This window comes from Helianthus annuus, chromosome 6 (genome assembly GCF_002127325.2).
Source record: "Helianthus annuus cultivar XRQ/B chromosome 6, HanXRQr2.0-SUNRISE, whole genome shotgun sequence".
Lineage (NCBI taxonomy): Eukaryota > Viridiplantae > Streptophyta > Magnoliopsida > Asterales > Asteraceae > Helianthus > Helianthus annuus.
The window spans coordinates 128,692,592-128,836,770 of record NC_035438.2 but is presented as its reverse complement, the minus strand read 5'-3'; the positions used below and the strand labels follow the sequence as shown (position 1 = coordinate 128,836,770).

Below are 144,179 nucleotides of genomic sequence, written 5' to 3'. Positions count from 1 at the left end.
GAATATACTATTACGCATTTACTTTCTGTGAACTCGCTCAACTAGTTGTTGATCCTCTGTTACATGCCTTGCAGGTCGTTAGATACATGGAGCTTGCACGGGGAGGAGCTGGTCATTGTGGGCTTGGATCGTGATTGTCTTGCTAAACACTTATGACATTTGATACTTTATTATGATGGGTTTTATTTATACGCTTCCGCTAAACAGTGATAACTTACTTATGTTTTGGAACACCTTTGATATGGATTTGGTTTGGTTTAATGGCAATTACTTATACTACATATATTGTTCTATATGATTGGTGGCTTGATCCTGGTCAGTCACGCTCCCAAGCGGTGATACTCCGCAGGTGGATTTTGGGGGTGTGACACGTGACCCACTGCAACTGGCCCAAGTACGGAGTGTGTGGCCCAAGTGACCTAGGCCCACTGTTGTGCAATCCTATGGATTTGTGCGTTCCGGCCCAGGTGTTCGGCCGAAGTGTATGCAAGTTCTATGAATTGTGTGGTTACCCTCGGATGATGCGACTACCTTAACAACCAAACCCTTAATCCTCACCAACAGTTTCCCCCGATCCCATACAATACAATAATTATAACTTCCATAATTCACATTCATGGCCAATAGTTTTTAATTCAGCAATTCATAATTCATCAAATCTTTATCATTATACAAATCTTGCACGTATATAACTCTAACCCACTAATTTATTAGCATGCAATCTCCTTTATATCAGACCAAATCAAAAGCAAGCAATCGGTTATCAATTTATAATGCAAAACATCTATATATATAATATTATGTAGCCCTAACCCTCGATTAGCGAGAGCACTAGCAGAACATATCCAATCTTAAATGTACATGCAAGACATAATCAAGTGACACACATATAAACATTCACATGCTCACTAACAATTCCCTTGCAGGACATAAACAAAATAGCCGACAATCATAAAGTGATTATTATCCACTTTGGCTGCACTTTCATCACAAATCACATGTGCTAATGATGTTACTAGCCGAGATAGGGTATTGGTCCAATTAGATTCAATTCTCACAAGTATGAATATTAACGGATAAGAACTACTCACATCATATCCTTGCACGTACACAATAAACCCTTTCATTAATATGTGACCATCAAGTCTACAAGGTGTTCCTAAGTTACAACAATATATAAGTCTAGTTCTTCTTGTAAGCTGATTTTTATTTTATAATTATCAATCGAGATCTACAACAATTAATACAAACAAATCAGCACAACCAACATCTAATCGGTTCACTCACATCATATTCGACCAGAATTCATGCAACAAACTAACACATATAGCATTGCCTATGAGCATAATTCATGTCATCATTAAGAACAACAAGCAGATTAGTGATAAAGACTCAATATACTAACCGAAGATGAGAACAGATTTATGGGAGAGAAAGGGCTGTCACAAGTCCAAGAATATTAGGGTTTGGGTGCGTGTGTGCGTTTAGGGATTATGGAAGCAACATCCCATGCACCCAAACAGATATAATCTGATGTGCATGTGGACTGTGGGCTCGGGATTGAGCTAATGCTATGGGCCGAATATCCAAACATGTGGGAACTAAACAAATGGGCCGATTCCACTTTAGGTTTTGAAACAGTTTTTGGGTGACCCACTTTATTTCTCTAGAGCCAAAGTGCCTTTTAAAATGCCACCCACGTCACTTCTTTTTGGCTTTTATGTATAAATAAAATAAAGGATTTATCAAATATCTAATGTAGAAAGTTAATAATAAATTATCTACATGCCTGACATGGGATTTGGTCGTTTTAGCTCATTCTCATTTTAAATCTGTAAACTTTAGTTATGAACCAGATACGAGTATAATTTAATAAAAATAGCTTTAAAGCTATTCAAAAGTGTAGGAATATTTATATAAAAAATTTTAGACCACATCATTGGGCTTAACAATTAAGCTGAGCCAAGGAAGGTTAAACAACACCGGGTTAGCTTAGTGATTCGGGCCTAGCTGCTAATTAATTACACTTTATACTTGACAAATTTAACATAACAAAATGCTTAACGGATTAACATAGCAAGAACGTTTAACACCTTGGAGAGGGATAACGAGAAGTTAGAATCACCAGATTAAACGACACAAACCTTGAAAGTTCAGGTTGTCACATCATCCCCAACTTGAAAGAAATTTCGTCCTGAAATTTAGCACATAGTTACTGATGTGCACAAAATGCAACATATAAATTACATCAATTGTGGCATAAAACTAACCCTTTTTTAGTACTAATGTTGGAAAAAGTGTGCTTTTGTCTTCCTTTTGTATTTTCAGGATTAAATGAGCTCAAATGAACAAAAGAAGCAAAAAGACATCTAAATCTAACATAAATACAAGAAAAGGAACAAAACGTGGCATGCCCGACCTCCGGACAGCATCTTCCCAAGCAAAACAAGAAGACAGAAGCCTGAACACGCCCCGTGCTCAGCGAGCACGGGGGCGTGCCCAAGTGTCAGCAGAAAAGACAAAGTGGTAGAAGCTTCCGTCGCCCACCACGGGGCCGTGCTCAGCGGGCACGGGGCCGTGGTCAACTATAAGATTCGCGGAATCAAGGCAAATCTTGATAGTACAGATATGCTTCTGCACATGGGGTCGTGCTCAGCGGACACGGGGGCGTGGTCAACTAATGCAGACAAACTGCATTTAATGAAGAAAGAGAGGAGGATGGAATATGCTTTTCTAGACAAAGATGGTAAATCACCTGTAATTATTTCGTCTTAATTAAGTAGTTTAGAAAAAGAAAAATTAATTAAACTTTTGAAAAAACATAAAAATGCGATCGCTTGGAAGCTTGTAGATATTAAAGGAATAAGTCCTTCCATGTGCACGCACAAAATTTTAATGAATGATGACTACAAATCGGTAATACAACCACAACGTAGAGTAAATCCAAATGTGCAAGACGTGGTTAAAAACGAAGTCATCAAATTACTTGACGCTGGACTTATCTACCCTATCTCAGATAGTCCCTGGGTAAGTCCCGTCCAAGTAGCTCCAAAGAAAGGAGGTATGACGGTATTAACTAATGAAAAGAATGAATTAATACCAACAAGAACCATCACAGGATGGAGAGTATGTATAGACTATAGACGATTAAAAGAAGCAACAAGAAAAGATCACTTTCCTTTGCCCTTCATTGATCAAATGTTAGAAAGATTATCCGGTCATAAATTTTATTGTTTCTTGGATGGTTTTTCAGGTTACTTTCAAATTCCGATAGCGCCCGAAGACCAAGAAAAGACAACTTTCACATGTCCCTATGGAACTTTTGCTTATCGACGCATGCCATTTGGTCTATGTAATGCCCCCGCAACATTCCAATGTTGCATGGTGGCCATCTTCCATGACATGATAGAAAAGACAATGGAAGTCTTCATGGACGACTTTTCTATCTTTGGAGATTCATACGACCAATGCCTCGATAACCTTGCACGAATGCTATCCCGATGTGAGGAAACTAACCTTGCCCTTAATTGGGAAAAATGCCATTTCATGGTAACAGAGGGAATAGTACTCGGTCACAAGATCTCAAGCGAAGGAATGGAAGTAGATCGAGCAAAAATATATACTATTTCTCGATTACCTCCACCATCCTCCGTTAGAGCATTCAGAAGTTTCTTAGGGCATGCCGGATTTTATAGGCGATTTATCAAAGACTTTTCTAAAATTTCAAGACCTCTAACAAAATTACTTGAAAAAGATGCGCCTTTCATCTTTGGCAAGGATTGCAATCAAGCATTTCTAACCCTCAAGGAAATGCTAGTCAATGCACCTATCATGATAGCGCCTGATTGGAAATTTCCTTTCGAAATCATGTGTGATGCAAGTGACTTTGCAGTTGGAGCAGTCTTGGGACAAAGAAAAGAAAAGCATTTTTGTTGGTGCAGTCATCTGTCGACTACGTCTAATGTCGAGTCCGGGTTGCGATGCGGATCGGGTCAAGCATGATGTCATCATGTTTAATGATGACATCATGTGACATCATTAAAATACTATGTTCATCAACAACAGCAAACGACAAAAGGATCAAATATGTCAAAGTTCATGGTGGCTATTTGTTTGATTGGACCAAAAAAGGGTCCTATGAGAATCCACCTAACAAAAGACCAATCATATGCTTGCATTTGAAGATCAAGTCAACATGAGGTTCATAATATTCACCATGTACGGCTCGCTTATACAAACAGTTGGAATCGCTTATTTGGATGATGTTGGAATCGCTTTTATGAACATGTGTGAACCGCTTTTATGGCATGTATTACGAGCGACCCTAGCATAGTATAAATAGGTGGTAGTTCATTTCATTTGTAACGTTGTTCGAAACTGATACCGAGGTGCTGCCGGTATTTCCTCTTACTGTATTTGCTGTTATATCAATATATAAGAGGATTAAAGTGTAATACAAGCTGTGTATACGTTCGTTTCTTTGTTTCCGCCGCTGAAACGAATTTGAGCTCTTCCGAACGACTCATTTAGGTCGAAGTCCGATCCTACAATTGGTATCAGAGCCAAGGAGGAGGAGATCTCGCATATACAGCTCATTTTCATCACTTTTTCTGCTTCTACACCTTTCTTTTTCGAAAAACGCAACTTTTTACGGTCAAAATTGCTTCAAATTTACATATTGTGTGCGGAATCATGTTTTAACAAAACCTGGAAAGTTTCAGACATTAATTCGGCTTAATTTTGGTTAAAATTGAATTTTTGCTTAAAAAGCGATTCGTGTTTGCTGACGTCATTTCTGGAACCGCTCGAAACACCTTTTGGAACCGCTCGAAATACTCTTGGAACCGCTCGAAATACTTCTGGAACTGCTCGAAATACTTCTGGAACCGCTCGAAATACTTCTGGAACCGCTCGAAACACTTCTGGAACCGCTCAAAGTTACATACTTGAACCGCTCAAAAGTGTAAAGTGCATGAACCGCTCCAAACTTTCACTCATGGATCGCTCATATGTCAGAAACATATGAACCGCTCATTTGACCTTAGCTGGATCGCTTATAGGAAGTCTTCACGTAGTTCGCTTTTCTGACAAAGATATCATGACTCGCTTATAAGGACATCATCACTGACGCGTGTTTATGTCATCTATATTCCACCGCCCAAGATTAACCAATAATAACCAAAGAGTTGTCGGCATACATGTGTTAATGTTGCCGCCAAACTAGACCAATCATATTCTTTCACTGACCCACTTTGTTTGTTAAATAGAGCTACAATTAAAAATGTTAAAGTTGTTTCTGTCCATGTATTCAGTGTTTTGTTGATGTTGACTAAGTGCCGCCCACTTTAAAACATTACCCAATTAACATTACCGTCCACCGCCCCATTTATTTTCTTTGGCCCACTAATCTGTCCACTTTCACCGCCTGTTTGACACATAAAAATAGAGTTGAATTGCTACATGTGATTTGAAATTGTTTTCATCGATTGAAAAGTTCATCAGTTCATTCAGTGTGGTTGAGTCGCTTGAAAAGATTCAATTTGGTTGATAGAAATCATTTCACTCGGAAGTTTGTTCTAGTTCGTACAGTTTGGAATTCAAGAGTATCAAAGGCTCAGTTTATTTGAAAGTGTGTCAGCTTGTACGAAAAAGTGTTAAGTCATCTGATTTTGATCCGAGTCAAAGCAGTCTGCTCAGTGTTTCATTCAAATCCGCACAGAATTGATTATCAGTTCGAGTACCAGTTCGTTTCTATTAATTGATAATACCGTAAACTGATTATGTTGTTTGTTTGTCTTTCAGGTATTTTCCCGAAGCATTACCGTATTTCCCGAAATATTATCTGATTCTTGAAGCATGGGTTCTGAATTCTTCAACGCGTTTGCTACACCGAGTACTCCAGCCGCGATTGCTCAAGCCATGAATCTTGAAAATGAGACGGGAACCACCCAGAAACCCCCGAAACTTATGAGTATTGAAGAATACTACGGGTGGAAAGATCGTTTTGAAAACTGGGTTCAGGCAAATCATCTCAGATCGTGGGAATGCATTTTGAAGAAGTATTCGTTACCGAGAACAGAGATGAATGTTGTAAAAGAAATATCCGAATTCTCAGATCAAGAACGTGCAATGTACAGAGCAGAGAAAATGATGATCAGTTTATTACAGCAAGCAATCAAAGAAGATATTTTCATCTTGCTACAACACGACAAAACAGCTAAATCGATTTGGGATGCTCTTCAGGTCAAGTTCGAGGGTAGTGCGAGCATGGTTAAAAGCAAAAAGGCATTACTCAAGAAAGAGTTCGATCCTTTTAGCAGTTTACCAGGAGAGGATACTAAGGCACTAATTGAACGATATTGTCACTTAGTGAGATCATTAACAATGATTGGTGTTGATAAACAACGTGAAGAGTATGTGGATAAATTGGCTGACGCGTTACCTCAGAAAGAGTGGGGAACGTATTTAATGATCTTGAAAAACACGGGCGTTTATGATGGACTGACAATTGGGCAATTTATTGAAAAATTAGAGGCTCAGAATCTTGAACAGCAAAAGATCGCTAGAATGAACAGTCCTAGTGGTCAACAGGATGTTAAAATGTACTATAAAGGTAGTGTTCCAGTTTCTGAAGCTGAAAGAAGTCCAAAGATTCAAACCGCCTTCAGTGCTGGAGATTTATCAGAAAAGGCTGATCAGAGTTCAAACAAGATTAGCAGCGGGTTTTCATCGTTTCCGAGTGTGAATCCGAAAGAGACTAACACAAGCTTTCAGTCTCAGAGTACGAAAACCGGAAATGGATACATAATTCAGTGCAACATAGCTCTCAACCTTCCAGAAGGTCAAAGCTTCTCTGAAGACACTGCTAAAGACCACATGGCACTGCTGGGTTCAGTTCTGTTATCTTATGAAGGTCTAGTTGCTGGTCGGATCGGAAATCCTATGCTCACCAAAGAGGATTACGACCAAATAGACGCCGAGGAAATGGAACTTATGGATATCAAATGGTGTCTTGCAAGTGTTCTTCGACGAGCTGAGAAATTCAAAACCATTACCGGAAGAAATGACTTTCTTGATGCACATGTGTCTACTTTAGGTTTTGATAAATCTAAAGTTACGTGTTTTCGTTGCAGGGAGAAAGGCCATTTCAAGCGGGAATGCAAAGGAAGAGAGGCTAGCGGAGCACAAAATCCATTTGGGAAAGATGACTATTACCGCAAAACTATCTATCAGCAAGTCGGTCGATCTCAAGAACCTCAAACAGCTCACGGAGGAAAGATAGGAGATCCGAAAAGAGCATGTTTGGTAGATTTCAGCTGGAGTGATTTCATATCATCTGAAGCCACAGCCGCACGCATTGTTGATCAAGATGATGAGAAACTACCAGAAGGTTTTAGTTGGGATATGTTTGTTGATGAGAATGGAGATTATAAAGCTTTCATTGCAAAGATCGTCCGAGAGCCAAATTTGTTTGCTACTTGGATGAGATTTATTGGAGAGAATGTATCAAGTGGAGATGAAAAATCTGTGTCATCTGATGAAAGTTCAGATGGTGTTGATGATAAAATTTCTGAAAGATCTGGAGAAATTTCAACAGATTCAGATGAAAATGTTGAATATGCAGTTAGTTCTGATGAGAGTGTTCAGAATGAGATTGGTTCAGAAAAGGATGTTGTTTTTGATAAATCACCAACTGTTTCTGATTTATCTGATAATGAGTCTGAAAAATCTGTTCACTTTGATCAATCACCAGTTCACAACAGCAGTGATGATGAGGGAGAAAAACTTATAAATGTTGCTAAAACTCATCTTTCTTCTAAAAGTTTTCATGTTTATTTTGCAGATTGCATGGAGAAACTGAAGGGAAAACGAACTGCTAAAGAACAACAAACTGAATCTGAAGGCGATGAAACTGAATCTGAAGGCGATGTTCAAAATGCTGAGAATGTTGCTGAGAAGATTACTGAGGTTGTTATTGAAGTAGAGAAGGTGGTTGAAGTTGAAAAGGTGATTGAAGTTGTTAAAATAATCGAAGTTGAGAAGATTATTGAAGTCATCAAGCCGTGCGAGAAGTGCTTGGAAGATTGCAAGAACTGTGCAGCTAAAGATGACATCATATCTGAGTATGAAAAGAAGAAGGAGCAGTTATTGTTCAACCTCAATTATGTGAAGGAATCGTACGACGTGTTGAACAGAACAGTAACTGGTCTTCAAACAACAAACTCAGAGAGAGAACAAGCGCTTACCATGATGAATGCTACTTTGATGTCGAAACAAAAGGCAATAAATTTTTACATTGAAGAGAGTGCCAAATGGAAGCAGGAGTTGGAAATCGAAAAGATAGAGAATGAGAGAATTAGGAGGTTGTTGTTAAGCTACACTACTTCTGATTATCTTATTGATCGTGTTTATCCAACTGTTGCAGGTTTAGAAGCTTTTCAAGATGAGAAGCAAAAGAAGAAGAATGACTGTGGTAAGAAAACGACTGTTAGTTATAACAAGTGTCCACCTCCAATTTGGGATGGGTATTCTCCTAGGAAACCAAATGAGGAGCAATTGGAGAAAGCAGTCAATATTCAGTTAAAAACCGACACAACTGACGTTTTACCAGACAATATTCATGTCACGTTTACCTCGTCTGATACTGATCATGAGTCTGAGTTAATTAAAAAGGTGGTCGATCAGGTGTTGGATACTGATGAGGAGTCCGAGTCGAAATCTGAGTCTGAAGGGTCAAAGTCGTCAGTCAAAAGTTCAAATTCGTCGGTTAAACGGTCTTATAGTTTAGAATTTTTGCTTTCACAGTCAAATTTGAATGATGAATCATTCGAAGTTGTTTATACTTTGAAAGGTTCGGACAAATTATATTACAATAAAGAGATCCCTATAATGAGTATTAAAACGGAACTAATAAACAAAACTTTCAAACTAACAGAAATCAATATTTCAGAATTAAAAGGTTTGAAAAGTTTTGAAAAACCTAAAAAATATACTTCTAGAGTTCAGCAACGTTTAAATAAGAAAAAGGGCAACAATTCTGGTTCTGGTTTTCAAAAGAAACCTAACCAAAATCGTAGCTACAAAAAGAAAGGTCTTGGTTTTATTCCACCAGAAAACCATAAAAATGATAAAAATTCTAAAACAAAAACTGAATTTGTGTCAGGTGGAAGCTCAGACGAGGAACAGAAGAAACCGTTCTGGAAACAGTCAAACCAGGAGTTTCTTGCTTAAAGAAAGAGAAATGGAACTGAAGTGTGTTATCAAAGAGAGACTCGTACCTGTTACAGATGTAATGAAGTCGGTCACATTGCATGGAACTGTCCACGGAATGCCAAAGCAAAACAGGGAGTGTCTCAGAAGTTGAAAGAGAAAATTGTTGATGTTGAATCACCGACTGAAAAACTTAGAATGTTTGAGAATTCAAAATTCGAGGTTGGTGAATGTTCACAAAAGAACAAGTATGAGAAGAAAGGAAAAGACAACCAGGTGTGGGTTGCGAAGAAAGATGATGTGATCATTGGCGATGAATCTGGTTCCACAAAGCCAGAAGAGCCACAGGTTGAGAAAAAGATTTTAGTGAATGATGAGGAGTTTCCATCATTGAAGTTTGAGGAAGTAAAGAAGAAAGTGGGAAAAACTGAGATTTCGAATCAGTTCTACAAAGAAAAGAATGATTTTGATGTCGAAAAAACATTCAATGGGAATGTTAAAAAGATATTTGGAAAAATGTTGAGTGGAAGAGCAAAGGGGGTCAAAGATTTTTACGCCACAAAAAAGGCTACATACAACCCGACTGCTCAGGAGTTGAAATCCATCAAGTCTGAGAAGACTTGGATGGATGTTTGTTTTCCATGATAGTCTTAGGACTACGCCGGAGATCCCAAGTTTTTATCGTGGATCATGAATCGGCATCTTTCTAGTATTTGAGAAGTTTGAATGTTTGTGTTTAATGCTTAAATGTTTTGTTTACAGGATGAAGGACTATGCCGGAGCTTCCAAGATGGTTAGTGTGAAGCAGGAATCGGCATTTTGGTTGAAAAATGGTAATGTAGAGGTCACATTCCTACACGTGGTAGTTGTTGGGTATCTACAAGTGGTAATCTTGATCCCACAATTGGTAATTGTGGTTAAATTTTGAGATGTTTGGATACTTTGATGTGTTTACATTTAAAAGTGGTACAGGAAACTATTGATTGCAAATGGTAAATCAGGGACATTAATTTGTACTTGGTTTACTATTCATGACAATAGATAGACAAGATGATGAACCACAACCCCGTTTTAAAATTGATAAACCTACAAGTGGTTGATATCAACACAAATTTATTTTCCGGAAAAATCATTTTGATTGAAACAAACTTAAGTGTTTTGAAATCTAAATGAGAAAATGATTTGTGATAGGGGGAGTTCAGATTGTTTATGTCTAGTGAATGGCGATTTGATGTGATTTAGTGTCAGTTGTCAAGTTTCTGTATAGTTTGTTTTACTTTTTATGTTTCTAGTAGGTAAAAATTTAGAAGTTTTCAAATTTTCTTTAAAATGTGTTTGCATTTTAGGGGGAGTAGGGAAATTTCAGAAAATCCAAAAACATTTGAAAATTTGAAAAAGCCAAAAACATGATAAAATTCAAAAATGAGTTTTGTTGCGAAAAAGAGGAAATGATAGTACATCAGTGGACTATCACGGCACGCTAAAGAAATGAAAAGTTAAAAAGTGTTAAATAATCTTACTGCGGATGTGTCAGTAGATTTTCACACATTTAGTAAATTGAAACGAGATATAAACCTAAATCAAACTTGCTTAATTTGTGGGTAACTATTCTTGGATATATGGGTAACCCCCGAAATCTTGTTTGAAAGGTCCCGTATTCTGAGATACTAGGTCTTTATACTCAGTGATATCTGGGGTATTATCCCGGGACTTCTGCTGTATGGAAGTACTGACCTAGTCCCCGGATAATACTTTCTGCTAAAGCTTTGAAACATAAGCTTCGCCCTCAGCATGCTGATGAAACAATAAAATTGATAGTCGCTGCTGTTGAAATGCAAAAAGATCCTCTAAAGGGGACCCACCAAAAGTCGAAGCCGTCATCTCTCTGCGTATACGGAAGTATCGACCTGAGCTCTCACGGCCCTCGCACATAACCCCTTTACAGATATCAGCTGTGGTATACTCACCTGTAAGACTGAATATTTGGGATCTGGATACGGGAGTATATTCAAGTGGAGTGATACACAATTAAGTTTAAGTCTCTAAAACATTAATATCGTATCTCGAATCGATTGAAATTTGTGTTGAAAATTTAAGTGGACAAATATACTGACAATCTAGGTAAATTGTTTAAAACTGAGAATGGTTAAAGCTTAACGGTGTTAGTGATTTGTCTCAAAACTGATATGATCCTCTTGCACGAATTCACAAAAATATTGTTTGTAAATATTTCATTTCTGCATTTCAGTTTCTCTTTCAGAAAAATTCAAAAATATTTTTGGTGTGTTTTAGCATAAATTTTTGAAAATTCAAAAAGATTTTCGACAACTGATGTTGAATAGCTGATTTTCAAAATTCCGAGTACTAAACATGATGAGCAATTCTTGAGGGGGAGTGTGTGTGTGAAATTAATTGGTTTCATAATCTAACCTTTTCAAGTGGTTCATCACAATCTGTGTATGTTTTGAATGAGAATCTGGATTGGTGCAAGTTCATATGTTTGATAAATATATGTGAAAGAAATTTACTCTGAGGTAGAGTTTATGCAGGAAAGCCAGACGTCGATCCTGAAGATGTTGCTGAAGATCAAAGGAATGCCAGCAAATCGAGAGGGGGAGTCTGAAGATAGAGAGAAAGAAGCCCGAAGACTGTGAGAAAGACTGAAGTCGTTGAAGACTCGACACTTAAGACTCGTCAACATCTGAGGGGGAGTCTGTTGGTGCAGTCATCTGTCGACTACGTCTAATGTCGAGTCCGGGTTGCGATGCGGATCGGGTCAAGCATGATGTCATCATGTTTAATGATGACATCATGTGACATCATCAAAATACTATGTTCATCAACAACAGCAAACGACAAAAGGATCAAATATGTCAAAGTTCATGGTGGCTATTTGTTTGATTGGACCAAAAAAGGGTCCTATGAGAATCCACCTAACAAAAGACCAATCATATGCTTGCATTTGAAGATCAAGTCAACATGAGGTTCATAATATTCACCATGTATGGCTCGCTTATACAAACAGTTGGAATCGCTTATTTGGATGATGTTGGAATTGCTTTTATGAACATGTGTGAACCGCTTTTATGGCATGTATTACGAGCGACCCTAGCATAGTATAAATAGGTGGTAGTTCATTTCATTTGTAACGTTGTTCGAAACTGATACCGAGGTGCTGCCGGTATTTCCTCTTACTGTAATCGTTGTTATATCAATATAAAAGAGGATTAAAGTGTAATACAAGCTGTGTATACGTTCGTTTCTTTGTTTCCGCCGCTGAAACGAATTTGAGCTCTTCCGAACGACTCATTTAGGTCGAAGTCCGATCCTACAATTTTCACCCAATTTATTATGCTAGTAAAACACTTAACGATGCACAAGAGAATTACACAACAACTGAAAAAGAATTACTAGCTGTGGTATTTGCTTTTGATAAATTTCGTTCTTATCTTGTTCTTTCTAAAACAATAGTCTATACAGATCATGCAACCATTCGATACCTTTTCAAGAAACAAGACGCAAAACCCCGTTTGATCAGGTGGATTTTACTCCTCCAAGAATTCGATATTGAAATCAAAGACAAAAAAGGAGCAGAAAACACTGCTGCAGATCATCTTTCACGCTTAGAAGATCCAGCTTTAGAGGCAACTAGGGACGAGCAAATCAACGAAAAATTTCCAACGGAGTCCCTAGAAATGGTGGAATACAAGGAAGAACCATGGTATGCCGACTATGCTAACTATTTAGCTAGCGGTATAGTCGCCAAAGGATGGCCACATCACCAAAGAAAAAAGTTCTTTGCTAATGTGAAGCATTACTTTTGGGAAGATCCTTATCTTTTCAAAATGTGTGCCGACCAACTCATCCGAAGGTGCGTACATGGTAGTGAAGCAAGAAGAATTCTCCGCCATTGTCATGAAGATCCATACGGAGGACATCATGGTGCCGCTAGTACCGCACGAAAGGTATTTGATTCAGGGTTTTATTGGCCGACCATTTACAAAGACGCGCAAAGTCTAGTTAAGACATATGATGCTTGCCAAAGATCAGGTAATATTTCTTCCAAAAACGAAATGCCACAAAATGGCATTCTTGTTTGTGAAATTTTTGATGTGTGGGGACTCGACTTTATGGGACCTTTCCCACCATCAAAAGGAAACAAATATATACTTGTGGCAGTAGATTACTTGTCTAAATGGGTCGAGGCCGAGGCACTTCCAACAAATGATGGAAGAGTCGTGGTAAGATTTCTGAAAAAATTATTCTCTCGTTTTGGAACACCTAAAGCATTAATAAGTGATAGAGGTACCCATTTTTGTAATCATCAACTCGAAAAAATCTTAACAAGATATGGGGTCTATCACCGGGTCTCAATAGCATATCACCCTCAAACAAACGGACAAGCCGAAGTGACTAATAGAGGTTTAAAACGGATACTTGAAAAAACCGTAGGATTAAATAAAAAGGAATGGGCCGATAATTTAGATGATGCTTTATGGGCTTTTCGAACTGCTTATAAAACAACAATAGGCACAACCCCATACAAGCTCGTCTATGGAAAAAGTTGTCATTTGCTGGTAGAAATAGCTCACAAGGCCTACTGGGCAATAAAAAAATGTAAACTTAGATTTAGAATTTGCCGGTAAAAATCGATTTTGTCAATTAAATGAATTAGACGAATTAAGGAATTATACGTACTCTAACTCTGAAATTTATAAGGAAAGAATGAAAAATTTACACGACAAACACATTAAACCTAATGAATTTCGAGTAGGAGATCAAGTTCAATTGTTTAATTCACGACTTCGATTATTTCCGGGTAAACTAAAATCTAGGTGGTCAGGACCTTTTTCCATCACCAATATTTTTCCTCACGGTGCAGTAGAAATTAAATCTCGGAATGGTATTCCATTCAAAGTCAATGGCCAACGGCTGAAACTCTATCAAGGATTCATTGAGGATGAGGAGGAAGAAATCTCACTTCAAACGGTTGACGAATAAAGGCATCAACATCATACCTGGTAGGTTACGAACAAGCGGATGAACATCGAAACTGGTAAGTCTTCTAACCGAGTTTTGGGAAAATAGGGCACTCACACGAGCACTAAAAAAAACTTTGCTCGGCATGGGGATGTGTCCGCTGGACACGGGGCCGTGTCCGCGCAACTGTCGGGATAAAACCCCTTTTTCATAACAGTTACATCATTCCACACGCCCCGTTTCCCCTCAAAACGCTCTGGTCCAGGCGATTTTCCGTAGATTTTCGACGTCTCCTCTCATTCTAACAACATCAAGGTATGGTTCTATCATCGTTAGTAGTTAGATTAGGTACTTGCATGTAGTTAAAACATCAAAAATTTGGGAAAAATCTAGGGTTCTTGAAGTTCATCCGGATCAAACCTCAAATTTTTGCTTAGATTTGATAGCATTAGTATAGATTAGTGTTATGGAAAGTAAACCCATTTGTATTGTTGATAGATTTGCCCGATTTCTCACAAAAACACCAAACCCTTGTTTTTGAACCGAAAAAGATAAAATCGAAAGGGTAAACGGTTTGTTTTGGAAAAAACGACACTTGGGGTTTCATTTTCAAGGGAAACCGCACATACTTGACCAAAAATTTTCAAGTTTTCGAGACCGGGTCGAAAAATGGAATTTTTGAGTAACAGACGACTGGACACGGGGTCGTGCTCGCTGAGCACGGGGCCGTGCTCGCTGAGCACGGGGCCGTGTCCAGCCAACTGTTTTCAGTTTTCTCCGAAAAATTTCACTATTTCGTGCTAATTTTTGGTGTATTCTTTCAGATGTCGAAGGAGTTCACAAGATTCAACGCAAACGAGCTCGATGCTAGGGCCAGATATATCACACTTCAAACAAGACCGGAAGAATATCTAAGACAAGTGTGCACGGATCTCTTAGCCATGGTGAACCAACTTGACCGGTTTAACAACCTCGTTACCGGCCCACTAAGGATTTCCCTAACCACTAGACTTCGTTCCGTCCATGAGTGCACTATGGAGTTCTATAGCACCTTCACTTTCAATTCAAGGTGCGACCCTTTCGACAATGATGGGGTGGCATTCCGATGTGGTGGAACGAAGTACTCGATCTCAATGGCACAATTTGGGGCAATAGTTGGGCTGTATACGGAGGAGGATTCGGGAAGTGAAGAGAACACCGGAGGGGTGCGAGATTTGGATGAGAACGAGCGCCAAGCCGCGTGGGCTTAGATTGGTGAAGGACACTGCAACCCAAGCAGCACAAAGAGTACCAAGTTGAGGGACCCACTCTATCGATACATCCATAGGGTCCTCGGTTACTCTTTAAGCCAAAGGCATGATAGTGGTGGCGTTTTTGGGTTGAGAGATTTGATAGTCCTTCACTGCATTTATACCCGAAGACACCTCGATGTTCCATTTCTCCTACTCCGAAACATGCATCTGAACCGGCTAGCTCATGCACCAACCCCTATCTTCTTCGAGGGATGGGTGTACCGCCTCTTTAAGCACTTCGTGAACATACCTAGGTCTTTCGAAAAGAGCCCATGGTCGGGACGAGTCAATGTACACATCTACCGCTCCATGAACCTAATCTATGAGGCGGAAGACGAGTCGGTTTGCTTTCAGAGGATGCAAGGGCATGCATGGAACCCGCAAGAGGCACTAGTCCTTCACACTCCATAGTTTCAACAACCTCCCCACTACCAGTACCACCCTCACGGTGATCCAATCCAATCCTCCTCACAAGGAGGTGGTTTTCCTAACTTTCAGAGTTTGCATGATCTTTTGCAGGAAAACCTTATGTGCACCAGGAACACCTACAACCTCGCCAACAACACATATAACCGGGTCGGGGCCATCGAAAGAAACATCTCCGATATCCAAGATGACATCGGAAGCATCCGGGAGTACATGGCGGGACATGGAGGAGGAGGTGATGACGAGGACAGTGATGAAGACATGGACTAGGCGGGTGGAGTAGGAGCAGGAGCAGGTGTTTGATGATCCCACAGGTTAAAACCCTCTTTTTCTATCAAACAATTTCCGGCCTGCGTGCCGAGTGTTAAACAATTTACTTTCCCTAACTCTTTTTATTTTCCTGCATTTGTTTTTTTGTTTTTACTTTGTGACATGGATGTTGAACTTGGTAATCTAGGATGTTTGGTATTGTTTGGTGTGGTATTTATTGATAAAACAGGTACATACGAGGCTTAGAGTACTAAACATTAGTACTACTAAAGCCGGGACAGGAAAACCGGAGCTAGAAACCTGTTTTTCAACCTTGCAGACTGTCTACACGGGGTCGTGTTCGGTCGACACGCCCCTGTGGCCACCTCCCTGACCTGTTGTTTGTCTAATTTCTGCAGATTTTTGCCAGACACGGGGTCGTGTCCAGCCAACACGCCCCCGTGTCCACCTTATATAAGTTTTCATTACTGGCACCTGAACACGGGGTCGTGTCCATCTGATACGGGGTTGTGTCCAGAGTGCCAGTAACATAAAATTTTGCTTTTAACACCCTTTTACACATTCAATCAACCTAATCAACAAGCCTTAGACAAAACTCTATTGGAACCGCTAATCACCCCAAATTTTTTCAAAAAATTTTAATTTTTTTTACTTGTCTAAGTTTAAGTTGGGAATTTCAAGTTCTAAAAAAGGTTATATTTTTACAAATTTACAACCGATAGTGTCGTGATAAAAAAAGAACCAACATAAGAAAATTATGAAACGGCATGACAAGCTTAGTTAAAATTTGATTATATATACTTAATCACATAAAAACCCATTCCCACAAAAGTGAGTTTTGAGCCTTTATTGAGCATACAAATACATATCTTTACACTAAATGCTCATTTTTCGTTCCTTGTGTGAATAGCCGCTTGGTTCTTACGACTCTAGAACTTGCCACGACAATGCATTCCTGGTCCTTACCAACTTAAACCCAAGTAAGTAAATGATGGAAGCATTTGGACTAACCCTTTTTCTTTCTACACCATTATTTTTCATTTTTTTTACCACCTACCCAAAATCCCCCTAGTTAACCCCTTTGAGCCTAAACCTTTTCATTTCTTAACCCAAAACAATCACCCTTTTTACCCACCTAAACCTTTTTATTTTAACCATTTCTTTTAGTAACAAAGCTCGGTTTTTCTTATGACTTAAATATATATATATATATATATATATATATATATATATATATATATATATATATATATATATATATATATATATATATATATTTGATGAAACTAAATAAACAAACAAGTTCATCAAAAATAACTTTGTTTGAAAGAAATGGTTCATCAAAATAAAAATAAAATTGTGAAAAATAAAAAGTCTTTAAAAAACCGATGCTTTTTACGCTTTTCGCCCTTTTACTAACCACTAACCCAACCACCCACCTTTAGCCCAAGCCTAACCCTTCACCCAAAAAGTCCTCTTGATATTTACAAAGGTATATAGTTAAAAAGGAGGATTGATTGCTTGGCAAGCTTATGGTAGGAGTAAGTTCCATGCCGCTCTCGAGTGATTCACTAAAAATACACCTTTGGCCGAGTGTTGAATGATCCCCCGTGAGGTATGTGAACTTGTATCTAAATGGAATTTTAAAAAAAGGCATGTTATGCCCTAATAAGTAATTTATCTTATGAAACGTTTTTAATAAATCATGACGAATAGGATTGTAAATAAATAAAAATAAAACTTGATAAAGAATCTTGGAAATCCCGACACTCTATGACAAGCCCAAAAAACCTTCTCTTCTACCCATTCCATTTGGGAGTGAAAAAGCCACATTATAAAGAGTTTTGCTTGAGGACAAGCAAAGATTCAAGTGTGGAGGTATTTGATGTGCACAAAATGCAACATATAAATTACATCAATTGTGGCATAAAACTAACCCTTTTTTAGTACTAATGTTGGAAAAAGTGTGCTTTTGTCTTCCTTTTGTATTTTCAGGATTAAATGAGCTTAAATGAACAAAAGAAGCAAAAAGACAGCTAAATCTAACATAAATACAAGAAAAGGAACAAAACGTGGCATGCCCGACCTCCCGACAGCATCTTCCCAAGCAAAACAAGAAGACAGAAGCCTGAACACGCCCCGTGCTCAGCGAGCACGGGGGCGTGCCCAGGTCTCAGCAGAAAAGACAAAGTGGTAGAAGCTTCCATCGCCCACCATGGGGCCGTGCTCAGCGGGTACGGGGCTGTGGTCAACTATAAGATTCGCGGAATCAAGAAAAATCTTGATAGTACAGATATGCTTCTACACACGGGGTCGTGTTCAGCGGACACGGGGGCGTGGTCAACTAATGCAGACAAACTGCATTTAATGAAGAAAGAGAGGAGGATGGACACGGGGCCGTGTCCAGCGGACACGGGGCCGTGCCCGAGCTTCTGTTCAGCCTATAAATAGGAGTGCTTGGAGCTCTTGCAACTCATCCCTTGGCACACCACCTCTCTCACACTTCACCTACCACCCACCACCATCACAACACCATCATCCACCACCATCATCCATTGTCCATCATAGAGTGTGTGAGTCATCTCGGGATCCAAGATTGATTGTAAGAGTTCTTGACAATCAAAGGCCATGTTTGCCTAAGTCTCTTACATCACTTGGTGAAGACAAGTGTTTAGTGTAATACTTTTTATTTTTAATCTTTTGCACTTTTTAATTGGTTTTGTATTAATGACTTTAATTGCTAGTTTCTGATGTTGGAGGTGATTCTTCCTTATCGTTTGTCCGTGGTGTTTTGGAATTATTTTACTGTCTATATAAAATAAAAGATTTTCACCATTCATATCTCCACGGTCTATATGGAGGTATGTTCGCTACCTGGTCGGGGGTTAAGGGAACAGTTTGGTAAGAGTCTTGCCATTGTTCAGTGTATAGATCCTACAAAGGACCTGGGTCAAATTTAGTAGGACTTCCTTCAATACCCAACGGTATTGGATGGCGGGGGTCCAAACTCTTTGACCCCCTCATAAGTTAAACTACTATTAAAACTTTAACCCGGCTACTTAGGACTGTATCCTTGCTGACTCAGACTACTTAGCCGAGGGTAACGTCGCCTTCAAAAGAGGGGCCTACCACATTATGCATTAATAACTCAATAAATTATCTTTCAATAATCCGACCCTTTAGGATTGTATCCTTGCTGACTCAAACTACTGGGTTGAGGGTAACGTCACCTTCAAAAAGGGGCCTACTACAATAACTAAGATAATCTCTTAAACAAGTGCAAAAGTGCGAAAATAATCAAAGGTTACACTACACACGAGTCGGATCCAAGTGATTCATCTTGTCTATCTGTTTTTACTTTTTATTTTCAGCATTTTAGTTAGTTTTATTTTTCTAGTTTAAAAAACATTTTTCTAACATTTTGATTTGATTAGACGTTGAGGATAAACCGGTACTAAAAGCTCTTGTGTCCTTGGACGACCTCGGTATCTTACCAACACTATACTACGTCCACGATGGGTGCACTTGCCCATATGTGTGTTTAGTGTTAGTGAATAACGTGTTTATAAATTTAAAACTTGGCTAAAAAGTGTAAAAATGGCTTAAAATATACACCTAAAATATACACACTTCACGCACATCAGTTACTGAGGAAGCTAGTTAGGTTGCGTGGTTTCCTGGTTTTTCCTGGGGTGTCACATATACTTGTTATACTCGTATTGATACGCAATCACACTTTAGATACACATTTACACACAACCTAGACTTAGCATACGCTTTAATCATCATTCATACGTTGCATGGTATTTATATGATACCTTGATACACTTTTATTACCTAAAAACATGCTAAAATACAAGTTTACATCATAAAATAATATAATTATAAAGTTCAGGGGCTAATACTGGACTCCCAGGCGCCACGCGGGAGAATTCAGGTCCTCCCCAGCGATGCACGAGAGAGGTCAATCCGCATCAGTCCACTGCCAGCTCGCAGGTTGGTCCATTTTTGCTACCTTTTTTCACCTCCAATCACCTCCTAACTCATTTAACTCTAACCATAATCAACCCCAATATAAATAGGAGCCTCCACACACTCCTAAACACTTTCCAAACACTCTAAACACTCCCAAAGCATCAATTTACCTCTAATTCTTCAAGTTCTTGGCAGATTATGGTTTTGTTCAAATCAGTGAGTTTGAACACCTTTCTTCTTCATTTCTCCTTGTTTCCTTCCTTTATTCCACTTGGATAACCTCTAGGAACGTTTTCACAAGTTTACCATGGTAAACTAGGTTAGAACATCACCACATTTGAGGTCAAAAGTTGGATTAATTTCTGTTTTGTTATACTTTCAAACTCCTTTACGTTTTCAACGCCTTTCTTGGATAAACATGAACCAAACCTTGTTCCCAACAAACTTACATCTTGTGGAGCTTGAGTTAAGGTAACATTCCAGAAAGTTTGAGGTGCAACACGTCCAATCTAATCAACCTAAGTTATCAAGTACACTGACTAGTAACAAAGTGTCCAAGCTACACCAAGTCTCCAAACATTTACCATGATTGGAATGCACTGGTCTAGCTTGAGTCTCACTTGGTTACTTGATGAATTAGATGAACATCTAAGTAAATAGCTTTCAAGAATCAAAGTAAGTTAACTTTTCCTCGCCTTCAACATTTTCCATGTTGGGTATGACATGCTCGGGTTATCCTTACTTGGCTACTTAGAAAATCTAGTAATTCATTTATTTATGTTCTTATGTTTCATGACCATCCGAATCATCCTTGCGATGATTTATGTATTGGTGATCATTTGAGTTAATGTGTAACACCTCGTAAAATCACGTCCAATGATGTATTGACACGTGTAATAAACCCTAACAAAGTCAAACCTTGAATTTAAGGGACTAATTTTCGAAAAATTTAAAAACTTTAATTATAAACAAACTGGAAGTATTAACATAACTTAAATAAGTTTTTAAATAATCTTTATGGTTTTATACTCACGAATGAGCCACTTATTGATCAAGTATAGCCGTTTGTGTAATTAATTGAAAGTTTGCGCAATAAAGGGTTAAAAGCGTCGACATGTTAATTCTTACCTCTGAGTGACCTTTTAACAAACCGAGAGCTTCATGATATATGATTATACTCCCAGGAATGCCAATCGTTGGCCGTCCAAGGCTTTTGTGCCTTTAAGTGATGTTATGCGCAACTTTGTAAATATAAGGGACTAAAAGTGTCAATATGCTTAATTATACCTCTGAATGACCTTTTAGCGAACCCGAAGTATCGTGATGTTTAATAATACTCCCAAGAATGCTTAATATGGGTTAAATAAGGCTTCGATACTATTAAACGATGAAATGCGCAAGTTTGCGCATTAGAGGGACTATTTGCGTCAAACTGCAAAAGTCTATCGATTCGTATTATATCGGACCTTCCGGAATATGACCATGAGTTAGTTACATCCTATTTATCATTTATATATCTTAGATATAGGCTTAGAAGTGTTTGGTGCGCAAAGATAAACTTTTAAGTCATGCAGGGACTAAAAGTGTCAAAAAGTGCACAAGTTTGCATTTTCGCGCGTATCTTGCATTCTGTATATCCCCGTGCACCCAAAAATTTGTGTAAGCTCTAAATATTTCATTTTAGTGTTTGGCTTGATAAAATTCCATTCGTCGCGTAATTTGGATCGTTTTTAGCGTCCGTCCGTGTTTCGTCGTAATTAGCCAAACAACGGGATCGTACGACCAAACGAACAGACATCGGCATATTTTTGAGCATGTTTCATGTTCCCTATGCTTAGGCTTCATTGTAGAACCTTAAAAATGGTTTAACGGGCCTTGGATGTGTCAGAAATAGTATTTGGAGGTGCAGGGGCCAAAGCTGTCAACAAATGAAAGTTCCCATGTGCAGACCAGGTCCTTACGGACCGTATGGCTTGACCCTTACGGTCCGTAAGCCATGCCCAGATGCAGAAACTCGTTTGTTGGCTGTTCAGCCCATGTAAACGACTTATATTGCCCTTTAACACTTCCAAGAGCTGCCTAAACTGATTCTTAGGCCTTAGGGACACTTGTTAATGATCAGGGAACATGTATAGCATTGCTTGTCATGATCTTGATGGATCAAGAACACTATATAAAGCCCCATTGTTTGCTATTTTTGATCATTCATTCTCAACTCAACTTCTGATCATTTCTGGAGCTCAAGGCCTTTCCCTAAGCATCTCTGGTCGTGCATTAGACCTTGGTAAGCATCCTTGACCTTCCTTAATTCAGTTTTGCTTAGTTATTAGCTTAAAAGTCAAACCGTCGTAATTAAGGTTTGACTTATCGATTAATCACTAGTGGTCCAGTGCTTAGTCAAATCGATGGTAGTTATAGGTTGGTATTTATGTGGGAAGTAAACCCTTAAAAGGGCACCCTCAGATTCCCACTCTAACTAGATCAAATGTCGGGTCAAAGTTGTTTAGAAAAAGTCAACAGAAGCTTAATTTGCAAATTTACATGTAACTAGCATTGTAGAAGACATGTAACCTATTTTATCACTCATATAACTTGGTAATAAGTATAAGAACTGATCTAAGCTTGTTTGATCCGACAATTTTCTGTTTAGACCCGGTTCGGAACCGAAAGTCGCAAAACTTTGACTTTTGCTTTGACTTCAGTTCTGACCCGATTTAGAAGGGTTTTAGAAATACCTTAGGGCTTCCTTAGGACCAGGTTACATGTTGGTATAACCCTCTGTGATTGGTTCATGGTTTGCCCCATTCGTTTACACGTTTCCGTTAATTGCTTAAATGTTGACCATGATGCCCTTTTGTTCATAAAATGAGAATTTTGGAAAATATGAAAGGACAATAATCTTTATTACTTATTTATAAGCATGTCCCTAAATTTTCACATCAGTTTGAGGTCTAGATTAGGAGTTATGCTCAATAGCGCACTTAAAAAGCTTTTTGTTAATTAAACGGCGCAATTAGCATAAAGCCTATCTAAACCCAATTTTTGACACCAAATCCAATTGCTACTGATTTTATATAATAAATGGAGTATTTTGAACTTAGTAACCTGATCAGAAAACTCAGATTTCTGGTATAACCCGGAAATCGCTTTAAATGACTTTTTACTCGTATTAAACGCATAGTTTGGGTTTGAAATCATTTTGTCACATAAGACTTATCACCAACTGATATAACCTATTAAATTAGGTTGTTTTACTGATTAATTCAGACCCGAACCTCATAATCATATCTCTTTTATAATCTTTAAAATGACCAAAATACCCCTCTGGGGCTTATATTGAGATTAAACTCGTTTTGGGCATAATGGAAGATATCCTACTGATATCACAACATATTTAAGGCATATTAACTTAGGAAACCTGTTTAGGACCCTTATGGTCACCCGTTACGCTTCTTGCGCGTTCGGTTCGGTTTATGTAACTAGTTTGCATAAATTAGCCGAAACGGGTCAAACGTTAACATTTTATCTCAAAATCCAGAATGTGTTTAGTGTACCCATATTATACAAGTCTCCAAACTTGTCGGGTCTAAATCACATTCTATTCCGGTCTTCGCTTAATCATACGTTTTGAACCGTAAACCTTTCCCTAAAACTAACCGGTCTAAGTTACGACTTACATAAGACCCGTTAGGAATCTAATAGGTTAATAAAAACCTTCGTTCCAGATTGAGAGCCCCAGTAGAAGTACTTATGCTTGCTGATTAGAATATACGGCTGAGTATACATTGCATTTGCTAGCTCAAGTAAATACTCTTAACTTATTTTCCCTATACGGGCTTGGGATACGGTATTATAAAAATACCGCTTGGTCGGGTATTGAATGTTTAGTCGTATTGTGATTAAATTATTGAGGTAACCCGCTTTAATCTGTATTGTTTGAAATAAAAGCCTTTAGGGGTTAATGACCATGTCCCGGATATCCTTGGCATCATTGTATTATAAAATGGCCAAGTCTTATGCACGGGTGTAGGCATACACCTGACAGTTGCATAAGGGAAACGGTATCTCACTCTCTTGTGGGCCTATACTTGTGGCGTGTCTGTTAATTTTGACTCGGTTTCTACATCGGGCCCTGAACATACAACGAACATGTAAATCTGTATACAAGATTTTTATATAATTGTCCCAAGTTATAAAGGATATGTTGTGCCTTGTGCATTCAAATCAATTTTTATTAAACCTTTTCAAATGAGTCGGTTAATTGTATTTACCAGTGTAAACTGACCTATTTTCCAAAAAGGTTAAGTGACAGGTACTGAACGTAATTGGCTGGAAGCTCAGGGCGTTAATAAGGAATCTTGCAAGGTCTAGGCGTCTAAAGTCTGTTGAACAATGTTTATGTTTTAAGATCCGCCTGTGGATCCTTTACCTTCCGTTGTAATACTTGATATTACTTTATATTCGGATTATAATATATTTATCTTTTGCTTCCGCTGTGCATTTATATATTGTGTTGTTTGATTATGATGATATCAATTACGTCACGATACTCCCCACCGGGCCCACCGGTAAAACGTGGAAATATCGGGGTGTGACAGGTTGGTATCAGCGCCAACATTGAGTGAATTAAACACTAGCCCTTAGTGTTTAATCTCAATGACACAGTAGCACATTCCTTGACCTTCTGAGTCTAGACTTAACATAGGAATACTCTTAATCCTTATCTGGAAATTTTTGTTTCCAATTTTTTTTTTATATATTGGATACGTCGCCAAGCGAAGAAGCCATATTAGAAATTCTCCACACCCGGAGCCTTGAAATGCTGAGCTTCGTACCGCGGCTAGGATGAAGCGTGCATCCAGGGAGAAAACATTCAGAAATAAAGTAAAGAAGAAAACTCCTTTTGCTGAAGATCGTTTCCTTAATAGTCCTTATGAGGACGTATCTATCTTTTAGTCCCTTCGTGGACAACGTCATTCCTTTCAAAGTCCCGTTTAGGGCAATTATATACTCCTTTTAAAATCATTTGAATAGTTTATCTGAATTCCATTTTTATCATTTTATGAAAATAATATATGAAATAAATCAAATTATTATTCCTTTTCATAATTGATCTACTAGTATATATATTGAAAGAATCTTAAAGGGTAAAACCTAGCTTGAATGTCATAAAAGACCTAGCTATTATGGTAAAACCTGTTTAAAAGAGATTCAGATTCTTGTTTACATCTGAAAACATGTCAACACTCCTGACAACAGTGATGCGATAAAATCACACTTGTCATCTTTATATTGGGAAATTTCAAACCCTTATCTCGCCTAGTGATTTACAAATCATGGCTTAAATCATCAAATGAAGATGATCATATTATAAACATCCATTAGTGATGAAGTGCCTACGGGCCAAACTTGTTGTCCGATAAGACAACGTCAATGGTGGTCTTTGACCCCCGTCTAAAGATGTTGGACTACGTCCAAGCATAATAGTTTGTATGATCAATGCGATCTTGACTAATATCATCAAATGAAGATGATCATATTATAAACATCCATAAGTGATGAAATGCCTACGGGCCATACTTATTGTCCTAAGGGACAAAAGACAGTTGAAGTCTTTGACTCTCTGTCAAGAAAAGGTAATGAAATATGTTCAAACCTTAATGCCTCGATTCTTTGAAATCATGGCTTATAAATTAAAACAGTCCTTGTGACTAGGCCTTTTGCGCCACTTTAATATCCTTAATGTTTTATAACTAGGATAAATTATAATGAAAATACTAATTAAATATAACTAACAAATTAACCAATATGGTTTATATTACCATGGTTGATGAATCGTCGAAAATGATGAATCCATAATAATCTCTGAATGAATCATCGTCAATGTTTATGTAGCAATCAAGCTACATGGCTGGATCGGATGAGGTCAACAGCCACCCGAGGGAGAATAATGATGTTACCAGAATTAATATAACTGGTGCGGAACTGCAGGCATTAATAGATAATGCCGTTACACGAGCTCTTGACAGACAGTATGATGAATCAAGTGATACACGCTCTAAGACTCTATCTGTGGCTCGTAGTAAGCCCCTTTCTATATCACACGAGTCAAAGGAAGACGATGTTCGTAACTCGTCAAATCAAAGGAGTGTTCCGTCTAGACAGGTGGAGCTTCATCAAGAGGCACCAGTTAAGACCTGCTCATATAAATACTTTGTCTCCTGCAAGCCCAGAGACTTCACAGGAGAAGAAGGAGCCATCGACTGCATGACGAGGCTCGATGAGATGGACACTATTGTTGACATCAGTGGATGTGCAGAGCAAGACATTGTGAAGTTTGTTTCACAATCTTTTAAAGGAGAAGCTCTAGGATGGTGGAGATCACTGATCCAAACTACGGGGAAGACCCCTTTGTACAACATGACTTGGGGTCAGTTCGTTGCTCTTATCAAAGAAAGTTACTGTCCTCAACATGAAGTTGAGAAAATTGAGACTGAATTCTTGACATTAGTCATGGAGAACTTAGATTGTCAAGCATACCTTACAAGTTTCAATACTATGTCTCGATTGGTTCCTTACTTGATCACGCCGGAACCAAAGCGTATAGCTCGCTTTATTGGGGGTCTAGCCCCAGAAATAAAGGCAAGTGTGAAAGCATCGAGACCTACTACGTTCAGGTCAGCGGCAGACCTGTCGCTATCCCTTACACTCGATGTAGTCAGAAACAAGGCTGCCAAAGCCTCTGAAGATGGAAAGCGTAAAAGGGAGGATGAGGATTCTCATCGCTCTGATAAGAAGACAAAGAGGAACTCTGAGGATAGGAAGAGTTCTAGGTTTAAGAAAGACAGCCAGCAGTCGGGTGAGAAGACCAGGTGCGAAACCTGTAGGAAATACCACCTCGGGAAATGCAGATTTGAATCTCAGCCTCTACCTTGTGGGATTTGCAAGTCTAAGGAACATAAAACCTTGGAATGCAAGAAGTTGAAGGACGCAACCTGCTACGGTTGCAACGAAAAGGGGCATATCAAGACTAACTGCCCTAGAAATCAGAAGAAGCTCGAAGAGGCCAAGAGAACAAACGCACGAGTCTTCAGGATGAACGCCCAGGAGATGGTGATACATATATAGCAGGTACCTTTCCTTATCAAGCAGTTTATACAGAAATTTATTTGACGCTGGCACATATGATTCTATAATGAATGATAAATGTTGAGAACTGTTGTCTCCGCCTGTTTAGGACTCCGGTCATTTAAATGCGAGGTGGAAATTGGTCGATGATACTTAAGAAAACGCTCCAACAAATCTTAGATTGATATTTTGTATCTATTAGGAATCACTCTTTTCTGTTACCCTTATGACAAGCTTTCAAGCTATCCAAAATTCATCAATATAATAAAGACAGATGTGACATTTTGATCCCCTGTCAAAAAGATGATGGATTAGGTCCAAACCTTAAATGCCATTGATGGTCTTTCGTGACCTAGGCTAAACATAATGAATATATATTAAATAACATTCATTAAGAATGTTAGTACTATATTAGCCTATATGGTCTATAGATACCATGGTTAGTATATGTTAAGGCCATCAAGATGAAGAATAGCATTTGTTGGATTGCAATTAAGAAATTGTTATTGGTGTTAGGAACCAATATCGAGTATGGCAAACTCAGATAAGACAGCCGTTGATCGTGTTATGAATGATGCGACACATGCCAATGATGCTACGATTGTGAGCCTTAGAATTTCCGAAGATGTTCTTCAAACTATGATAGACACAGCTGTTGGGAAGGCTGTGAAAAAGTTCAAGGAGCCCCATGCTACTCGCTCCAAATTTTATCTAGGACCACATTTCCTTACTCATAAGGAGGATCTTGTTCATGCCTCAAATGCAAAAGATGAGCTAAAAAGGAAAAAGGAGGAAAATAACTCCCAGGGCTCTATGAAGAAGAACAAACAAAAGTCCAACCAGAAACCAGTATGCAAGACCTGCAAGAAGCGCCATTATGGGAAGTGCAGGTTCGAACCAAAATCCTAATCGCAGCCAAGGGCTTGTGGGATCTGCAAATCAAGGGAACATAAAACGTTGGACTGCAAGGACATGAAGAATGCAGTCTGCTTCGGCTGTAATGAGAAAGGCCACATCAAGGCCACGTGCCCTAAGTCTGTCAAAGGAAATGCAGCTAAGGAAGGAAAGCCTAAGAATGAAAGCGCCTAAAATACCTGAGCTAGTTCATAAATAATGGCCTCAGGTACATTCCTTGACATTTTATCAGAGATTTAAATGCTAAGAGTTTTATTTTGGTTCGGATACCAATAAATCCTTCATAAACTATAAGTATAGCAAGCTTTTAAAACATTTCATAAAAACCCTATATATTAAGTGTAAGGTAAAACTTACAGGTAGAAAATTCACAGGAACTGTTTCTTCTATTCCTGTCAGAAATCTTCAATCATAAATTCCTAATGTACCCTCTCGCCAGATAAAGTACATCATCATATGAAATTGATATCCCTTTGATCTCTATTGATTCCGAATACCAAATGGTATGACAAAAGCGCCATATGAGGATTGGTGTATCTTAATATGTTCCATAGATTGCTTCCATGCCTGATCAGTATGGAGGTTTAGTGCATGGAACCGCAAGGATATTCAAATGGTCATATGGTACTAAAGTCAACTAGTGGTATTCAAAGAAGATATCCAGAATGGAATTTTCCAAGTAAGTGTCTTTGATTAAATCTGTGGACTCGTAAATGTGTCACTCATTTGACACAAGCAAGGATGGATGAACTGGAGCCTGAGATTTGGAAAATCTCTGTAATCTCCTTGTATCTTGATTATCTTCTCCTAAGACTACCCTGTTTACCTCCCGAGAGGCGAGTAGAGTTAAGATTTATATCCCATTTAGGGCTGCATTATTATGAAATCTCCAAGACAGCTAGTACCATTATTGGATGAATCGAGACCCTGATTAAGTAAGTTTTGAGATAGAGGTTCATATAGCCCAACTCAATAATTCTGAGAGTTAGATATTGTTAAATAAGAAGGACAGTTCATTTTCTTATGCATTGATTACCGCAACCCTACTTAGGCAACGATTAAGAATCGATATCAGCTGCCCAGGATTGTCGATTTGTTCGACTAACTGTAAGGATTAGTTATTCCTTAAGATTGATTTTAAGCAGTGGTTGGAATAACCATCTCATCATAGAATAAGTTTTTCTATATAGCTATTATGTAAGTATCAAGGCTGCTCCTTTCGGGACCTTGTATAGATGAACTGTTAAACGTCTACTGTTAAAACGATAGATTGGTAAGTCCCATTTATCAGGATCTAAAAGTTGTATTGGGAACAACAAATAAGATCATTAGAATTCATAACCATCTAAAAGATTTCCAGTAATCGGTAGAAAATTTAGGATTTATAAAAATCGCAACCTTCTTAAGTCCTTAATAAGGAATAAGGTTCAATCGAAGGTATCGCCCTAAGAAGGGTGTGCTAAATTTTAAATTCCTCAGGGTAAGTTAATACCTAGAGATATAGGAACATTCGGGTAATCGAATGCAACAAAGGTCAATAATCCTATAAGCTAAAACCTATACAAGGAGCTTAGTGGAGCTCGCAATGCGACCCACACTGATGATTCAAGGATATGTTTCGCCAATATGTTGAAACACATTGTCATAATGATGGGCAGATTAAAGAAACTTTATGATATAATAAGAAACATGTATCGATTAAGGATCGGCAGGTTAAGAAGCTCCAAAAGGATACATGTACCTATTATAGAGGTCAACCGGGGTGCCTTAGAGGCCCAAATGTACCGGGGAGGATTAAGTCCAATATAAGACAGAAAGTACGTCCTTTACATTAGCAAATCTCGAGGTCGAGATTTCTTTTAAGGGGGTGAGGATGTAACACCTCGTAAAATCACGTCCAATGATATATTGACACGTGTAATAAACCCTAATAAAGTCAAACCTTGAATTTAAGGAACTAATTTTTCGAAAAATTGAAAAACTTTAATTATAAACAAAGTGGAAGTATTAACATAACTTAAATAAGCTTTTAAATAACCTTTATGGTTTTATATTCATGAATGAGCCACTTATTGATCAAGTATAGCCGTTTGTGTAATTAATTGAAAGTTTGCGCAATAAAGGGTTAAAAGCGTCAACATGTTAATTCTTACCTCTGAGTGACCTTTTAACAAACCGAGAGCTTCATGATATATGATTATACTCCCGGGAATGCCAATCGTTGGCCGTCCAAGGCTTTTGTGCCTTTAAGTGATGTTACGCGCAACTTTGTAAATATAAGGGACTAAAAGTGTCAATATATTTAATTATACCTTTGAATGACCTTTTAGCGAACCCGAAGCATCATGATGTTTAATAATACTCCCAAGAATGCTTAATATGGGTTAAATAAGGCTTCGATACTATTAAACGATTAAAAGCGCAAGTTTGCGCATTAGAGGGACTATTTGCGTTAAACTGCAAAAGTCTATCGATTCGTATTATATTGGACCTTCCGGAATAGTACCATGAGTTAGTTACATCCTATTTATCATTTATATAGCTTAGATATAGGCTTAGAAGTGTTTGGTGCGCAAAGATAAACTTTTAAGTCATGCAGGGACTAAAAGTGTCAAAAAGTGCACAAGTTTGCATTTTCGCGCGTATCTTGCATTCTGTATATCCCCGGGCACCCAAAAATTTGTGTAACCTCTAAAATATTTCATTTTAGTGTTTGGCTTGATAAAATTCCATTCGTCGCGTAATTTGGATCGTTTTTAGCGTCCGTCCGTGTTTCTTCGTAATTAGCCGAACAACGGGACCGTACGACCAAATGAACCGACATCCGGCATACTTTTTATCATGTTTCATGTTCCCTATGCTTAGGCGTCATTGTAGAGCCTTAAAAATGGTTTAACGGGCCTTGGATGTCGGAAATGGTATTTGGAGGTGCAGGGGCCAAAACTGTCAACTAATGAAAGTTCCCATGTGCAGACCATGTCCTTACGGACCGTATGGCTTGACCCTTACGGTCCGTAAGCCATGACCAGATGCATAAACTCATTTGTTGGCTGTTCAGCCCATGTAAACGACTTATATTGCCCTTTAACACTTCCAAGAGCTGCCTAAACTGATTCTTAGGCCTTAGGGACACTTGTTAATGATCAGGGAACATGTATAGCATTGCTTATCATGATCTTGATGGATCAAGAACACTATATAAAGCCCCATTGTTTGCCATTTTTGATCATTCATTCTCAACTCAACTTCTGGTCATTTCTGGAGCTCAAGGCCTTTCCCTAAGCATCTCTGGTCGTGCATTAGACCTTGGTAAGCATCCTTGACCTTCCTTGATTCAGTTTTGCTTAGTTATTAGCTTAAAAGTCAAACCGTCGTATTTAAGGTTTGACTTATCGATTAATCACTAGTGATCCAGTGATTAGTCAAATCGAAGGTAGTTATAGGTTGGTATTTATGTGGGAAGTAAACCCTTAAAAGGGCACCCTCAGATTCCCACTCTAACTAGATCAAATGTCGGGTCAAAGTTGTTTAGAAAAAAATCAACAGAAGCTTAATTTGCAAATTTACATGTAGTTAGCATTGTAGAAGACATGTAACCTATTTTATCACTCATATAACTTGGTAATAAGTATAAGAACTAATCTAAGCTTGTTTGATCCGACAATTTTCTGTTTAGACCCGGTTCGGAACCGAAAGTCGCAAAACTTTGACTTTTTCTTTGACTACAGTTCTGACCCGATTTAGAAGGGTTTTAGAAATACCTTAGGGCTTCCTTAGGACCAGGTTACATGTTGGTATAACCCTCTGTGATTGGTTCATGGTTTGCCCCATTCGTTTACACGTTTCCGTTAATTGCTTAAATGTTGACCATGATGCCCTTTTGTCCACAAAACGAGAATTTTGGAAAATATGAAAGGACAATTATCTTTATTACTGATTTATAAGCATGTCCCTAAATTTTCACATTAGTTTGAGGTCTAGATTAGGAGTTATGCTCAATAGCGCACTTAAAAAGCTTTTTGTTAATTAAACAACGCAATTAGCATAAAGCCTATCTAAACCCAATTTTTGACACCAAATCCAATTGCTACTGATTTTATATAATAAATGGAGTATTTTGAACTTAGTAACCTGATCAGAAAACTCAGATTTCCGGTATAACCCGGAAATCGCTTAAAATGACTTTTTACTCGTATTAAACGCATAGTTTGGGTTTGAAACCATTTTGTCACATAAGACTTATCACCAACTGATATAACCTATTAAATTAGGTTGTTTTACTGATTAATTCAGACCCGAACCTCAGAATCATATCTCTTTTATAATCTTTAAAATGACCAAAATACCCCTCTGGGGCTTATATTGAGATTAAACTCGTTTTGGGCATAATGGAAGATATCCTACTGATATCACAACATATTTAAGGCATATTAACTTAGGAAACCTGTTTAGGACCCTTATGGTCACCCGTTACGCTTCTTGCGCGTTCGGTTCGGTTTATGTAACTAGTTTGCATAAATTAGCCAAAACGGGTCAAACGTTAACATTTTATCTCAAAATCCAGAATGTGTTAGTGTACCCATATTATACAAGTCTCCAAACTTGTCGGGTCTAAAGCACATTCTATTCCGGTCTTCGCTTAATCATGCGTTTTGAACCGTAAACCTTTCCCTAAAACTAACCGGTCTAAGTTACGACTTACATAAGACCCGTTAGGAATCTAATAGGTTAATAAAAACCTTCATTCCAGATTGAGAGCCCTAGTACAAGTACTTGTGCTTGCTGATTAGAATATACGGCTGAGTATAAATTGCATTTGCTAGCTCAGGTAAATACTCTTAACTTATTTTCCCTATACGGGCTTCGGATACGGTATTATAAAAATACCGCTTGGTCGGGTATTGATTGTTTAGTCATATTGTGATTAAATTATTGAGGTAACCCGCTTTAATCTGTATTGTTTGAAGTAAAAGCCTTTAGGGCTTAATGACCATGTCCCGGATATCCTTGGCATCATTGTATTATAAAATGGCCACGTCTTATGCACGGGGTGTAGGAATACACCTGACAGTTGCATAATGGAAACGGTATCTCATTCTCTTGTGGGCCTATACTTGTGGCGTGTTTGTTAATCTTTACTCGGTTTCTACATCGGGCCCTGAACGTACAACGAACATGTAAATCTGTATATAAGATTTTTATATAATTGTCCCAAGTTATAAAAGATATGTTGTGCCTTGTGCATTCAAATCAATTTTTATTAAACCTTTTCAAATGAGTCGGTTAATTGTATTTGCCAGTGTAAACTGACGTATTTTCCAAAAAGGTTAAGTGACAGGTACTGAACGTAATTGGCTGGAAGCTCAGGGCGTTAATAAGGAATCTTGCAAGTTCTAGGCGTCTAAAGTCTGTTGAACAATGTTTATGTTTTAAGATCCGCCTGTGGATCCTTTACCTTCTGTTGTAATACTTGATATTACTTTATATTCGGATTATAATATATTTATCTTTTGCTTCCGCTATGCATTTATATATTGTGTTGTTTGACTATGATGATATCAATTACGTCACGATACTCCCCACCGGGCCCACCGGTAAAACGTGGAAATATCGGGGTGTGACATAATGGATTCATCCAACCCATGCATGATTGATGGGGTATGGTATTAGACCCGACCCGAGCGGTCGGATATTCCCGTTACTTATTGCTTTTATTATAATATTTATTTATAACAACCCTAAACCAACACCCTCGTAATAATTTCCGACACCCTAAAAATATTTAAAATATCCCAATATGTCCCTAAAAACACCCCATGAGTGAAAACGGATCAGGATGATTGATTATATCCCAAGGAGCTCAATTTTTCTCTAAAATCGATTTAAGAGCAGGATATCATCAATTATCAATTAAAGGTACAGGAAGAGGACATTCTTAAACCACATTCAAAACAAGGTATGGTCATTATGAATTTACTGTCATGCCATTTGGTTTAACCAATGCCCCAACTGCATTTATGGACATGATGAACCGAATATGTAAGCCATATTTGGATAAATTCATAATTGTTTTTATTGATGATATTCTCATTTATTCTAAAAGTAAAGAGGATCATGCAAAGCATTTGCACGCACTTCTAAGTTTATTAAGAAAGGAAAAGCTTTACGCTAAGTTTTCGAAGTGCGAATTTTGGTTAGAACAGGTACAGTTTCTTGGAAACTTAGTTGATCATGAAGGAATTCATGTGGATCCAACAAAAATCGAGGCGAATACCAAATGGAAAACCCCTGAGTCACCAACCGAGGTTAGAAGTTTCTTATGATTGGCTGGTTATTATCGAAGATTTATTCGAGATTTTTCTAAAATAGCCATTCCCTTAACTAAGTTAACCTGTAAATCCATTAAGTTTGAATGGGGACCAAAACAGGAAGAAGCTTTTAGAATTCTTAACCAAAGACTAACCCGTGCACTCATATTAGCGTTACCAGAAGGAACTGAAGACTTCGTAGTCTATTGTGACGCTTCTAAGTTAGGTTATGGATGTGTATTAATGCAACGTCAAAAGGTTATAGCTTACGCATCTAGACAACTTAAGAATCATGAAGAAAATTATTCAACCCATGATTTGGAATTAGGAGCCATAATTTTTGCCCTTAAAATTTGGAGACATTACCTTTATGGTAGTAGATTTACCATTTTTACAGATCATATGAGTTTAAGGTATGTTTTTGAACAAAAAGAGCTGAATATGAGATAAAGACGCTGGATGGAGATTCTTAGTGATTATGATTGTGATATCCGGTATCATGCAGGAAAAGCCAATGTTGTGGCTGATGCTTTAAGTCGGAAATATCACGAAAAGCTAAAAAGGGTACGTCCTCTTAAATTAAATCTACAAGTAGATTTAAATGAACAGATTAGAAAAGCATAAGAATCAGTAATCAAGGAAGATACTGAAAAATTAAAAGGAATGATTAAGGAATTAGAACAGGGAACATATGGAATTTGGAAATTCCATAAGAAAAGAATATGGATACCTAAATTAGGAAACCTACGCCATCATATATTAGAAGAAGCCCATAAGTCTAAGTATATAATGCATCCTGGAAGTGATAAAATATATCAGGATTTAAGAAAGAATTTCTTGTGGATAGAAATGAAAAAGGATATAGCAACTTACGTTTCTAAGTGTTTAAGTTGTTCGCAAGTTAAAGCTGAACGTAAGAAACCCTCAGGATTATTACAACAGCTAGAAATGCCAGTTTGGAAATGGGAATTGATAACAATGGATTTTGTTACCAAATTACCCAAAACAAGGAAGGGTAATGATACAATCTGGGTGATTGTAGACAGGCTAACCAAGTCAGCTCATTTCCTACCAATGAAGGAAACTATTAATATGGAACAATTAGCCAAATTATATGTAAATGAAATCATTTCATTGTTTCTGATAGGGATAGCCGCTTTACTTCTCATTTTTGGTCAAGTTTCCAAAAAGAAATGGGAACCAAGCTAAATCTAAGCACCGCTTATCACCCTCAAACGGACGGACAAAGCGAAAGGACAATTCAGACAATGGAAGATATGCTTAGATCTAGTGTAATTGATTTCGGAGGTAACTGGGACGATCACTTACCTTTAATAGAATTTTCTTATAATAACAGCTATCACACTAGTATCAATGTTGCACCATTCGAAGCACTTTATGGACAAAAGTGCAGAACCCCAGTCTGTTGGGCAGAAATTGGGGAAAAGCAACTATCTGGACCTGAGATAGTACAGGAAACAACCGACAAGATCATTCAAGTTAAAGAACGACTGAAAGCAGCACGTGATCGACAAAGAAGCTATGCCGATAACCGACGTAAACCATTGGAATTTCAAGTAGGAGATATAGTATTATTGAAAGTCTCTCCCTGGAAAGGAGTAGTAAGATTCATCAAGAGGGGAAAGCTAAGTCCCAGGTATGTTAGACCTTTTAAGATTATTAGAAGAATAAGACCTGTAGCTTATCAGCTACAACTGCCAGAGGAAATGGCAGGAATACATGATGTATTTCATGTATCAAATCTCAAGAAATGCTTAGCCGATGAATCACTGATGGTACCTCTTAAGGATATAGAGGTAAATGAACAACTCAAATTTGTAGAAAAGCCTCTCCAGATTGAAGACAGAGAGATTAAGAATCTCAAGCACAAGAGATTAGTTCTGGACAAAGTAAAGTGGGACTCCAAAAGAGGCCCCGAATACACATGGGAGCTTGAATCAGAAATGCCAAGGAAATATCCACACCTGTTCCAGTAGACATCGAGGACGAGCTCTAAAACAAGGTGGGGAGGATATAACAACCCTAAACCGACACCCTCGTAATAATTTCCGACACCCTAAAAATATTTAAAATATCCCAATATGTCCCTAAAAACACCCCATGAGTGAAAACGAATCTCGAATACCTTAAATATTATTAAACTTAATTAAACAATGGAAATTTGGGGTTTAGGCGGGCCGTGTAAGCCACCCCCTTAAGCTCACGCGGGCCGCAACAAGGTGATGGCTGGCACGATCATGGGCTGCCACGTGGCCCAACACCCAGCAACTCTATACGATGACCCTGACAACCTAAACCCTACCCGGGCTACTACGCGGGCCGCGTAGCCCGTGGTCTATGTTTACGCGGGCCGCGTAAAAGTCGAAATGAGGCCCTATAAGTAGCAGGCCTTGGACCTTCAGTCGACTCGCTCATTTCTTTTCTTTCTAATCAAATTCTGAAGTAGTAGAAGCTATACTCGGGTCTAATACCCCCTAAATAACGAGGTTCTGCTCCGTTGTAAGTATCATAACCCCTGGAGGCGTATTAGATACTCTGCCCGATTGATCTAGGGTTCCGTAACGGCTGTCGTGGTTCTGCCCGACGTAGTCGTTGGAATGCCGTCTCGGGGAGGGTATTACTAATGTTAAAATGGGTTATTGTACTAACACGTGTGCATTTGTGTAATTTATAGATAATTCCCAGGGAACCCTTACTAAAAATCCTAAGACAACAATGTGAGTAATCCTCTTTTTGTGTAAACCTTTTTTTGAGTAATCTCCTTTTTGTTAACTGTTTTTACAAAACCTCACTTAATTAGTTATACATTAAACAGTTATTGAGTATTTATAAGGATACAATTATCGTCGGTATGTTGGGGCTTTGTAAAAAAATTTGTTACCACCTGGTCAAGGAGTAACATTTCCACAAGTCAGGTTTGACAGTACCGTGGGTGGTAATTGATATGACTTGAAACAAATGTAATTGCGAGACCGCCCTCAATACTATACAATGGTTTTTATTAAAACTTGATTGAACTAGGATTCACTCACCAGTATTTCCACTGATAAAATGTTTTTAAACGTGTTTCAGGTAACAATATGCGAAAGCCAAATAGAAGCCAGCTGGACAGCACTGAAGGCATGGAAAAGTGGCAATAAAGTTACCTAAAACAAAATAGATGTTTTTATTAATTAAAAATAGGATTTATTCCTATGAAAATGTGTGTACTGCAAACTTGGGTTTTATCCCATGTGTTTAATATTATGAAAGTGTGGTATTTTTCTCTGATAAAATATTTCCTAACTACAGTCCTGATGAAAATTCCGCTGCCAAATTAGACAATAACAATATACCACAGAAACTGGTCGCGACCGCCCGTTCCTGTCTTTGTATCTAAGGACGGGAGTTGTGACATTATTATTATTTTTGCTTACTAGCCCGCGAAGCCTAGCGCGTTGTAGTTTACACTACACTAGGTTGTGGGCTTGTAGAGATAACCCCTAACTGTGCCTGGCCCATTGAGGTTAGGGGAGGCCCATATCCCCTATATAAAGAGGTGTTCACCTCATTACTAGGGTAGAAGATATGGAGCCGCCACACTTTTGTTACTGGAGACAGGGGATTCTTTCTCTTACCGGTCATCTCTACAGCTCCACTTTCTTCTCTTCTCTATTGCAGATCTAGGTTCAAGAGGAAGAACAAGGTGTGATTCTTCACCCTCTCAGAGAAAGCGGTCTAATCATCCTGGCGGTGATTCCATGTTTCTTCATTGGCGCCCACCGAGTATATGCTATACTGTCACACCCCCAAAATCCACTCGCGGAGTATCACCACTTGGAGGCGTGACTGACCAGGATCAAGCCACCAATCATATTGAACATGTAAGAAATAAGTAAAAGTGAATGTAATCCAACCAAACCAATATGAAAGGTGTTCAAAACAGAAGTATAATATCAACGTTTAGCGGAAGCATAAAAGTAAACCCAACATAAGTATAAGTATGTAATGTCATAAACGTTTAACAAAGCATTCACGATCCTTGTCCACAACGACCGCGCCTCCCAGTGCAAGCTCCAAGTGTACCTAACGACCTGCAAGGCATGTAACAGAGAGTCAACAACTAGTTGAGCGAGTTCACAGTGGGTTGTTTAGTAATAGTGTTCATTTCGTAAAATGTTTTCTTGTTTAGTAACCCATATATCGTTTATAATTACATCGCGGCCCTCCAGGCATGTTTGCGAAGATTAGTGGGAATTTCCCATGTATTGTAGACTAGTTTTATTTGTATCGCGGCCCTCCAGGCATGTGTGCGAAGTTTAGTATCAGTATCGCGACCATTCCAGGCATGTGTGCGAAGATCAGTATCAGTATCGCGGCCATTACAGGCATGTTTGCGAAGAGTAGTGGGGGCTTCCCCATGTATCACTAGTCTAGCAGTATCTATAAGTGACCTTTCCCAACCGAGGTCAGTAATCCATAATTTCCCAATAACAACGTAAGAACAAATAACCATTTATTCCCATTCCCTACCCCGGGAATCCCATGCCTTGGTAAGAGTGTGAACTCACCTTGGTTTGGTCGGTATGCTAAGATATGGGCTCACAGTTAATCAATCAAGTCCTAGAGTATACATGCATACACAATCAGTTTATATTTACTAAGCCCACGTTTGCATATTCAATCATAGTGGTGATACTTCAGCAACCATGAATAACACAAAGCACGTATACAAGTTCATAGAAGTCATGCTAAACATTTAACAGCAGTAATTTAATCCAGTTAACACTTAACAGAGTTAAATTAAGTTACTGTGCAAAATTACCCAACCGGCGAAACACCCATGTTTCGCCGTGTAACCCTTCGTCGAAACACTTTCGTTTCGTCCCATTTGTTTCATGGTGATGATCTTGGCGAAACACTTCTCTTTCCTCGGGTTTGTTTCGCCAGGATTGGTTTCGGCGAAACACATTCGTTTCACCATATGTGTTTCGTCGTCCGGTGTTTCGTCAAAACATCAGTTACATCACATACATGTCAGTTACAGAAATATCACGGAACCCTAATCATCGATCAGCCGTTACACTCTATTATCAATCATCATCATCAGAAATCATACGGTAATCATTCCGACATCACAATATTCATATCTTACTAATCATAACATAATCATGGGTTAATTTTTAGACAATCAAGTATATGATTTATTCATATCCTATTCTGATCATCATCAACCAACAATCCAACTTGTTCAAAGATCATGAATACAAATGCTATATAGCATCAACCCTAATGATTTCAAGCAAAACAATTAACACTGATACAAATCAAACAATCATGCAAGAGTAAAACACTAACCGTGATGAACGGGATGTTAGCGAGATCGATTCGAGGCTTCAGGAACACAAGATTACCGTCACAGAGAAAGGAACTCTAGAGTTTCTGATTTGTTAAAAGATGTAAAACTGAGGTTATTTCACGTTTTAATACCCGAACTAAAGTGTTGGGCCCGAACTGGGCTTCGGCGGATCTGGGCTCGGCGAAACAACTTGTTTCGTCGAGATGCTTATGACGAATCGAGCCCCTGTTTCATCGCTAAAGGTTATGGCGAAACAATTCTGTTTCGTCGGATATGCTCATGACGAAACAACTTTGTTTCGTCGGGCCATTTCATGGTTCGAATAGTTAAGTCTTTCAACAAGTTCCACATTATATCACCAAGCACATAAACATGTAATAATCATAATACGTTTGTCATAACACAGCGTGTATAGTTACAAAACAAACAAGTCAATTAAGCAAACAACCAGACAGTCAACGTGCAATAAATGCGAAAGTAGAATCTCGGAAACTCGAGTTGTCACATTATCCCCAACTTGAAAGAAATTTCGTCCCGAAATTTAGCATGCGGTTACTGAGGAAGCTAGTTGTGTTGTATCGTTTACTGGTTTTCCTGGGGTGTCACATCATCCCCCCGTTGATTTGGAATTTCGTCCCGAAATTCTGTAGTAGCTTCAGCCTCAGTAGTGGTTGCATTGTTTACGAACAACTGGGAATATTTGAGTTCCATTTGGTCTTCTCGTTCCCAGGTATACTCTTGGCCACGACGGGAGTTCCAACGAACTCGAACAAGAGGTATTCTGGTGTTTTTGAGGACCTTAACATCCCGGTCCGTGATTTCATTTGGTTCCTCAATGAAATGTAATTGTTCGTCGATAGTGAGCTCCTTCAAAGGAACTATAAGGGTCTCATCTGACAGACACTTCTTCAGATTCGACACGTGGAAAACGTTGTGAACTGCACCGAGTTCTGCTGGTAGGTTTTGTTTGTAGGCCACTTTGCCTATTCTTTCTATGATTTCGAACGGTCCGACATACCGCGGATTGAGTTTGCCTCGTTTGCCAAAACGAACTACACCCTTCCAGGGCGAGACTTTGAGTAGCACTCGATCCCCAACCTGGAACTCGAGTGGTTTCCTGCGCTTATCGGCGTAGCTTTTCTGACGGTCACGTGCTGCCGCCATTCGTTGTCGTATCTGAGCAATTCGTTCAGTAGCATCAACTACAAGCTCTGGACCTGTGATCTGGCTATCGCCCACCTCTGCCCAACAGAGAGGTGACCGGCATTTACATCCGTACAATGCCTCGAATGGAGCGGCTTAAATGCTGGTGTGGTAACTGTTATTATATGAAAACTCCACTAACGGGAGATGTTTTTCCCAGCTGTTGCCGAAATCGATAACACATGCCTGAAGCATGTCTTCTAGAGTCTGGATAGTGCGCTCAGACTGCCCATCCGTCTGAGGGTGATAAGCTGTGCTCATGTCTAATCGAGAGCCAAAAGATTTGTGCATCGCTTGCCACAGTTCTGAAGTAAATCGTGCATCACGATCCGAAATAATGGAGGTTCGCACTCCGTGCCTCGAGACAACTTCTTTCAAGTATACGTCTACTAAGGTAGAGAACTTATCCGTTTCCTTGATAGCCAAGAAGTGTGCAGACTTTGTGAGTCGATCCACGATCACCCAAATAGTATCATTCCCACGCCGCGATCTAGGCAGGCCAGTAACAAAATCCATGGAAATTTCTTCCCATTTCCATTGTGGTATCTTGGGTTGTTGAAGTAGGCCTGATGGTTTCTGATATTCTGTCTGACCCTCGCACAGGTCAAACATTTGTTAACGTACGTTGCTATGTGGGCTTTCATGCTAGGCCACCAATATGTAGTTCTGAGATCGTGGTACATTTTATCCGAACCTGGATGTACCGAGTAGCGAGACTTATGTGCTTCATCCATTACAAGCTCGCGTAAGTTACCATAAAGTGGGACCCAAATGCGTCCGGTTACGTAGTAGGCACTGTCTTCCTTTCGTTCTAATCATTGTCTTGAGCCGCGTAAGGCTTCAGCCCTGATGTTTTCCGGTTTCAATGCTTCTACCTGAGCATCTCGTATCTGTGCAGGAAGACTAGACTGAATAGTAAGTTGTAGTGCTCGTACGCGCCTAGGCGTAGTATCCTTTCGACTGAGGGCGTCAGCCACAACATTGGCTTTGCCTGGATGGTACTTGATCGCGCATTCGTAATCGTTAAGTAGCTCGACCCATCGACGTTGTCGCATGTTCAATTCCTTCTGCTTAAAGATATGCTCGAGACTCCTATGATCGGTGTAGATAGTGCACTTGGTACCGTACAGGTAATGTCGCCATATCTTAAGCGCGAAAACGACAGCTCCCAGCTCTAAATCGTGTGTAGTGTAGTTCCGTTCGTAAACCTTAAGTTGGCGCGAAGCGTAGGCAATGACTTTATCCCATTGCATCAATACACAACCAAGACCCTGTATTGATGCATCACAATAAACCACGAAATCGTCTGTGCCCTCTGGCAATGAGAGGATAGGTGCGCTGCAAAGTCTATCCTTTAAGTGTTGGAAAGCTGTTTCCTGTGTATTACCCCAACGATAAGTAACACCTTTCTGTGTCAGTAGTGTAAGCGGCTGTGCAATCTTTGAGAAATCTTTGAGAAATCTTTGATGAACCTCCTGTAATAACCCGCCAAACCCAAGAATTGGCGTATTTCCGTTGGTGTACGTGGTGTAGGCCAGTTCCTGATCGAGTCTACCTTGGATGGATCCACATGAATCCCGTCCTTGTTTACCACGTGGCCTAGAAAGCGGACTTCTCGAAGCCAGAAGTCGCATTTTGAAAACTTGGCGTACAGTTGTTCCGTTCGAAGAAGTTCCAAAGTGAGTCGCAAGTGCTGTTCGTGTTCCTCCTGACTCTTGGAATAGATCAGGATGTCGTCAATGAAAACGATCACAAACTTGTCTAAGTAAGGCTTGCACACCCTGTTCATAAGATCCATGAAGATTTCCGGTGCGTTTGTTAACCCGAAAGGCATGACAAGGAACTCGTAGTGGCCGTAGCGAGTTCTGAATGCTGATTTGGAGACGTCCTCATCCCGGACTCTCAGCTGATGGTAACATGACCTCAGATCAATCTTTGAGTAGTAGCTCGACCCTTGCAGCTGGTCGAACAAGTCATCTATACGTGGAAGAGGATAGCGGTTCTTCACTGTCACCTTGTTGAGTTCGCGGTAATCTATACACATTCGGAAGGTACCGTCTTTCTTCTTCACAAACAATACTGGAGCTCCCCAAGGCGGAGAGCTAGGACGGATGAAACCCTTATCCAAGAGTTCTTGTAGTTGCTTAGACAGTTCTTCCAGTTCAGTTGGAGCTAAGCGATACGGTGCACGAGCTATTGGTGCTGCTCCTGGAGCTAGTTCAATCTGGAATTCGACCTGGCGATGGGGCGGTAGCCCAGGTAAATCTTCAGGAAACACTTGAGGAAAATCACGTACAACTGGGATGTCCTCTAATTTCTTATCTTTCGTTGATGCATCAGTAACAAGTGCCAAGATGGCAGTGTGACCCTTCGTAAACATTTCTGAGCCTTCAGAAAGGAGATGATGCCAACCACGGCACCACTCTTGTCTCCTTGAACTTCGAGAGGTTCTTTACCAGAACGGGGAATACGAACTATCTTCTCCTTGCATAAGATCTCTGCTTGTTGTTGGGATAACCAATCCATACCAATGACGATGTCGAAACTACCCAGAGCTATAGGAATGAGATCGATGGAGAAAGTCTGACCCGCTAAGACGATGTTACAACCCTTTACTACATGTGTGGCCTCTAAACTTTTACCGTTGGCTAATTCTATGACATGTTTGGTGTTTAAGGGTGTTGGTGTACGTTTTAACATTTGACTAACCTTTAGAGACGCATAACTGGTATCCGCACCCGAGTCAAACAAAACAGTAACATAAAAGTCGTCGAGAAGAAACTTACCCATAACCACGTTAGGATCATTCCTGGCATCACCCTGTCCCAGCACGAACACATGACCCCTAGCATCGTTGCCATTATTGTTTCCCCCGTTGTTGTTCCCATTGCCCTGATTATTGTTTTTGTTGTTGTTGTTCTGGTTCTAGTTTAACTGGGGGCAGTCTTGCTTGAAGTGGCCTTCAGCGCCACATTGGTAGCATCCCATGTTGCCTCGCTGCTGTTGCTGTTGATGGTTTCGTGGAGCCGGTGGTTGTTGTTGCTGGTTCTGATTCGCAGGTCGTGAGCTCCTGCAATCTTTAGCCTCATGACCAAACTTGAGGCACCGCTGACAACGACCCTTGTTGCACTGGCCGTTGTGGTGCTTGTTACAAGTATTGCACCTTGGAAGGTTTCCTCGATATCCACCCTGTCTTTGATTACCCGAAGCTTGCTGACCAGGGCTCTGGTAGTTATCAGTCTTGCTCTGTTGAACCTGAGACTGAGTTGTAGCTGAACCTTTGCTGGAATCCCCCTCCCATTTCCGCTTGTTATCACTGGGAGTAGCGGAAGTAGTAGCATCGGTAGCACTGATACGTTTAGGCAGTCTGTTCTGTTCCACTTCCTGATCTGTGAGGCGATGAGCAAGACGTTGAATATCCTGGATATTACCAAGGTTAGCCGATGTCACGTGACTTTGGATTTCTGGTACTAGCCCCTTGAGATACAACTCGATACGCCTGATAGGAGGGTCCACCATAGTTGGACACAAGACGGCCAGCTCGTTCGATCGTTTAGTATATGCCTCAATTTCCGACCCCGTCGGCATCTTCAAATGAAAGAACTCTACTTCCAGCTTGTGGATGTCATCACGTGTGCAGTATTCCCGTTTGATCAGTTCTTTGAAATCATTCCAAGGGGTGGCGTTAGCAGCTGCCAGCCCTAATATCTGAACTTGCGCATTCCACCAAGTCAGCGCAATTCCTTCTAGGGTACTAGTGGTGTACTTCACCCTGCGAGCCTCAGGGCATTCACACATCTCAAACACGGACTCGAGTTTTTCAAACCAATGGAGGAGTCCCACTGCTCCCTCCATGCCACTGAAGGTGCTAGGACGACAGTCCATGAAATTCTTAAAAGTGCAAACAGGTGGCTGAGCGTGTTGACCTGTTGTGTATAAGAACAAGACAAGGTTAAACACAAGAGTTGGTTTAGGAGTGTAGGATCTAAAGATCCTAGTGTGAGTTACAACTGCAGGGTATACCTCCTGCCTGTGCAGCTGCAAGTGCCGCAGCAACTTGTTCGTTAATGAGAGCCGTCAACTAGGCTTGTGTCAAGTTAATGCGTCCAGCCATGATCTTCATAGCAAAGGTAACATATGTGAGAGAGGTTCGCGAATAGTGCGATGACAGAAGAGAGTAAGAACACAAGTGTTCTCAAAGCAATAACGAATAGTAGGCAATGTAATCTAAGCAAACCACGAGCAAAGTTCTATGTAATCCTAGCAAGTAGGCAAAGTAAAAATGAATAGTAGTACCTATGGTGTTGAGCCTTGCACATGGAGCGAAGCGTCGTTGTGGATCGTTGAGCACTGTACTGGTTATAGTCTGGTTTTAATAAAAACGTTTTCCCCATATTAAAACCAAGTTCTCTATAACCAATGGCTCTGATACCAATCTGTCACACCCCCAAAATCCACTCGCGGAGTATCACCACTTGGAGGCGTGACTGACCAGGATCAAGCCACCAATCATATTGAACATGTAAGTAATAGGTAAAAGTGAATGTAATCTAACCAAACCAATATGAAAGGTGTTCAAAACATAAGTATAATATCAACGTTTAGCGGAAGCATAAAAGTAAACTCAACATAAGTATAAGTATGTAATGTCATAAACGTTTAACAAAGCATTCACGATCCTTGTCCACAACGACCGCGCCTCCCAGTGCAAGCTCCAAGTGTACCTAACGATCTGCAAGGCATGTAACAGAGAGTCAACAACTAGTTGAGCGAGTTCACAGTGGGTTGTTTAGTAATAGTGTTCATTTCGTAAAATGTTTGCTTGTTTAGTAACCCATATATAGTTTATAATTACATCGCCGCCCTCCAGGCATGTTTGCGAAGATTAGTGGGAATTTCCCATCTATTGTAGACTAGTTTTATTTGTATCATGGCCCTCCAGGCATGTGTGCGAAGTTTAGTATCAGTATCGCGGCCATTCTAGGCATGTGTGCGAAGATCAGTATCAGTATCGCGGCCATTACAGGCATGTTTGCGAAGAGTAGTGAGAGCTTCCCCATGTATCACTTGTCTAGCAGTATCTATAAGTGACCTTTCCCAACCGAGGTCAGTAATCCATAATTTCCCAATAACAACGTAAGAACAAATAACCATTTAATCCCATTCCCTACCCCAGGAATCCCATGCCTTGGTAAGAGTGTGAACTCACCTTGGTTTACTCGGTATGCTAAGATATGGGCTCACAGTTAATCAATCAAGTCCTAGAGTATACACGCATACACAATCAGTTTATATTTACTAAGCCCACGTTTGCATATTCAATCATAGTGGTGATACTTCAGCAACCATGAATAACACAAAGCACGTATACAAGTTCATAGAAGTCATGCTAAACATTTAACAGCAGTAATTTAATCCAGTTAACACTTAACAAAGTTAAATTAAGTTACTGTGCAAAATTACCCAACCGGCGAAACACCCATGTTTCGTCGTGTAACCCTTCGACGAAACACTTCTGTTTCATCCCGTTTGTTTCGTCGTGATGGTCTTGGCGAAACACTTCTCTTTCGTCGGGTTTGTTTCGTCAGGATTGGTTTCGGCGAAACACATTCGTTTCACCATATGTGTTTCATCGTCCGGTGTTTCGTCAAAACATCAGTTACATCACATACATGTCAGTTACAGAAATATCACGGAACCCTAATCATTGATCAGCCGTTACACTCTATTATCAATCATCATCATCAGAAATCATACGGTAATCATTCAGATATCAAAATATTCATATCTTACTAATCATAACATAATCATGGGTCAATTTTTAGACAATCAAGTATATGATTTATTCATATCCTATTCTGATCATCATCAACCAACAATCCAACTCGTTCAAAGATCGTGAATACAAACGCTATATAGCATCAACCCTAATGATTTCAAGCAAAACAATTAACACTGATACAAATCAAACAATCATGCAAGAGTAAAACACTAACCGTGATGAACGGGATGTTAGCGAGATCGATTCGGGGCTTCGGGAACACAAGATTGTCGTAACAGAGAAAGGAACTCTAGGGTTTCTGATTTGTTAAAAGATGTAAAACTGAGGTTATTTCACGTTTTAATACCCGAACTAAAGTGTTGGGCCCGAACTGGGCTTCGGCGGATCTGGGCTCGGCGAAACAACTTGTTTCGTCGAGATGCTTGTGACGAATCGAGCCCCTGTTTCATCGCTAAAGGTTATGGCGAAACAATTCTGTTTCGTCGGATATACTCATGACGAAACAACTCTGTTTCGTCGGGCCATTTCATGGTTCGAATAGTTAAGTCTTTCAACAAGTTCCACATTATATCACCAAGCACATAAACATCTAATAATCATAACACGTTTGTCATAACACAACGTGTATAGTTACAAAACAAACAAGTCAATTAAGCAAACAACCAGACAATCAACGTGCAATAAATGCGAAAGTAGAATCTCGGAAACTCGAGTTGTCACATATACATTTGTTGATCACATCTCGTTCTATCCTAAGATCTTCAGATCTGTGTTCTTAGAGTCACACTCCAGATCTTGTTCATCACATCACGTTTTCTCCTCTGCTTAATCTCTAGATCGGTGCTTTTCAACAAGGGTTGTAGAATATTTCCTCAAGTTACAATTTTGGGATTCATGTTTTGGGGGTTCTGTGCCTCCATTAACAAGGACAGCCGTTATTCATACATGAAATGAAATCAGGCAAGTATTTTATTTTTCTTTCTTTATGCAAGCCTTTGTCAAAACCAGGTTATGACAAAAATCATAAAATATCTTCTTCTGACTAAAAGGCTTTTACAAAGAAAAATAAAATGAGAGAAAATAAAGCAAATTGCAAATTGCTCTCATACGTAACCTCCTAGAATGCCTAAATGCTCTTGATTCTTAATATTCTTGACATTTGAAAGGCTGATGGGAGTTAAATCTATTTTTGATTTGTGAAGCAAAGCTAATTTTAATTTCACCTGTCATTAAATGTTTGAATAAAAATAAAATAGAAACAAGCTGTCTGTTTTTGATTGGGTGACACTACAATTCAAAAACTTTAACAGGTGTACAACTGAATAAAGTGTCTGACATGTACTACACCTTTTTGTCATTACCCAAGAAAAAAAAAGCGACGTTCTCTGTCTTCTTCTTTATAAAAAAACCAATAGTTTGCAAAAGGTTTTGGTTGAGGAGTGGCAAGCTTGACTGTCGCACGCTCTGCCATCTCGCGCTTGTCGAAAGTACACTCCGCTGCGTAGGTACGCACGTGTCTTGCCAAACATACACCTCCGCGCAGGCATGTGCGCCTCTTGCCAGTCATACACGCACCTATTGTCGGGCATACTCCGCCGCGCAGGCACGCGTGCCTCTTGCCGGTCATACTCCACTGCACAGGCACGCGCTCGTCTTGCCGGACAAGCATCACCTTGCGCTGCACCCTCTTGTGGACACACTCCTCCGCGCAGGCATGCGCGTCCTTTGCCGGTCATACTCCACTGCACAGGCATGCGCGCGTCTTGCCGGACAAGCATCACCTCGCGTCGCACCCTCTTGTGGACACACTCCTCCGTGGCCAGGCATGCGCGTCCTTTTCCGGTCATACCCCACTGCACAGGCACGCGCGCGTCTTGCCGGACAAGCATTACCTCGCGCCGCACCCTCTTGTGGACACCCTCCTCCGCGGCCAGGCATGCGCGTCCATTGCCGGTTATACTCCACCGCGTAGGTACATGCGCGTCTTGCCAGGACAACCACCGTCTCGCGCCGGACATCCTACCCCACTCTTCGCGCACTGCAGACTTGCTTTACTGTTTGGTGGGGGAGTAATTTGGATAGAGCAACAATTGTCTTGTGCAATTTACTGTTTCATGTTCTTTTTATATGTATAAAATGTAAGACCCAACTTAATGTAACAAGATTAATGATACAAAACAAGGAATTGATACTAAAATATCAAGCTTACGAAAAATCTTTCTTGATTAAAAGACCATATTTGATTCTGAATTTTCAGTTAAAAGGAAAATTTCCATTAAACCTACAAAACATAACTTCAAGTGTCTACTAGATAATGTTTGAAAACATAGTTCAAGTATCTACATAATGCTAAGACAAAATAGATCAAGTGCGGAAGCTTCGTTTAGTGCGTTCGGTTCTTGATAATAGCTTGAGCACCATCCAGATTTGGTTCCATATTCACCTATGGTAAAAACCATTTAAGCAAGTTCCATACTCAAAGTATCAAAAAAAACAAGAAAATCTCGGTTCTGGGTGCTGGCGTCGTGCGAGGGAGGCCGTGGCGTCGCGCCACCGCCGTCGCGTCACGCAAGGAAGGTCGTGGCGTCGCGCCACGGCCTGATTTCGACAGATTGTTGCTTGTTGGAGCTGTGTATCAGTTCAGCACCAAATTTTAACGTTTTAAACTTTAAATCAACATAACTTTTGACTCGTAAGTCCGTTTTAAGCGATTCTTTTTCTTACACGTCCGAAATTTAATTATGGACCCGTTAACCATCATTATTCGCGTTAAAACCCGGTTTATAAGAAATTTGCTATTAAATCCATTTTCCAATTATTCGGCCCGTTTGTTTGTAAGTCATACAACTTGTTTTATTGTCATCTCTTGTTTTCAAAGATTTTGCCCATTCCCGGGCTTACCAACAATAGCGTTTCACTCTCTTACCGAGAGTTGCTTACGCCTTAATGACATGCTTGATTTTCGAGGATTTAAACATGCTCCTCTTAACAATTTGACAGGCATAATTTCTAAACTTTAATCCCCATACCAAGGGTTCATTTGCAACAAGTTTAGCGTGTCCGCTTCACGGCTTACGCTTTAATTATAATCAATCATCGAGTGATGCTTCAATCACTTCAACAATTACAACTCGACATTGTTTTTGACCTGTTTAGATGTCGAATGGAGACCACCATTTCAAAGACATACTAACTCTATTTTTACCCAATGTTTTGACCCATTTTATTGAGTTTATTACACAAATGGGTCATGTGGTTTATACCTAATTTCGCCTTTGGGTACTAACTTTATTTTTTAACAGGTTTAGGTTCTATGGTTTCAATTTTGTAACACCTTTGGGTACTAACACCAAAATTAGTTAATTAATGACTAAAATACCCTTGCATTTTTTTAAGTTTATCAATATAACACATTTGGGTATTAACACCTAATTTTATTTAAGTTTCAATCAATTTTACAAAATCTATTTATTTTTTTTATTTTCATCTTTTTATTATATCTCTTAATTAACATAAACTCTATTTTTTCATATTTTTATTAAATTTCTTATTTAACATAAAATCTATTTGTTACACCAGTATTTTTTAAATAGATATTTTAAATAAAATCTACTAGCTATATAGTTTTATGTAAATTAAATTTCTTACTCGTTTTAAATAATGTAAACCTTACTCGTTTTTAATTTTGGATTGAAATGATTGATAATAATAAATATCTTTCATGTAAAAAAATTTAAGCCTTTTTAACTCGTTTTTTTTTTCATTTACATTTTACTATTTTAGAAAGATATTTAATTTACATAAAACTATATGGCTAAGTATTTTAGATAAAACTATATAGCTAGGTATTTTAGATAAAACTAAAAAAATTTAAGCCTTTTTTAACTCATTTTTTTGTAAAAAAGATATTTAATTTATATAAAACTATATAGCTAGTAGATTTTACGGGTGCAACTAGTAGATTTTATGTAAATTAAATATCTTTCTAAAATAGTAAAATGTAAATGAACAAAAAAACAAGTTAAAATGGCTTATTTAAAAAAATCTATTTTAAAAAAATACTGGTGTAACAAGTAGATTTTATGTTAAATAAGAAATTTAATAAAAATATGAAAATAAAAAAATAAAGAGACTTTATGTTAATTAAGAGATATAATAAAAAGATGAAAATAAAAAAAATAAATAAATTTTGTAAAATTGATTTAAACTTAAATAAAATTAGGTGTTAGTACCCAAATGTGTTACATTGATAAACTTAAAAAAATGCAAGGGTATTTTAGTCATTAATTAACTAATTTTGGTGTTAGTACCCAAAGGTGTTACAAAATTGAAACTATAGAATCTAAACCTGTTAAAAAATAAAGTTAGTACCCAAAGGCGAAATTAGGTATAAACCACAGGACCCATTTGTGTAATTAACTCCATTTTATTTGTCAAGTGAACTTTGTCACTTTCGTGACATTACGGGTTTCCTCTTTTGCAAATTTTCATTACAACAAGCTAGGATAAATAAATAAATAAACATAATGTAACGAAACCATAGTTCGCGTACCTTTAGAGCACACCCTTCAACCGCGTATCACCTCCGGCTTGTCCACTTGACGATCCGGATTCTTTACGTAAAGAGTTCCATTCACAACTAATTTAAAACCCTTTTTACAATCATTTATCATAATTCATTATGATATCCTAATCTGCGTTTTTATCCAATTATTAACATTTTAATCCTCACTTAGGAGTTTTAACAAACACCTAGCGGGTCGGATTTTTACATAATCGATACAAAATTCATGATTTGTTGTTTCCATCTAAATCAACTTCAATTTAGCAAATCTATACTAAATTTTAACATCAATATTTCAGAATTTACCACATGAATTCAGATTTTAATAGAATAAGAACCATAATCCTAGTGTTTATTTAGTTTCTACAACTCATTAATCACCTACAATGGTGATTATAAACCCCACAAGTATAATGCTAGATTTTAACAAGAAATCATCTAGGGTTTATCTCTAGACATCAATTCGCTTCTAATTTCATCAATACAACAATCATGCATGCTCAATTTCAAAGCTCATGAGTTCATCTAATAATTTGAAGTGGAAACAAATATCAAAATTTCACATACCTTACGATCCCTTTATCGAGGTGATCACTAATATGTATTCAAATTTCGATTCAGACTTGATTTAGGCTTCCAATTTGTGAGTTTTTGTGAATTTTAGGGTTTGAAAGAAACCCCCTGGTCGCCCTTTTCTTTTGTTCGATCCAAGCACACACACATGTGTGTGTTTGGTGAGTTATTTGCTATTTTAATCATTAAAGTTTCAGTTTTTACTAATTTGGTCCCTCAACTTTTGTTTAACTTAGAGTTAAGGTATTTTAACCTTAATATAAGTCACTTCAAGACTCGTAACTAACTGGGTTATAATTTCCTAGTTAGTTTGTTCTTGTTTGATTAATACTTTATAATTCTAATATAAAGTTTTATATTTTCGGGGTGTTACAAGTCCACTCCCCTTAAAGAGGTTTCGTTCCCGAAACCTTTGTTAAGTAGTTCTTTGGTTTGGACCCAACTACCTTCGTTTCGTTTTTCAGACCTCATTTCTTTTAGTCAAGAGTTATCATTTGCCTCGACGCATGCGCCTTTCATGCATAAGTCCTCATGGACTTTAACTTGTGTCCTGTATTTCTTAACTTGAAGCCTAGTCGGCCCAATTGCCACTTGACCATTCAATAGTACGAGTTCGTCAACATGTTTATTCTATATCACCCTATATTCCCAAGTGTTTTATGTAAATTACAACACTATTTTGACCTTGGGTGATCTTATCGGTTAGACTGATTAGTCACTGTCACCTCATGCCTCGTAAATTTGGATTTATCCCTTCATCATATTCGGACTTATGTGATTTTTATGATCTCCTATCCCGTAACTTGTGCTACAACTTAATTATATTCTATGTCACTTTTATGATTATGATCGCACCGCATCACGCCATGTTTAAGTTTTTACAAACTTTTCATTATCAAATCTTCTTTCTAACGTATCGTCTTACACCTATGGGTGTTAAGACCTATATTCTTTGTTATCAACTATTTTTCTAATTTATCCCATAATATTCATATTTGTTAAGCGTTGTTTCTTACTAAAACTAAATCTTAGTTTAACGTCTATCTCTTTAACTCATGTCAATTACTCCTGTTTGGGAATTGACGACAAGAATTTATTCTTTTCCGCTATAGTACACGGGGAATTGTAACCATTTTTCGCGTTTTTACCCCAAGTGACCCGTAGGTTCTTTTGCTTAACCCCGTAGGTTATTTCTTTTGGCTTTCTCCCCTTTTTAGTTTATTCCTTTCTATTGCAGATACGTGGTACATTTAATCCTTTAAACTCTTACATGGTTTATAATGCCGAGGGTCATGATGATTCCGCAGATCATCTTTTACTCGTGTCATTTCGTTTCAACACTTTTTAATTCATTTTACTAATCCTTTATACAATCACACTTATATCGAATAAAATTTGTGTTAAAATTGAATTCACAAGAGACATACCCGAAACGGCATCAGGTTCTATCTTGACTTCGGTTGCGGTTAATTGAAAATATATGGCTCTTTCCTTTTGTGCTTCCATCTGCACATCCTTCTCATTATTCTTCTCATTCAACTCCGGGCACTCAAATTTCCTATGACCCAGTTGGTAGCAATTGTAACAAACCGAAACCTTCCCTGGGCATAGCGAAGCCGTATGCCCTGTCTTTCCGCATATCGGACACGGTTTATCCTTAAAGCGACACTCGCCTTTATGTCCCTTTCCACATACCTTACAGCTCGGCGATCCGCCCTTCACATCCGGCTCCTTTGTCGATTCAGTTGTTCGTGCCTGCTTTGTAGGGCTTGGGTTAACATCCCGCGCCCTTCGTTCGCCCCTCTCTACTTGTCTCTTCAATTCAATCTCCCGCTCCCGAGCAACATTTATGATCTCGGTAAGGGTTTCATATTTTGAAGGAGTCATAAACTCCCTATACTCGGCGCTCAACATGTTATAGTAGTAGTATATCTTCTGTTCTTCATTCATCACCAATTCATTGCAAAACTTCATCTTATCCATAAACGTTGCCGTAATCTTGTCTATGGTCTCGCCCTTGTGCCTAAGTTGCATGAACTCTTCCTTAACTCTATTAATAACCGCCTTGGGACTATGATGTTTAAGAAACGGCGTCTTAAACTCGTCCCATGTCATGTCATGGCCTTAGCCGCTTCGCTTCCAATCTCTTTCTTTTTGTTATCCCACCAGTTTTTCGCTTGACCCCTTAATTGACCCGTACCATAGGCTACGTAGTCATCTTCGTCACAATGGGTCCTCTCAAAAACCCCTTCAATATCACTTAGCCATCGTTGGCATACTATTGGGCAACCTCCCCATTATATATTGGCGGTTTACACGCCATGAATTCCTTGTATGAACAAGGCTTTCGTCCTCCGGACTTTTCCTTTGCTAGACTAGAGCTATCTTCCAATTTCTTGATTCTCTCGTCTACTATCGATAGAACCGTGTTTTGAATTTTATCAATAAAACCCGACAAACTATTTTCGATCGCCTTTCCAACCTCTTCGGAAATCACTTCTCTCATTTGTTCGATGACTCTTGGCACCGCATCATCATTACCTCCATCCGCCATCTCAAATACTGAAATGTTTACATTAACTGTTAAACATTTCATTTATAACATATGATTTACTTGTTTTGATTTAATCAATTTCATAACTTGATTCAACCGTTCTTGTTTCATGCATTTCCCGTGTTTGAGTGAGCTTACACACTCTTTTCGTGCATATTAATTCATGTTTCATTTCTATATTCTCTAAATCTACTTAAAACAATTAACTCTTACCGGATGCTTGATCAAGCTTGAACCGAACACACTTTATTGACAACCTTTAGCTCTGATTACCAACTTGTAAGACCCAACTTAATGTAACAAGATTAATGATAAAAATCAAGGAATTGATACTAAAATATCAAGTTTACAAAAAATCTTTCTTGATTAAAAGACCATATTTGATTCTGAATTTTCAGTTAAAAGGAAAATTTCCATTAAACCTACAAAACATAACTTCAAGTGTCTATTAGATAACGTTTGAAAACATAGTTCAAGTATCTACATAATGCTAAGACAAAATAGATCAAGTGCGGAAGCTTCGTTTAGTGCGTTCGGTTCTTGATAATAGCTTGAGCACCATCCGGATTTGGTTCCATATTCACCTACGGTAAAAACCATTTAAAATTATTAGTTTGACACTTTAAACACCAAGTATAAGCAAGTTTCATACTCAAAGTATCAAAAAAAACAAGAAAATCTCGGTTCTGGGTGCTGGCGTCACGCGAGGGAGGCCGTGGCGTCGCGCCACCGCCGTCGCGTCATGCGAGGGAGGTCGTGGTATCGCGCCACGGCGTGATTTCGACAGATTGTTGCTTGTTGGAGCTGTGTATCAGTTCAGCACCAAATTTTAACGTTTTAAACTTTAAATCAACATAACTTTTGACTCGTAAGTCCGTTTTATACGATTCTTTTTCCTACACGGCCGAAATTTAATTACGGACTCGTTTACCATCATTATTCGCGTTAAAACCCGGTTTATATGCAATTTTCTATTAAATCCATTTTTCAATTATTCGGCCCGTTTGTTTGTAAGTCATACAACTTGTTTTATTGTCATCTCTTGTTTTCAAAGATTTTGCCCATTCCCGGGCTTACCAACAATAGCGTTTCACTCTCTTACCGAGATTTGCTTACGCCTTAATGACATGCTTGATTTTCGGGGATTTAAACATGCTCCTCTTAACAATTTGACAAGCATTATTTCTAAACTTTAATCCCCATACCAAGGGTTCATTTGCAACAAGTTTAGCATGTCCGCTTCACGGCTTACGCTTTAATTATAATCAATCATCAAGTGATGCTTCAGTCACTTCAACAATTACAACTCGACATTGTTTTTGACCTGTTTAGATGTCGAATGGAGACCACCATTCAAAGACATACTAACTCTATTTTTACCCAATGTTTTGACCTGTTTTATTTGTCAAGTGAACTTTGTCACTTTCGCGACATTACGGGTTTCCTCTTTTGCAAATTTTCATTACAACAAGCTAGGATAAATAAATAAACATAATGTAACGAAACCATAGTTCGCGTACCTTTAGAGCACACCCTTCAACCGCGTATCACCTCCGGCTTGTCCACTTGACGATCCGGATTCTTTACGTAAAGAGTTCCATTCACAACTAATTTAAAACCCTTTTTACAATCATTTATCATAATTCATTATGATATCCTAATCTGCGTTTTTGTCCAATTATTAACATTTTAATCCTCACTTAGGAGTTTTAACAAACACCTAGCGGGTCGGATTTTTACATAATCGATACAAAATTCATGATTTGTTGTTTCCATCTAAATCAACTTCAATTTAGCAAATCTATACTAAATTTTAACATCAATATTTCAGAATTTACCACATGAATTCAGATTTCACTAGAATAAGAACCATAATCCTAGTGTTTATTTAGTTTCTACAAACCCATTAATCACCTACAATGATTGTAAACCCCACAAGTATAATGCTAGATTTTAACAAGAAATCATCTAGGGTTTATCTCTAGACATCAATTCGCTTCTAATTTCATCCATACAACAATCATGCATGCTCAATTTCAAATCTCATGAGTTCATCTAAAATTTGAAGTGGAACCAAATATCAAAATTTCACATACCTTATGATCCCTTTATCGAGGTGATCACTAATATGTATTCAAATTTCGATTCAGACTTGATTTAGGCTTCCAATTTGTGAGTTTTTGTGAATTTTAGGGTTTGAAAGAAACCCCCTGGTCGCCCTTTTCTTCTGTTCGATCCAAGCACGCACACATGTGTGTGTTTGGTGAGTTATTTGCTATTTTAATCATTAAAGTTTCAGTTTTTACTAATTTGGTCCCTCAACTTTTGTTTAACTTAGAGTTTAGGTATTTTAACCTTAATATAAGTCACTTTAAGTCTCGTAACTAACTGGGTTATAATTTCCTAGTTAGTTTGTTCTTGTTTGATTAATACTTTATAATTCTAATATAAAGTTTTATATTTTCGGGGTGTTACATAAAAACAAAATTGGAAGCCGTGTTTTGCTATTGCAACCCAGTATATTACATGTTTTGTTTGAGGTTTTTCACTTCATCTTTACCTCAAAGGTGTTAAAACTTTATTTTGTGATTATGGAATCACACCTTTAAAATGCATAAATATTTCGTGGCTACTCACCATATCCGAAAATATCTTTGTAAGGTATACCAGTAGTGAGGCGAAAAAGCCACTCACAAAAGCCCGCGCACGCCGAAGCCCTGCGCATGATGGACAAACTCCATCACGCCTGACAAAGGCACATGACGGAGTCTCCCACGCAACAACTCGTATAAGATTTGACTATGGCGAAGGCCCGCCAAAAAAGCTCTGCGTCCCGTGAGAAAACTTTGCATCAGCCGGAAAGGTCTCACCACGCACCTACACCAGTCCGCCAATTTTTATAAATCAATCTTTTAGATAACCCTCTTGTTGATGTCATTCTTGCCGGACCAATGTTACACTTCCGACTGCTTGAAATCGCTGCAACGGATGACCTACCCAATAAACTAAGGTGGCCACGTTCAAACAAAACGAATCAATTCAACGACATTGTTAACAGTTTATCGTTTTAACGATTAATAACCATGTGATGTTTCCTAGACATACTCTAACATTGATTATTATTATTATTATTATTATTATTATTATTATTATTATTATCATATTTCAATGTTATTAACATCTAGTTAGCATCAATAAACTGATATCCGTATGGTGCAACACCATTGGGAGGGTCAAAATCGCTTTAACATGTTACGGAGTATGGATGTATAGAAGGAGCACCTCAAAAGGACAACGTTTCGGTACAATGTTTTCCATATATCTGACTCGTTATTACGACTTAGCTTGTCAACTTATTTGCAGGACTGGCAATACGTTCAATCGGTAAATCACAACGAGTGATCCTCACGCATGCCGATGAAAGCCTAAAAACACCTTTACTTACGAGCACGCCGGTCTCCATGCGAGCCTGCTGCTCTACATGTGAGCACGTAAGTTGCCATACGCGCATGCTCCTTTACTTATGAGCACGTAAGTCGCCACGCGCGCATGCTCTTTTACATAAGAGCACGCTAGTCTCCATGCGAGCCTGCTGCTCTACATACGAGCACGTAAGTCGCAATTTGCACATGCTCCTTTACTTATGAGCACGCCGGTCTCCATGCGAGCCTGCTGCTCTACATACGAGCACGTAAGTCGCTAGACGCGCATGCTCTTTTACATTCTAGCACGCTAGTCTCCGTGCGAGACTGCTGCTCTACATGTGAGCACGTAAGTCGCCATACGCGCATGCTCCTTTACTTATGAGCACGCAAGTCGCCATACGCGCATGCTCATTTACTTATGAGCACGTAAGTCACCACGCGTGCATGCTCTTTTACATACGAGCACGCTAGTCTCCATGCGAGACTGCTGCTCTACATGTGAGCACATAAGTCGCCATACGCGCATGCTCCTTTACTTATAAGCACGTAAGTCACCACGCGCGCATGCTCTTTTGCATACGAGCACGCTAGTCTCCATGCGAGCCTGTTGCTCTACATACGAGCACGTAAGTCGCCATTCGAGCATGCTCCTTTACTTATGAGCACGCCGGTCTCCATGCGAGCCTGCTGCCCTATATACAAGCACGTAAGTTGCTAGACGCGCATGCTCTTTTACATACGAGCACGGTAGTCTCCGTGCGAGACTGCTGCTCTACATGTGAGCACGTAAGTCGCCATACGCACATGCTCCTTTACTTATGAGCACGTAAGTTGCCACGCGCACATGCTCTTTTACATACGAGCACGCTAGTCTCCGTGCGAGACTGCTGCTCTACATACGAGCATCTCAGCCTCCATGAGAGCCTGCTGCTCCACCTACGAGCACGTAAGCCGCCACGCGCGCATGCTCCTTTACATACGAGCACGCAAGCCGCCACACGCATATGCTCATTTACATACGAGCACGTAAGTCGCCACGCGCGCTTGCTCCTTCACATACGAGCACATAAGTCACCACGCGCGCTTGCTCCTTTACATACGAGCACGTAAGTCGCCACGCGCGCTTGATCCTTTACATAGGAGCATGTAAGTCGTCACGCGCGCTTGCTCCTTTACATACGAGAACGTAAGCCGCCACGCGCGCATGCTCTTTTACATACGAGCACGTAAGCCGCCACGCGCGCATGCTCCTTTACATACGAGCACGTAAGTCGCCAGGCGCACTTGCTCCTTTACATACGAGCACGTAAGTCGCCATGCGGGCATGCTCCTTTACATACGAGCACACAAGTCGCCACACGTGTATGCTCTTTTAGATACCAGCGCGTCGGTCTCCATACGAGTCTGTCGTTCTATATACGAGCATCTCACTCTCCATGAGAGCCTGATGCTTCACATATGAGCATGCAAGTCGCTATACGTGCATGCCCCTTTAGATATGAGTACGCCAGTCTCCAGGATAGCTTGCTGTTGCACATGCAAGCATGCTAGTCTCCATGCTGCCCTGCTGCTTTACATAGGAGCGTGTATGTTGCCCGCGCGTGCATGCTTAGCCATATATGAAAACGCATACAAAACGTAAATTGTGCTACAAATGCACGCATCACTTTGGGTATACGCAAAAACACATTGGCTAAAATAAAGTTTCGCTTACACCTACAATCTTCAAGTCAAGCCACATCTCCTTGCTTCACGCCACATTGTTGTTGTGGCACACCGGAGGATTAGTGCAGGCTCGGGTTTCCACTTCATTATCCTGACGCAACTTTATGCCAATTCTCATTCGTGATAACCTGTTCAAAGTGGATTAACACGTGCAAATACTGTAGACAACAATGTACACAGATTCAAACACTATATATATACCTATGCTTCATGGCCTAAGACGCGCGCACCATGCGAAGTCACTAAAAGGTGAATATTTTAGAGTAGCCACACGACTATGTGCGCACTGCTAAAGCTGGGCCACACTCGAAAATCATCCGAAGGGAAGGCACTCATCTAGTCCAGAATTCCACCCACTTGCCTTCCGCGCATGGGAGCAACTCTGGACTAGGGGGACCTGAAGGGGTATGGTCGCAAATGTTGCATCAGTCATACGCACGTTAGGCCCTAACCACACTCAACCATCAAAACTCAGCCAGTTCCAAGACTCGTGCACAAGACCTAACCACGTACGCGCAACCTTGACGAGTTCATGGCAATTTCCACGATGAACAATCAGGGGATATTCACTGCTCCATTATCTCTACTCACAGCTAAAGATAGACGCAACAAGTGTGGGCAGCAACTTTCCCGCACCGGGTGACAGGTAAGCCTAAAACTCAATCTTTACTTTCGAGCACTCCTAACAAGTCTTGTACTCCTCCCACGCTTGCACGCGGGAGCAGCACTAGACTGGGGGACTTGATGGGGTATGGTATTAGACCCGACCCGAGCGGTCGGATATTCCCTTTACTTATTGCTTTTGTTATAATATTTATTATTATTATTGCCTACTAATCCACGAAGCCTAGCGCGTTGTAGTTTACACTACACTAGGTTGTGGGCTTGTAGAGATAACCCCTAACTGGGTCTGGCCCATTGAGGTTAGGGGAGGCCCATATCCCCTATATAAAGAGGTGTTCACCTCATTATTAGGGTAGAAGATATGGAGCCGCCACACTTTTGTTACTAGAGACAGGGGATTCTTTCCCCTACTAGTCATCTCTACAGCTCCACTTTCTTCTCTTCTCTATTGCAGATCTAGGTTCAAGAGGAAGAACAAGGTGTGATTCTTCACCCTCTCAGAGAAAGTTGTCCAATCATCCCGACGCTGATTCCGTGTTTCTTCAATGATCATGTTTGACTAACCTAACACTTGGACTACTAACAAACTATATAATTATATAAATATGTATACATATCTATAAAGTAACCGAACCTAAGACACTAATCAATCCATTGTTTGATATCAAGTGGAATATGGTTAAATTATCTTGATGTAAACTGCTTGTAATTTGGACTTCTGATAGGCAACTTGAGCCTATGAAGAACACTACACTATGGTGTCCAAATTCAGATATTTCATCACGATAATTTTTATGTATTTTGCTACTAGTACTCATCTTTCATTTTGCAGCCCAATTCCAAACTCCGTCGAACTCATACGCCTCGTTCATCCTTGTAGGATAACTTGGCGATCTCACTCGACTCTCAAACACATCAACTCACGAACACGGGATTTACTACGCAAACCATGAGTATACTTGATCCTATTTACCGTTTTACACACTTTGGGTGCAACTTGTACACACTATACAAATCATGTATTCATGATTAAACTTATTCACATAAACACTCTATCCGTTAAACACATGATACTTATTATATTCTTGCCATTACATGCTATGTTTAAATTTTTGTTCGATATGCTCTGTAACTTTGCTAGCCTCCCTTAACAATTATAGCGCTATAGGATTAACGCACACCCCGTATTCTTGTGATATTGTTTAGTAAAATAATTACGACCTCGTTGTTTCGGCGACAAGGGTGCGCACGATTGTAGTATACTTTGGTTTGACATATGGTTAACACTTGCTAGTATGATAATAAACAATGTATGCAAATTACCATGTTGGATATGAAACAGCTTTTAGTCATAATTATGCGATGTATTCAAACTTGTATACTAGCCAACTTTTGTTGACTTTATTTTAATACATGTTGCAGGAAACTAGTTGATGACGAATGTAGAACGTACTTAGAGTGGAGAAGAAACACACCTAGATTTTTAAACTTATGTATATGTTTCATGTTATTACGTTATTTGCAACTTGTTGTACTTTCCTTTCCAAACGATGTATTTCCATTTTAGTATCAATGAAATTTGAATTTCTTAATTATTGTCACAATTAGCAAGTTATGATGTCTCGAGCAATCTTATTTTCGTCTCACCCTGATGTTTCCGCCATCGGTTGGGGTGTGACAGTTGCCAACCCGGTTTCCAATCACACGCTTCAAAAACTAACCAATTAATACCTAATTGTCCTATTTCCTCAGGTTTGATTAGAGTAATTCCATGACGAAAATGGTGGAAATTAGGATCTGAATTTTAAGGGAACTCAATGTGTTCAATGACTCATATTTCTCATCTTGCCTTTTTTTCCACTTCTTTTTCACCCTTACTTAGAATCATCACTTCCCATAGCATCCAACTTACCACTACATCCTTCATTAATCTCGCTTTCATTAAATTTCAATGGTTCTTGCATTTGGATATCTAGATTATTAACAACTTCTTCTTGGATTTCTAATACATCACCATCAATTGACTTGAATCTCATAACATGTTAGGTATTTCATCAAAACACCTTATGGTCAATCTTATTATCATTTTCACTTTCTCCTAAACCATCATTATCAATTACCCTTCCATTTTTCCTTGAATCATTAACATCAAATACCTTGAAATCATCGTATACAGAAGAATTTGAATCATAAGGAGAACATGAATCTTTCAATTCATTTGCATCCAATTTCAAAGCCAAAGAAATGGTGTCTTCCAATATGTGAAGACTATACTGATGCCATGTTACAAAATATCTCTAATTACTAGTTCAAACCATCTATAAAGAGATATATGGCATAATATTCACTTATTTCTTCACAATTTTTGACTTTGTTGAAAAGAAATTGGAATTTATCACTATACTCTTTAATCGTACTGAGTTGCCATATTGACATAATCTTTTCCAAAGCATATTCCATGTTGTTCCAATGATTTCTTGATTACTAGATACTATTGTGAATCCCCAGAACTGATGGTTGAACCCGTTTCTTGCCCTAATTTTGATTGTTGTTGTAATAATCCCCCGTTTCTTGCCCTAATTTTGATTTTTTTTTTTTTTGTAGAAATTCATTGTTGCCCTAACTCTAACCCACAGTGGAGAGAAAAGGGAGCTATGATACAATTGTTACATATCAGTTTGTGATCGATAAAAAGAAGAAAGAAACATAAAGAAATGGAGTAAACTCTCAAATAATCGATTTCAATTCCATTCAATCGTAGTGTTTAAGTACATGATCAACAAACTAACTATTACAAAGAACCCCTATTATATCAACAATTACATCTCAAGTCCCTATACTATTATGACCATAACAAGATGTCCATAGGCGGCGATAGAATGCGTGTAGAGTTTGAGGTTACAATGGGCGGAGATGGCTCGGTTATGTGAAGATGGTTGGAATCATAGTGTTCTTAGAGATTCTGTTAGAAAAACGAAAAGGGGTAGGGCTAAGTTGTTTTTGTTAATGTATTCCCGTTTAATTTACATAAATAGTCTCTAAATTGAGTTAACTGCATAAATGACCGTTTTCGTAAAATAGTCAATGGGTAAAACCATCATTTAACATAAAATTAACGAATATTCTTTAACAAAAGTTAGTTTTAGGTCTTAAAGATATAAAAATTATTAAAACACATAAAGCAAATTTGTAACTTTTACTATAAACTCTAAAGGTGTAATTTGGGCTAAATCACACAGACCATTTGAGTAATTAACTATTTATAATCTAATGAATTTGACCAAAACAAGATGAGTTATAATTTTATTATAGAGCAGAGGTTTTGGGTTTGATGTTCTCAGAGTCCCATGATTTAGGGTCTCCACAACTAGGGATGACAACAACAGCAAAAACAGCAAAAAAAAAAAAAAAAAAAAAAAAAAAAAAAAAAAAAAAAAAACAGGCCGACGGGTATACTCAAAACCCAAATAATTCGGGATAGGTATACCTAAAGCCTCGGGTATGGGATTAGTTTTAGAAATCTTTGCAAGTATGAGATTGGGTGATACTCTACGCGATTAACCGAAACCATACACGCAAACCATATACTCGAGTTTTTTATCTTTATTTTCCTTTAAGCATTGTCTATTAGTGTTTTCTTTTAGTATATTCATGTAGAAAACCAAATTTTCTTTTGAAATATGTATTTGATGATATTATTTATATTTTATATGTTGTTAATATATATATAAAACTATTAATGACATTGTTTATCTATATATTTAAAAATTTAGTTATATCAACTTTTTTACAACCTTCATTATGAGCCTCTTAAATACATTTGTGTCTTTCAAGTTGTAATTGCCTTAATATTTTTAATGTTTTATAATTACATTTATATTATTTCAACAGGTTTCAAGTGAAAAATAAGCAATTTTCCGCAATTTTACGACCATTACTTCATTTGAAGTTGTTGGTACTCTGATTTCGTTTGCCATCATATTGTTCGGTATGTTAAATGCTTACAATTAAACATCTCGGTGGTCTTATATTTTTTTAGGATGTGTTGATTTTATTTATGTTTATTAGACTTTAACTTGATTATTATTTTTTTATTTCAGGGGCAACGCGTCTGTTTCCTTTATTGGATATTGGTTACCTTGAGCTCAAGGACTATCTTGGTATTTATTTTTTTTTCCTCATTTATGACGTGAATGTGATATATACCCAGTATAAACTTAAAATATCATATATACCCCTTTTAAATGAACTTTTAGTTTATGACGGTTTTACCCTTTTCAAACACATTACCTTTTTTAACCTTAATTTAATTTTTGTGGATATATTTGTTGCTTCGATCATAGCTTAGTCTGAGAACCCTTCTTAATTAAAAAGAAAATTTCAATCACAATATCACATGCAAATTTGATTAATTTGTTCATTTTAAATTGTTAGTTACGAGGAAAACAATAGGTAATGGTTTTTTAAGGTTCATTAATGATACTATATTTAGGTTAGCCACACAACTCTAAAATATGTATTTAAATCAAATTAAAAGAATTAAACTTTTTATAAATCATGTGGTGTCCAAAGCCATATAAATGAACCATCACATTCATAATTAATAGTGTACAAGTGGTAGGTATTTCTTAATAAATTGTTCTCTTTTATAAAGTCTAACATTATATAAAAACCAATTCAAGAAACTCTAAGTACAAGCTAGGATACCAAAAGTCGCTTTAAAATTAATTAAATTGCATTGTTTTATTGTGCCTCTTTGAATATCCCTGTCATTTAATATCATTCACTAGGATATGATTAATTTATAGACAGTTGAACGGTCTTTGGTTATGCTATAAGATTGTCGGCTTTGTTATGTTTGTAGGTTCATAGTTTCCTTTCCTCCTCTATTGCCATGGCCAGCCCCTTAGTTTGCAAACGTCCGACGGTGGTACAAGCAGTCATATGTTCCTTAGTGAACTCCGTGAAGGGAGCACCGGACCTATCATGATAATGGTTTGTAGAAAATGGGACGTGACAAGTGTTAACGGCAGGTACATGAGCACCGACTATATTGTCACTGACATAAAGGTAGTTTTTTACCCTCTGCTATCCCACATTCTTACGCTTTCTACTTTTGATTCTGAAACAAAAATCTACGCCTTTATTTTGCTGTCTAACCCAAAATGTATGATAGAAAATCTAGCACCAAGACCCACTAATTGCGTTTTTGGTTATTGGGTTACCTTTGTAAATAATCCTTCAAGTATCCTTTTAACACAATTAAATTAATTAACTTAAGATCAAAATAAAAAATATATAAACTCATTTGGGTAATCATATTATAATTATCCATAATTAAATATTTAGCATATATAGTTAAGTTAATATTAAATTTAAAAGTATATATTTCTTTAACATTATATTTTATAAAAGAGACGATCGAGATAACAAATTACACTTTATTCGTGCCCTGTTTAATAAACCATTTTAATTAAAGATGTGCTATTTACCTTTCTACTCGATCTGAAATGTTATTTACATACCTGGTATATGTTTACTCTATTTTAAAATTATAAGGCTACAACAGTCGGAAACTTGAGTTCGTAAATATAAAAGTGCATTGTTCTACATTAAAAAAAATAGGAATAAAAAAACTTGGTAACGCATCACTTCGAATGTGTAAAGACATATAAGGGGAGAAGTTGGCTTTTGAAAAAGATAAACTTGGTGTCGTTATAAATGGAAATGCAACAAAAAAACTTTCAACTATAATTGATTGATTTCCATAAACAATGTAATTGTGCATATTTATTTTTGGATAACCGTCTACATAAATGTTTCGTGCTTTTCCTTCGCAAGCCTGCTTATACAGATTCGGATTCAGAAGAAACAGTTGACAGTGACCCACATGAAAGGTATACCGTCTGCACTTAGTGTTAGTAATGAAAACTCGTACTACTTTTCGATGCATATATACGTAAACATAGTATACCATTTTTAATAGTTTTCTTTTCGTTATTTCACTGCAGTCAGTTGGCTGGTGATGGGATTGGGGATGACGGTGGCATGCGTTAGCTAAAGTTTGGTCTATGTGTTATCCAATAAGATAGGAGGCGTGCGAGAGTTTATGCATTTTCCTTTTTTCTGTTTCATGTTTTTTTTTCTTGGAAGACATCTTTTTTCACTTCTTTTTTGCCGGCAAGTTTTGCCAAGGAAACAACTTATGGTCCATGGTTTAATAAAGTTTAAGCACGCCCCTTTGTAGGCGTATTGTCTTACATGTTATGCAACGGCCGTGTAAGACGTCTTAACACAAACAAACAATAGCTATTATGCATGCCGTGCATCGCACGGGCTTTCTCCCTAGTTAATGATAAAACTTGTATTTACGTAATGTATCATTAATTATAATAAAAGAAATGTAAATTGAAATCTTAACGAGTATTTTTTAACAAATGAGTGCCTGATAACGAATGAACGACTACCTGATGAGTATTGGACTAGGTATAAAATATGATTTTATAACTAGACATGAGACTGATATTACCAATACTCAATCTTTAAACGCAATTCATTGGCATCTTCAACCAAAACCTTAAATAATTTAATGCATTAAGCTGATCGTTAATTTGGTCATTACCAAAGAAAATAGAAAATAAAGGGAAGTAGTGCGAGTTGTTGGGCCAATGTGTGGTGGGTTACACATAGAATGGACTATACCTAATTGGACACAGATTCAGAATCTTCATCTTATTCTAAGTACAAATTATTTCAACTGAAAATAATAGCTCTAGCAAAAACAGTAGAGCAGAAAGGGTCAAATAAATAATCTATCCATATGGATAATATGCCAACGTGGCAGCACCCTATTGGCTTACACCTAACCATGCAAATTCCATGAGCCAATAACTATAGTCCAAACCCAAAAAAATAAAATAAAAAAGAACCTTTTTTGCGGTCATCAACAACATTAATATTTTCCAAATTCTATACTTTATCACCTGGATAATAAGAGAGAATTCAGTGGCAGAGAGAGTGGGAAGCCATGGCTACAAGCAACATGGCAGCAGCAGCAGCTGGTTTTCTACCTGTTTTTGCTTCAAACACAAGTGTATCATCTTCAAGAACAAGTGTCTCGTTTTTGAACTTTAATAATCGTGGTTCAAAACGACAATTGGTTATTGTTAAGGCATCCGAAGAAGAACCCGCCGCACCACCCGCTGCAGCCACCACCACCGCCACCGATGCACCCGCTGAAGATAGTGCTCCTAAGGAGGTCAAGGCTGCCAAGCCACCACCAATTGGTCCCAAAAGGGGTGCCAAGGTAAAACCTTAATTCTTTCCTCAATTTATTGTCTATCCATGTTAAAAAGGATTACGGCGCAACTTGTTTCCTGTTTCCATGCCATTCTACCGTAAATTTTCTAGTACTTTTATTTTCAACCTAAAATTAATGCTTTTAATATTATAATGAGAGAATTGAAACAACATTGATGAGTGGTATTTTTTGTACATAAAATAACTCTTACGGGTCATTGGTGTAGGCGTGTAGCTTAGTGGGGGCGGCCGATCCCCTGAACTTTTCGCTCTGTAGTGGAGAATATGTACTTTTTGTATAGAAATTTTTGGGCATATACGATTTTTACCCCCCGTTTTATAGAAATTTTTGGGTATATACGTTTTCGACCCCTCGGTCGGAAATCTCAAGCTTCGTCACTGTCACTGTTACGGGTCACACTATATACAAAGATATTACAACCGGATAACTATAAAAGTACACATATATATATACATATATATTATGGAATCATTTCCAATTACTTCTGTTCAAACTTGAACTCGATACAGGTGAGGATTCTACGAAAGGAGTCGTATTGGTACAAAGGCGTTGGATCAGTCGTAACTGTTGATCAGGTTTGTTGTCTCATTCATCGTGTCGCATAAGCTTGTTAACAACATAGTAATTCAATATCAAACGCTTAGAGTTAAGCAAACGTTGGACGAATTTGGACACGTTTAATTAAGTAAAATATGTTTTACAGGATCCAAAGACGCGATATCCAGTGGTTGTTCGATTCAACAAAGTAAACTACGCGAACGTATCAACAAACAACTATGCACTAGACGAGATTGAAGAAGTTGCGTAAGAATTATTACCATATCTATGTCAATGTGTATAGTACTTGATTTGTACTTTTGTAGCATATTTTCTTCCATGGAGATTGTTATGTTGATCCATTTTATTGGAAGCAAAGTATGAATGTGCATATATATGTGTTTATTTTTGGGTTGTTCTCATGTATTAAAAGATGGTTTCCGTAGTTTCTAATGGCTATATTCATTGGAAAAGCTTAGGAAACTGCCTTTTTCAATATTTTTCAGACAAAAATGATTCCGTAGGAAAATATGTCCTGGTAACTTTTTTGGACAAATAATATTTTCTACAATTTCGCCAATGACCTCTAACTCAAGTGGTAGGAGGATTTGAGTTCTTTTTTGAAAACTCAAGTTCAATTCTCATTTCGTGCAAAAAATGAGTGATCGAGACACTGGTGGGCAGTGATAGGAGACCCAGGGAAACCTGGGTTCGATCCTTATGCCAAACGGGTTTTACTGGTAATTTACTGTCGTGCCTACGGGCGGGTGGGTTCCCGGGTTTTCCCCGGAATTGGTGGTGGACCACTCGGGTTACTCTCAGAGTACTCCGTTTGTCCAGTGGGTGCCTCAAGAGTGCTTAGGATTGATTTGTTGACCGTTTAAAAAAATATAGTTTCTACAATTTGCGACAAATTTCCGCCACATTTCCAACAAAAACTTCCCCCAAGCCAATCCTATAACAACTACCTAATAGATAATTTATGCACCTACGTGCACATATAAGAAAAAGGCAACAATGTGACATCTTCACAAAGGGAAATGGTCCTACATTTAGATCGGCCAACTTCAATAGTTCCTACACTGCCAAAAGATCCTAACCGAACCTTGAACGACCCCCACTCAATCTCGTTCCAATAAACTCCCATATAGTAAAGTAGATGTATCAATTAAATCGTGCGTTGCCGCAGGAACACCAGGGAATTTGATTGGTATCAGTTCGGTTTATCATGATACTTTTAGAAAAACATAATGTTAAAAAGCATAAACCTAAAAGTTAATCCTAAAAACACCCGCAAAAATAAGAAAACATAGACATAAAACTAAAATATTAAAAAAATAAAAAAAAAACGTAACGATATCATATCAGAGTGCTAATATAATAATATTATATAAAAAGAAAAAAAAAAGAAAAACGAACAAATCAGGATTGTAATAATAAAAGAATTAAATTTTAATTTATCTACATGAAATTTAGGCCATGAGGTATACTTTCATGTCCCTTAACTACACATAGGCATCACATCACCCATTTGACCCTCTTTCAGTTCATCTTACAACAAGAAAATGGTTTAACCCCCATTAACGCCCCTTAAATTAATTAAAATACATATATATAGCTTGTTGTGTGTGTGCAAATTTTCAATGCTTGATTCCCTCTCTCTCTCTCTCTCTCTCTCTCTCTCTCTCTCCTAGTTAACATCTTAACACGTGAAGCTTTTAATGCCTCTTAACACCTTTCAGGAGCGGCACGACAAGTGTTAACGGATGCCAACTAGGATTAACATCTATGGTGTTAGAGTAAACTATGCGACTTTATAATCTTCCTATACTACTAAATGAAAATTTTTTGGACACGTGTCACTTCCTGATACTTTCTTACCTTATTTTTCTATTTATCTCTTATATTAAATAACAATAATTTTAAACAAGTTATAAGATAAGAATAAATATTTCTTTTTATATATGTCAGACCCTCAATTTCCACTTGAGGAGTATTACCGCGAGGGGTGCGACTAACCAGAATCATGCCACCAATCATATTGAATACTTTAAAATAAGATAATCAAAGTAAATCAATAATCACTAATATGATTAGTGACAAAATATTCAAAGTTTAAAACATAGTTTACGTTGCTAGCGGAAGCATAAGGTCTAAGGTCTCAACAATAGTTTAAAAACAATTTATTTAAGTAAGAACCCAACAATGGTTCTAGATAGCCACTACACTCCTCCATGCAAATTCCAGCTCAGCACCTAACGATCCGCAAAGCATGCAGTAGTATATCAATATAAAGTTAGCGAGTTCACGGTTTTAAAATGTTTTACACGTTTTATCCCAAAAACATAAGTTGTTAAATTACCGGCTTATAAAACATGTCATGGGGAGCTATCCCATCGTTAAGCTACTAAACTATGTGGTACTATTGGTGCACTCAATGTATGTTTACTGCGTCTTAATCGAGTCTTAGATCTAGATAGGTTAGATTGGAGTTTGGAATTGAAATGTGGATTTTAGATTGTAATTCCGCTCGAAATGACAAGAAGACATTTCAAGCGAAATCAGGATAATGTCGTAATTCCGCTCCAAATGACAATTGGTGATTCCGCTCCAAGTGTTTCATGGTGATTCCGCTCGAAGTGATCACATGGGGTTCCGCTTGAACAGTTTCAAGCGGAATCAGCCAATCTATATATATGTGTGTGATGATTTCATTCGCAACGTTGGAGCGGAATCTGGTCACACTATCGGTGTCGAATTGCTGTCAAAATTTACTCAGAAAGCGTTAATAGAAAAGGAATTGAAAGGATAAAGCTGTTGTGACTTTGATTACTTTGATTCCGCCTCTGTATTCAAAGATGAACTGCCTTTACTGACTATTTAGGGTCGCACACGGTCCAACAAGTGGTATCAGAGCTCAGGACGAGGAGTTCATACCATAGCAGCTTGATTCTACCGAATTTTCTCATCTCTACTATCTTCTTCTCATACTTTTTTGATTTGAACTAGTTCCAACGGTTGAATGGCCTGATTTTCGAATATATTGTGTAAAACATAGTATTAACAAACCCTAGAAAGAATCAGATTAAAATACGGATTAAAAATGGTAAAAAATAGGTAAAAACCTGATTCCGCTCGAAAAGTTTGTTCGGTGATTTCTCTTGTAAAAACATAAAATTCAGATTCCGCTTGAGTTTTGCTTGTGATTTCGCTCGAAATCAGATCAATTCAGATTCCGCTTGAAAGTTTTTATCTGATTTCGCTCGAATTAAGATCTGTTCTTATTCCGCTTGAAAGTTATCTTCTGATTTCGCTCGAAATCAGATTAGTTTAGATTTCGCTTGAAACGAAAAGTCTGATTCCGCTTGAATCAGATTTCGCTTGAAATTAACTGTTTGATTTCGCTTGAACAGTTCTGTTGATTTCGCTCGAAAGCTGATTCCGCTTGAATTAGCTGTTTTTCAAAATTTCGAAAGAATTTCTAAGTGTTTGTTGATTTTTCAGGTACGTGCAAGATGGATGATATATTCATGAACCCGTTTAGCGATTTGTATGCCTTTGCTAGAAATTCTGGAGACGATACTTCTTCTAGCAACACCAATGAGAACACGCCAAATACAAAGAAAAAGTTATCGGATGCTTTGTAAGTTGAAAGCGCATTTGGAACATATAACAAACCCTCGAAGTTGATGGCTATCGAAGAGTACAGTCGGTGGGCCAAGAAGTTTGAAGATTGGTTGAGGGCCTTTGCTTATCCTAGCTGGAAGAGTCTAAAGAATGGATACAATGATGGAGGCAATACTGGTGAAAGCTCAACATCACCTGAAGAAATAAAGGCATTTGTCGCTGAGCAAAAATGCATTGCACTGCTATTTCAGTCTGTTCGAGAAGATATAATATCTTTGATCGAGTACAGCAGTTCTAAGGATCTCTGGAAAAAGTTAGAAACCAAATGTTTAGGAAGTACAGAAATAGTGAAAAACAAAAAGAAACTACTTAGAAAAGAGTTTGATTTTTTCGGGAGTTAATTACTGTTTTCGTCCCTGAGGTTTGTCAAAAATAACGGTTTCAGTCCATTAGTTTAAAAATTGCGATTTCAGTCCATTAGTTTCATTTTCGTAACCATTTGAGTCCACTAACTTAACTCCATCCATTTATTTTGTTAACTTTGAGTTAACTAACTAATTCAGGGACGGTTTGCGTCAGTTTTAGAAACACAGGGACTTAAGTGTAAACTCTAAAACATTAAAACAAAAAAATAGTAATTTCCAAAAAAATCAAAAAAATTCCAAAAAATCAAACAAATTCCAAAAAATTCTAAAAAATAATAAAAATTCTAAAAAATCATAAAAATTCTAAAAAATCCAAAAAATCCGTTCCGGCGCGAACTGTTTTGACCTGAACCATTTCGAGCTGAACCGTCCGTACCGTTTCGACCCGAACCGTTTCGAGCTGAACCGTTTCGACGCGAACCGTTTCGACCAGTACCATTTCGAGCCGAACCGTTTCGACCCGTACCGTTTCGAAACCGAACCGTTTCGAGCTGAACCATTTCGAACCGAACCGTTTCGACCCGTACCGTTTCGAAGCCGTGCCGTTTCGAACCGAACCCTTTCGAGCTGAACCGTTTCGAACCGAACCGTGCCGTATCGAACCGAACCGTTTCGAGCTGTACCGGTTTGACGCGAACCGTGCCGTATCGAACCGTACCGGTTCGGCTTCGAAACGGTTCGCGTCGAAACGGTTCGGGTCCAAAGGGTTCGGTTCGAAACGGTTCGCATCGAAACGGTACGGTTCGAAACGGTACAGCTCGAAACGGTTCAGTTCGAAACGGTTCAGCTCGAAACGGTTCGGTTCGATACGGCACGGTTCGGTTCGAAACTGTTCAGCTCGAAAGGGTTCGGTTCGAAACGGCACAGTTTGGTTCGAAACGGTACGGCTTGAAACGGTTCGGCTTCGAAACGGTACGGGTCGAAACAGTTCGGTTCGAAACGGTTCAGCTCGAAACGGTTCGGCTTCGAAACGGTACGGGTCGAAACGGTTCGGCTCGAAACGGTACGGGTCGAAACGGTTCGCGTCGAAACGGTTCAGCTCGAAACGGTTCGGATGCTTCAGCTCGAAACGGTTCAGCTCGAAACGGTTCGGGTCGAAATGGTACGGGTCGAAACGGTTCGCGTCGAAACGGTTCAGCTCGAAACGGTTCGGGTTCGAAACAGTTCACGCCGAAAAGGATTTTTTGGATTTTTTAGAATTTTTTAGAATTTTTATGATTTTTTAGAATTTTTATTATTTTTTAGAATTTTTTGGAATTTTTTTGGTTTTTTGGATTTTTTTATTTTTTGGAATTTACTATTTTTTTTGTTTTAATGTTTTAGAGTTTACACTTAAATCCCTGTGTTTCTAAAACTGACGCAAACCGTCCCTGAATTAGTTAGTTAACTCAAAGTTAACAAAATAAATGGATGGAGTTAAGTTAGTGGACTGAAATGGTTACGAAAATGAAACTAATGGACTGAAATCGCAATTTTTAAACTAATGCACTGAAACCGTTATTTTTGACAAACCTCAGGACGAAAACAGTAATTAACTCTTTTTTCGGTGTTTAAAGAATGAATCAGTTTCTAAAATGATTGAGAGATTTGGGCACCTGAAGCTGGAACTGGCGAGACATGAAATCGTTTATTCTCGAGAAGAGCTAGTCGAAAAATTATTTGATGCGTTGCCAGATGAGATGGATTGGCAATATTATGCGTTGATGCTGAAAAATACTATCAAGCCGCCAGAAGTGTTGACTGTAGATTTGCTGATTGAGAGACTAGAGAGTCACAAGTTGGAGTTAAAGAAGACACACAAAGTAAATCATTTGTCTTACCAGCAGAACTTGGATTTTAATTATCCAAAAAGCATGATGCCAAAGAATACATCTCCCAAGACAGCGTTTTCTGCTGAGAATTCCAACACTTCAAGCAAAGAGAGTCAAAGTAGTGGATTTCACAGTGGATCTTCGTCATCTGTAAACCGGTATGATGCAAAGAATTTATTTCAATACAACATCGCTGTAAACTTAAAGAATGCTCAAAACTTTAGCGAGGAGTCAGCAAACCAACCTGACGAAGGAAGATTATCATCAAATTGATCCTGAGGAGATGGAACTGATCGACATAAGGTGGTGTATGGCCAGTGCAGTTCGTCGGGCGCAGCGTTTCATGGAGATTACAGGAAGAAAGTCTATTGGTGGACCTTCTACCAAGTTAGGCTTTGACAAGTCTAAGGTGACGCGCTTCAAGTGCAAGCAGAAAGGTCACTTTAAGCATGAATGACGAAATGCGTATGCTGATGAATCTGAGAACCCATTCAGAGAAGATTACTACAAGAAGGCGATTTATCATCAGAATAAATCAGAACCACCGAGAATGAAGCAGCTTGAGGATAACAAAGAGAAATCTAGAGCTCTTGCAGTAATTCACGACGATGAAGGTTACGACTGGAGCGAGTTGTTACCTGAGGAGGATGCGGTTGGATATGCATTCATGGCAAAATCTGAACCTGTTCCTTGGAAAGACAACAGAACTGAAGAACAAAAGTATGGTCACAGAAAGTTGTTAGCTACGAACAAAATGATCAGAATAGCTGGTATCTTTTCTGAGGCAAAAGAGCAAGGAGATGGGATCCAGACAGGGAATGTTATCTTGACCCCCAGGGAAACATTGCTATTGACCATAACACTCTTGATCTGGAAACCATAATCAAAGAAATAAAAGAAGAAGATGATTACTGGCAAAGAAAATGGTGGGGAAGCGGAGAAGAGAAAGAGAAAGAGGAGAAGGAGAAAGAAGAGAAAGAGAAATCAAAGAAGATTGACAACGGAATCATTGACACGACACAGGAGTTGAATGCTGAAAACATGGGAAAGATGGCTGACAAGGTGTTGGCTGCTAAGGCACTTGAGGTAGATTCTAAATCCGTCTCTGAGTCTAAAAGCCAGGTTAGTTCAAACGCGTCAACGACTGAGTCAGGTAAGAAAGTCAATGGTGATGTTGACTGCAAATATTGCATCAAGGAATGCAAAGTTTGTAGCACAGTCACTTATCTCAACGGTAAGAAGGTTGAAGATCTGATTGCTAGAGTCAGAAGTGTTGAGGATCAAATTCTTGATCGTGATAAAATAGTGAAAGCTTCAACTGAACGGTTAAAAGAATTAACTAACAAAATTGAAAATGATAAAATTGACCATGAAAAGGTTAGGAAAGAAAATGAAAGGTTAGTTCTTGAAAATCGTCAGATCACTGAAAAATTTGAGAAGCTTAAAAGCACAATGAAAGATAATGATGATAGAAATGGTAAAACATATAAAGAAAATGTTCATCTGTCGACAGTGCTTAGGTTAAAAGAAGAATTGATCAATCAACAACTGGATGAAATCACAAAGTTAAAGCTTAAATTTCAAGAAGCTGAAATTGAAAATGAGCGAATCCAGTTGAAGCTAAAAAGTTACAACTCCGCAAGCTTTGTTTTGCAACATATTATTCCAAAACCCATAGGTAAAAACAAAGTTGGCGAAGATGTCTTTTCGGATGGAACCGGGGTGGGTTTTCATCAAGTTCCACCACCAGTTCTAGACAATTATTCGAAAAAGCAATCTGGGTTGGTTGATCTTGAAGAAGAAAATGAAGTGAAACTTTCGGATTCAATTGATGTTACTTTTTCTTCTTCATCGTCTGATGATAGTGTTCAGACATAGATTGTTAAAAGCACAGCTGAAAGTGTTTTGATGTCTGAAAATGATTCAATTGAAGATGATGGATGTTTCTTGGACAAATACATTCTGAAACAAAAGTCCAAAAACAACTTAAATGATAAACCTACTCTTGTCATGTACAAGATGTCGGGATCTGATAAGTTGTATTCGGATTCTGAGTTTCCTCTGGAGAATGTAAATGTTTCAAAATTGACAAATGTGTTCAAAATGGTTGAAATCGATTTGGCTGAAGTGAAAAGTTTAAAACAAAAAAAAAAGGCAAATGAATTTTGAGAAAGATAAAGCTTATTACAAGAAACTTGTTGTTCCACCACGTTTTTATAACAACAATCGAAACAATTGGTCGGATGGTTATCAGGGTGGTAAGAGTTATCAAAAGAGAAATGTTCAAAACAAGAAGTTTGTTGAAAAGAGAGTGTTTGTGAACAGTTCAAGTTCACTTTCTGATGAAGAGAAAAAGATTTTTTCAAAATCAAATGAAGAGTTTTTTGAGAATAAAGCTTCACAGCCTCAGTCTGAAGGCACAAGTCGAGTAGCTGACACTCGAACATGCTTCAGATGTAATCAAGTTGGACATATTGCACGAAAGTGTACCAACTTGAAGCCTAAGACTGAAGTTGTGAAGATTCAGAAAAAGAAAGTTGATGAGAAAGGAAAAGCTCCAGTGTTTGTTGAGAAAAAGGTTTTGAAAAATGAAAACATCAAAGTAAAAAATGAACCTGTTAAAAATATGTTAACTAAAAGTGACAAGTTTTTCAAACGGGTTGCATCATCTCAACAAATTTGGAAGCCTAAAACAGAGAAACAAATTTCAACTTCACAAGTGAAAAAGGTGGTGAATTCCGTTCCAATCGTGGATGATACAAATTTTCCACCACTTCAAGCTAAAAATTTTAAGAAACAAAATGGGAAAATTGAAGGCAACAAGGTAACACCCAAGGCTGGTCAGGCTTGGGTGGATATATTCTTCGTTGAATGAAAACCTGACTTGCCGGAGCTTCCTTGATCGCGAAGCATGAATCAGTATCTTTATTGAAATGTGTTTTAAATCAATTTATGATATGTGCAGGAATTTCCGAGATTAGTTTCACGATGGATTATGGATAGTGGAGCTTCTCGACATATGACACGGAAGACTGCATTGTTGTATGATGTTAGGAATTTCAATGGAGGATATGTTGGTTTCACGGGTAATCAAGGTGGTAGGATTATTGGTGAAGGAACGTTATCCAATGGGATTGTGACGTTTGAAAGAGTTAACTACATTGCTGAGCTGGAGAACAATCTGCTGAGTATCTCGCAGATTTGTGACAGGATGTATACCACTCACTTCACTGACAAAGAATGTTTGATATTGAAGCCAGGATTTGTTATCCCTGAAGAATGGATTATCATGAGGGCACCAAGAGTCAATGATCTGTACGTGTTGGACATGAGCGTAGCTACTACAACCACGGGTCAGGCTCATTGTTTTGTGTCCTGAGCAACGGAGAAAGAATCAAGATTGTGGCACCGGAAAATGGGGCATATTCACTTACGAAAAATGAATCACTTGGTGCACAATGATTTGGTTACTGGAGTTCATGTAAAAGGTTTTCATCTGGAAGGGGAGTGCATTAGCTGCATCAAAGGCAAGCAGAAGAAAAAGTCACACCCTTCAAAGCAAGTCAATTCAGTATCAAGACCTCTGAAGAGACTTCACATGGATTTGTTTGGTCCTGTGAATGTCAAAAGTATTACAAGAGATGTTTACTGTCTTGTGGTTATTGATGATTATTCCAGATTTTCATGGGTTTCATTCTTGGAGTCGAAAGAGGAAACGTTTGACAGTTTGATGGCGTTGTTCAAAAAGATTGAAAATCTGTACCAAAGGCGTATCAAAAGAATCAGAAGTGATAATGGTACTGAGTTCAAGAACAACAAGATGGAAGAATTTTGTAATGAAAGAGGTATATTGCATGAGTTTAGTGCTCCGTACACTCCGCAGCAGAATGGAGTCGCAGAACGCAAAAATCGGACACTAATCGAGACGGCTAGAACAATGCTCGCAGATTCAAAGTTACCGATAAATTTTTGGGCTGAAGCTGTTTCCGCCGCATGCTATACGCTCAACAGAGTTCTCACTGTCAAGAAATTCAACAAAACGTGCTTTGAGTTGATCAATAACCGCAAACCAAATCTGAAGTATCTTGAACCGTTCGGGTCACCCTGTACTGTTCTAGAGCCTTTTGGAAAGTTTGGTCCGAAGAGTATTGAAGGAATATTCATTGGTTATAACAGTCCATTACGACGTGTCTTCGTTCCCAGCTTGAAGTGGATTATTGAAGCTCCAAATGTTGAATGTCAAGGTTATACAATGCCGCCGCAGAATCCTGGAGATTCATGGCATTATCATTACGACAAGTTGTGGGATTCGTTTGACATGATGGAAGAACAAGAAGAGGAAGAGGATTTCTTTGATGAGTTGGATATTTTTCGTGAATATAAGTCATCACAGGAAAGGTTCCCAGCCGAGTATTCAATGAGACCACGACAAACTTCGAACGACGATGAAGCAGGTCCAAGCAATGCTGGTGAACATGATGATGTCCAACAAGATGAAGTTGTTCAAGATAATCAGACGGTTCAGAATGATAATCAAGAATCTGAGAACATGCCCGTATTTGATCATGGTGATTCAGATTCTGAGGGGGAGCAAATTCAGCTTTCGAGTCAAACAAACCCAGACGGTGAACATGGTGCAAGTCAGAATGTTACTAATTTGGAAGGCGATGTAGATGTTCCAAGCGAAGTAATGCCACGAACTCTTTCATACCATCCAGAAGAGCTGATCATAGGAGAACTACAATCAGGCGTTCGCACGAGACGTCAAATTGACCAAGGGCTTACATGTTTTTATTCTACAGTTGCACCTTTACAAACTGAATTTTCATTGAGTTGTTTTATTTCGCAGATCGAACCGCGAACTTACAAAGAGGCGCTTACTGAAGATTCTTGGGTCAATGTGATGCAAGAAGAATTGAGTCAGTTTGAAAAGTTAGGAGTGTGGAAGCTAGTAGATTTATCAGATGGTCACAGGAAGATCAACACAAAAGGGTATTTAAGTGTAAGAGAGATGATCGAGGAGTAGTTGTGCGAAACAAGGCTCGACTCGTTGTTCAGGGCATTAGTCAACAGGAGGGGATTGATTTTACTGAAGTCTATGCTCCTGTAGCTCGACTAGAAGCAATCATAATTTTCCTGGCATTTGCATCTTGGAAAAACTTCAAAGTATATCAGTTAGATGTAAAATCGGCGTTTCTTTATGGGAAGGTTAAAGAGGAGTTTATGTCGGACAGCCGCCGGGCTTCACCGATCCAATCCACAAAAACAAGGTTTATTTGCTGGACAAAGCGCTGTATGGTTTACACCAGGCCCCGAGAGCTTGGTACGAAACTTTGTCTCAACACCTACTAGCCAATAGTTTCATTCGAGGGAAAGTGGATGCCACTCTCTTCACTAAAGAGGTCGACGGACATCTTCTGATAGTACAGATTTATATGGACGACATAATATTTGGGTCAACAAATGAGAATCTATGCAAAGATTTTGAATCAGTGATGAAGAAAAAGTTCAAAATGTCATCAATGGGGGAGATGAAATTCTTTTTGGGACTTCAAGTTGAACAACTACCTGAGGGAATTTTTATTCACCAGACGAAGTACGTTCATGATATTCTAGAGAAATTTGGGATGTCAAGTTCTACTCCAGCTGCTACCCTTTTAGCAACAAATCATGGGATTCACCCAGATCTCACCGGAGACAGGGCTGATGAGACGTTTTATCGTTCCATGATAGGTTCATTGATGTACTTAACTGCTTCATGTCCTGATATCATTTACCCAATGTGCCTCGCAGCAAGATATCAATCTAACCCGAGAGCTTCGCACATGATAATTGTGAAGAGGATATTACGCTACCTGAAAGGAACTCCAACATTGGGGTTGTGGTATCCTAGAAAAGGCGACTTTACGCTCGAAGGGTATTCCGATTCGGATTTCGGATGCTGCAAAGTCAATTAAATCAACCACTGCAGGATGCCACTTCTTTGGACCTCGCTTGTTACCTGGCAGTGTAAGAAACAAAAGTCTGTGGCGCTATCCACATGTGAAGCGGAGTACGTTTCTGCTAGCAGTTGCTGCCCTCAGATCCTGTGGATACAACAACAGATGCGCGACTACGGTTTGCAGCTTCTTAACACACCTCTTTTTGTTGATAATGAGGCCGCAATAAATATAACAAAAAATCCAGTACATCACGCTAAAACTAAACATATAGAAATTCGACATCACTTCATCCGAGATTGCTTCGGGAAGAAATTGATTCGAATTGAGAAAATCCACACTGACGAACAGAAAGCTGATTTACATACCAAAGCTTTTGACAAAACACGTTTTAAATATCTTTTAAAACTGAATGGTATGATGCTTCTTTTTGTGTCGGATGGCATTATTGGCGTTGATGAAGGTACTGTTGTAGATGAAGATGAGAAACAATCTGCAATGGTTTGTCGATTTTTCGTATTTAGGGGGAGTAAATATATTTTTTTCAGAAAATACAAAAACAGTAAAAAATTCAAAAATACAAAAACATGAGAAAATATAAAATCCAAAAACAAATATAAAATCTGAAAAAGAGCTTGTGTGAAAAAGGGAAAATGATAGTACATCAGTTTGACAGTTACGGTACGCTAAAGATTTGTAAAGATTAAAGCGTTAAATAGTCTCACTAATGATGTGTCGATAGATTTTTACACATTTAGTAGATTTGTTCGGGATATAAACCTAAAATTTCAAACTTGCGTAATTTGTGGGGAACACTACTTGGATATATAGGTAACCCCTGAAATCTCGTTTGAAAGGTCCCTCTTTCTGAAATATTAGGTCTTTATACTCAGTGATATCTGGGGTATTATTCCGGGACTTCTGCTGAATGGAAGTTCTGACCTAGTCCCCGAATAATGCTTTTCGCATTGCTTGAAACACAGCATCACCCTCAGCAAATTGATTAAACAATAAAATTGATAATCATTGTTGTTGAAACAAAAGATCCTCTAAAGGGGACACACCGAAAAGACGAAGCCGTCATCTCTCTGCGTATACGGAAGTATCGACCTGAGCTCTCACGGCCCTCGCATCTAACCCCTTACAGATATCATCTGTGGTATACTCACCTGTAAGACTGAATATTGGGATCTGGATACGGGAGTATATTCAAGAGGTGGGACACATGAATGAGTTAAGTTCCTAAAACACCTAAATCGTATCCTGAATAAATTGAAATTTGTGTGAAAATTTAAAGTGGATCGGTATATCGACAATCTATGTGAATTGTTTAATTCTGAGTATGAAATTGAAGCTTAACGGTACTTGTAACTTGTCTGATAGTTGATATGATTCCCTGACACGCTCACCAAAAACCTGTTTGTAAATAGTTTACTTTCTTTACATTCTGCAATTTAATTTTCTGTATTTCATTTCCTAGTTTAGAAACTTTATTAAAATCCAAAAATATTTTTCTTTTCTGCTTTATTTTTCGACAAACCAAAGTGGAGAGTTGATCGTTGGATTTTTTAAAGATTGAAGCAGATGCAGGAAAAGTACGGGACTAGAGAATGAGGAGAGCTTATCTTGATGAAGATTGGGTTGTTGAAAAGTCAAAAACAAGTTCATTAACTTGATACTTGTTATTTTCAGAAAATGTTTGAAAATTGTTGGTGCATTACATCTGCTGATTACGTCTTGTATCGAGTCATAGTCTTAGGATGTTAGATCTGGGCACGAAATACGAGAAATTGTGAGATTGTATAGTATTAGGCTTGTTGGATCGCTCATATGACCCATTATAGTTTAGGACCGCTCGAATGTAAAGGGGCTGGTTCGCTCGAACGGCAAGTATGCTGGACCGCTTGAGTGACACATGTCTGGATCGCTTATTGGGCCTGTCCAATAAGCGATCCCAGTGGCCTATATATAGCCTATGAGCGATCTCATTTGTAACCTTTGCTGAATCTCGTACCGAAGTGCTGCCGGATCGAGAACTGATTGTAATCGCTGTCAAATCAATACAGAAAGAATTTAAAGTGAATCGCAAGCTATTCCTACGTTGATTACTTGTTTTCCGCACCTGTAATTGACGAAAACGCCTCTGATCGACTCATTCGGGTCGCGATACGATCCTACAATTGGTATCAGAGCTTCAGGTGGAGGAGTTCTGCAGAGAATAGCTGAAAATCATCAAAATTTCTGTCTTCTTCACCTTCTTTTTCTGTTTCAGACACTTCCAACGGTCGAAAATTGCTGAAAGTCTCAGGGATTATGCACGATAGTATAGAGACAAACCCTTGAAGTTTGGAGCCAAAATTCGAAGGAAAAACAGGTCCGATTGGTAGTTCGCTTTTTCGGACAATTGTGGTCCGCTTATTTGACCATAGGTGAACCGCTCGTACAACATTTTTTTTGGCCCGCTTATTCGGTCAGGTGACCTGGTCCGCTCCAAATTAACTCAGTTGGTTCGCTCTTATGAACATTTTTGATCCGCTCGTTCGAACAGTGATTGGAACCGCTTGAACAGACAAGTGACTGGAACCGCTCGAACGAACTTTGTTTGGAACCGCTTATACGGTTGGTTTGGACCGCTTATTTGGACCCATCCGGTCCGCTTATCTGATTCTGTTGGACCGCTCTTTTGTCAATTTGAACATTTAGTCCGCTTTTGTGTACAGTTGACATCCCCAGTTCGCTTTTAAGGCTGATTGTTGAGTTTTTTTAAAAAAAAAAATTTGAAAATGGACGAAGATTTTTATTATGCATTTGCTACTCCAAGTACCCCAATCACCGCTATTCAAACCACAATGTTAGAAAACGAAACAGGGACGATGCAAAAACCTCTCAAACTAATGAACATCGAAGAATATAAGGGTTGGGAAGGTCGATTTGAAAATTGGGTGCAAGCGAATTTTCTTGATGCTTGGGAATGTGTCGAGACAAAATATGTTAGACCATTGAATGATGATGAAGAACCCGTTCCGATCAAAGATCTTACTGCTGATGCTCGGAAAAAGTATAAAGATGAGAAAATGATGCTTAGTCTTTTACAACAGGCAGTGAAGGAAGATATCATGGTTCTTCTACAGCATAATGGAACTTCTTATTCAATCTGGAAAGCATTACGTTCAAAGTTTAGAGGAAGTGAGGAGATGGTCAAGAGCAAGAAATCGCTTCTAAAGAAAGAGTTCGATTTATTTCGAGGATTGAAAAATGAGAGTACGAGAGAAATTATTGAACGATATTGTAATCTGCTTGCAAATATGAAAAGATTGAGTATTGAGAAGAGTAATGAGGAGTTAATTGAAAAACTTGCTGATGCGTTGCCATATGAGAGTTGGGGCACCTACTTGATGATGCTCAGAAACAAGAAAGGTTTTAGCAATCTGACGCTCAGTAAGTTCATCGAAAAGATCGAAGCTCAAGAGATGGAACAACGGAAAGTGATTAGAATGAAAGATTTCGATGGTGAACAAGACATCGGGTTATATTATAAAGCTGGGGTAAATGAGAAATCATCAAATTTATCTCCAAAGATTGTGACTGGTATGAGTGCCAAAAGTTTATCTGAAAGTCCATCATCTGGATCAAGCAGCAAAACCAATTTTACTTCATTTTCATCATTTGATCCAAACATTTCAGCAACTAAGAATGGGAGAAAATTACAGTGCAACATTGTATTGAATCTTGAAAATGATCAAGATTATTCTGAGGAAGTTTCCAAAAACCAAATGTCTAAGGTGACGCGCTTCAAGTGCAAGCAGAAAGGTCACTTTAAGCATGAATGACGAAATGCGTATGCTGATGAATCTGAGAACCCGTTCAGAGAAGATTACTACAAGAAGGCGATTTATCATCAGAATAAATCAGAACCACCGAGAATGAAGCAGCTTGAGGATAACAAAGAGAAATCTAGAGCTCTTGCAGTAATTCACGACGATGAAGGTTACGACTGGAGCGAGTTGTTACCTGAGGAGGATGCGGTTGGATATGCATTCATGGCAAAATCTGAACCTGTTCCTTGGAAAGACAACAGAACTGAAGAACAAAAGTATGGTCACAGAAAGTTGTTAGCTACGAACAAAATGATCAGAATAGCTGGTATCTTTTCTGAGGCAAAAGAGCAAGGAGATGGGATCCAGACAGGGAATGTTATCTTGACCCCCAGGGAAACATTGCTATTGACCATAACACTCTTGATTTGGAAACCATAATCAAAGAAATAAAAGAAGAAGATGATTACTGGCAAAGAAAATGGTGGGGAAGCGGAGAAGAGAAAGAGAAAGAGGAGAAGGAGAAAGAAGAGAAAGAGAAATCAAAGAAGATTGACAACGGAATCATTGACACGACACAGGAGTTGAATGCTGAAAACATGGGAAAGATGGCTGACAAGGTGTTGGCTGCTAAGGCACTTGAGGTAGATTCTAAATCCGTCTCTGAGTCTAAAAGCCAGGTTAGTTCAAACGCGTCAACGACTGAGTCAGGTAAGAAAGTCAATGGTGATGTTGACTGCAAATATTGCATCAAGGAATGCAAAGTTTGTAGCACAGTCACTTATCTCAACGGTAAGAAGGTTGAAGATCTGATTGCTAGAGTCAGAAGTGTTGAGGATCAAATTCTTGATCGTGATAAAATAGTGAAAGCTTCAACTGAACGGTTAAAAGAATTAACTAACAAAATTGAAAATGATAAAATTGACCATGAAAAGGTTAGGAAAGAAAATGAAAGGTTAGTTCTTGAAAATCGTCAGATCACTGAAAAATTTGAGAAGCTTAAAAGCACAATGAAAGATAATGATGATAGAAATGGTAAAACATATAAAGAAAATGTTCATCTGTCGACAGTGCTTAGGTTAAAAGAAGAATTGATCAATCAACAACTGGATGAAATCACAAAGTTAAAGCTTAAATTTCAAGAAGCTGAAATTGAAAATGAGCGAATCCAGTTGAAGCTAAAAAGTTACAACTCCGCAAGCTTTGTTTTGCAACATATTATTCCAAAACCCATAGGTAAAAACAAAGTTGGCGAAGATGTCTTTTCGGATGGAACCGGGGTGGGTTTTCATCAAGTTCCACCACCAGTTCTAGACAATTATTCGAAAAAGCAATCTGGGTTGGTTGATCTTGAAGAAGAAAATGAAGTGAAACTTCCGGATTCAATTGATGTTACTTTTTCTTCTTCATCGTCTGATGATAGTGTTCAGACATAGATTGTTAAAAGCACAGCTGAAAGTGTTTTGATGTCTGAAAATGATTCAATTGAAGATGATGGATGTTTCTTGGACAAATACATTCTGAAACAAAAGTCCAAAAACAACTTAAATGATAAACCTACTCTTGTCATGTACAAGATGTCGGGATCTGATAAGTTGTATTCGGATTCTGAGTTTCCTCTGGAGAATGTAAATGTTTCAAAATTGACAAATGTGTTCAAAATGGTTGAAATCGATTTGGCTGAAGTGAAAAGTTTAAAACAAAAAAAAGGCAAATGAATTTTGAGAAAGATAAAGCTTATTACAAGAAACTTGTTGTTCCACCACGTTTTTATAACAACAATCGAAACAATTGGTCGGATGGTTATCAGGGTGGTAAGAGTTATCAAAAGAGAAATGTTCAAAACAAGAAGTTTGTTGAAAAGAGAGTGTTTGTGAACAGTTCAAGTTCACTTTCTGATGAAGAGAAAAAGATTTTTTCAAAATCAAATGAAGAGTTTTTTGAGAATAAAGCTTCACAGCCTCAGTCTGAAGGCACAAGTCGAGTAGCTGACACTCGAACATGCTTCAGATGTAATCAAGTTGGACATATTGCACGAAAGTGTACCAACTTGAAGCCTAAGACTGAAGTTGTGAAGATTCAGAAAAAGAAAGTTGATGAGAAAGGAAAAGCTCCAGTGTTTGTTGAGAAAAAGGTTTTGAAAAATGAAAACATCAAAGTAAAAAATGAACCTGTTAAAAATATGTTAACTAAAAGTGACAAGTTTTACAAATGGGTTGCATCATCTCAACAAATTTGGAAGCCTAAAACAGAGAAACAAATTTCAACTTCACAAGTGAAAAAGGTGGTGAATTCCGTTCCAATCGTGGATGATACAAATTTTCCACCACTTCAAGCTAAAAATTTTAAGAAACAAAATGGGAAAATTGAAGGCAACAAGGTAACACCCAAGGCTGGTCAGGCTTGGGTGGATATATTCTTCGTTGAATGAAAACCTGACTTGCCGGAGCTTCCTTGATCGCGAAGCATGAATCAGTATCTTTATTGAAATGTGTTTTAAATCAATTTATGATATGTGCAGGAATTTCCGAGATTAGTTTCACGATGGATTATGGATAGTGGAGCTTCTCGACATATGACACGGAAGACTGCATTGTTGTATGATGTTAGGAATTTCAATGGAGGATATGTTGGTTTCACGGGTAATCAAGGTGGTAGGATTATTGGTGAAGGAACGTTATCCAATGGGATTGTGACGTTTGAAAGAGTTAACTACATTGCTGAGCTGGAGAACAATCTGCTGAGTATCTCGCAGATTTGTGACAGGATGTATACCACTCACTTCACTGACAAAGAATGTTTGATATTGAAGCCAGGATTTGTTATCCCTGAAGAATGGATTATCATGAGGGCACCAAGAGTCAATGATCTGTACGTGTTGGACATGAGCGTAGCTACTACAACCACGGGTCAGGCTCATTGTTTTGTGTCCTGAGCAACGGAGAAAGAATCAAGATTGTGGCACCGGAAAATGGGGCATATTCACTTACGAAAAATGAATCACTTGGTGCACAATGATTTGGTTACTGGAGTTCATGTAAAAGGTTTTCATCTGGAAGGGGAGTGCATTAGCTGCATCAAAGGCAAGCAGAAGAAAAAGTCACACCCTTCAAAGCAAGTCAATTCAGTATCAAGACCTCTGAAGAGACTTCACATGGATTTGTTTGGTCCTGTGAATGTCAAAAGTATTACAAGAGATGTTTACTGTCTTGTGGTTATTGATGATTATTCCAGATTTTCATGGGTTTCATTCTTGAGTCGAAAGAGGAAACGTTTGACAGTTTGATGGCGTTGTTCAAAAAGATTGAAAATCTGTACCAAAGGCGTATCAAAAGAATCAGAAGTGATAATGGTACTGAGTTCAAGAACAACAAGATGGAAGAATTTTGTAATGAAAGAGGTATATTGCATGAGTTTAGTGCTCCGTACACTCCGCAGCAGAATGGAGTCGCAGAACGCAAAAATCGGACACTAATCGAGACGGCTAGAACAATGCTCGCAGATTCAAAGTTACCGATAAATTTTTGGGCTGAAGCTGTTTCCGCCGCATGCTATACGCTCAACAGAGTTCTCACTGTCAAGAAATTCAACAAAACGTGCTTTGAGTTGATCAATAACCGCAAACCAAATCTGAAGTATCTTGAACCGTTCGGGTCACCCTGTACTGTTCTAGAGCCTTTTGGAAAGTTTGGTCCGAAGAGTATTGAAGGAATATTCATTGGTTATAACAGTCCATTACGACGTGTCTTCGTTCCCAGCTTGAAGTGGATTATTGAAGCTCCAAATGTTGAATGTCAAGGTTATACAATGCCGCCGCAGAATCCTGGAGATTCATGGCATTATCATTACGACAAGTTGTGGGATTCGTTTGACATGATGGAAGAACAAGAAGAGGAAGAGGATTTCTTTGATGAGTTGGATATTTTTCGTGAATATAAGTCATCACAGGAAAGGTTCCCAGCCGAGTATTCAATGAGACCACGACAAACTTCGAACGACGATGAAGCAGGTCCAAGCAATGCTGGTGAACATGATGATGTCCAACAAGATGAAGTTGTTCAAGATAATCAGACGGTTCAGAATGATAATCAAGAATCTGAGAACATGCCCGTATTTGATCATGGTGATTCAGATTCTGAGGGGGAGCAAATTCAGCTTTCGAGTCAAACAAACCCAGACGGTGAACATGGTGCAAGTCAGAATGTTACTAATTTGGAAGGCGATGTAGATGTTCCAAGCGAAGTAATGCCACGAACTCTTTCATACCATCCAGAAGAGCTGATCATAGGAGAACTACAATCAGGCGTTCGCACGAGACGTCAAATTGACCAAGGGCTTACATGTTTTTATTCTACAGTTGCACCTTTACAAACTGAATTTTCATTGAGTTGTTTTATTTCGCAGATCGAACCGCGAACTTACAAAGAGGCGCTTACTGAAGATTCTTGGGTCAATGTGATGCAAGAAGAATTGAGTCAGTTTGAAAAGTTAGGAGTGTGGAAGCTAGTAGATTTATCAGATGGTCACAGGAAGATCAACACAAAAGGGTATTTAAGTGTAAGAGAGATGATCGAGGAGTAGTTGTGCGAAACAAGGCTCGACTCGTTGTTCAGGGCATTAGTCAACAGGAGGGGATTGATTTTACTGAAGTCTATGCTCCTGTAGCTCGACTAGAAGCAATCATAATTTTCCTGGCATTTGCATCTTGGAAAAACTTCAAAGTATATCAGTTAGATGTAAAATCGGCGTTTCTTTATGGGAAGGTTAAAGAGGAGTTTATGTCGGACAGCCGCCGGGCTTCACCGATCCAATCCACAAAAACAAGGTTTATTTGCTGGACAAAGCGCTGTATGGTTTACACCAGGCCCCGAGAGCTTGGTACGAAACTTTGTCTCAACACCTACTAGCCAATAGTTTCATTCGAGGGAAAGTGGATGCCACTCTCTTCACTAAAGAGGTCGACGGACATCTTCTGATAGTACAGATTTATATGGACGACATAATATTTGGGTCAACAAATGAGAATCTATGCAAAGATTTTGAATCAGTGATGAAGAAAAAGTTCAAAATGTCATCAATGGGGGAGATGAAATTCTTTTTGGGACTTCAAGTTGAACAACTACCTGAGGGAATTTTTATTCACCAGACGAAGTACGTTCATGATATTCTAGAGAAATTTGGGATGTCAAGTTCTACTCCAGCTGCTACCCTTTTAGCAACAAATCATGGGATTCACCCAGATCTCACCGGAGACAGGGCTGATGAGACGTTTTATCGTTCCATGATAGGTTCATTGATGTACTTAACTGCTTCATGTCCTGATATCATTTACCCAATGTGCCTCGCAGCAAGATATCAATCTAACCCGAGAGCTTCGCACATGATAATTGTGAAGAGGATATTACGCTACCTGAAAGGAACTCCAACATTGGGGTTGTGGTATCCTAGAAAAGGCGACTTTACGCTCGAAGGGTATTCCGATTCGGATTTCGGATGCTGCAAAGTCAATTAAATCAACCACTGCAGGATGCCACTTCTTTGGACCTCGCTTGTTACCTGGCAGTGTAAGAAACAAAAGTCTGTGGCGCTATCCACATGTGAAGCGGAGTACGTTTCTGCTAGCAGTTGCTGCCCTCAGATCCTGTGGATACAACAACAGATGCGCGACTACGGTTTGCAGCTTCTTAACACACCTCTTTTTGTTGATAATGAGGCCGCAATAAATATAACAAAAAATCCAGTACATCACGCTAAAACTAAACATATAGAAATTCGACATCACTTCATCCGAGATTGCTTCGGGAAGAAATTGATTCGAATTGAGAAAATCCACACTGACGAACAGAAAGCTGATTTACATACCAAAGCTTTTGACAAAACACGTTTTAAATATCTTTTAAAACTGAATGGTATGATGCTTCTTTTTGTGTCGGATGGCATTATTGGCGTTGATGAAGGTACTGTTGTAGATGAAGATGAGAAACAATCTGCAATGGTTTGTCGATTTTTCGTATTTAGGGGGAGTAAATATATTTTTTTCAGAAAATACAAAAACAGTAAAAAATTCAAAAATACAAAAACATGAGAAAATATAAAATCCAAAAACAAATATAAAATCTGAAAAAGAGCTTGTGTGAAAAAGGGAAAATGATAGTACATCAGTTTGACAGTTACGGTACGCTAAAGATTTGTAAAGATTAAAGCGTTAAATAGTCTCACTAATGATGTGTCGATAGATTTTTACACATTTAGTAGATTTGTTCGGGATATAAACCTAAAATTTCAAACTTGCGTAATTTGTGGGGAACACTACTTGGATATATAGGTAACCCCTGAAATCTCGTTTGAAAGGTCCCTCTTTCTGAAATATTAGGTCTTTATACTCAGTGATATCTGGGGTATTATTCCGGGACTTCTGCTGAATGGAAGTTCTGACCTAGTCCCCGAATAATGCTTTTCGCATTGCTTGAAACACAGCATCACCCTCAGCAAATTGATTAAACAATAAAATTGATAATCATTGTTGTTGAAACAAAAGATCCTCTAAAGGGGACACACCGAAAAGACGAAGCCGTCATCTCTCTGCGTATACGGAAGTATCGACCTGAGCTCTCACGGCCCTCGCATCTAACCCCTTACAGATATCATCTGTGGTATACTCACCTGTAAGACTGAATATTGGGATCTGGATACGGGAGTATATTCAAGAGGTGGGACACATGAATGAGTTAAGTTCCTAAAACACCTAAATCGTATCCTGAATAAATTGAAATTTGTGTGAAAATTTAAAGTGGATCGGTATATCGACAATCTATGTGAATTGTTTAATTCTGAGTATGAAATTGAAGCTTAACGGTACTTGTAACTTGTCTGATAGTTGATATGATTCCCTGACACGCTCACCAAAAACCTGTTTGTAAATAGTTTACTTTCTTTACATTCTGCAATTTAATTTTCTGTATTTCATTTCCTAGTTTAGAAACTTTATTAAAATCCAAAAATATTTTCTTTTCTGCTTTATTTTTCGACAAACCAAAGTGGAGAGTTGATCGTTGGATTTTTTAAAGATTGAAGCAGATGCAGGAAAAGTACGGGACTAGAGAATGAGGAGAGCTTATCTTGATGAAGATTGGGTTGTTGAAAAGTCAAAAACAAGTTCATTAACTTGATACTTGTTATTTTCAGAAAATGTTTGAAAATTGTTGGTGCATTACATCTGCTGATTACGTCTTGTATCGAGTCATAGTCTTAGGATGTTAGATCTGGGCACGAAATACGAGAAATTGTGAGATTGTATAGTATTAGGCTTGTTGGATCGCTCATATGACCCATTATAGTTTAGGACCGCTCGAATGTAAAGGGGCTGGTTCGCTCGAACGGCAAGTATGCTGGACCGCTTGAGTGACACATGTCTGGATCGCTTATTGGGCCTGTCCAATAAGCGATCCCAGTGGCCTATATATAGCCTATGAGCGATCTCATTTGTAACCTTTGCTGAATCTCGTACCGAAGTGCTGCCGGATCGAGAACTGATTGTAATCGCTGTCAAATCAATACAGAAAGAATTTAAAGTGAATCGCAAGCTATTCCTACGTTGATTACTTGTTTTCCGCACCTGTAATTGACGAAAACGCCTCTGATCGACTCATTCGGGTCGCGATACGATCCTACAATTGGTATCAGAGCTTCAGGTGGAGGAGTTCTGCAGAGAATAGCTGAAAATCATCAAAATTTCTGTCTTCTTCACCTTCTTTTTCTGTTTCAGACACTTCCAACGGTCGAAAATTGCTGAAAGTCTCAGGGATTATGCACGATAGTATAGAGACAAACCCTTGAAGTTTGGAGCCAAAATTCGAAGGAAAAACAGGTCCGATTGGTAGTTCGCTTTTTCGGACAATTGTGGTCCGCTTATTTGACCATAGGTGAACCGCTCGTACAACATTTTTTTTGGCCCGCTTATTCGGTCAGGTGACCTGGTCCGCTCCAAATTAACTCAGTTGGTTCGCTCTTATGAACATTTTTGATCCGCTCGTTCGAACAGTGATTGGAACCGCTTGAACAGACAAGTGACTGGAACCGCTCGAACGAACTTTGTTTGGAACCGCTTATACGGTTGGTTTGGACCGCTTATTTGGACCCATCCGGTCCGCTTATCTGATTCTGTTGGACCGCTCTTTTGTCAATTTGAACATTTAGTCCGCTTTTGTGTACAGTTGACATCCCCAGTTCGCTTTTAAGGCTGATTGTTGAGTTTTTTAAAAAAAAAAATTTGAAAATGGACGAAGATTTTTATTATGCATTTGCTACTCCAAGTACCCCAATCACCGCTATTCAAACCACAATGTTAGAAAACGAAACAGGGACGATGCAAAAACCTCTCAAACTAATGAACATCGAAGAATATAAGGGTTGGGAAGGTCGATTTGAAAATTGGGTGCAAGCGAATTTTCTTGATGCTTGGGAATGTGTCGAGACAAAATATGTTAGACCATTGAATGATGATGAAGAACCCGTTCCGATCAAAGATCTTACTGCTGATGCTCGGAAAAAGTATAAAGATGAGAAAATGATGCTTAGTCTTTTACAACAGGCAGTGAAGGAAGATATCATGGTTCTTCTACAGCATAATGGAACTTCTTATTCAATCTGGAAAGCATTACGTTCAAAGTTTAGAGGAAGTGAGGAGATGGTCAAGAGCAAGAAATCGCTTCTAAAGAAAGAGTTCGATTTATTTCGAGGATTGAAAAATGAGAGTACGAGAGAAATTATTGAACGATATTGTAATCTGCTTGCAAATATGAAAAGATTGAGTATTGAGAAGAGTAATGAGGAGTTAATTGAAAAACTTGCTGATGCGTTGCCATATGAGAGTTGGGGCACCTACTTGATGATGCTCAGAAACAAGAAAGGTTTTAGCAATCTGACGCTCAGTAAGTTCATCGAAAAGATCGAAGCTCAAGAGATGGAACAACGGAAAGTGATTAGAATGAAAGATTTCGATGGTGAACAAGACATCGGGTTATATTATAAAGCTGGGGTAAATGAGAAATCATCAAATTTATCTCCAAAGATTGTGACTGGTATGAGTGCCAAAAGTTTATCTGAAAGTCCATCATCTGGATCAAGCAGCAAAACCAATTTTACTTCATTTTCATCATTTGATCCAAACATTTCAGCAACTAAGAATGGGAGAAAATTACAGTGCAACATTGTATTGAATCTTGAAAATGATCAAGATTATTCTGAGGAAGTTTCCAAAAACCAAATGTCTAAGGTGACGCGCTTCAAGTGCAAGCAGAAAGGTCACTTTAAGCATGAATGACGAAATGCGTATGCTGATGAATCTGAGAACCCGTTCAGAGAAGATTACTACAAGAAGGCGATTTATCATCAGAATAAATCAGAACCACCGAGAATGAAGCAGCTTGAGGATAACAAAGAGAAATCTAGAGCTCTTGCAGTAATTCACGACGATGAAGGTTACGACTGGAGCGAGTTGTTACCTGAGGAGGATGCGGTTGGATATGCATTCATGGCAAAATCTGAACCTGTTCCTTGGAAAGACAACAGAACTGAAGAACAAAAGTATGGTCACAGAAAGTTGTTAGCTACGAACAAAATGATCAGAATAGCTGGTATCTTTTCTGAGGCAAAAGAGCAAGGAGATGGGATCCAGACAGGGAATGTTATCTTGACCCCCAGGGAAACATTGCTATTGACCATAACACTCTTGATTTGGAAACCATAATCAAAGAAATAAAAGAAGAAGATGATTACTGGCAAAGAAAATGGTGGGGAAGCGGAGAAGAGAAAGAGAAAGAGGAGAAGGAGAAAGAAGAGAAAGAGAAATCAAAGAAGATTGACAACGGAATCATTGACACGACACAGGAGTTGAATGCTGAAAACATGGGAAAGATGGCTGACAAGGTGTTGGCTGCTAAGGCACTTGAGGTAGATTCTAAATCCGTCTCTGAGTCTAAAAGCCAGGTTAGTTCAAACGCGTCAACGACTGAGTCAGGTAAGAAAGTCAATGGTGATGTTGACTGCAAATATTGCATCAAGGAATGCAAAGTTTGTAGCACAGTCACTTATCTCAACGGTAAGAAGGTTGAAGATCTGATTGCTAGAGTCAGAAGTGTTGAGGATCAAATTCTTGATCGTGATAAAATAGTGAAAGCTTCAACTGAACGGTTAAAAGAATTAACTAACAAAATTGAAAATGATAAAATTGACCATGAAAAGGTTAGGAAAGAAAATGAAAGGTTAGTTCTTGAAAATCGTCAGATCACTGAAAAATTTGAGAAGCTTAAAAGCACAATGAAAGATAATGATGATAGAAATGGTAAAACATATAAAGAAAATGTTCATCTGTCGACAGTGCTTAGGTTAAAAGAAGAATTGATCAATCAACAACTGGATGAAATCACAAAGTTAAAGCTTAAATTTCAAGAAGCTGAAATTGAAAATGAGCGAATCCAGTTGAAGCTAAAAAGTTACAACTCCGCAAGCTTTGTTTTGCAACATATTATTCCAAAACCCATAGGTAAAAACAAAGTTGGCGAAGATGTCTTTTCGGATGGAACCGGGGTGGGTTTTCATCAAGTTCCACCACCAGTTCTAGACAATTATTCGAAAAAGCAATCTGGGTTGGTTGATCTTGAAGAAGAAAATGAAGTGAAACTTCCGGATTCAATTGATGTTACTTTTTCTTCTTCATCGTCTGATGATAGTGTTCAGACATAGATTGTTAAAAGCACAGCTGAAAGTGTTTTGATGTCTGAAAATGATTCAATTGAAGATGATGGATGTTTCTTGGACAAATACATTCTGAAACAAAAGTCCAAAAACAACTTAAATGATAAACCTACTCTTGTCATGTACAAGATGTCGGGATCTGATAAGTTGTATTCGGATTCTGAGTTTCCTCTGGAGAATGTAAATGTTTCAAAATTGACAAATGTGTTCAAAATGGTTGAAATCGATTTGGCTGAAGTGAAAAGTTTAAAACAAAAAAAAAGGCAAATGAATTTTGAGAAAGATAAAGCTTATTACAAGAAACTTGTTGTTCCACCACGTTTTTATAACAACAATCGAAACAATTGGTCGGATGGTTATCAGGGTGGTAAGAGTTATCAAAAGAGAAATGTTCAAAACAAGAAGTTTGTTGAAAAGAGAGTGTTTGTGAACAGTTCAAGTTCACTTTCTGATGAAGAGAAAAAGATTTTTTCAAAATCAAATGAAGAGTTTTTTGAGAATAAAGCTTCACAGCCTCAGTCTGAAGGCACAAGTCGAGTAGCTGACACTCGAACATGCTTCAGATGTAATCAAGTTGGACATATTGCACGAAAGTGTACCAACTTGAAGCCTAAGACTGAAGTTGTGAAGATTCAGAAAAAGAAAGTTGATGAGAAAGGAAAAGCTCCAGTGTTTGTTGAGAAAAAGGTTTTGAAAAATGAAAACATCAAAGTAAAAAATGAACCTGTTAAAAATATGTTAACTAAAAGTGACAAGTTTTACAAATGGGTTGCATCATCTCAACAAATTTGGAAGCCTAAAACAGAGAAACAAATTTCAACTTCACAAGTGAAAAAGGTGGTGAATTCCGTTCCAATCGTGGATGATACAAATTTTCCACCACTTCAAGCTAAAAATTTTAAGAAACAAAATGGGAAAATTGAAGGCAACAAGGTAACACCCAAGGCTGGTCAGGCTTGGGTGGATATATTCTTCGTTGAATGAAAACCTGACTTGCCGGAGCTTCCTTGATCGCGAAGCATGAATCAGTATCTTTATTAAAATGTGTTTTAAATCAATTTATGATATGTGCAGGAATTTCCGAGATTAGTTTCACGATGGATTATGGATAGTGGAGCTTCTCGACATATGACAGGGAAGACTGCATTGTTGTATGATGTTAGGAATTTCAATGGAGGATATGTTGGTTTCACGGGTAATCAAGGTGGTAGGATTATTGGTGAAGGAACGTTATCCAATGGGATTGTGACGTTTGAAAGAGTTAACTACATTGCTGAGCTGGAGAACAATCTGCTGAGTATCTCGCAGATTTGTGACAGGATGTATACCACTCACTTCACTGACAAAGAATGTTTGATATTGAAGCCAGGATTTGTTATCCCTGAAGAATGGATTATCATGAGGGCACCAAGAGTCAATGATCTGTACGTGTTGGACATGAGCGTAGCTACTACAACCACGGGTCAGGCTCATTGTTTTGTGTCCTGAGCAACGGAGAAAGAATCAAGATTGTGGCACCGGAAAATGGGGCATATTCACTTACGAAAAATGAATCACTTGGTGCACAATGATTTGGTTACTGGAGTTCATGTAAAAGGTTTTCATCTGGAAGGGGAGTGCATTAGCTGCATCAAAGGCAAGCAGAAGAAAAAGTCACACCCTTCAAAGCAAGTCAATTCAGTATCAAGACCTCTGAAGAGACTTCACATGGATTTGTTTGGTCCTGTGAATGTCAAAAGAATTACAAGAGATGTTTACTGTCTTGTGGTTATTGATGATTATTCCAGATTTTCATGGGTTTCATTCTTGAAGTCGAAAGAGGAAACGTTTGACAGTTTGATGGCGTTGTTCAAAAAGATTGAAAATCTGTACCAAAGGCGTATCAAAAGAATCAGAAGTGATAATGGTACTGAGTTCAAGAACAACAAGATGGAAGAATTTTGTAATGAAAGAGGTATATTGCATGAGTTTAGTGCTCCGTACACTCCGCAGCAGAATGGAGTCGCAGAACGCAAAAATCAGACACTAATCGAGACGGCTAGAACAATGCTCGCAGATTCAAAGTTACCGATAAATTTTTGGGCTGAAGCTGTTTCCGCCGCATGCTATACGCTCAACAGAGTTCTCACTGTCAAGAAATTCAACAAAACGTGCTTTGAGTTGATCAATAACCGCAAACCAAATCTGAAGTATCTTGAACCGTTCGGGTCACCCTGTACTGTTCTAGAGCCTTTTGGAAAGTTTGGTCCGAAGAGTATTGAAGGAATATTCATTGGTTATAACAGTCCATTACGACGTGTCTTCGTTCCCAGCTTGAAGTGGATTATTGAAGCTCCAAATGTTGAATGTCAAGGTTATACAATGCCGCCGCAGAATCCTGGAGATTCATGGCATTATCATTACGACAAGTTGTGGGATTCGTTTGACATGATGGAAGAACAAGAAGAGGAAGAGGATTTCTTTGATGAGTTGGATATTTTTCGTGAATATAAGTCATCACAGGAAAGGTTCCCAGCCGAGTATTCAATGAGACCACGACAAACTTCGAACGACGATGAAGCAGGTCCAAGCAATGCTGGTGAACATGATGATGTCCAACAAGATGAAGTTGTTCAAGATAATCAGACGGTTCAGAATGATAATCAAGAATCCGAGAACATGCCCGTATTTGATCATGGTGATTCAGATTCTGAGGGGGAGCAAATTCAGCTTTCGAGTCAAACAAACCCAGACGGTGAACATGGTGCAAGTCAGAATGTTACTAATTTGGAAGGCGATGTAGATGTTCCAAGCGAAGTAATGCCACGAACTCTTTCATACCATCCAGAAGAGCTGATCATAGGAGAACTACAATCAGGCGTTCGCACGAGACGTCAAATTGACCAAGGGCTTACATGTTTTTATTCTACAGTAGCACCTTTACAAACTGAATTTTCATTGAGTTGTTTTATTTCGCAGATCGAACCGCGAACTTACAAAGAGGCGCTTACTGAAGATTCTTGGGTCAATGTGATGCAAGAAGAATTGAGTCAGTTTGAAAAGTTAGGAGTGTGGAAGCTAGTAGATTTATCAGATGGTCACAGGAAGATCAACACAAAAGGGTATTTAAGTGTAAGAGAGATGATCGAGGAGTAGTTGTGCGAAACAAGGCTCGACTCGTTGTTCAGGGCATTAGTCAACAGGAGGGGATTGATTTTACTGAAGTCTATGCTCCTGTAGCTCGACTAGAAGCAATCATAATTTTCCTGGCATTTGCATCTTGGAAAAACTTCAAAGTATATCAGTTAGATGTAAAATCGGCGTTTCTTTATGGGAAGGTTAAAGAGGAGTTTATGTCGGACAGCCGCCGGGCTTCACCGATCCAATCCACAAAAACAAGGTTTATTTGCTGGACAAAGCGCTGTATGGTTTACACCAGGCCCCGAGAGCTTGGTACGAAACTTTGTCTCAACACCTACTAGCCAATAGTTTCATTCGAGGGAAAGTGGATGCCACTCTCTTCACTAAAGAGGTCGACGGACATCTTCTGATAGTACAGATTTATATGGACGACATAATATTTGGGTCAACAAATGAGAATCTATGCAAAGATTTTGAATCAGTGATGAAGAAAAAGTTTAAAATGTCATCAATAGGGGAGATGAAATTCTTTTTGGGACTTCAAGTTGAACAACTACCTGAGGGAATTTTTATTCACCAGACGAAGTACGTTCATGATATTCTAGAGGAATTTGGGATGTCAAGTTCTACTCCAGCTGCTACCCTTTTAGCAACAAATCATGGGATTCACCCAGATCTCACCGGAGACAGGGCTGATGAGACGTTTTATCGTTCCATGATAGGTTCATTGATGTACTTAACTGCTTCATGTCCTGATATCATTTACCCAATGTGCCTCGCAGCAAGATATCAAGCTAACCCGAGAGCTTCGCACATGATAATTGTGAAGAGGATATTACGCTACCTGAAAGGAACTCCAACATTGGGGTTGTGGTATCCTAGAAAAGGCGACTTTACGCTCGAAGGGTATTCCGATTCGGATTTCGGATGCTGCAAAGTCAATTAAATCAACCACTGCAGGATGCCACTTCTTTGGACCTCGCTTGTTACCTGGCAGTGTAAGAAACAAAAGTCTGTGGCGCTATCCACATGTGAAGCGGAGTACGTTTCTGCTAGCAGTTGCTGCCCTCAGATCCTGTGGATACAACAACAGATGCGCGACTACGGTTTGCAGCTTCTTAACACACCTCTTTTTGTTGATAATGAGGCCGCAATAAATATAACAAAAAATCCAGTACATCACGCTAAAACTAAACATATAGAAATTCGACATCACTTCATCCGAGATTGCTTCGAGAAGAAATTGATTCGAATTGAGAAAATCCACACTGACGAACAGAAAGCTGATTTACATACCAAAGCTTTTGACAAAACACGTTTTAAATATCTTTTAAAACTGAATGGTATGATGCTTCTTTTTGTGTCGGATGGCATTATTGGCGTTGATGAAGGTACTGTTGTAGATGAAGATGAGAAACAATCTGCAATGGTTTGTCGATTTTTCGTATTTAGGGGGAGTAAATATATTTTTTTTCAGAAAATACAAAAACAGTAAAAAATTCAAAAATACAAAAACATGAGAAAATATAAAATCCAAAAACAAATATAAAATCTGAAAAAGAGCTTGTGTGAAAAAGGGAAAATGATAGTACATCAGTTTGACAGTTACGGTACGCTAAAGATTTGTAAAGATTAAAGCGTTAAATAGTCTCACTAATGATGTGTCGATAGATTTTTACACATTTAGTAGATTTGTTCGGGATATAAACCTAAAATTTCAAACTTGCGTAATTTGTGGGGAACACTACTTGGATATATAGGTAACCCCTGAAATCTCGTTTGAAAGGTCCCTCTTTCTGAAATATTAGGTCTTTATACTCAGTGATATCTGGGGTATTATTCCGGGACTTCTGCTGAATGGAAGTTCTGACCTAGTCCCCGAATAATGCTTTTCGCATTGCTTGAAACACAGCATCACCCTCAGCAAATTGATTAAACAATAAAATTGATAATCATTGTTGTTGAAACAAAAGATCCTCTAAAGGGGACACACCGAAAAGACGAAGCCGTCATCTCTCTGCGTATACGGAAGTATCGACCTGAGCTCTCACGGCCCTCGCATCTAACCCCTTACAGATATCATCTGTGGTATACTCACCTGTAAGACTGAATATTGGGATCTGGATACGGGAGTATATTCAAGAGGTGGGACACATGAATGAGTTAAGTTCCTAAAACACCTAAATCGTATCCTGAATAAATTGAAATTTGTGTGAAAATTTAAAGTGGATCGGTATATCGACAATCTACGTGAATTGTTTAATTCTGAGTATGAAATTGAAGCTTAACGGTACTTGTAACTTGTCTGATAGTTGATATGATTCCCTGACACGCTCACCAAAAACCTGTTTGTAAATAGTTTACTTTCTTTACATTCTGCAATTTAAGTTTCTGTATTTCATTTCCTAGTTTAGAAACTTTATTAAAATCCAAAAATATTTTTCTTTTCTGCTTTATTTTTCGACAAACCAAAGTGGAGAGTTGATCGTTGGATTTTTGAAAGATTGAAGCAGATGCAGGAAAAGTACGGGACTAGAGAATGAGGAGAGCTTATCTTGATGAAGATTGGGTTGTTGAAAAGTCAAAAACAAGTTCATTAACTTGATACTTGTTATTTTCAGAAAATGTTTGAAAATTGTTGGTGCATTACATCTGCTGATTACGTCTTGTATCGAGTCATAGTCTTAGGATGTTAGATCTGGGCACGAAATACGAGAAATTGTGAGATTGTATAGTATTAGGCTTGTTGGATCGCTCATATGGCCCATTATAGTTTAGGACCGCTCGAATGTAAAGGGGCTGGTTCGCTCGAACGGCAAGTATGCTGGACCGCTTGAGTGACACATGTCTGGATCGCTTATTGGGCCTGTCCAATAAGCGATCCCAGTGGCCTATATATAGCCTATGAGCGATCTCATTTGTAACCTTTGCTGAATCTCGTACCGAAGTGCTGCCGGATCGAGAACTGATTGTAATCGCTGTCAAATCAATACAGAAAGAATTTAAAGTGAATCGCAAGCTATTCCTACGTTGATTACTTGTTTTCCGCACCTGTAATTGACGAAAACGCCTCTGATCGACTCATTCGGGTCGCGATACGATCCTACAATTGGTATCAGAGCTTCAGGTGGAGGAGTTCTGCAGAGAATAGCTGAAAATCATCAAAATTTCTGTCTTCTTCACCTTCTTTTTCTGTTTCAGACACTTCCAACGGTCGAAAATTGCTGAAAATCTCAGGGATTATGCACGATAGTATAGAGACAAACCCTTGAAGTTTGGAGCCAAAATTCGAAGGAAAAACAGGTCCGATTGGTAGTTCGCTTTTTCGGACAATTGTGGTCCGCTTATTTGACCATAGGTGAACCGCTCGTACAACATTTTTTTTGGCCCGCTTATTCGGTCAGGTGACCTGGTCCGCTCCAAATTAACTCAGTTGGTTCGCTCTTATGAACATTTTTGATCCGCTCGTTCGAACAGTGATTGGAACCGCTTGAACAGACAAGTGATTGGAACCGCTTGAACAGACAAGTGACTGGAACCGCTCGAACGAACTTTGTTTGGAACCGCTTATACGGTTGGTTTGGACCGCTTATTTGGACCCATCCGGTCCGCTTATCTGATTCTGTTGGACCGCTCTTTTGTCAATTTGAACATTTAGTCCGCTTTTGTGTACAGTTGACATCCCCAGTTCGCTTTTAAGGCTGATTGTTGAGTTTTTAAAAAAAAAAAAATTTGAAAATGGACGAAGATTTTTATTATGCATTTGCTACTCCAAGTACCCCAATCACCGCTATTCAAACCACAATGTTAGAAAACGAAACAGGGACGATGCAAAAACCTCTCAAACTAATGAACATCGAAGAATATAAGGGTTGGGAAGGTCGATTTGAAAATTGGGTGCAAGCGAATTATCTTGATGCTTGGGAATGTGTCGAGACAAAATATGTTAGACCATTGAATGATGATGAAGAACCCGTTCCGATCAAAGATCTTACTGCTGATGCTCGGAAAAAGTATAAAGATGAGAAAATGATGCTTAGTCTTTTACAACAGGCAGTGAAGGAAGATATCATGGTTCTTCTACAGCATAATGGAACTTCTTATTCAATCTGGAAAGCATTACGTTCAAAGTTTAGAGGAAGTGAGGAGATGGTCAAGAGCAAGAAATCGCTTCTAAAGAAAGAGTTCGATTTATTTCGAGGATTGAAAAATGAGAGTACGAGAGAAATTATTGAACGATATTGTAATCTGCTTGCAAATATGAAAAGATTGAGTATTGAGAAGAGTAATGAGGAGTTAATTGAAAAACTTGCTGATGCGTTGCCATATGAGAGTTGGGGCACCTACTTGATGATGCTCAGAAACAAGAAAGGTTTTAGCAATCTGACGCTCAGTAAGTTCATCGAAAAGATCGAAGCTCAAGAGATGGAACAACGGAAAGTGATTAGAATGAAAGATTTCGATGGTGAACAAGACATCGGGTTATATTATAAAGCTGGGGTAAATGAGAAATCATCAAATTTATCTCCAAAGATTGTGACTGGTATGAGTGCCAAAAGTTTATCTGAAAGTCCATCATCTGGATCAAGCAGCAAAACCAATTTTACTTCATTTTCAACATTTGATCCAAACATTTCAGCAACTAAGAATGGGAGAAAATTACAGTGCAACATTGTATTGAATCTTGAAAATGATCAAGATTATTCTGAGGAAGTTGCCAAAAACCAAATGTCTTTATTAGGAATGGTTTTGGAATCTTATACTTGTTTTGTTGCAGGTCGTATTGGAAATCCGATGTTAACAAAAGAAGACTACGACCAGATAGATGCTGAAGAGATGGAGCCGATGGACATAAAATGGTGTCTGGCTAGTGTTTTACGGAGAGCTGAGAAATTCAAACAAATCACGGGGAGAGATGATCTTTGTGATGCGAATGTTTCTACTTTGGGTTTTGACAAATCTAAAGTCACTTGTTTTCAATGCAGGGAAAAAGGACACTTCAAGAGGGAGTGTACAAACCGAGAAGCAAGTGGAGCTCAAAATCCGTTCAACAACAACAACGATTACTATCGCAAAGCCATCTATCACCAAGTTGGTCAATCATCTCAACAACAAAAACATCAAGCTCAGACTGCACATGGAAGAGATGTAGTTGAAGATACTGGAAAGAGAGCTTGTGTAAGCAGTTATGATTGTGGAAAAAGAAAAGATGGTAGTGCTTTGATAATTGATCAAGATGATGAGAGGTTACCAGAGGGTTTTAGCTGGGCAAATTTTACTTGGGATGATTACATTCCTGATCAAACCACAGCTTACACTGCATTTACAGCAAAGATTGTAGATGATAGTGATGATGATACAGAGTATTGGGCGAGAAAATACAGAGAAGATATGAAGCTACTTGCTGAGAGTGACAGTGAAGATGAAAGAGCAAAGAAGAAAAAGAAAAAGATCAAAACACCGGTGAGTAGTGATGATGAAGAAGTGCCGGTGGTGAGAAAGCAAAAGATGACAGAAGTGCCTAAGTTTAAAGTTGAAGAACAAGTTGATGCAAAAGAAGTTTCTGTAAAATGTGAAAACTGTGAGATTGTGAAAAAGCAGAACAGCACGTTGATTTACAACTTAAACAGTCTGAAGAGTCTTATGATGTGCTGAACAAAACAATGAATCAGTACAATCAAACTAGTGAAGAACAAGCAGTTGCTATGAAGACTCTTCAGGGAGCTTTTATGACAAAACAGAAAGTTGTAAATAATTATATTGAGAAAGTTGTAAATAACATATTAGCATGCATGTATTAAATTGAAATGATATAACGTACAAATGTAAAACACATGAAAATTGAGTTAACATAAAAAGAGATTTATCATAAAAATATGGATTGTCACGGAACGTAACATAAGACTATTCCAAAGTGAATCGAAATCCTTTTCGAATTAAGGAGACGTGCTTTGGCCTAATAGACAAATACTCTCATCGAGGAGCGACTAACGATATTTGTCCTTCCAGTTACTACACGTCCTTAATCGATTGGGAAAATCGAAACTTTGGCGAGATCAAAAATCGAGGAATGGGACTAGTTAAACAAGATGCGAGTTTCACCTCTAACTTGATAACATCGTACCCTAACGTGGTTGGTACTTATCAAAAGATAAGGGTCCACTAGAGTATGAAGTGGAAATTCCCTCCAAGATTTGGACATCACTCCTAACTTGAGGGTAGATTTCGTGCAAAAATCAAAGTATAGCTGAGTGAAAGTCATCACCAAATGTGGGAATCACCCCTATTTTGATGAATCGTTTCGATTGTGTTACATGAGTGTCTTCAAAGCCTCCAAGTGTATTGTGTTAGTCTTAGGAAAGACATGTATATTAAGAGTCCAAGAAAGTAGAGGGAAGCAAAGAGGATAGAAAGGAAGTTGTTTTAAGCAACACATAGTGAATAAGCTCTTAAACTATAGACTAGGCAAGGCATTCCTAATTCCCTATAGTTACGGCTCTGATACCAATCTGGTATCAGAGTACTCCTACTATAGGCTAGGCAAAAGTAAGGCAATCCTACCCAATTCCCTATAGTTATGGCTCTGATACCAATCTGTCACACCCCAACCGATGGCGGAAACATCGGGATGAGACGTACAAACTGTTCAAAGACATCATAACACTAAATGTGACAATATAATTAAATTTCATTTATTAAAATTGCAAAGTTTCATACATTGTCATAAAAAGGAAATAACAACATCAAACATAATTTATTTCAAAAGTGGGTTTCTAGGCCATCCTATTCATTTCTTCAAACTTTGACTTCCTCATCCTGCAGTATGCATTTAAAATAAAGTCAACAAAACATGTTGGCGAGTATACAAGTTTGAATATAGTATAATATGTTTGAAATAGATTAACATGCTCAAATCCACGTGACTACATGATTTCATATTAACAGTTATACTCGTAACGATGAAATTTATGTGTTCAAACCAAAGATTAACGCAATTAACATAGCCTAACCCTAGAAGGGTGGTAACATGAGTAACATAGAATAAACCTAACAATACCCATAATATTATGGGATGGGCGTTACAACCTACAGCGCTGCCATTGTTAGGGGAGACTTGTAAAGTTAATGAACACACAGTCATAAATGTTTAACAGTAGCATAACATGATTAACATGAGTCAAATAGATTCACATGAAATGTGGATTGATAGTGCAAAAATGTTTAACATAGTGTGTTTTGATATAGAAATGCATACTACACCCAAAAGTGTAAAATAGAAAATGGGTCATGTATACTCACCTTGATTGCGTTGCGTTTCTTGTAAATACGCACGAGTAAAGATTGGAGAATCCAAAAGAACGAACATAATGGTTATCCTAGAGATTTAAGATAACACATAACGATCTAGTTATTATAAGTTAAATTGTTGTCTTAATATTCATGGTGTACCATTTAATTACCCCTTTACTTATAAAAAGGAAATTAATTATAACTTCGTTAATATTATTATTGACTTTTAATTTATATATAAAAAAATAAAGGAACCGTTAAAACAATTTATGGTTATAAACAGAATTTTAGTTGATAATTTATTTATGGTATTAATTAATCAATTAAATAAACATGTTATAAAAAGAATTAGAAATTCTTATTTTATAATAACTCTAAATCTTAGTTTAACTTCAACAAGAAAAGGAAGTATCAACAAAAGAAACAGGAATTTATTAACAATATTCATAGAAAACAAAGAAAATGATTAGAACAAAATGCATCAACAGAAGGTTAAACAAAACCAACTGGACGACCACACTTGTTTGAAAGAGTTCGTATGTTTAATTCGATTAGAAGCAGAATTCGATTGTCATCTTCTTTATTATAATAAAAAGAAAAAAAACCATTCGACTAAGATGCAAGTTATCATGCTTGCTGTTTTATTTGAATGTTTATGATATCAAAATGGCACTACTTTAACAGTGAACTCAAATGAGGAAACAAAGAAATAAGAAGGGTATACCGAATACGTGATGAAACGAACGTCGACGTGGCAACGAATTCGTCTCCGATCCCCTGCAAGGCCGTGGTTCTCTCCGGTCGTCTTCTCGGTCTCCGGCGAGGTGTTAGGTTATCGAAACGTGTTGCGAGTGTGTATGAGGGTGTCGAGAGTGGTGAGGGTGTCGGTATTTATATATATTAAATTCGGAATGGTTGGGTTTGGCCGGAGTCGCGACGATGCCGATCAGATCCACTTTTTTTTCGGTGACTTCGAAAGAATGGTGGATGCCTCTGCGGATTCCGGCGTCGTTCCGGTGGGCGGGCGTGCAGGAAGCCGATGGCAGAATGGGAGGGTGTTGGATATCGAAAAGGGATGAGAGGGTGTGCTTAGTTGACATTATATACAAGTCCGACGGTTACACTTTTGTTTGAACTTGTTTCCATTGCCAAAAGATTAATTCTAAATCATCAGATCGACCAAAACGCCAAACCGATTGACGAGTTACATTCTATAATATTGAAAACGTAATTACTTTGCTTCTTTTATGATATTAAAGTCTTTTTTTTTTTTTTGTTTGTCGGTTACAGAATTTCGAAAACGTCAACGGCCATTTCTTTCTGCACCTTCAAAGTATCATTGGAATTAATTTCACATTTTCAGTTTAGTCCCTTGAAGTTTTGCCAAAAGATAGTTTAGACCTTGTGGTTTGGATTTGTTTTAAAAAAACACCTAACTCTTATAACAATGTATATCTTTTATATTCTATAAACTTATAACTATAGTTTTAATAATACAAGCTTTTATTTCTTTAGTATAATACTCTACATATTTTTATTACAAAATATATCAATAAATAATACTATAGGATATTGGTGTGATAAAAAAAATCAAATATAAGAACGGGTTCGGGTTTCGGAGATCCGTTTTTGACGGATGTTACACAATCTTCCAGAAAGTATTGATGTTGTGTTTACATCATCTGACACTGATCAACAGTCTCAATTGATGAAGAAAGTCGTGGATCATGTGTTAGATAGTGATGACAGTGAAGAGTCAAAGTCGAAGTCCGTGTCAGAGTCAAAATCTGAGTCAAAAACTCCGGGGCAAACAGAAAAACAGGGAAAATTAGTTTATGATAGAAAATTCCTGTTATCAAAGTCTAATTTGGATGATGGGTTGTTTAAAGTTGCTTATACTTTGAATAATTCGGACAAATTATATTCTGATGAGGAATTTCCAATAAGAGGTGTCAAAACTGAACTGATTAAAAAGGTTTTCATACTCACAGAAATCAATATTTCTGAAATAAAAGGCTTATGTCTTATTGATAAACCTAAATCTTACACCTCAAGAGTTCAACAGAGATTAAATAAGAAAAAGAATTACGGTTCTGGTTCAGATTTCCAAAAGAGATCAAACCATAACGGTAATTTCAAAAAGAAAGGATTAGGTTTTACTCCTACAGAAAAACAGAAAAATGAAAAATATGTTCGTGATTTTAAATCAAAAATGTCATTTGTTTCAGGTACATCAACCAATGAAGAAGAAAAGACAAGTTTCTGGAGGGAAACAAACAGTGAATTTCTGAAAAAGAAACAAGCTGAGTTGAAGAAGGTAGCTGAACAAAAGAAGGACTCAAGAACCTGTTTCAAGTGCAACAACGTTGGACATATCGCCAAAGATTGTTCTCAGGCGATACAATCAAAACAGGGAGTTTTTCGCAAAATCTCAGAAAAGGTGTTTGCGTTCGAATCACCACTGGATAGAACTAAATTGTTTAAAGATTCTATTTTTGAAATTGGTGAGAGTTCGAACAAGTTTTACAAGAAAAGAGCAAAATCTGACAACCAGAAATGGGTTGTTAAGAGTATTGGTGAAAGCTCTAGCGATGATTCTGATAGGTCGAAATCAGAGGAGCTATCTTCAGGCAATGAAACTGATTCCACAAAGTCAGTTGAGCCACAAATTGTTTCAAAATGTGAAGCTGATGAAAAAGTTGAAAAATCAGTTCTGATTGTTAATGATGAGGAGTTTCCATTACTTCAGACTGAGAATTATAAAAATAAAATTGGTAAAGTTGAAATTTCTAACCAATTTTATCATGATGAACATGAATTTGATGCTGAGAAGGTCTTTAACCCCAAGGTAAAACATATCTTTGGCAAGATGATTGATCGAAAAGTCAAAGGGGTTAAGGAATTTTATGAGAAGAAAATAAAGAAAGAAAAGGTTGAACCATCCCTGGTTTGTGACTGGGATGGTACATATTATGAACAGTAAGTCTCAGGACTTGCCGGAGCTCCCAGGTTGGTAAGCGTGGAGCATGAATCGCCATCTTTCTTGAATATTATTCGGTAACGTCAATCATACAAACGGTAAAGAGGTTTGTTTATGTTTGTTGGTTATAATTACAAGTGGTTAAATGATTTGATTGTATATGGTAAATCAAGGACATTAATTTGTACTTGTATTTTCCTACATCTGGTTGGAAGACAAGATGATGAACCACATCCCCGAACATTTGTTTGATAAATCTACAAGTGGTAAAATCAATCAAACTTATTTTCCGGAAAAACCATTTTGATTAAAACAAACTTAAGTGTTTTGAAATCTAAATGGGAAAATAGTTTGTTGATAGGGGGAGTTCTGATTGTTTATGCCTAGTGAATGGCGATTTGAGGTAATTTGATATCGGTTGTCATTTCATATTTTCGTTAATGTGTTTGCATTTTAGGGGGAGTAAGAAAATTTCAGAAAATCCAAAAACATTAGAAAATTTAAAAAAGTCAAAAACATGATAAAATCAAAAATGAGTTTTGTTGTGAAAAAGAGGAAATGATAGTACATCAGTGGACTATCACGACACGCTAAAGAATTGGAAAGTCAAAATGTGATAAACAATCTTACTGCGGTTGTGTCAGTAGATTTTCGCACATTTAGTAAATTGAAACGAGATATAAACGTAAATCAAACTTGCTTGATTTGTGGGTACCTATTCTTGGATATATGGGTAACCCCTGAAATCTTGTTTGAAAGGTCCCGTATTCTGAGATACTAGGTCTTTATACTCAGTGATATCTGGGGTATTATCCCGGGACTTCTGCTGTATGGAAGTACTGACCTAGTCCCCGGATAATGCTTTTCGCAAAATGCTTGAAACATAGCATCGCCCTCAGCAAGCTGATGAAACAATAAAATTGATAGTCGCTGCTGTTGTAATCAAAAGATCCTCTAAAGGGGACCCACCAAAAGTCGAGCCGTCATCTCTCTGCTGAACGGAAGTTCTGACCTGAGCTCTCACGGTTTCGCATCTACCCCTTTACAGATATCATCTGTGGTATACTCACCTGTAAGACTGAATATTTGGGATCTGGATACAGGAGTATATTCAAGTGGAGTGATACACAATTAAGTTTAAGTCTCTAAAACATTAATATCGTATCTCGAATCAATTAAAGTCTGTGTGAAAATTTAAGTGGACAAACATACTGAAAATCTAGGTAAATTGTTTAGAACTGAGAATGTTTAAAGCTTAACGGTGTTGGTGATTTGTCTCAAAAACTGATATGATCCTCTTGCACGAGCTCACAAAAATATTGTCTGTAAATAGTTTATTTCTGCATTTTATTTTCTTTCAGAAAAATCCAAAAAGATTTTTGGTGTGTTTTAGTATAATTTTTTTTAAAATACAAAAATATTTTCGACAACTGATGTTGAAAAGCTGATTATCAAAATTCGAAGTGCTAAACATGATGAACAATTGGTTTGGGGTGTTTGTGTTTGTTTTGATAAAGAAAAAACGTCATAATTCCAAGTGGTTCATCAGTAACTATTTGGCTGGTTAGTTTGTTTGTTTGGTGATGTTTATATGCTTAAACGTTTATCATAAAACTTATGTTGTGGTTGAGTTGTTGTGTAGGAAAAGTCAACATTTGAGGGGGAGCACATGTTGGACTTGATAATCTCAAAAGATGTCAACATCATAGTGAGGGGAAGTCTGTTTATGATAAAAGAGAAAAAGATGAAGATAGAGAGAGAGAAGCCCAAAGACTGATAAAGACTGAAGATGTGAAGACACAGCATTGTTGTGACTCGATAGTCGACTCCATCAACATCTGAAGGGGAGTCTGTTGGTGCATTACATCTGCTGATTACGTCTTGTATCGAGTCATAGTCTTAGGATGTTAGATCTGGGCACGAAATACGAGAAATTGTGAGATTGTATAGTATTAGGCTTGTTGGATCGCTCATATGGCCCATTATAGTTTAGGACCGCTCGAATGTAAAGGGGTTGGTTCGCTCGAACGGCAAGTATGCTGGACCGCTTGAGTGACACATGTCTGGATCGCTTATTGGGCCTGTCCAATAAGCGATCCCAGTGGCCTATATATAGCCTATGAGCGATCTCATTTGTAACCTTTGCTGAATCTCGTACCGAAGTGCTGCCGGATCGAGAACTGATTGTAATCGCTGTCAAATCAATACAGAAAGAATTTAAAGTGAATCGCAAGCTATTCCTACGTTGATTACTTGTTTTCCGCACCTGTAATTGACGAAAACGCCTCTGATCGACTCATTCAGGTCGCGATACGATCCTACAAAAATGTTAAACAAAAATCAGTTTGTTTGTCAAAAGGATCAACCAAGGTCATTAAATTGGACTTGGTAGGTTAATTGAGTAATCAGGGTCATTAACTTGGACCTGAATACTTGAGTGGATTTCTAAACTGATAGATATTGTGATTTATTGTTGAAAATCAGTAGATTGTAATGTTATTTGGTTGAGTAACAGGTTGTGGATTTTATCATTCCCATGGCTCAAAAAGTCAAAGTTTGAACCAGACCAAGACCCTAGATCCCAGCTTACCGAGAGGGGGAGTCTGTGAAAAGGGGAGTCTAAAGGTCTGGATCAACAGTCAAATGGGAGACTGAAGATAGAGCTAAGTCAAGATCTTGAACATGTGAAGAGAAAGCTTTTACAATGAGAAGACTGAGTTGGAGAAGAGACCAAGACTGAAGACTCGACGCCGAAGACTTCGTCAACATCCAAGGGGAGTCTGTTGGTGCACTGAATGTCTGTTTACTACGTCTTAATCGAGTCTTAGGTCTAGATAGGTTAGATTGGAGTTTGGAATTGAAAAGTGGATTTTAGATTGTAATTCCGCTCGAAATGACAAGAAGTCATTTCAAGCGAAATCAGGATAATGTCGTAATTCCGCTGCAAATGACAATTGGTGATTCCGCTCCAAGTGTTTCATGGTGATTCCGCTCGAAGTGATCACATGGGGTTCCGCTTGAACAGTTTCAAGCGGAATCAGCCAATCTATATATATGTGTGTGATGATCTCATTCGCAACGTTGGAGCGGAATCTGGTCATACTGTCGGTGTCGAATTGCTGTCAAAATTTACTCAGAAAGCGTTAATAGAAAAGGAATTGAAAGGATAAAGCTGTTGTGACTTTGATTACTTTGATTCCGCCTATGTATTCAAAGATGAACTGCCTTTACTGACTATTTAGGGTCGCACATGGTCCAACAGGTACCGATGCTGTGACAGTAGAGTTGTTTAGCCCCAGATCAATGTCTATCATCATTGATCAGTGCCAAGGCATAAAAGTTCAAGTCCTCTAAGGCTGTAACACCTCGAAATTTTTGCGTCCAATAAAGTATTGACACGTGTCTTAAGTTTACACGGGGTGTTAAGGCTGCACCTTTTGAAGCCCTATATGGTAGAAAATGTAGAACGCCCGTTTGTTGGGCAGAAGTTGGAGATGTCCAAATGACAGGACCTGATATAATATTTGAAACAACGGACAAGATTGTCCAAATTCGCGATCGATTGAAAGCTGCCCGGGACAGGCAGAAGAGCTACGCGGATTTGAAGCGTAAGCCTTTTAATTTCGAAGTAGGCGACAAGGTACTTCTAAAGGTATCACCCTGGAAGGGGGTGATGCGAATCGGTAAGAAAGGCAAGCTAAGCCCGAGATATATTGGACCCTTCGAAGTAATCGAACGTGTCGGATCGGTTGCCTACAAATTAAACTTACCAGAAGAGCTCAGTGGTATCCATAATGTGTTCCACATCTGTAACCTAAAGAAGTGCTTTGCTGACGAATCACTGGTTATACCGCATGCAGATGTACACATCGACGAGAGCTTAAAATTTGTTGAGAAACCTGTGTCGATCGAGGATCGACAGGTTAAGAAACTTCGCAGGAAGTATATACCGATTGTGAAGGTGAAATGGGATGCCCGTAGAGGTCCCGAGTACACGTGGGAGGTAGAGTCCACGATGAAGGAGAAGTACCCTCATCTATTCCAATAAATCTTGAGGTCGAGATTTCTTTTAAGGGGGTGAGGATGTAACACCTCGAAATTTTTGCGTCCAATAAAGTATTGACACGTGTCTTAAGTTTACACGGGGTGTTAAATACTAATTAAAGGACTAAAGTTGACAAACATTGAAAGTATGTAAATTCGAGGGTTAAAAATGTCAACAAGGGATAAATATACTGTACAAGTAACCCTAATTGATGCTCGTACCTTCAAACGAATAAATCATGGATCGTACGGAACGAAATACAAAAGAAAGTGAGGAATTACAAACTACAGGGGCCAAATGTGTCAACATGTTTAAGTTATACCTCTGAGTGACCTTTGGGCATACCCAAGGCTTTGTAATGGTAAATTATACTCCCTAGAATGCGCGATATATATTTCGCGAAGTTCCGTTTTAAAACGAGAAAGTTATGATCGAATTCGTTAAAAAGGGTTAAAAGCGTCAAACATTGAAAAATAAGACTTTTTGGGTAATAATAAATTAACCAAGGGTTAATATGTTGGGTAGAAGTTCGGAGGCCCTTATACGCAAATAATCGAGGCCCAAATCGCAAAGTTACCCCTTCGAAACCGAAAGGCCAGGTCAACGATTACAAAAGATTTGAAAATCTTGGAAATCAAGTCTCAGGCGGGCCGCGTTACAGATCCGAGTGATCTTACGCGGGCCGCGAGCCATGTGCAGATTCGTTGCCTGACATTAGGATTCAGGCGACCCGCGTAAGGGTAGCCTGATCCTTAACGCGGGCCGCGTCAGGCCGCCAGATGCAGAATACGGGGACAGGAGCATTGTTTGCTATTTTAACCGCCTTAGAATGCCATTATGAGAGCATGGGCGCCCCCTAAACGACCCCTAGCACCCAGGGACACATGTTGATGATCAAGGAACCCTTGTAGCCTTAGTTGTGATGATCTTGTGCTTCCATTTTCACTATAAAAGGCCAAGAGTTGTGCACTTAGTGAACACACCTCAAACCTGCTTTCTTGATCACCTCTGGAGCTCAAGAGCACTCTTTTAACATCTCTGGTCGTGTACCAAGCTTCTGTAAGTATGCCTAACCCTTTGTGGTTTAGTTTTTACATAGTTATAGCTTGAAAGTCAATCCGTCGTAATTAACGATTGACTTTACAATAAATCACAAATGGTCCAGTGGTTTGTCGAATCAAAGGTAGTTATATGTTGGTAATCATGTGGGCTTTAAACCCCTAAAAGGGCACCCTCTCATTCCCACTCTAACTAGTCCGAATGTCGAGTCAAACTTGCTTAGAAAAAGTCAACAGAATGCTATTTTGCGATTTTATGCATAATCAGTAATGTAGATGGCGTGTAACCTGTTTTAACACTCATATAACATGATAATAAGTATATTAACTAGTCTAAGCTTGTTTGATCCGACCATTTACTGTTTTGACCCGGTTCGGAACCGAAAGTTGCAAAACTTTGACTTTTGCTTTGACTTCAGTTCTGACCCGTTTTGGTATGAGTTAGATATGCCTTAGGACTCTCTTAGGACCAGGTTACATGATGGTTTAACCCTCTGTAACCGGTTCGTTGTTTGTCCAAGTCTTTAGCACATTTCCGTTAAATGCTTAAAAGTTGACCGTAACGCCCTTTTTACTTTAAAACGAGAATTTTGAATATGTGAAAGGACAATAACCTTAGTTACTGATTTCTAAGCATGTCCCTAAAATTTCACGTCAATCCGAGGTCTAGAATAGGAGTTATGCTAAATAGCGTAATTACGGAAACTTTAGTAATTAAACGGCGCATTTAGCATAAAGCCTATCTAAACCCAAATTTCGGCACCAAACCTTTTACACACTGATGTAAAATAATATTTTGGAATTTTTAAAGATTTTTAATAATTTTTAACCTGCTCATAACCTGCGGTTATGGCATCGGTTCGGTAAATACCGAATATACCCTTTTTGGACATAACTTGAGTTCTACAAGGTATTTTGACCCGATTCCAGTTGCTACTGACTTTAAATAATAAATAGAGTATTTTGGACTTTATAAACCGTTCGGAAAACTCAGATTTCCTATAGAACTCAGAAACCTATTTTATAATCTTTAAAATGACCAAAATACCCCTTTAAAGCATATTAACTTAGGAAACCTGTGTAGGACTCTTACGGTTACCCGTTACGCCTTTTGCGCGCACGGTTCGGTTTATGTAACTAGTTTACATAAACTAGCCGAAACGGGTCAAACCTTATTGTTTTGGCCTCAAAATCCAGAGTATGGTTATATTACCCATATAAAACAAGTCTTCAAACTTGTTGGGTCCAAACCACATTCCATTCCCGGTTTTCGCCTTTCACGCGACTAAACCGTATATATCCTTTGAAACTGACCGGTCTAAGCTAAGGCTAAATTAAAGACCTGTTAGGATTCTAATAGGTTGTTTAAACCTTCGTTCCAGAATAGGAAACCAGTAAAAGAAACTTGCATTTGTTTATTAAGGATATTACTTGCTCAGGTAAATACTTTTAACTTATTTTCCGTTATACGGGCTTGGGTTACGGTATTTAAAATACCGCTTGGTCGGGCAATTGACCCCAACTCATTAGTAGTCGGATGCTTTCAATGTGACCCGTTTAAAAATTGGTTTTGTTGGCTTTACGCCTTTGGGAGCTTAATGACCATGTCCCGGATATCCTTGGCATCATTTTACGAAATGGCCACGACCTCGACATGCGGGTGTAGGCGTACACCCGGAATTGTGTCTATATTAATTAAAGGTATAACCGTTGGTTTTCCCGCCACGGCTTTATGCTTTGTGGCGTGTCTATTAACCTTAAACCCGGCACGACCCGGGCGACCAAACGCATAGTAAACATGTAATTCTTTTACAAGATTTAATTATAAATTATCCCAAGTTATAAAGAGTTTGTGCCTTGTGCATTCAAATCAATTTTATTAAACATTTTACAAAAGTGTCGGTTGGACGTATTTACCAGTGTAAACTGACTTATTTTCCCCAAAAAGATTAATGCAGGTTCTACGCGTAATAGGCTGGCCACTTCTTAGCATCGTTAGAGTCTCGCAAGCTTGGGATGCCAATATCTGTTGAACAATTATTTTCTATCTTATTTTGATCCCCTGTGGATTATATTTCGACGATTGTGATGCTTGGATATTACACTTGATAGTTGAAATATATTTATCTTTATGCTTCCGCTGTGCATTTATATATTGTGTGGTTTGACTATATTGTTGCCAACTACGTCACGGTAATCCTCCACCGGGCCCACCGGTGATACACGTGGAAATCAAGGTGTGACAGGTTGGTATCAGAGCCAACGTTGAGTGAATTAAACACTATCCTTATGTGTTTAATCTCAATGACACAATTGCACATACTTGAGTCTAGACAAGAACATAGGACAAATTCGAATTTGTTATTCCAGCTTGTCTTTTATTGTTTATTGTGATTTAAAGATTTGTTAAGCAGGAAATATGCCACCAGCAATTAGACGAGGAGAAAGAGGCAAAGGGCCGATCACTACTCATAATGATCACGAGGCCGGACCTTCAAACATGCGAGCTCCTTCCCGCACAAGGAGCGAAGAGCCTCAGAGACGTAGAAGAAACCTCTTTGAGCCCGTAAGACGGTCTACCTCTCACAGTTCGACACCTTCATACTGTCACTCTTTTGGGCCAGATTCAGAAAACAATCCCAGTAACCCTCAACCTTCGTTTATACCTCTCCAGCGATCTGCATCGCACCGTTCCTATGGCGATCCTACTCCTTTCTTTCAAGGCCGATTTAATCCGGCTGATTATGTCCAAGAACCAATAGGTTATAACCCTTTAGGACCTGAAGACCATTTCTCCGAAGATAATGCGGTAGATATGGATGAAGTCACGGATCCCATAGAACCTGCACGAGGTACTCCCAACCATCCTATCGAGATCTCTGATGGGTCATCCTTTCATGGAACACCCTATCAAGGTCCCGACAGTTACCAGGCGAGGTTTAACCAGTGTGATTGGTACTTCACACATTTTCATCACTTCTCGCCTCATGAGTAGCAACAGCAACAGGATCCTTCCGAGGATTCGCGTTTCGTGGCAGTTACGCCACCGCCTCCTCCGCCACCAGTTCAACCAGCACCTCCTGATCCGCCAAGGCGTAGGAGATCAGGCGCGCGGATGTCTACCCGAGGAGGGGAATTCCACTTTAGCACCCCTCGCCACTCGAGTGCAAGTCACTTTCCGCCTGTACCTGAAGAACCACAGTTAAGGGAACCTTCTGATCACCCTGCAGAGGTGAATTCTGCACCAGTTGCACCACCTCCGCCACCATTCGGCTATGACAATCCGATACCAGCGTACGCCGGTTCCACCGCGTACAACCCGTTTGAGCAGCCGACTCACACGCACTACAGCTATAATTATGATGCCGACCCATACGTGGTAGCGGCTAATTACAATGCCCTCCATCCCGACAGACCTTATGGAAACCTTTGGGGAGTAGATTACTCAGCTCATGGGTATCCAGCACCTCCTAGACCTCCGGTTCAACAATCGTCGCAGCAGCCACGTTTTTCTCCACCGGAGCAGGAAGAAATCCTCCACCGTCTAAACCGAGTGGAACGAGACTTTGAGCAAGAATGTAAAAGTAATCGTGGATTCCTTAAAGGCCTAGCAAACCTACTAAAAGGGAGGAAGAAACGAGATCATTAGTCTCTTTATGTATTATAGTATTTACTATTACAATCAAGTCCCTGCGAGGACATTTGTTTTGAGTATTTTAGTCCCTACGTGGACATTTATCGTGTTTAGTCCCTGCGTGGACAATTGCATTTTAGTCCCTGCGTGAACTTATCTTTTAGTCCCTGTGCGGACATCTATCTATGTATTTGGTCCCTGCGTGGACTTGTTTTCCGTAAACCTCTACGTAGGTATTTAATTATTTAAAAAGTCCCATTTAGGGCAGTGTGTAATCATTATTATGATTAATGGAATATATGTTATAAATTTCATTTTTATTATATACTTTGTTATATGAAATGAATCAAAAATCATTCCTTTTAAATTAATCTGCCTAAATAAAGAATCTTAATAGTGAAACCTAGCCTGGTGTCATTATAAGACCCGGCCAAGATGGTAAGACGTAATTAAAAGATTCAGATTCCAGTTAACCTCTGTAAACATGTTAACATCCTTGGCAGATGTGATTTGTTAAAATCACACGCGTCATTCTTATATACGAATCCATCAAGGGATTCCAAAACCCAAGTGAATGATTGGTAAATCAAGGGTTAAATCGTCAATAAAGATGATCATTTGTTAAACGTCCGTTAGTGATGTAGTGCCTACGGGCTATACTTATTGTCATATAAGACAAAAGGCAGTGGTAGTCTATGATTCCCTGTCAGAAAAGGTAAAAGGACTGCGGTTCAAACCTTCATGCCTTGATTCTCTGAAATCCTGGCTGATAATATAAAAACGTCCTTGTGACTAAGCTTTGTGCCACTAACTATATTAATTGTAAATAGGATAAGTTATATTCAAATCCTAAATAACAGTGAGTAACAAATTAACCAAATATGGTCTATGTTTACCATGGTTAATGAATTGCAATAAAAGAGAATTCCAAAATAAACTCCTAAATAATACTTTGTCATTATCTTCTATAGCAGATTCGAGTTACAATGACTGAACCAAGTGGAGTTAATAGTCATTCGAAGGAGGATGACAATGATAACGCTTAGATTCATATAACGGGCGCGGAATGGAAAGCTCTAGTAGACGGCGCTGTTAAGGCAGCCTTGGATCGACAGTACGAAGAATACACCGAGTCCCGAAGCAGAACCCTATCTACACCACATTCAAATCCAAAAACCCACTCTAAATCTCACAGCAAACCACCCTCGACTCCGTCTAAGCCTAAAAAGGACGACGATAGGCACTCATCCAATGAGAATAGTGTCCACCCTAAGAAGAAAATGGTCGATGATGCACCTCGCACCAGGGGTTGCACGTATAAGTATTTCGTTTCTTGCAAACCCCGAGATTTCACTGGGGAAAAGGGCGCTGTAGATTGCATGACCTGGTTAGACGAAATGGACACAGTTGTGGACATTAGTGGTTGTGCTGAGAGAGACGTGGTGAAGTTTGTATCACATTCGTTCAAGGGTGAAGCCCTAGCGTGGTGGAGATCTCTGGTTCAAGCCTCTGGAAGGCTGTTCTGTATAGCATGACGTGGGAGGAATTTATTGCTCTCATCAAGGAAAATTACTGCCCTCAGCACGAGGTTGAGAAGATAGAGTCTGACTTCTTATCGTTGGTCATGAAGAACCTGGATTGCCAGGCTTATCTCACGACTTTCAACACTCTGTCAAGATTGGTTCCGTACCTTGTGACACCGGAACCCAAACGGATCGCGCGCTTCATTCGGGGTTTGGCCCCAGAAATAAAAGCAAGCGTGAAGGCCTCTAGGCATGCTACCTTCAGATCCGTGGCAGATATATCTCTGTCTCTCACGCTTAATGCAGTGAGGCAGAGATCGTTGAGAAATGCCGATAGCGAAATGAGGAAATGTGAGGATGATGATTCACGTAGATCCAGCAAGAAGCATCGGGGCAATCATGACCACAAGAGGGGGTCAAAGAACAAGAAAAATGACCGACAGTCGGGCGATAAGCCCTTGTGCAAGGTTTGTCAGAAGCACCATTTCGGAAGGTGCAGGTTTGAAAAGAAATCCCAACCAAAGGCGTGTGGGATATGCAAGTCCTCTGAGCATAGGACTCTTGAGTGCAAGAAACTCAAGGATGCAACTTGCTATAGTTGCAACGAGAAAAGGGCACATCAAGACTAACTGCCCGAAGATAGTGAAGAAGGCTGAAGATGGGAAAAAGACCAATGCGAGGGTCTTTCAGATGGATGTTAAGGAGGCTATCCAGAACGACAACGTTATAACCGGTACGTTTCTTATCAATGATGTATTCGCAAGAGTATTGTTTGATTCTGGAGCAGATAAATCCTTTGTGGATGATAAGTTCTGCGAGTTGTTAAAATCGCCTGTTAAAACCTTGAATGTAAAATACGAAGTAGAACTAGCTGATGGTACTATGGGGACAGTTTCAACTGTTTTAGATGGATGTGTTATATCCATTAGGAATCACTCATTTCCTTTATCTCTATTACCCTTTAAACTAGCTGGTTTCGACGTAGTGTTGGGTATGGATTGGTTATCGCATAACCAAGCCCAAATCGTGTGCAACCAGAAACAAGTGGTAATCAAGACTCCGTCTGGAGAACCACTTTCCATCCTGGGAGATACTCGACATGGATTGCCTGCACATATATCTATGCTAAAGGCATCCAGATGTTTGAAGAAAGGATGTGTCATCTATATGGCACAGCTGACTATCGGTGAGGAGAAACCCAGAATTGAAGACATTCCAGTCATCTCTGAATATCCTGAGGTTTTCCCGGAAAAACTGTCTGGTTTGCCACCAGACAGGCAAGTGGAATTCAGTATCGACATCATTCCAGGAGCCGCGCCTATTGCGAGAGCACCCTATAGATTGGCACCCACGGAAATGAAAGAATTAAGGACGCAGCTAGATGATCTGCTAGCCAAAGGTTTTGTTAGACCAAGTTCATCTCCTTGGGGAGCGCCAATCCTGTTCGTCAAGAAGAAAGATGGTTCGATGCGTCTATGCATCGATTACCGTGAGCTGAATAAAGTTACAATCAAGAATAGGTATCCTTTGCCCAGGATCGACGATCTGTTCGATCAGTTGCAAGGGGCGAGCTACTTCTCCAAGATTGACCTAAGGTCAGGGTACCATCAATTGAAGGTCAAGGACGAAGACGTGCACAAAACTGCGTTTAGGACTCGCTATGGTCATTTCGAGTTCCTAGTGATGCCTTTCGGGCTCACCAATGCACCTGCCACATTCATGGATCTCATGAATCGCGTTTGCAAGCCTTACTTGGATAAATTTGTCATTGTCTTCATCGATGACATCCTTACCTACTCTAAAAGTCAAGCTGACCACGAGAAACATCTTCGATGTATTCTTAAACTGCTTCAGCAAGAAAAGCTTTACGCCAAATTCTCTAAATGTGAATTTTGGCTACGAGAAGTCCAGTTCCTTGGACATGTAGTCAGCGAGCGTGGTATCCAGGTGGATCCCGCTAAAGTTGAAGCCGTCATGAATTGGCAGGAGCCGAAGACACCTACGGAGATTCGCAGTTTCCTAGGTCTAGCAGGATACTACAGACGCTTCATCGAAAACTTTTCATGAATTGCTGCACCCCTAACTTCCTTAACTAGGAAGAGTATAAAGTTCAATTGGGGCCCTAAGCAGCAAGAAGCTTTTGATATCCTCAAACAAAAGCTGAGTAATGCTCCAGTGTTGACATTGCCGGAAGGAATGGAAGAATTTGTCGTATATTGTGATGCATCACACACCGGTATGGGTTGTGTGCTTATGCAGAAAGGCAAGGTGATTGCCTATGCTTCGCGACAATTGAAAGTGCATGAAAAGAACTACACCACCCATGACTTGGAGTTGGGTGCCGTTGTATTTGCACTAAAGCTTTGGAGGCATTACTTGTATGGCATTAAATTTGTGATCTATTCTGATCACAAAAGCCTTCAGCATCTGTTCAATCAGAAAGATCTGGATATGAGGAAGCGACGTTGGATGGAAACTCTGAACGACTATGACTGTGAAATAAGATACCATCCAGGCAAGGCCAATGTAGTCGCAGATGCCTTGAGCAGGAAAGAAAGAGTGAAGCCAATAAGGATCAATGCCAAGAGCATTGAAATAAAGAACAGTCTGAATGAACGATTGTTAGCTGCACAGAAAGAAGCTGTGTTGGAAGCTAACTATCCAAACGAAAAGCTAGGGGTAACTGAAGAGCAGTTATCTTATGGCAAAGACGGAATTCTGAGATTGAATGGGAGGATATGGGTTCCTGTTTATGGAGGTCTTCGTGACGTTATTCTTCAGAAAGCCCACAGTTCCCCATATTCCGTTCATCCTGGTGCTGATAAAATGTACCAGGATTTGAAGGCAAACTTTTGGTGGATAGGCTTGAAAAAGTCTATAGCCACCTACGTAGGAAAGTGTTTGACTTGTGCGCAAGTGAAAGCTGAACACCAAAAGCCGTTAGGCTTGCTACAACAGCCTGAGCTTCCCGAGGGGAAATGGGAAATGGTGACGATGGATTTCATCACCAAATTACCAAAGACAAAGAAGGGAAACGATACAATATGGGTGATAGTTGATAGACTGACTAAGTCAGCACATTTCCTACCCATAAAGGAGACTCATAGCTCCGATATACTAGCCTAGTTATTTGTAGATAAGATTGTAGCCCTTCATGGAGTGCATGTGTCTATCATCTCTGATAGAGATACCAGATACACATCACACTTTTGGAGAAGCTTCCAACAATCTTTGGGTTCACGTTTGAATTTTAGTATGGCTTACCACCCTCAGACAGATGGACAGAGTGAGCGTACAATCCAGACGTTGGAAGACATGCTCCGTGCATGTGCAATCGACCTAGGTGGCAGTTGGGATAACCACCTACCATTGGTCGAATTCTCCTATAACAACAGCTACCAAACCAGTATTAAGGCTGCACCTTTTGAAGCCCTATATGGTAGAAAATGTAGAACGCCCGTTTGTTGGGCAGAAGTTGGAGATGTCCAAATGACAGGACCTGATATAATATTTGAAACAACAGACAAGATTGTCCAAATTCGCGATCGATTGAAAGCTGCCCGGGACAGGCAGAAGAGCTATGCGGATTTGAAGCGTAAGCCTTTCAATTTCGAAGTAGGCGACAAGGTACTGCTAAAGGTATCACCCTGGAAGGGGGTGATGCGATTCGGTAAGAAAGGCAAGCTAAGCCCGAGATATATTGGACCCTTCGAAGTAATCGAACGTGTCGGATCGGTTGCCTACAAATTAAACTTACCGGAAGAGCTCAGTGGTATCCACAATGTGTTCCACATCTGTAACCTAAAGAAGTGTTTCGCTGACGAATCACTGGTTATGCCGCATACAGATGTACACATCGACGAGAGCTTAAAATTTGTTGAGAAACCTGTGTCGATCGAGGATCGATAGGTTAAGAAACTTCGCAGGAAGTATATACCGATTGTGAAGGTGAAATGGGATGCCCGTAGAGGTCCCGAGTACACGTGGGAGGTAGAGTCCACGATGAAGGAGAAGTACCCTCATCTATTCCAATAAATCTTGAGGTCGAGATTTCTTTTACGGGGGTGAGGATGTAACACCTCGGAATTTTTGCGTCCAATAAAGTATTGACACGTGTCTTAAGTTTACACGGGGTGTTAAATACTAATTAAAGGACTAAAGTTGACAAACATTGAAAGTATGTAAATTCGAGGGTTAAAAATGTCAACAAGGGATAAATATACTGTACAAGTAACCCTAAATGATGCTCGTACCTTCAAACGAATAAATCATGGATCGTACGGAACGAAATACGAAAGAAAGTGAGGAATTACAAATTACAGGGGCCAAATGTGTCAACATTTTTAAGTTATACCTCTGAGTGACCTTTGGGCATACCCAAGGCTTTGTAATGGTAAATTATACTCCCTAGAATGCACGATATAAATTTCACGAAGTTCCGTTTTAAAACGAGAAAGTTATGATCGAATTCGTTAAAAAGGGTTAAAAGCGTCAAACATTGAAAAATAAGACTTTTTGGGTAATAATAAATTAACCAAGGGTTAATATGTTGGGTAGAAGTTCCGAGGCCCTTATACACAAATAATCGAGGCCCAAATCCCAAAGTTACCCCTTCGAAACCGAAAGGCCAGGTCAATGATTACAAAAGATTTGAAAATCTTGGAAATCAAGTCTCAGGCGGGCCGCGTTACAGATCTGAGTGATCTTACGCGGGCCGAGAGCCATGTGCAGATTCGTTGCTTGACATTAGGATTCAGGCGACCCGCGTAAGGGTAGCCTGATCCTTAACGTGGGCCGCGTCAGGCCGCCAGATGCAGAATACGGGGACAGGAGCACTGTTTGCTATTTTAACCGCCTTAGAATGCCATTATGAGAGCATGGGCGCCCCCTAAACGACCCCTAGCACCAGGGACACATGTTGATGATCAAGGAACCCTTGTAGCCTTAGTTGTGATGATCTTGTGCTTCCATTTTCACTATAAAAGGCCAAGAGTTGTGCACTTAGTGAACACACCTCAAACCTGCTTTCTTGATCACCTCTAGAGCTCAAGAGCACTCTTCTAACATCTCTGGTCGTGTACCAAGCTTCTGTAAGTATGCCTAACCCTTTGTGGTTTAGTTTTTACATAGTTATAGCTTGAAAGTCAATCCGTCATAATTAACGATTGACTTTACGATAAATCACAAATGGTCCAGTGGTTTGTCGAATCAAAGGTAGTTATATGTTGGTAATCATGTGGGCTTTAAACCCCTAAAAGGGCACCCTCTGATTCCCACTCTAACTAGTCCGAATGTCGAGTCAAACTTGCTTAGAAAAAGTCAACAGAATTCTATTTTGCGATTTTATGCATAATCAGTAATGTAGATGGCGTGTAACATGTTTTAACACTCATATAACATGATAATAAGTATATTAACTAGTCTAAGCTTTTTTGATCCGACCATTTACTGTTTTGACCCGGTTCGGAACCGAAAGTCGTAAAACTTTGACTTCAGTTCTGACCCGTTTTGGTATGAGTTATATATGCCTTAGGACCTTCTTAGGACCAGGTTACATGATGGTTTAACCCTCTGTGACCGGTTCGTTGTTTGTCCAAGTCTTTAGCACATTTCCGTTAAATGCTTAAAAGTTGACCGTAACGCCCTTTTTACTTTAAAACGAGAATTTTGAATATGTGAAAGGACAATAACCTTAGTTACTGATTTCTAAGCATGTCCCTAAAGTTTCACATCAATCCGAGGTCTAGAATAGGAGTTATGCTAAATAGCGCAATTACGGAAACTTTAGTAATTAAACGGCGCATTTAGCATAAAGCCTATCTAAACCCAAATTTTGGCACCAAACCTTTTACACACTGATGTAAAATAATATTTTGGAATTTTTAAAGATTTTTAATAATTTTTAACCTGCTCATAACCTGCGGTTATGGCATCGGTTCGGTAAATACCGAATATACCCTTTTTGGACATAACTTGAGTTCTACAAGGTATTTTGACCCGATTCCAGTTGCTACTGACTTTAAATAATAAATAGAGTATCTTGGACTTTATAAACCGTTCAGAAAACTCAGATTTCTGTAGAACTCAGAAACCTCTTTTATAATCTTTAAAATGACCAAAATACCCCTACGGGGCATATAATGGATTTAAACTCGTTACGGGCATTATGGAAGGTATCCTACTGATACCACAACCTCTTTAAAGCATATTAACTTAGGAAACCTGTGTAGGACTCTTACGGTTACCCGTTACGCCTTTTGCGCGCACGGTTCGGTTTATGTAACTAGTTTACATAAACTAGCCAAAACGGTTCAAACCTTATTGTTTTGGCCTCAAAATCCAGAGTATGGTTATATTACCCTATAAAACAAGTCTTCAAACTTGTTGGGTCCAAGCCACATTCCATTCCCGGTTTTCGCCTTTCACGCGACTAAACTATATATATCCTTTGAAACTGACCGGTCTAAGCTAAGGCTAAATTAAAGACCCGTTAGGATTCTAATAGGTTGCTTAAACCTTCGTTCCAGAATAGGAAACCAGTAAAAGAAACTTGCATTTGTTTATTAAGGATATTACTTGCTCAGGTAAATACTTTTAACTTATTTTCCGTTATACGGGCTTGGGTTACGGTATTTAAAATACCGCTTGGTCGGGCAATTGACCCCAACTCATTAGTAGTCGGATGCTTTCAATGTGACCCGTTTAAAAATTGGTTTTGTTGGCTTTACGCCTTTGGGAGCTTAATGACCATGTTCCGGATATCCTTGGCATCATTTTACAAAATGGCCACGACCTCGACATGCGGGTGTAGGCGTAGACCCGGCATTGTGTCTATATTAATTAAAGGTATAACCGTTGGTTTTCCCGCCACGGCTTTATGCTTTGTGGCGTGTCTATTAACCTTAAACCCGACACGACCCGGGCGACTGAACGCATAGTAAACATGTAATTCTTTTACAAGATTTAATTATTAATTATCCCAAGTTATAAAGAGTTTGTGCCTTGTGCATTCAAATCAATTTTATTAAACATTTTACAAAAATGTCGATTGGACGTATTTACCGGTGTAAACTGACGTATTTTCCCCAAAAAGATTAATGCAGGTTCTACGCGTAATAGGCTAGCCACTCCTTAGCATCGTTAGAGTCTCGCAAGCTTGGGATGCCAATATCTGTTGAACAATTATTTTCTATCTTATTTTGATCCCCTGTGGATTATATTTCGACGATTGTGATGCTTGGATGTTACACTCGATAGTTGAAGTATATTTATCTTTATGCTTCCGCTGTGCATTTATATATTGTGTGGTTTGACTATATTGTTGCCAACTACGTCACGGTAATCCCCCACCGGGCCCACCGGTGATACACGTGGAAATCGGGGTGTGACAAAGGCCCGGTGTGAGATTTGTCAAACCTAATAGCACTATCAACTAATATCCCGCTCGCTCAGCCCGACGATTACTCGGTATTATCATATGGGAACTTTATGATAGAGTTCTGTTTAGTCCGCTAAAAACATGATTTATGATTATCAATTAATATTATTAATATTCCCTCAGAATATTAGGTTCCCAATCCACCGGGAATCCATGCTTTTAGTGATAGTGTGAACTCACCTTATATTAGCTCGGCAGATTGAGTTATGCGAGCTAGTATGGTCAACCACGTCCTATTATGGTTACCAAGAACATTAGGGGTCGTTTCTGTAATTCACGCAAATCCTACACACATCTAACAATTAACATGCAAGCAAGTTGTCTCACAACTATGTTACCAAGTAGTTTTTAGGCACATGTTCGTAACATACACTAAGACATACAATACACCATTTATACAATCATTTAACATGTACGAGTACCTAGAATATCATATTTGACACTTTATAAACTTACAAGCATGCACAATTCATTTCACTGAAAATAGGTTGTTTTTGGGTGTCCGTTTACCGCCCTTACGAGATTGCAAAAGTTACGATCTTTTTATGTGACATGCCCCTCAGAGGGGTTAGTCATGTGTTAAATTTTTAGAGTTTAAATCTTAACCAAAAACTTATAAAAGATCATTTACTAAGCTGGAATCAGATTCATCACTTTCTGACTGCAGCTCACGGAAAAATTCATGTAAACATCCTCGGTTATCTGATTGACGAAATTCCAGTTGAAGGTTTGCACAGACACTTAAGAGCATCTACTGTATAAATTTCATGGTCTAAATCTAAGTATTCATCAAGTTATGACTCAAAACATAACACGTAAAATCTGCAGAAAAACGCATCTTTAATTGTTGAAACGGAACAATTTATTTAAAATAGCAAACGACATCCAAAAATCATGATTCCAGTTCCATTAGAAGCGATTTTGAAATAGCACGTTATAGACTTAAGAAAATCCAATATTCGTTAAGTTATGTCCTGGTTACAGCCGATTATAGTCGGCTGTAACTGTCGGACACAACCTGTTTTCGTTACCCGATCTTCCCATCGAACAACTAACATACCCGCGACACGTAATCATTATTCACAGCAGGTTATACGTTATATATATATATATATATATATATATATATATATATATACTAGTCGTTTACCCGCGCGATGCGGCGGGAAACATATCACTTAGGTTGGTGAGTTTAGGGCTATCTACGGGGATGTAGTTTCCAATGTGGCTTGTGACGACGATGGTGGTAGTGTAGCAGAATGTGATGGTCGGTTGAGGCCTTCTTCAGCGGCGAGAATCAGCGATTGGTGGTTTCGTGATGGCGTTTGGTGGTTATTGTGCGACTCAGGAGAAAACAAAGAAAATTGTTTGATTCTAGTTATGTTACCTGAAATAGACGGACTACCTAGGCTTTTGTTGGTTCAAATTGTGATACAAATTCACAAATAACTAACATTAACTACTATATTGTAAGATGTACAAAACATAGTCAAAAATTTCCCAAACAGTCTTAGGTTTGTAAAAGTCCTTAATCTTGAATTCCTAAGGTTTGGAACTGAAATTTGTCACAAAATAAAGGATTTCCTTCAATTAGTTTCTTAAGTTCAACCAGCATCATACCTCGAGCAGATTTAGTATCTCCATATTTGGATAATTGTTCATTCTCCCTAAAGTAGTGATCTATAAAAGTCAGTCAGCAAAGGCGCGATAGATGATGCTTAATACAAAAATTAAAGTAAGATAAATAAGTTCGTTTACAGACAAATGGTTACAAACAAATCAATCGAGTCGTTAATCAAACGATTAAACGCATAAACAAAACAATAAATATGAATTTGTACATTCTGATACATATCTACTTAGAGGTGGCAGTTTTTTTATTTTTTTTATTAACCATGCCGCTGCGCTCGTTGCGGCTGCCCTCACCGCGCCGATGCGGCTGCACTTGTTGCGCTCGCATGCTCACTGCACCGATCAAATTTTAGTAAAGTACACGGATGGTAAGCCAGAGACAACTGAGGTGATGGCACCAAGCAAGAATGACACAGTGCTGAACACTGTTGTTCCCTATTACCCTGCATATACCAAACAAACTTGCGATTAGTTTATGCACAGCTATTCATAATCATTTTATCATGAAATAAGGATACCTGAACAAATGTCTCGCTCGACCAATAGTTTCCCTTGACGCATTATGCAAGGTTCGCTCGGTCCAACAACTCAAGCAAATGTTTTCTATGTTTTTTAGGGGGAAGATGGGTGCTTCTCTCCACAGGGCATACAAGACACAGGTTATTGGCGGCAGTCCGCCAAATTTAACATATAAAGTTTTTTTATATGTTAAATATGGCGAGCTGCCGCCAATAACCTATGTTTTGTATGCCCTGGGAGAGAAGCACACACGTTCCCCCTAAAATGCAAAGAAAACATTTGCTTGAGTTGTTGGACCGAGCGAACCTTGCACAGGCTCAGTTTTTGCATCACAGCCTCAAACACTTTCAGTTCAGATAGATTACACAGGCTCAGTTTTTGCATCACAGCCTCAAAACACTTTTACTTCAGACAGATTAAGAACACAAGCTCAGCTTATGCATCATAGACTCAACACTTTTAGTTCAGACAGATTAAGAACACAAGCTCAGCTTTCGCATCACAGCCTCAAACACTTTCAGTTCAGACAGATTAAGAACACAAAATCCGGAGTACACAACAAGAGTAATTTGCCACTAAACTTAAACAACCTTTAAAGCATGATGTACACGTGTTTTAAGCACAAGAAACAAATATGTAACCTGACAGACTCAGCTTATGCATCATAGCCTCAAACACTTTCAGTTCAGACATATTAAGAACACAAGCTCCGTTAGTTCTCGCAAAGTCAACCATCATAAAAAGAAATCAAGTATTAGTAAAGATTTGATATTAGTTATAACCAGTACACTATTAACTTAAAATAAATTTAATATAAATCACATTTTGTCAAGTTGCAAATATAAAAACCTTTATTCTAATGAAGCAGCGTTCAGCGTCACTAAAGCCGATTCCGAGACTCTCCAAGCAGATACACTTTCTCCGGCTGCCAGAAGATTGGAGTGAGCTTGTTCTGCAATAATAGTGATCGTGACAGTCGTTAACCAAAGGTATAACTAATTAAATTCAGTTCAGGAAAAAGCAACACTTTAATTTTGTGTGAAAGACAGCTTGCTTGCTGCAGTCTCTATAATATATCAACACTCTTCCATACACTGTTTGAAAGACACCATGCTTGAAAGACAGCATGCTTGCTTCAGTCTCTATAAATAATTCAGAGATATCTACACTCTACTCACACTTTACAAACTCTCAACTACACTCAACTGAAAGACTCAGACATGTAATTGAGAGATGAACACAACTACGGGTAAAGCCATGGCTACAACACACGGTTGCAAAGTGAGAACTATGCAACCTGGATATTGCCCCGCCAAGATGCTACTCGGATCTTCTATGTACCCTCAAAATACAATCATCATCACAGTCTATTGTGTTATGTAACCCCGCTTTAAAGCATGATGTACAAGAGTAATTTTCCACTAAACTTAAACAACCTTTAAAGCATGATGTACAAGTGTTTTAAGCACAAGAAACACATATGTAACCTCACAGGCTCAGCTTATGCATCATAGCCTTAACAGTTTCAGTTCAGACATATTAAGAACAAAGCTCAGCTTATGCATCATAGAGTCGACAGGCTCAGCTTATGCATCATAGCCTCACAGGCTCAGCTTATGCATCATAGAACACTTGGGAAATGAAAAAGTATATCAAAACATCCCACAGAACAAACTAAAATCAAAAGTACATAACAATCTATCTTTTCACTATTCCATATCTAAAATTGACCTAACTATCATAATTTTCATTGAACTACAACACTTATCATCCCCAAAAATGACCTAAATATCATAATTATCACAAAACCATGACACTTATCAGTCCCAAAATTAAAGGAAAAGATCAAAATATAACAGAACAAAGTAAAATCAAAACTACAAAAACAATTTATCCTTTCACTATGTCATATCTGAAATTAACCTAACTATCATCACCAAAAATACAAATTCAAATATGACAAAACTTTCAACCTAATTTGAAATAACCGCATCTACTAACAAATCCACATCAAGATTAAAGATAAATCAACATTTAGAACCTAACCTGAGTCGATTCATCACAAAACACATGCGAAAATCCTTCGTAAACCTCAGCTTTCGTCCTTCGAACATCCGTCAAACATATGTGAAGGACAAGATGGTAATTGAACAAGGTGTTGAAAAAACACTTAATGCACAATGTACAACTGTTAAGGCACAAGAAAACACAAACCCTTTTACCCTTTACAAGGGTATACATCTGCCGTCCAAATGTTTTACTTTCTCACACGGATAAATTGAGAGATGAACACAACTACGGGTAAAGCCATGGCTGCAACACACGGTTGCAAAGTTAGAACTATGCAACCTGGATATTGCCCCGCCAAGATGCTACTCGGATCTTCTATGTACCCTCAAAATACAATCATCATCACAGTCTATTGTGTTATGTAACCCCGCTTTAAAGCATGATGTACAAGAGTAATTTTCCACTAAACTTAAACAACCTTTAAAGCATGATGTACATCATGCTTTAAAGGTTGTTTAACTTTCTCACACGGATCAACATCGGGACCGTCCATTTGACTTCACACGGATCACCATATGCTTTCTCTCTCAATGCTCACACATCTCACAAAACAACATCAGATCTTCTCTATTGATCATCATCACAGTGAGGAAGAGCTTGACGAATGTTCAATTACCATCTTGTCCTGGATCATCATCACAGTCTATTATGCATCATAGCCTCACAGGCTCAGCTTATGCATCATAGAACACTTGGGAAACATCCAAGTGATATATCGTATAGTACTTTATAGAGACTGCAGCAAGCAAGCTGTCTTTCAGACATGTACTTTTAGATCTGTGAATCTGTGATAATACTTTTACAACTGGAAGACTCAGACATGTAATTGAGAGATGAACACAACTACGGGTAAAGCCATGGCTGCAACACACGGTTGCAAAGTGAGAACTATGCAACCTGGATATTGCCCCGCCAAGATGCTACTCGGATCTTCTATGTACCCTCAAAATACAATCATCATCACAGTCTATTGTGTTATGTAACCCCGCTTTAAAGCGTGATGTACAAGAGTCATTTTCCACTAAACTTAAACAACCTTTAAAGCATGATGTACAAGTGTTTTAAGCACAAGAAACACATATGTAACCTCACAGGCTCAGCTTATGCATCATAGCCTTAACAGTTTCAGTTCAGACATATTAAGAACACAAGCTCAGCTTATGCATCATAGAGTCGACAGGCTCAGCTTATGCATCATAGCCTCACAGGCTCAGCTTATGCATCATAGCCTCACAGGCTCAGCTTATGCATCATAGAACACTTGGGAAACATCCAAGCCATCTAGGTCGTATAACTTAGGACGTTAGTCCGACAACCATCAAACTCTGCCATCTGTCCGGCCCTTAGAAACACCTTTGTCTTACTAATCTGCATGTGACATATAAACAAACAAGTAAACATAAAAAAAAAATTAAAAAGGTAAATCCTAACTAAAACATCGGATGTAGGAAATAACCGCATCTACTAACAAATCCACATCAAGATTAAAGATAAATCAACATTTAGAACCTAACCTGAGTCGATTCATCACAAAACACATGCGAAAATCCTTCGTAAACCTCAGATTTTCACAAAACCATGACACTTATCAGTCCCAAAAATGAAGGAAAAGATCAAAATATAACAGAATAAAGTAAAATCAAAACTACAAAAACAATTTATCCTTTCACTATGTCATATCTGAAATTAACCTAACTATCATCACCAAAAATACAAATTCAAATATCACAAAAGTTTCAACCTAATTTGAAATAACCGCATCTACTAACAAATCCACATCAAGATTAAAGATAAACCTAACCTGAGTCGATTCATCACAAAACACATGCGAAAATCCTTCGTAAACCTCAGATTTCGTCGTTCGAACATCCGTCAACCGCTTCACCAGAAAAGTAAGAATCACAAAAGAACATGGTAAGATATATAACACTCATTGCAACAACATCAGAACATCAAACGGATCCCTTGCCAGATAAAGCTTGTGATAGATCTCATGAAACCCTAGATCTGCTCATGAAACGGATCTGGTGATAGATTCAAACGGATCTGGTGATAGATCTCATGAAACCCTAGATCGCCGAGAAGAGAGAGAGAAGAGAGAGAGAAGAAGATCTGATGTTGTTTTGTGAGATGTGTGAGCATTGAGAGAGAAAGCATATGGTGATCCGTGTGAAGTCAAATGGACGGTCCCGATGTTGATCCGTGTGAGAAAGTAAAACATTTGGACGGCAGATGTATACCCTTGTAAAGGGTAAAAGGGTTTGTGTTTTCTTGTGCCTTAACAGTTGTACATTGTGCATTAAGTGTTTTTTCAACACCTTGTTCAATTACCATCTTGTCCTTCACATATCCTTATTAAAGTAGTATAGATATATATATATATATATATAAGATTTAACACGTTCAAACATCAAAACCATCAAGCATCTCAACTCAAAACAAGATATCTCTATCCATACATGCCAAAAACTATTACTTTGTGACAACCCTCACTAAACCAGGTATCCGTACGATTTAATTAATAATTAATTGTTGCTTAATTACTGTGCTTACTTGAAATTACTGATGAACTGCTACTTGACTGTTGATACTTGTACATACTTGCATCATACTCTATTTTGCTGTCACTACATTATTTACATGCTAAACTCTAGTGACAAACATGATGCACAAAAGCACAGTAGCACTATGAACGGATAACCTATTGAACATGCTGATAAAGCCAGCATCAGGCAGATACTGCTCTAAGGCCTGTATGAGCCAGAAATATTTTACTACACCCATAGTGAGTGTAGGGATACAAGGGTTGTAGAACTGCGTCTCTAGGAATAAGTTACGATGACTGGATGTGCCTAAAACATACACTGAGCACAAAACACAGCACTTTAATTAACATTTCAGCTTCTGGCTAGCTAATAAAGTGCCAAAACATGAGAAAAATATTACTAGACACTTTCCAAAGTGTCAGGAATAAGTTGTGTCACTAAAAATGGTATTTACGACACTTAAAAGCTTTGTTAAGCGCTTTAACGGATTACTATCCAACCGAACAACCGGACTATACCCGAGACATAAAAATATTGACATTAACATTATTGATCTTTTTCTGAGCCAGTTAGGGTCCCTGAACACCCTAACACTCACCATAAAGCACAACACGTGACTAACCAAGTTAATCCCTAAACTTAACTAGATTAACCTAACTAAACATCAACTAATCTAGTTGGAATCGAACTAGGGACCCCCCCCCCCTTGGGCCGATCGGTCACCTAGTGACCCCACTCTTGTACCATGTTGATTTACTTAATCTCTTATGTCCAAAATCTAGGGGACACATGACCCAAAGGTTAATTACCTTAACTTTGTCTATAAGAACATCACTAAACCTACCATAACATAATCACCTTCACAACCAACAAACACACCTCTCTCCCCTCTCTTGGAGGTCTTGGCCGAGAGCACCCCACCCCCATCCATCCATTTTCGATTTCCATCTTGCAAGTTCCGAGCTATACAAGTGTTACGGGTCACATACGAGGAGTCTTGGTGCAAACAGAAGACGAAGGACCTCTCTACCTAGCTTTTATCCACGCATTTTTTCGCATAGATTCTTCCGTAGCCTCGAGCTAGAGGTATAATGCTTAAAACACTCTCTTGAACTATTCTAAAGTGGTTAATATGTTATGTAACGGTTAAAACTCGGAATCTTACAATTTGAAGCATTAAAATCTACTAAGAACATGAAAAATGATGGTTAAAAGATCACTAGTTGTGTAAATGTTGTAGTAATTGAAATTTGTGTTTATTTAGGCCCGATCTATGTTGTGGTAGCTCGGATCATCATTTAACCCGGTTTGGTTAAGGTCATGGATCTTGACATAAGCTTGTTTTGAATGAAACAAGGGTTAAAGGGTGAAACTCTACCACACGCGAAACATGAACTTGTGTAAAATGTTTTACTTGTAAAATAGTGTTTAAAACTAGCAGATCTACGTATCTGCAAGTGGTATTTACAAAGGACCAAGCGTCAAAGAAAATCATGTTTTCTAAAAAAAAAAATAGATCTTACATTAACAAGTATGATTTTTTTTATAAACCACAAGTGTGTAAACACTTGTGAAATGAAAAGTTTCGACAAATAACAATCTTTGAAAAAGATGACGGGAAGTTGTAAAGATGGATTTACTCTAAAAACGAGGTTTTTACGAGATCAAATTACTTTATATTAAGATCCACAAAATATAATGGGATTTACACTATAGTTTCGGAAAAACTACAAGTTCATGTTATAATGCGATTTACATACTTGTCGACTAGTTGATGTGTCGGAAATTGTTTGGTTGAATAAAGAAGTTGTTGAAATTGATTTAGTAAAAGAAAATGATACGCTTGAAAGCGTGGCCATCTCCAGCTACAGAGGAAACTCTGGCGAAATTTTTCTAAAAACCTAACACTTAAAATTATTTACACTACAAGTGTTAGAATTATTTTTGACATGTTTTCGAAATATAAATTTCGCCATGACTTTATTTACAAATATCCGGAGGTGGGATTTTCACAAAACTAAACGCGATAAATATATATTTGGTAAATATATATTTTCACAACATTGTTTATGATTATTTTGTGAAAATACATAAATATTATTTTTAGAGTAAAAATAATATTATCAAACGTTAACAAATCCAAAATAATATAAACGCTTTCACGATAAACATATAAGTTACACTAGTAATATTTATTACCACTCGAATGATAAAACGTAACTTACGCATTATGCGGAAATATTTACGAACGCGTATTTTATCAACGTATTATTTTTGGGGAAAGTTATGATAAATAAAAATATAATATTTTTGAGAAAAATATTTATATTTTGGAATTGGAAAATAAATATATATTAAGTGAGACTTAATGATATAATTCGAAAGCACATGTATTAAATCCCCCATCCTTGGGAAGGAGATTAACTACCAAGTATATACGAAAAGTAAACACGGAATAGTTGTCTAACTATTTCCCAAAAACTTAAACTATAAAGCTAAGGCACGGCCGTCCGTCTAATAGAATTAGCACATGTAGGTCGTTGCACGGCTGCCTGATTGGAGTACTTGGTAGAGACGCACCGACAGTGAGTTCATGTCCCCCTTTTCTCTTAACTGTTTTCAGTTTTCTAAACTGCGGGGGTGAAATACATGTTACTATGATTACGAGTACTTTTTACATGGTATGGTTAGCGTAAGGAGGGTTACTACTTAGATTATGTGAGTGGGTAGGCGGGAACTGGAGGCCATTAATCCTCATTGTAGGACCGAGGGACGTAAGCGGTAGATCTATCTGGGTGTAGCGAGCCCAACCCCAGGTCCAGCATAACGGACCTCGGGGTGACTTTGTGCCCCGACGCAAAATCGCAAGGGTTGAGTCTTCCTACTTGCACTTCACACATATCAATGGCCTTGCAAACCATTGGTGATCTCTTTTTCCTTATTTGCTATATACCAGGATTTTGATAACTACAAAGGTTTATTTACTCACTTACACATGAACTCGCTCAACATTATTGTTGATTTTTCAACTTACATGTATTTCAGGGAATTAAAGGGTCTGGCACGGTATGGCACGTTTTCCCGCTGCACTAGTTTCCGAGGTCATCCGGGGTTTAGGGAATGTGACTCTTTCCTGGACAAGTCACAGTCCTTAAACCATGTTTATGTTTTGTTTGGTTGTTGAACAATGTCATGGTTGTTAGGGTGTTTTCCCGTTAAGACAATGGTACTGTATTTGGTTTTTAAAGTTTAATGGATGATCTTGCACGTTTTTAATTCATATAGCTTTGTTATGATTAAGCTATGGTATTAAGAAGTCACACCAAATTAACCACGCTTCCGCAAAGCCAGGGTGTGACAGCTTGGTATCAAAGCTCTGATCATAGCGAACTAGGATTCCTTCTCGAGTCTAGACTATGATCACTAGGGCTCTCACGAAAACATTTTTACTGCATACCACTTAAGTCCAGATCCAAAACATTTTTACAAACACATGTTGAACACATTTTATTTATTTTATTTTAGGCTCAGTCTTGGAGGCTGAGGCTCGGTCTTGGAGGCCGAGGCTCGATCTTAGAGATCGAGGTAGGTGGCTAGTAAGACTAGGAAGAGTAGGCTCAGTCTTGGAGGCTGAGGCTCGGTCATGGAGGCCGAGGCTCGATCTAGGAGGTCGAGGTGGATGATAGAGCAGTCTTAGAGACTAGGAAGAATTTGGCTAGTGGGACGAGGAATGTCAGTCTTGGAGACTGGAAGGCTAGTGGGACTAGGAGAATTATGTGATTTCTTACTTGGTGACTTATGTGATTACTTGATTGTATGACTGATTATTTGTGCATAATTGTGTTTATGTTACTGACATCATGAATCGCCTGTGCTATGCGACATGTTTATGCGTATGCGATTCGGACACCACTGGACCCATACCTGTAGTATCTGATGACCTCCCATCCTCAGAGCACGAGGTGCACACTTCTGATTACACCAGCACTGACGAGGACGATTTTCAGCCCTTCGCACTACCTGAGGGTGCTGATGAGCCTGCAGATGGCCCTCCCGTTGAGTACCTACCGTTGGTAGAGATTCCGGCACCTATACCCTTAGCCGTTTATCCTGCGCATGATTTGCTTCTTGACGCCGAGGCTGACGGCGATATTGATCTGTATGACGATGAGCCCATAGAGGATGATGATCTTCTAGAGGATGAGATCCAGGACGCGGCCCTACTTCCTGCTAGCGATCTTCTGATGATCGCTGATGCTCTCGCCGAGGATTCGCCCGCGCACTCTCTGGTCCCAGACTCCTTTGAGTCTGTGGCATCCGCACCTTCCCACACTTTGAGCGCACAGCACTTTTCGCATGGTTCAGATCCTGACCAGGCATCCTCTGTTGCTCCTATTCCCAGTTTTGCGTTTGACCATGACGACGTGGAGGACTCTGATCCTATCTTTCCTCCGGGATTCGACCCGGATCATGATATAGAGTTCATACCTATGGATCAGCCCATGGAGGATCCAGCTGACCCAGTCGATCCTATTGACCCCGAGTTTGATTTCGAGATGGCTTTTGATGACCCTGAGCCTGCCTTGGCTCCTGAGCAGGCAGCTGCTCTAGACCCTATGCCTGAGCATGACCCCGTGCATGTTGGCATCCCTATTGAGCCTGTTATAGCTGACCCGCCTATCGATGATCATCTGGAGGGTGATCATGTTATTGCTGCCGATCATGTCGATCCACCTCTTATTGCTGATATACCTGTTGACCATCCTGTCGATCACATTGCACCTGTTCACCCTTTTGTTGCTCCCCCCACCAGATCCCGTTCCACTAGAGCCCGAGCATGCACTGTTCGCGGCACACATGGATCCACCAGATGAGAAGGCACAGCACGGGTGGATTCCTGCTGATGAGGATGTTCCACCTATTCCCCCACACCACACTGATACACGACATGTTGATTTCTCTTTTCAGGTTCCCCAGTTTGTACCTCCAGCGAGACCTGGAGAGGGTTCTTCGGCCCATCCTTTTGGGCATGTGCCGATGTCTGTTCCTTTCAGGCCATAGTTTCCACCTGTTATACCATCCGCTTCACCGTTTCACGTGGCACCTTTTGACCCCACCAGTGAGCCCTTACTCTGGTCCTCACCGCCTGTCATGCCACCTACTGATCCTTACCATCCATTCCATGTGGGACACACTATAGAGGACGTTTTGATGTCTTTCGTTTTTCAGCATGAGTCACACACGCAGCGTATCCAGGAGCTTGAGAGAGCTTAGCTGCCACCATGTTCGTGCCATGGTCAGACACACTCTCCTTTGCAGCCTTATCGACCGGTACCCCCAGATTATGATGCACGCCTCTTTGCTTTAGAGCAGCAGGTCGCTTCGTTCATCCGTACTCAGAGAGCCATGGAGGAGGACTGGCTCCAGTTACGTCGTTTGTTTTACACTCATTTTCCCCCTCCTCCACCGCCATCTGTATAGAGCTCATCAGTGCTGTTCGGGTAGACATTGGTGAGAGGACCGCGATTGCTTTTGACTGCATAGCATTTTTGGAGACTACATGATGATTCTGACTTTTGTTGACATGTATTTGATGTATTTGACACTGACCTGATATAGTTTTTGGACAGGGGTGATGTAGCCCCTAGTTGATTGATGATTGTATGACACAGTGATGTACTGATACACTTACTACGTGGTCTCAATATATAGCAATCGCAGTATTCTCATCATATTTGATTCGCTTGATTGCTTATTTATATTTTTATGACATGGGATGTTGTGTGTATAATATTTGTGACATGGGATGTTGTGTGATTAGTATTTGTGATATATTGATAACATGAGATGTTACGTGCTATTACTATAACTATATACGTACGCTTCACTATGGCCTGATCAACGTAAGCACATCTTTAGAAGATGCCGCCAAGACGTCAACAACAGCAAATGCCTACGACTCAGGACGAACTACAGCAAGTCATTGCTGCTGCTATTGCTCAATATGCTGCCTCTCAAGGAGGAATGAGTGGAAGCAACTCTGGCAACACTGCCAACAATAACAATCCACCTCATGGTAACCCTAAGTCATTAAGACATACCATGACTTAAATGGATTTCCTTAGCTAGAATGCTAATGCCAAATGTATGTTATAATGTATGTGCAGGGTGCACCTACAAGCAGTTCTTGGACTGCAAGCCCGTAAACTTTGATGGCACAGGAGGTGCTGTCGCCTTTGTCCGCTGGGCTGAGAAAACTGAATCTGTTCTTCGCATGAGCAAATGCGCATTGGATCAGCAAGTCACCTATATCTCCGGGCTATTTTTGGATGGAGCCCTATCCTGGTGGAACTTGCAAGTACAGACACTTGGCGAAGCTGCTGCCTACGCGCTGACCTGGACCGAACTGAAGGAACTTATGCGCAAAAAGTATTGTTCCCGCGCTGAAATCCAGAGATTAGAGACCGAGTTCTTGCACTTGAAAATGGAAGGCCCAAAGATAGCAGAGTATGTTCAGAGATTCCACGACTTATCGCATGTGGTACCCTACATGGTCACTCCCGAGTTCAAGAGAATTGAACGCTTCATATGGGGATTAGCTCCTCAAATCATAAGCATGGTGACCTCCTCCAAACCTGCAACTATCACTGAAGCCATTGATTTGAGCGTGGCTCTCACAGAGGAGGCAATTCGTTTGAACAAGTTTGATGAAGTTGAGCCAAAGAGGAAAGAGACTCATGTGGAGTCATCAGGAGGGAACAAGCGGAAGTTTTCAAACTTCAAGCAGGGCACCGGGGTGGTGGTTAAGAAAGGAGAATCAGGTATGCCGGCTCAGGATACAGCTGGTGGTAGGAGGAAAGGTAAGGGATATATGGGTGCACATCCCAAGTGTAACTCTTGCCAACGCCATCACTCTGGTCGATGCGGGCCAAAAGTATGTGAAGCTTGTGGAAAGACTGGTCACTTGAAGGATTCCTGTTGGGCTAGTGCTGGCCGGGGAGGCCAAGGAGGACTTGGGAATAGAAATAATCGTGGTGGTATTGGAAATCGCCCACAAGGAAACAATGGAGGTGATGGAAATCGAGTTAACAATGCTAACCAAGCGGGCGCTGTAAATCGTAATCAGAGGAATAACCAAGCTGGTGGAAATGGGCAAAGGCCCGGATGTTTCAACGGTGGTGATCTTGGGCACTACAAGAGGAATTGCCCAGAGTTAAACCAAGCCCGCGGAAGGGTTTTCAAAATAGAAGCAAGGGAAGCGCGCTAGGATCCCAATGTTGTCACTGGTACGTTCCTTGTAAACCAACGCTATGCATCCGTTTTATTTGATACTGGCTGATGTGTGTAAAATGCAACATATAAATCACATCAATTAAGGTATAAAACTAACCCTTTTTAAGTACTAATGTTGGAAAAAGAGTGTTTTTGTCTTCCTTTTGTATTTTCAGGATGAAATGAGCTCAAATCACAAAAGAAGCAAAAAGACAACTAATTCTACCATAAATACAAGAAAAGGAACAAAAGTGGACTGCCCGGACCCTCAACGGCACCTCCCAAGGCAAAGGAGAAGAAACAGAGTCTGAACACGCCCCGTGTCCAGCGAACACGGGGGCGTGCCGAGGAAGCAGCAGAAAAGACAAACCAGTAGAAGCTTCCATTGCCCACCACGGGGCCGTGTCCAGCGGGCACGGGGGCGTGGTGAAAGTACAGCAGGCGCATTAATTGTAATTGCGAATTACAATTAATGAAGAGAGAGAATGTCAGACGGGCACGGGGGCGTGTCCAGCGGACACGGGGCCGTGCCCAGCCTTCTGTTCAGCCTATAAATAGGGGTGCTTGGCTTCATTTTCTCTCATCCCTTGGCACACCACCTCTCTCACACTTCATCCACCACCCACCACCACCATAACACCATCATCCACCACCATCATCCATTGTCCATCATAGAGTGTGTGAGTCGTCTCGGGATCCAAGATTGATCGTAAGAGTTCTTGACAATCAAGGCCATGTTTGCCTAAGTCTCTTACATCACTTGGTGAAGACAAGTGTTTAGTATAATACTTTTTATTTTTAATCTTTTGCACTTTTTATTTGGTTTTGTATTAATGACTTTAATAACTAGTTACTTATGTTGAAGGTGATTTTTCCTTATCGTTTGTCCGTGGTGTCTTGGCATTATTTTACTGTCTATATAAAATAAAAGATTTTCACCATTCATATCTCCACGGTCTATATGGAGGTATGTTGGCTACCTGGTCGGGGGTTAAGGGAACGGTTTGGTAAGGGTCTTGCCCTTGTTCAGCGTTTAGAGGTCCTGCTTGGGACCTGGGTCAAATTTAGTAGGATCTCCTTCAATGCCCATAGGTATTGGATGGCGGGGATCCAAACTCTTTGACCCCCTCATAAGTTAACTACTATTAATACTATAACCCGGCTATTTAGGACTGTATCCCTGCTGACTCAGACTACTTAGCCGAGGGTAACGTCACCGCCAAAAGCGGGGCCTACCACAATTTGCATTAATAACTTAATTCATTATCTTTCAATAATCCGACCCTTTAGAATTGTATCCTTGCTGACTCAAACTACTGGGTTGAGGGTAACGTCGCCTTCAAAAGAGGGGCCTACTACAATAACTAAGATAATCTCTTAAACAAGTGCAAAAGTGCGAAAATAATCAAAGGTTATACTAATACACGTGTCGGATCCAAGTGATTCATCTTGTCTATCTGTTTTTATTTTATTTTTATTTTCAGCATTTAGTTAGTTTTTATTTTTCTTAGTTTAAAACATTTTTCTCACTTTTTGATTTGATTAGACGTTGAGGATAAACCGGTATTAAAAGCTCTTGTGTCCTTGGACGACCTCGGTATCTTACCAACACTATACTACGTCCACGATGGGTGCACTTGCCCATATGTGTGTTTAGTGTTAGTAAATATCGTGTTTTATAAATTTAAAACTTGGCTAAAAGTGTAAAAAGGGCTTAAATACTCATCAAAAATATACCACACTTTACGCACATCAAGTTTTTGGCGCCGTTGCCGGGGACACAAGGATTTTAAGAAAGTTAGGAATCAACGGCCTAATCATATTTTTATTTTTCTTTAATTTTTTAGGATTTTTCTTAGATTTTTAGCTTCTGCAGAGCTCAACACGGGGTCGTGCCCGCTGAACACGCCCCGTGCTCAATCATTGGAACTGGCAATCCTGTTTTAAGTCAGACAGTAGGCTGAACACGGGGCCGTGTCCACTCAACACGCCCCCGTGCCCAAGATTCAGTTGCTGAAAACAGAACCGTTAGATCCCGGCGGTTGGTAATTTCTGACACAAACATGAGTGATAGTAATTCTTTTTACTTTCGGCACTCTTATGGTTTGTGATGTCGAATATGTGGAGGCGAACATGAGGAATTAAAATGTTTTTTCCTCACTTATAGGCCCCACTATATAGACCCACCGATTCCTTGTAACCTTAAGAGGGGCGAAAGTAAAAATAAGCACTATTTCTCCCTCGAATGCGCCCAGCCAGATATTCTAGGAGAAATGCTCCTTGACGAGTTATTTCAACTAGAAGAACTACTTCTCAATTGGTCAAAAGAACTTGGGAAGGATTTTTTAGATCCATCCCAAGATGATGACCATGAGGAAATGTTGGAACCGCATTCCGACAACCTCGTTGCTCCCGAAAATACCTTCTTACCTAGAAAAGACGCGGACGATAGTCGTCCCTGTGCCGATTGTGCCGTGAAGGACTCCCCATCGACTTCGTTCGATGCATACATAGACCTGAGCGATTCGGCATACACCTTCTTTAACGAGAGCCCGGAAAAGGGTTGGACTTGTCCACCTAGAATGAAAATAGGAATTACCCTCACCGACAACCTCTTGCGTTCTCGCCTTAGTATAGGACAATTAAGGTATCTTAGGCACTTTGGGGTTGTTCCAACAAGTCAAGAGCCACCCGATATAGATTAGCTCCTTAGTAAAGACAAAACTTCATAAGACAGCTTTCCGACACGGGGCCGTGCCCGGCCAACACGCCCCCGTGTCCACCAAAAGATTCCCTTCTGATCAGAACGTCAGAATACGGACAAACTGTGTCAGAATTTTATCTGCACACGGGGCCGTGTCCAGCGGACACGGGGCCGTGTCCAGCAGGCTGTCGTTTTCTATAAATGTAGCCAAAAATCCTGCACATTTGGACCAACTTGGGGACAGAGATTTGAAGGAATCTTCTCTCAAACAATCCTAGGTAAGTCTAAAAGAAGTTTCCAACAACCCATCTTGTCCTTTCCTCTTCTAGACATTTCCTTCTTCTTCATCTTTCTTCAAGAACTACCATGAAAAGTTTGAATTTTCAATCTTTGTGGTAGGGAACAATGAGTTTTGATCATAGAATCTTGGTGAAAACATGTTATGTAACATTGTTTAGAGTTATTTACTGTCAAAAAGCTTGCATAAACTCAGAAAATAACTTAAAAACCCAAGATTCCTTGCTCCAAAATTCTGCAGAAAGATGAACACGGGGCCGTGCTCAATGAGCACGGGGCCGTGTCCAGAAACTGTTTCGTCATATAAACTGCTTTTGGTTTATTTTTCGTAGAATGGCGAGTGAAAACAGCGAAACATCATCCGTTCATTCCTCAAACAGCCGAAGGGGAAGGAGGCCCTCCGTTGAAGCTACACTTGTGCACTACGTGATAGCACTGAGGGAAGCTCTCGACGAAATGACGTCAGTAGAGGAGGTCCTCATTGACCGTATTAACGATCTTACAATGGGACTTGAAAGCAGCTTCCAAGAGATTAACCTTTTGCACCAAAGGTTAAACATTTTGGTAGCACCTCCTATGGAACCAGTCCTTCCACAACAAGACTGGAACTTGGCACTCGGTGTTAACAACCCTACCGGGTGGGGAGACTTTCCCGCAGAACCTCCTATGGAAAACCCACAAGAAGTTCCAGCGGAAGTTGAAACTCCTCAAACTAATGCGAACGAGCCCTCTTTTCTCCTTCCAAGGGAGGTAGAGGAGTGGCTTGCCGACATATGAGGAGAACCACACCCGAAAGGAGGAGTTCTACAAAGCCTTATCTAACCAAGAGTAGTAGCTTCTTGGAAATTTTGCTAAACTAAAATAAAACATAGGGCTAGAACTCCATAAGTTTAATATTTATGTAATTTTTATCTTTATGTAATGTCTCTCTATTAGCAATGTTTTGATGGTTTTTAAGATTGATGGTTGTTTTGAGAATAAAACACACTCATGGTGGTAATGGATGAAAAAGGGAACGAGAAAAATGGAACCATGCACGAAGAACAGAGCAACCCGACAAAAATCTCCATCACAGAAGGCTCAACACGGGCCATGCCCAACCAACACGGCCCCGTGCTGAGCCCCTGCAGAAAATCACCCAGTTCAGGTAACTGGACACGGGCCGTGTTCAGCGGACACGCCCCCGTGTCCAGGCTTCTGTTTCAATTCTGTAATTTTTGTTACTGGCACTTGACCACGGGGCCGTGTCCAGGATGCCAGTAACATAAATCTTTGCTTTTTAACCCACTTTTATACATTCTAATCAACCAAAAACTTTATTTTTGGACACATTGAGGACAATGTGTAATTTAAGTGTGGGGGGGATGCTAAAACCTTGAAATTTTGCAAAATCCTAAACACAAGCCTTACACAAAACTCTATTGGAACCGCTAAACACCCCAAATTTTTTTCAAAAACTTTTTCATTTTTTTTTATTTACTTGTCTTAGTTTAAGTTGGGAATAACAA

General features: G+C 39.0%; 1 protein-coding gene and 1 long non-coding RNA gene across 3 annotated transcripts; one reads left to right on the top strand and one right to left on the bottom strand.

Annotated features, from left to right (window-relative positions):
* The first annotated feature begins 67,226 nt into the window (after window positions 1-67,226).
* LOC110889561 (photosystem I reaction center subunit IV A, chloroplastic) lies at window positions 67,227-68,587 on the top strand. Its single transcript, XM_022137115.2, has 3 exons — window positions 67,227-67,619; window positions 68,144-68,209; window positions 68,338-68,587. The coding sequence occupies exons 1-3, from the start codon at window positions 67,341-67,343 to the stop codon at window positions 68,440-68,442; spliced, it is 450 nt and encodes a 149-aa protein (XP_021992807.1). The 5' UTR covers window positions 67,227-67,340; the 3' UTR covers window positions 68,443-68,587.
* Window positions 68,588-70,283: 1,696 nt separating this feature from the next.
* Window positions 70,284-106,183, bottom strand: LOC118479464. Of its 2 annotated transcripts, none has more exons than XR_004859625.1 (3): window positions 105,678-106,183; window positions 104,963-105,039; window positions 70,284-70,426 (listed from the first exon to the last, which is right to left on the bottom strand). It is a non-coding gene; the product is annotated as an uncharacterized LOC118479464 (long non-coding RNA). The 2 variants fall into 2 exon arrangements; XR_004859626.1 differs by lacking the exon at window positions 70,284-70,426 and adding an exon at window positions 104,428-104,479.
* Between the last annotated feature and the right edge of the window lie 37,996 nt (window positions 106,184-144,179).

Excerpts from the sequence above, each read along its gene's own strand:
- LOC110889561 (XM_022137115.2), top strand. The coding sequence starts at position 67,341 with ATGGCTACAAGCAACATGGCAGCAGCAGCAGCTGGTTTTCTACCTGTT. Across the intron at positions 67,620-68,143 it reads GTCCCAAAAGGGGTGCCAAG|GTGAGGATTCTACGAAAGGA; the intron begins GTAAAACCTTAA and ends AACTCGATACAG. Across the intron at positions 68,210-68,337 it reads CAGTCGTAACTGTTGATCAG|GATCCAAAGACGCGATATCC; the intron begins GTTTGTTGTCTC and ends TATGTTTTACAG.